This window comes from Calidris pugnax, unplaced genomic scaffold (genome assembly GCF_001431845.1).
Source record: "Calidris pugnax isolate Ruff unplaced genomic scaffold, ASM143184v1 scaffold294, whole genome shotgun sequence".
NCBI classification, from domain to species: Eukaryota; Metazoa; Chordata; class Aves; order Charadriiformes; family Scolopacidae; genus Calidris; species Calidris pugnax.
Window position 1 is genome coordinate 1,897,361 of NW_015094505.1, and position 139,230 is coordinate 2,036,590.

Genomic DNA, 139,230 nt, shown 5'->3' on the forward strand with positions numbered 1-139,230 from the left:
TCGGTCTGGATTGGGAAACTTCCATGGTTTTTAGAAAAGGGGGATCGCTGCTGTGTGCTGCAAAAGCTCCCCGGCGCAGGAGGAGGCTCTGTGGTGCTGCAGCATCTTCTGAAGGATGCTCACCATCCTCAGAGCATTTGTGGTAGTTGCTTGGTACCTTTTTTTGATCTCCTGCAAAAATGATGGGTTTACTGTATTTCTGTAGTGGCAAAATGTGATGCATTCAGGTTTTTGGGTGCAACGTGCATAGTTTGGGCATGTGTGAGCAGCCTTGCCCAGGTCCCCAGCTGTGTGCCAGCAATGCCAGCACTAAGAAAGCTGGCATGCCCTCGATGTCGGCTGTTTGCCGCTCTAAAGCGAGGGTCTGACATTGCTGGGTAATTAAAAGCCTTCAGGACCAGTCCATGGCTGGTGTTAGAAAGCCTGCATGAGCATGGAGCATTTGCCTGGCTCATAGGAGGACGCGGGTGGTTTAATATCACGTGGAGAATTCTTTGGATGATGGTTGAGCAGAGGGTCAGGATCCCGGCATGCCGGATGCTGCATCCATGCTCAAAGAGATGGGACCCGGGAGTTTGCTGCATCTGGTCTCACCCACATGTGTCACTCCCCAGGGGTCCTGGTCGGTGTGGTCCTGCGCTACGGCATCCACGTCCCCAGAGACATCAACAACGTGACGCTGAGCTGCCAAGTGCAGACCAGTCCCGCTACGCTGCTGGTGAACGTCAGCGGGAAGTACTACGAGTATACCCTGAAGGGGGAAATCAGCGCCCAGGAGCTCAATAATGTCCAGGACAATGAAATGCTGAGAAAGGTAAGGGAGTCGGTGACTGGAGAGGTGAGCAATGCTTCCCACTCCCTCCATGGGGACCGAGCCTGTATCTGCTGGATTAAGTGATTATTTTTAATTATTTTTTTTTTACTTCAGTCAGATAGTGATCGGCTATAAAATGCAAGTTGAATGCAACGTAATGGAACCCTAGTTTCAGCTGATCTTAATTAAAGCTGTTTAGGCTCTGGGCTCTGTCTTCAAAAGGTCCTGGACAAATCCTCAGTGTTCACCCGACAGCATTTCATCTGGCGGGAGTACAGTGTTCCCTCCATATACTTTATATGACATTCTTATTTGTGTTTTGTCTTGCAAAGTCTTAACAAACCAGTTGACTGTTGGTTGTTTTTTTGTTTTCTTTTTTTTTTTTTCTTAACAGGTGACTTTTGACCCTGAAGTATTTTTCAACATTTTGCTTCCTCCAATTATATTCTATGCAGGCTACAGCTTGAAAAGGGTACGTGCCTTTACAGCACCTACGTTTTTAGTTCCTCTGCCTCCAGAGCATTTTTAATACTTGAGAGTGCTTTAATGCTTGCTCAGCAGGCCGTGGCTGTGGAGCTGGCTACGGTTTCCCCCAGCACGTGTGGGATTGTGGGAAACAGGGCTGAGAGTGCCCCGGTTGGTCTCATCCATCCCCCTGCCCCGGGATGGGTCAGTGATTTCAACCATTTCCAGCATGGGTTTGGGCAGAGGTTTGAGGTCAGCGGGGCCATTTCAGCCACCGCTTGCTTTTGAACCACATAGGAGGGTGAGAAGGTTTTAGAAAGCAGCAGCTCTCCAAAATGCTGATTTGGAAGGAGAGGAAAACAATCCTGTTTAGCTTGCGGGAGAAGGAAGGGGGAAAGCTGCTGGGTTAGGAAATCAGTTCACAGGACTCGGAACAGCACCTTATTAAATACGCGGGTACAAGAAAATGGTATGTTCATGTTTATTAATGCTGCATTAAAATCTGCTGGTCTGGCAGCGTACACTGTTGTGCTGGGTACTGTTCCTGTCCAGCTCGTGGCGTTTGAGCTGGGTGCAAGCTGCGTGGGTTAAAATAATATAAATATTGAAATAAATAACAAAATATAATTCAGTGCATTTGTTGGTTTGTGTTTGTTTTTTTTTTCTCCTCCTTCTAGAGGCACTTCTTCAGAAACTTGGGATCCATCCTAGCGTACGCTTTTCTGGGCACTGCCATTTCTTGCCTGGTGATCGGGTGAGTCATTGGAGCTGCTCTGGTTCTTCTCTGAGGCCTGAGCCCTGCTCAGGGGCCGTGCTCTGAGCCTGGAGCTGCGGCTGCGAATCCTGGCCCTAAAAGATGGCACGGGCTCTCTGCTCCCGCCACTCAGCAGCGGCAAATAACGCTAATGACTGTCCAGACTTTCCCTGTGTGGGCAAGGCAATTGCTGTCTAATTGCTTAGTGCTTTCTCAGCATCCCGTGCAGAATATACATGGGGAGGAAAGTTTCACACTTCTCTGAAGGCTGTCCTGAAAAAGCAGTCAGTAACTTCAAATTATTGAGAGCACAGCCCTAGTAAGCGTGAGAGCAGGATCCTAAACACGTGTCCTGTCCTTTCTTGCTGGAAGCAGGTGCCTGGCGAGCGCTGATTGCCATTCAGAGTATTTATCCCTGCACGCAGAGGGAGCTGGATGATTCCCACTCTCAACAGTCGCACACCAGCTGGCGTAGGGTGTTTTCCACTGGGGAGGCCAGTGGATTCATGCAAAACTCAGCATCCTCGTTTTCTGTTGCTCAGGGAAAGTTTTGGCCATTTCGAAGTCAGGCCAAGGTCATCCCTCTGAGACACCTTAATGTGAGATGCTGCAAAATGATCACGAGACCCCACGAGCCCATCTGCTGCCTTTGCTTTAGTTGTGTTACGCTCGTGGAGGAGTTTGGGCCCTGGTTCCTCCCCGGTGCCGTGTTTGTGGTCTGGTGCAGCAGGTGCTTTGTGCAGTGTGTGGACCCACACTCACGTCCAGACTGTGGCCCTGGGGTTTCACCAGGCTCAGCCCATCCTGTGTTCCTATGTTTGGGTTAATCTGGGGTTAATCAGATTAATTAGGGGGTTCATCTGGCAAATTCAGGGGAATCGAGCCCATTTGAATGTCGTTTTATTGCACTGCAGAGGTAAGTAATTGCCTCTTCTGATCACCAGCTCTGTTGTGTATGGCTGCGTGGCGCTGATGAAAGTCACTGGGCAGCTCGGGGGAGACTTCTACTTCACTGACTGCCTCCTCTTCGGGGCCATTGTATCGGCTACTGACCCAGGTATGTTCCATGGTTATTTTCCCCAACATTTTACCTATTTGATCTGTTTGGAGTTTTGGGGAAGAGGGGAAGAAAGTCTGAACCCCGTGAAAGTTCCCTCTTTCTGAATTTCGGAGTTTATTTGCAACATTCCCAGAGGTGAGATTTGTCTCCATGCCTTCTCATTTCCTTTCAGTTCCATGTAACACTCCTTCCAGACCTCTGCTTCCAAAATCTTTGTTGGCAGTGAAGTCCTGGCTGTCTCTCTCTTGACTTTGCTGGGTTTTGGGAACAGGTCCACTGTGTTTCTGCCATCTTTTGCCAAGGGCTGATGCAGAACAGGACACGTAACATGGGGAGGGCTCCGTTGACAGTTTTAGTTAGTTGAGCTGATTTCCTTCTGCTTCTGTTTGGGTGGGATTTTGGAAGGTGCTAATCTAATTGGAAGTTGCTTTTAATGGGCAGCACTGAGGACAGTAGTGACAGCTTGGTCTGCTGAAGCACTTTGTAAATCAAAACTATGAAAAACACGGCTCGTCTGATTGAATTTCACATAGTTCCCAATTAATTTACAGAGTAGCTGTTTATTTGCATGTTCCAGCTTCACCTGAAAGCACAGAACCACAGAAAGGCCTCTCCTTCCTCCTGCCCTGTACTGAAAAGGGCATAAATGTCTTCCTTTGCTGCCTTCGGGGGGTGTGGCAGCATTTACCCTGTTACAGCAGCTTTGGGGGATCTTTTGAAATGCAGATATTGGTCAGTTTTGCTGGGAAGGGAGAGATTGCACGCCCGGGTAGGCCAAGTCTTCTGCCCTTTTGAAACAAGTGCCAGTGGCTGCCGTTTTCAGATGAGTTGGGACTTTTACCTGCTCATCTTAATGATGAGTCATTTCTGGTTTCAAAGGCAAAATGAGAAGCATTGTTCATATATGCATATTTGCAAGAATAACACTGCAGAACATAACCTGCAGCATAACGTGGTAGCAGCCACATCTGTCTGCCAGGTGGATGGGCATTCCCCATGAGTTTTTAATAACTTATTTTTGATGTTTCCCTAAGATTTGCCAGGTGGTGGTGTGGCTACTACTGCTGATATTTTTATTAAAAAAAAAAAAAAAAGCTTAAAAAATAAGCTATAGTGATTTCCCAGCTTCTCTGAGCCTATCTTGGATGGGTGTGCATTCAGGCCACCAGTTCCTTTAGCTCTTCCTGCGTGGCTGTGAGGTTGAGCATCCTCCCTGTAGCTTAGCCGGGGTGCCGACATCGAGAGGGGGGCACGTAGCAGGGAGCACCTCACAGGTGTGGTGGCGATGGGACAGAGAGAGAGTAACACTTAGAAATGCTGCAGACGAGTTGTTGGTGTCGTGTCCCTTCTTCAGGCTTCAGAATAGGAACAAGAAGATTTCACAGGTAGAAATGGGAACATTTCCCTGTGCATAAATGGGCCAAACCCCCTTTAGTGTGCACAGATGAGTCCCTGAATGCTCTTTTAAAGGACTTCCACAGAAGTTGATTGGACTTAGCTCAGCCTGAGCTGTGCACGATGCACCATTCATTACATCTTGCTTGCTTTAGATGTGATGTTTTTGCAAGGCTGATACGCAAAACCGGCTGTGTTTTCATTATCTCCTTGGAGCCACTGGGCTGTGGAAGGGCTTGAGGGTGTTTTCATCTCTGCCATGTGGCCGTAAATCACAAGAAACCCCCAAGTGAGGTTTGAGGTGATGCCTGGCTTTTTCCGGTTAGGTCTGAAATGTTAACACATCTGTGCGGGCACTTCCAGTTTGTCAACCTGTGTTGAATCAGAGGATTTCTCTTGGAGTGCGGGTGGAGGAAGGCTCTCCCTGACGCTCTGAGCTAACAGCATCCCGAAAGCTGGGTGGCTCATGTCAGCGTGGTACTGTAGTCCAGCCCATGAGCTCAGAGCCTCAGGGAAGCTCAGAGCAGAGTTTGCTCATGTCTGCCGGCTAAAAAAATCAATGGACCTAATGCCCAGTGCATGTTTCAGTAAAATGAGGAGGAGGGAAATGATAAAGCAAATCTAAATCTGAAAGGAGACTCTTGAAGGGAGCACGGGGGGCACTGGCACCATCGCAGCAGAGTGGCACAGACGTGCAGCTTTCTAAAAAGGGGCGTTTTGTCTTTGATTACACCAAAATAACGGCACCTTTTTGAATGTCTCTCTATTTTTCTATTTGTTAGTGACTGTTCTTGCCATATTCCATGAACTCCAGGTTGATGTTGAGCTGTATGCCCTTCTCTTTGGCGAAAGCGTCCTCAATGATGCCGTTGCCATAGTGCTGTCTTCGTAAGTGTGTTCTGTTTTTATTTTTAATTGTTATGTATGTTACATGTCAGGCATTGGGGGGAGCCACTTGGCCTTGCTCCTGTGAAATAGGAGCATTGGTGTTTGGAAGAGCAGATTTCCATATTAAGTGTCCCCAGAAGCTCTAGTGCCCTTCTGATGCATCTCCTTGTTGCACACCACAGCTTGGGATTTGCGGGCTTTTATGGCCAGTTGACCCAGCTAGAAGGAAAAGGGAAAGGCCTCATCTCTGCATTTCAGCCACAGGATCCCACTGCAACCCCTTGCTGATGGCTTTGCTCCTACTTGTCTTCCTTCCCATCCACAGATACCTGCCTTTGTTTAGGTGGAAGTAGTTGGTAAAGCAGCTGTTTCCTTTCTCTCCGCAATTTTTGTGCATCAAGAAGATGGTATTTCTTACAGCTGGACTTAATACCCTGGACCAAATACATGGGAAACTTGCTGACTTTCTAAAGAATACTTTATATTCTTTAGTATTTTATGTCCTCTGTACACAGGACATATTTTATCTGCGTTTTCGCTGCATTGTCATCACAGGAATTTGTTTGGAAATATATAATATCTGCAGTGGTGACGGGTTAACGTATAGCCAAGACTAATGCAGAAAATATTTTTGGAATACTTGTCACTCCACCGTGCTGGTTGCGTGGGCTTTACTGAGGTGGAGGCAGCAAGGAACATATTGTGAGCTCGTATTGCCACCCGCATGAGTTGTATTTACTGAATTGAGTGTTTCTGTTGAGGTTTCTGGAACTGTTTGTATTTCTGGCTCGGGCTTTTACGCTGGAGGTGTCACCACTGGTGTGAGAGCAGACACTACACAGCCTGGTCATGTTTAAGATGTGATCCTGAGCGGAGAGGAGAAGGGTGTCTTCCAGCCCCTGCTGGGAGGTTCTGGGTGGGTGGGTTCAGCAGCGGAGCAGTGAAATTTGTGGTGGGTCTCCATGCACGTTGGTGACTGCGCCATGCATGCTGGTTTGCCTCTTGCACTGTTTCAGTACCATCTCCATAGCTCTTGCTCTGATCTCCTGCCTTCCTCTTTCTACAAACTGAGTTCAGTTTGCTCCCCTTCCCTGCAATGAGATAATTTGCACCAAAACAGCAGCCCCGAGCTGCAGACAGCAGCTATTTTGCTGTGAGGCCTATTTATTTGTGCAGCATCCTGACTTCTCAAAGGCTTCTCAGCAGTCAGTCCATACCCATTTTAAAGTTCGCCATGGTCTTGGTCTTCATGATCACCATAAGCAGTGCAAGGCAGCCCCGGTCAGCACGGCAGGTGTTGGTTGGTGCAGGTATCTTGGGGACAGCCTCAAGTCACCTAAGCAGACCCACATCTTGGGTGCAAGGAGGAGGTGAGGGCCTCTTGCTCCAGAGAAGGAAGCTCCTTTGAGAGCAGCACAGAGCTCCTACTCATGGTTCCCCTTTTATAAATTTAGTTTGGCATTTGCCTTTTTCACAGCAGAGGCTTAAGTGGGGGAACCCCACAGGGATGGTTCTGCTCCCCAGTTAGGAGAAGTAGGGGTGAGTTGGGAAGATGAGGAATTGGGGGGTTTCTGGGTGGGTGGGCAGGCTGTGTTGATGGGTGGGGTGACAGCTAGTGTTGCTGCTGCCTCGTGCCCAGGGTGAAGAGGGGCTCCAGCCATGGCCAGCTGAGTGCATGTGTTTGGTGATTGCCCGGGGAAGCACCATCAGCTCCTTGCCAATGGTCGTGCACTGAGGGAGGAATAACCCACGCCATGGTACAGGTTGGGGCTGACCTGCTGGAGAGCAGCTCCGAGGAGAAAGACCTGGGAGTCCTGGTGGACAACAGGATGACCATGAGCCAGCAATGTGCCCTTGTAGCCAAGAAGGCCAATGGCATCCTGGGGTGCATCAAGAAGATCATGGCCAGCAGGTCGATGGAAGAGGGAGGCCGTGGGGAGGCCCCATCTGGAGCACTGGGTCCAGTTTTGGGCTCCTCAGTTCAAGAAGGACAGGGAACTGCTGGAGAGGGTACAGGGGAGGCTACAGAGATGATCTGGAGCATCTCTCTGCTGAGGAAAGGCTGAGGGACCTGGGTCTGTTCAGCTGGAGAAGAGTAGACTGTAGGGGGATCTCATCAATGCTGAGCAGTAGCTAAAGGACAGGTGGCAAGTGGAGGCAGCCAGGCTCTTCTCAGTGGTGCCCAGTGACAGGACAAGAGGTAATGGGCACAAACTGGAAGATGGGAAATTCCATCTGAACATGAGGAAAAACTGCTTTCCTTTGAGGGTGGCAGAGCCCTGGAATAGGCTGCCCAGAGAGGCTGTAGAGTCTTCTCCTCTGGAGATATTCCAAACCCCACCTGGACATGTTCCTGTGCAACCTGCTCTGGGTGACCCTGCTTTGGCAGGGGGTTGGACGAGATGATCTCCAGATGTCCCTTCCAACCCGTTCTGTGATTCGGTGAAAGCGAGCACTGGGGGCATCGTCCCTGCACTGGGGGAGGATTACGAACTGGGACTGGGACTCCTCCATAGTTTCTGCAGGAGCTTGGTGCCCCTCAATCTCCTCTCCTCCCTGCTTTCAGTCCCAGATGAGTGTCCGTTCCCGGGGAGCTGGATCCATGCCTTTCTGTTCCTGCCTTGCACTATCCTGGCCTGGCCTGGCTTGGCAGGAAGGAACTGGGTGGAAGATGAAGAGGAATTGAACCCAGAACTGAAAGCCGGTGGGCAGTGACGTGCCGAGGCTGCGGTTCGTGAGCAGGGGGGTAAATGCAGCCGCAGGGTCTCTACCCGCCTCTTCCGAAGGGAGTTTCCACAGGGGCTAAATGCCACAGGGAGCCCCATGGGCAGGGACAGGGGAAATAAAGTGCACAAAGGGCAGCTGGAAATAGTGTCTTATTAGCAATGCAAAAAGCAAAACCAGAAGGACAACTGTAAGGGGTTAAAAGACAAAACAGACATCCTAACAGTTGGTTATGGAGGGGAAACGAAACCAGTCTGGAATTAAAAAAAACCACAACAACCCAAGCCCCAGAATAAGAGCATGTTGGTCAATGGGAAGGAAAGGATGGGATTGATGAAAAAACCTAAATCACAGGGAGAAGTCTGCAGCTTGCAGTATAAAAGACAATGCAGGAAAATGAAACGTATTAAAAGCAGGGAAGTTTAGCAAGGGAAGTGACCCGTGACATGCTGGAAAGGGAAGGATTGTCATTCCTGTTGCAGAAAAATGCTGGTGTATAGTCAGGGGAGAAAGCTGCAGGATGTGTGTGCGAGGCAGTAACTTTCCGTTCCGGCATAACTCAGGAGGTTAAACAGCAAATGTTTAAAGTTCACATCAAGAGTTTTAACAGAGCCAGCTGAGGGATTGCTAGCTAGGAAGTTGTTGTTTACAGTAAGTTTACATCAAAGAAAGTGATGTAAGAAATAAGAAGTTGACATTAAAATGGGATTTAGGAGATGGCGTGGGGACCCCTGTACCTCAGCCTTTCCAAATAAAACAGCGTAATGGCTGATGCAAGGCTCGGGAGTGAGGAGGGAGCAGGTTCAGAGATGGCATCAGTGTAGCATTCCACCCTCATCGAGGTCTGTTGAAGTTTGGTGGATGAAGATAACAGCGCTGCTGTAGTGAACCGGCACCCCTCTGTTTGCCTTGCTACCCTGTGATACTGTCTTCAGAACTGGGAGCAGTGCAGAATCACTGTAGTGCACATTAAATGCAGTAGAAGGGCACAACTGACAGTTCTCCAGGGGTTATTCACATCCTCCTCCTCTGTGGAGTCAGTGGAGAGATGCAGGCTCCCTCTTTGAATGCCTTGTGGTCCCAGCCTGCCTGACTTTATAGAGACCTGATGCCAAACCCCCATAATACCATCATAAATGGTGGACTGTCGCTTAGCAGGTGGATTTGCCAGAGATCATGCAAGAGAGGGGCTTTGAGCTGATGCTCTCTAATGTCTAGAAGGAGCAAATGCAGAGCCGTGCCTCGGAGGGGTGGCTGAACAGCAGAATGCCGGCCAGGAGCAAAGGGAATCCCAAACTCCCTGGGAGAGGGAATGTGTTTCTGTGTGCTGCCATCTCGGGGGGATTGCAGTGTGGGTCTCGGGTTTTGCCTCCCTGATTGCTCGGGCTCAGTATCTGTGGCTGTGGTAGTGCTTTGCAGAGCTCAGGCGGCACCATGGAGGTGCCTCTCTCTCCGGACTAAGGACTGTTTTGTTCTTGTGTGTGCTTTCCCTCCCTCTTTCAGTTCAATTGTGGCATACCAGCCAGCGGGCGACAACAGCCACACATTTGATGTCACAGCAATGTTCAAGTCCATCGGGATCTTCCTGGGGATATTCAGTGGATCTTTTGCCATGGGAGCAGCTACTGGAGTTGTGACAGCTTTAATATCCTTTTTGTTGGTTTTTCCAAGTGTTTGCATAACAGCTTCTTTTTTGTCTGCACTGCATTTCACCCAGACCCAGTGTTTCATTATTTTTTTTGCCTAAATCAATGAAAGGCAATGCCATAGTCTTTTTAAGAGCAGGCTATGGAGTGTTGCTGTGATACACAACTGGATTTGATACCCTCTCAGCCTACGGTTCCTCTCTACATTGTCCTTAACCATCTGCAACGTTACCAAGTTCACTAAACTCCGGGAGTTCCCGTTGCTGGAGACCGGCTTGTTCTTCCTGATGTCCTGGAGCACGTTTCTGCTGGCCGAAGCGTGTGGCTTTACAGGCAAGCTCCAGCAGAGCCCCGCAGAGCCTGGGATGGAGATCTGCAGGGACCATGGGCCTCTTGAGTTTTGCTTCTCCCAGCATCAATTGCAGCCGGGGCTTTCCCTCTGCTTTCAGAAGTTTAATTATTCTGGGTTCTGGGGTTATTGCATTAAGTTCCCTGTGCTATTGGGGTGCAGCTCAGCTCCCTTTTCATCACCAGGGGTCTAATGTGGTGCTCTGCTCCCCAGGTGTGGTGGCCGTGCTCTTCTGCGGGATCACGCAGGCCCATTATACCTATAACAACTTATCTACAGAGTCCCAACACAGAACTAAGCAGGTGAGAGCTCCTCAGCCTCCTTCAGCTTCTCTGAATTTCAGGTTCAATATTTTTTCCTTCCCTCTAGCCAGAATTAAGTGCATCTGTCTTTCTACAGATGGATTTTACTAGGGTTGTGGGACGGATGGGCTAACATGTTTTTCTTGTTAAATCTATGTTACGTCTAACTTGCTTTTAATTTGTTTTTCTCTTTCAGCTGTTTGAGCTTCTGAATTTCTTGGCAGAAAACTTCATCTTCTCCTACATGGGACTTGCTCTGTTCACCTTCCAGAACCACGTCTTTAACCCTACCTTTGTGGTGGGGGCTTTCGTATCCTTTGGATCCCATTTTATGAAACAAGAAAAGAAAGGGGAGAGGTGCCTCCTTCCTAAGTTGTGTTTTTCATTCAGATGTGTGGGGTTTTTTTCAGTCAGTCTAACTTTATTTTTAAAAGGGGATTTTTTCCCGTGTAGTAGTCTTTTTGCTGGTCATTTCAAGAAGATGGAGATTCTTTTCCCAGCTTTTCTGTTTGGCCTTTTTTCCCCCATCTTGTCTCTTTTTGTGGGCATTGGAATTAGCTGCTGCAGGGACTCAGCGTTCAGTGTGAATGTGGTGCCAAAGCACCGGGCTTTGTCTTGTGGCAGTGTGGCACCAGGGGACCGCCTGGTATAGCCGTTTATTTCGTTTTTTCTCTGCCATTCCCTTTGTTCGACCCCAAAAAAAGCTTTTTTTTTTGGTCAAGTGGCACAGTTAAAGCTGCAGTGGATGTCTCTGAATGATGTTATGAGAAAGGATTTCCCCTTCTGTGGGCTGATGCTAACAGTTTGTTTCAGAATCTGATATGTCTCAGAAAAACAAGGATTTTAAAGGAATTCTTTTCCCATCAAAGGGAAACCCTTTGCAATGAAGCAGATTTATATGAGTAAACAAAATGTTGTTACCTTTGCCAGTGCTGGCGCATGGGTTTGCGGCAGGGTCTGCTGAATCCCCCCACTGAGCTCTTGTGGGGCTGTGGTAGGGTGGAGGCAGCGAAGAGCAGGGGAACTTCCCTTTTGGGGTGGTTGGATTGAAATTTTGTGCTGTGCCTCTTCGGTAGGAACCGGCTAACTTGCTGATGAAATAGCTCATTCATGAGAGAGATCATGAAATACGTCTCTTATGCAAATTCATGATGTTCGGGAAAGAACGTAAAAGCTGGAAGCATTTTCCATATTATTCAAGGCTACACTGAATACTGGCTCCAAGATTATTTTTGCCATCTGGGTGCTGGTATTAAAAGGCACAGCTTCAAAGATAAAAAGCAATGTGAAGGGGCTGGTGATTCTTGTATCTCTCAGGCTATGAAAACAGAAAGAGTATTAGGATTTATTTTTTTTTTCCTTCTCAACTGCTGCTGCTTTCATTTTGCTGTATAATCTTTGGGAACAGGACTTGGCTTAAAGCTTCAAATCCAGCTGTGAAATGTGGGAATGTCAGAGGGGTTATGGTAGCTGTGATAACTTGGGCTTTGCAGAGGACAAATAATTCTTGGGGTGGAAAACGGAACTGGCAGGGGAGAGCATACAGTGGGACATGGTATTTTTTTGTCTCCTCTCACTCATCCAACCTGTCCTCTCACCATTTCCCTTCATTATTTGTGCTATTTGTGAATTGCAACGTTTGCTTTGCTTCAGTGAGGCAGTTGCATGCCCTTCCCAGGCTGCTGTACCACTCGGAGCTGGGTTATTATCTTTACATCCAGAGGACCCATGTTTCTGAGGCTCCCCAACGTTTCCGGCAGGCAGTAGAAATTGGCTCTGTGAGCAGAGGTGGGATGTGGTGGGAGACATAGGAAGAGCAATTTCCTTAACGTGTGCAAATACAGCTTGCTATCTTCCTAGGAAGAGCTGCCAATATTTACCCACTGTCATTTTTACTGAATTTGGGGAGAAGGAATAAGATTGGAACAAATTTACAGCATATGATGATGTTTGCTGGTACGTTACTGCATCCTTGCCTCTGACCATGTGGCCCATCTGCACTTCCTCACCCCATGAGCACCTGGAAATGTTCCTTATTCAACTCTAAATCTTTTATGGGCAATGTCTGGAGAAGAGGCTGGGCAGGAGAGGGCTCCTGAGGATTGGTGGTGTGAATGCCTTGGTTTTGAGATGTAGGAACAAGCACAAACACAAGCTGGGTGAAGAATGGATTGAGAGCAGCCCTGAGGAGAAGGACTTCAGGGTGTTGGCGGATGAGAAGCTCAACATGCCTCAGCAATGTGTGCTGGCAGCCCAGAAAGCTCCCTGCACCCTGGGCTGCATCCCCAGCAGCGTGGCCAGCAGGGCAAGGGGGGGATTCTGTCCCTCTGCTCCGTTCTGGGGAGACCACCTCCCAGTGCTGCCTCCAGCTCTGGGGCCACCAACATCAGGAGGACATGGAGCTGTTGGAGCGGGGCCAGGGGAGGCCACAGAGATGCTGGGAGGGCTGGAGCCCCTCTGCTGGGAGGACAGGCTGAGAGAGTTGGGGGGTTCAGCCTGGAGAAGAGAAGGCTCCAGGGAGACCTTAGAGCCCCTTCCAGTCCCTAAAGGGGCTCCAGGAGAGATGGGGAGGGACTCTGGATCAGGGAGGGGAGCCACAGGACGAGGGGCAGTGGTTTTAAATGTGTAGAGGGGAGATAGAGATGAGATGTGGGGAAAAAATTCTTTGCTGTGAGGGTGGTGAGAGCCTGGTTGCCCAGAGAAGCTGTGGCTGCCCCATCCCTGGAGGGGTTCAAGGGCAGGTTGGAGGGGACTTGGAGCAACCTGGTCTGGTGGGAGGCAGGGCAGGGGGTGGCACTGGATGGTCTTTAAGGTCTCTTCCAACCCAAACCATTCTATGAGGCTATGAATGAGCTCCTCCTGCCCTGTGCTTGAGTGGACAGTGTGGAGCAGGAGGAAGCTTTGCCTTTCTGGGCTGGGAAAGAGTAATGATAACCCCAGCTTTCACAGCATATGCTTAAGCTTAAATCATCACTGTTAAAGTGCTGTGGTCTCCTCTGGTGGTGGATATCCCATCAGAGGAACAGGACCCTGTGTGGGGCAATGTGATTTAAATCCCGAGTGGGGAAGCTTGCAGTGGGGGCAGCCGCCTGTGCCATGAGCTGACACAGTCCTCTGCCCTCCCTTCCCTGACAGGGCTGCGAGGAGCCATGGCATTCGCCTTGGCCATCCGCGACACGGCCACCTACGCCCGGCAGATGATGTTCAGCACGACACTCCTCATTGTCTTCTTCACGGTGTGGGTTTTTGGTGGGGGCACCACAGCCATGCTGTCCTGCCTGAATATCCGGTGAGTGTGGTGGTCACGGGACTCTTGTACCCCCTTGTCCTCTCCCTCTTGTATTAAGGTGCTCAGTTTTAAGAGATAAGAGGAAGATTGCACCCCTTCTTTCCACCCGGGCTGTGGCATGTCCCTAGCATTGCTTGTGCTAACCCTGTCCTTGTTTTCTCCTTTGCAGAGTCGGCGTGGACGCGGATCAGGAGAACGTGGTGAGTGCCTCTGCAGAGGAATTTGTGCTGCATTCGTTGGTACAAGGGTTACATGGAGATCCTGTGAATGCCCTTGTGTGCCCCACTCCCTTCCAGCTGCAGGAGGGTTTTTTAGCTCCTCTGGTGAAAGAGCTGGCAGTCAGCAGGAGTCGTGGCTTTTCTGTGCTCTCTGTGGTTATGCTGATGCTTGCTTTTATTCACTTGGAAAAAAGGGCATAGAAGTAACACTGGACTGTTTGGTCAGTCTATGTTACTGCCGTGATACATTCAGTCTCTCCCTTGCTGGGTCTGAAATAAATATCAAAATGTGCATGACACAGAGCCTTTCCAGCTCATCCCAGCACCCCGGGCAGTACAGAAATTCCGTTTACTTGCCCATTTTATGTAGCATCTTCCATCACTCTGTTACCCACAGGTAATCTCTCTTTTGCCCCCCTGGTTCCTGTGGGTAGTTACGTGGCAGCCCAGGAACCACCGACCGCAGTGAGATAAATGCTGGAGCCCTGCAGCCTCAGGAGTTTTCCTGCCCAGTAGCCCCGAGCTGTCTCACTCGTACATCTGGAGCCTGACCATGCTGTGGCTGTAGCTCTCCTTGGTTTCAGTGTGGATCCTGCACCTTGGAGGTTCATTTTATTCAGAGCCATTTATTGGGCTGTTCACTTCCTGGAGAGAGTCAAATGCTAAAGGCAGCCCAAGAGCTATAAATCTGAAAGCCAAATTTCTGTGAAATATGTACTTGTATTCATAGTCCCCTCCAAACAGTTCTATATTTTTTTTCTCTGACCAAATGGTAGCCAGGAGTCCCGATAACACATGATTATTTGCATGCAAAATTCTCAGGCGAGATTTGATGGAGGTTGGACCTGTCAGTCACTATTAAATGTGATGTTTGGGTGCAGCTGCTGGCTCCAAGACACTTTAAACCTTGGGGCCAGAAACTGGAAGGCTCTAGCAGAAAAGTGGTCACTCTGTGCTTTGATGCCACCTCCCTAAGGCTGTTGTATGCTGCTAAATGCAGAGCGTGGTGCTGGAAGCATCTTCAGCCTGTCATGCTGTCAATGTCCTTACATTCGCTGCAACCCAATGGTTTCTTCTGAAGAGGCAGTGGGAAGGTGTGTGTCTTCTTATGTCCCCATGGGGGTAACTGGGGGCCTGACCCAGGTCGTGGCACATTGCCCTGCTGCTGTTTAATATCTTGCTCTCCTGCAGGGTGTCCCAGAGAGCGAGAGGAGGAGTACGAAGGCAGAAAGCGCCTGGCTCTTCCGCATGTGGTACAACTTCGATCACAAGTATCCTTGGATGGAGGCTGGCATGTGCCATGCCAAATCCCGTCTGTCCGAGCAGCTCCATTGACTGGGAGCGTGACTTGCTCCCTGCTCAGCAGAGGAGCCAGGGTTTGCTTTCCCATCGCACTGCTGATTTTTGATTTGCACCTCCTTGTGTCTGCAGCTGTGAGGAATGACCGTTTCCATCCACCATTAACTGGGAGTGCAGCAGTAGCTCAGTTCAAAGCTGGGCTCTCCTAGGCTGGAAGCCCGAGGTGTCCTCGATCCCTGTGGCAGGCGAGCAGGAAGAGCAGAGGGTCTTCTCATTTGTCACCCTTTCACTAGATGCTTTGCCATTCACTAAAATTTATTCTTTGCTGTCAGTTAGAGGAGCAATTTGCTAGGCTGAGAGGCACAGGGTGATGCTGCCAAACCTTTTCTTACCGGGACTGTGCCCTGGTCTGCTCATGTCCCGCTGTTTGGTTGCATTCATGTTCCTCATCCCTAGAATTTTTGTGTTTCCAGGGACTTGTGTTTCTTTCCTTCTAGTGATTTCAAGACACTGAATCCCTTGATGTCTCTTCATCCCACCCCTTGATCTGCCGATATCACCCTATTCTTCTTTTCCTTAACCCTCTCTGTAGCTATCTAAAGCCCCTGCTGACGCACAGCGGTCCTCCTCTGACGACCACGCTCCCGGGGTGCTGTGGGCCTATTGCCCGGTGCCTGACGAGTCCACAGGCATACGAAGTGAGTCCGTTGGTGTCCTTTCTGTTGCAGTGTCGGTTGACACGTTTATGTTGCAGCTTTTGGATGCTGCTCTGCAGCATTGAGCTGGGAGCCTGGGGGAAGGTCAGGTGCTGGGGCTGATGGATGAGCTAATTCCCGTGAGCATTTTGCTTTTCCAGCTGACTGTTTGGTCATGAAGGGATTTGTGGTGTATTCATGGTGGTTCCTCAGTGACAGGCTCAATAAAGCTGTCACAGGTTTCCTTCTCATTCCCCATCCCCAGCTGGGAGGACACACAATTTCCCCATCCCCTACTTCCAGCCTTGCAGCTGAGCCATTCCTGCAGCCTGCCTTCAGCTGCATCACTGGCAATCAAAAAGGTTACCAGCATCTGAACCAGGGCTGATTCTCACAGAATCATAGAATGGTTAGAGTTGGAAGGGACCTCAAAGATTATCTAGTTCTAACCCCCTGCCCTGTGCAGGGACACCTCCCACTAGATTTGCTCCTGAAATGGTAAAGAGCCCTTGTTTGAGCAGCCCAGAAGGGCAGGGAGGTGACCAGCAGCTTTGGAGAGCGTGTAGGCAGCACCCTCTCCCACCAGCGCTGCAGAGCCTGTGTGCACCCACGCTCTTTGAGGTGCTGGGTTTGCTGGTTAGGCTTGTCCTCCCATGGTTCTGGGGGTGAATGGTGCCAGCAGGGCTGTCCAGTACAGCCTCGGCACTTGGGGCATCGCCGTGCCCGGGAGCCACTTGCAGCAGCAGCTCTCCGTGGCAGGAGTTTTCCTGTCCTGCCCACAAAGTATCAGCATCGGGTTCCCTGCACCAAATAGAGAAGGTTCTGATGGGTCGGCGATGCAGTTCCTGTTGTCGTAGGTATTTTAATCCCGACAAAGCCACTCAAAACTTCATTACCCCTATGTCTGGCTATGGCATCAGAAGGGAGCTGAGAGAGCCCTCTTCAGCTGTCTGCAGAGAAGTTGATGCGCTGTGCGAGTCTCGTGGGCTCAGAGATATGTGTGTGGCCCATCTGGTTGTGGTGATGGTGGAGGAGAGTCTGTGATTCGGTGCCTCTCTCTGCTCATTTGCTGCCACCATGGGATTTCAAACCCAAGCTCTTCAGGCAGAGTTAAACAGCACTTTCCTGTTTGTTGCCCAGAATCAAGAGCAGCTGAAGGACGATGACTCCGACCTCATTTTGAACGATGGGGACATCAGTCTGACCTACGGGGATTCCACCGTCAACACCGACTCCGTGGCGTCCAGTGGCACGTCGCGGCGGTTCGTGGGGAACAGCTCCGAAGATGCCCTCGATCGGGAGCTTGCTTTTGGGGACCATGAACTCGTCATCCGGGGAACGCGCCTGGTCCTTCCCATGGACGATTCAGAGCCACCGTCAAATGTCCTGGATAATGCAAGACACGGTCCAGCATAAGGTTGCCTGGTTTAATTGACAGTAGTATTTGCATATATGATCAAGAAATATGTACTACCTAAAGTCTAATGCATGTCTCAAAATGTCTAAGCTGTATAAATATTATTTATATGGTGTCAGAAGAATATAAATATTCTCTGCCAAGCACTTGTAAAGAACAAGTTGCAAATTTAAGTTAAAAACTGTGTTGACTGCACTATGTAGGGTGGAACTGTTTTAGCGTAAGAGTCTTTTGCACACAGTGAGCTTATTTAATGTGTGATTCGGCGAAGGGTTTAGTTCCCAGCGGGGCAGGTAAAGAAGCTGACTCCCTGTTCATCCCTTGAGCCTGGGAGAGGAGGGTAGGGAGGTGCTGGTGAGCACTGGAAATCGCTTTCTATTCAGATGAGGATTGTTTATTTTTTTTGGTCTCTGACCTTTGGATAGCCACATTTGAAATCTCAGCGAAAGAGACTGCCCATGGCCCCTCTCGCCGGGCAGCGGCCGGTGATAAACTTGTTCGCTTTGTGGGAAACCTGAGCTGGGAGCTGGAGATTTTCTGCTTTTTCGTGCCCCTCTGCCCAAGCCCTACTTTAGCAGGTTCAGGGCAGGCACCAGGAAAAGCCGACAGCCAGGACTCTGGCCGACCTTAAACACGAGCTTTATGGCTACAGATTGACACGGTACCTCCGGGCCTCTCCAGAGGCTCCCAGCATCCAGGTGGTACTGAAGGGGAGTTGTCCGTCCGTCCATCTGTCCTCCTGTATAGTCAAAAAATCATTGCACTTTGTTTAATAACTCTGTAGCATGCTGTGTGTCTGTAATCCCCGCCCCATCTCTCCTGTGTCTCTTACCATTTAATGAGAAATGTTTGCGAGTTCATTATTTTTATAGTAGGTTTGTTGGGTTTTTTAATGTTTTTTTTTATTTTTTCTTTTCCAAGGAAGAGCACAGAACAATTTGTGATTTCACACTAGTGTTAAAGGATTTACTCTGTAGTTAGGAGAATGGCTAAAAGTGCAGTGAAATTGTTAACCCTGACATCCTTCTTTTTCTCCTGAAAAGGGTGAATCACAGAAATTCACTGTATGTAATTTTATTGTCTATTTTAGCTGCCGTTTTGCTATAAAAACTCTTCAGGGTTATCTGTGCACTACAGGCCCCTTTCTGGAGTTAACCCTCTCCAGAGGGCTTAAACAGAGGTGTTTTAAAAGAGAATATATGAAAATGAGATGTGAGTCTGAGTACTCACGACTCCCTTTATCTTTCCTTGGAACAAACTCTGCATCTCTCGGGATCTGAGCCTGAGGTCTCAGAGCGATGTCCCCATGGCTGTTTTCCCCAGGAAATACCAAAATTTTGAGTGTATATGTATAGTTGAGAAAATAATTTTTTTTTTTTAATTTTCTCAGGTCTAAGTAACATAGCCTTAAATTCACGGATGTGAAACTAATTATTTTGGCAGTTTATCCCCAAGAAAATGCTTTCTTTTTCCTTCTGAACAAAATGTCTAAGTGTTGCCATAGGACTCCTCTAGAAGGGGGGTAATGCTCTGTTTATATTTAGATAGGGCATCTTCCTTGCACCAGTAAATGGCAGTCTCGCTGTTAACATAGCTGTTGGATTAGCGCTAGCCTCTTTGTTTCCTGCTATGCAGGAATTCCATAAAGTGTGCGTTTTATATGATGTCTGTAACTTCATGTGTTTAAAAAAAAAACAAAAACAAAAAAGAAAAAAAATACGTTAGGTACCTGTTGACTTTAGGTTTTACTGCATCACTTCCACACCCTGTTTTACGTCGTTTTGCCTTTTTGAAGAGGTCTGATAAATAATTACCTCTTGTTTTTTCCTGTCTAATCTGACTATGAATTCAATTTACAAAGCTGGCCTTGTTGCAGCAGGAGGGCAGAACGGTTCTGCCCTCCTCCCTGACAGCCCATGGTCCCCTCGGTCCCCTGCACTGGCGCAGCATCAGGGCAGCGCAGGGCTCCCTCCCAAGCCATCCCCAGCCCTCCCAGGGGCGAGTGTCACTGGGGTGGCCACAGCATCATGTTTTACCATAACTGCAGTAGCATTCCTCTCTTCCTCTGACCCTTCGACTTCAATTTATCCACTCTCTTTAAGCTTGCCAACATGTTACCATAAGCCTCAGCTTTTGACACCAGTGACAGTTCAGTTAGTGCATTAAAGAAAAAAAAAAAGGTAACAAATGATGATTTTATGAGTTACCTGTGAACTCTTATGATCCATACATAATAAAGCCAGGACTGTTTTGAATAGTCTTGGTGAATGAATTCTAGGCGGAAATTCAGGAGTGATTTGATGAGCGACTCACATTCATCCTCAGCTGATTATTTCCTTTGTCCTGCTGCAGCAGAGAATGTGCTAGAGGCAGAGCCCTGATGGCTTGTGTGCTGCAGATGAAGTTAAGGATATCTTAAGGATACCCTGAGACCTTTTGCCAAATAGATAAGACAGCCCCGAGGAGGCAGTTTACAGCCCCCATGAGATTTAGAGAAGGTGCCCTGCTTCTGTAAATTGAATTTTCATGGTTTTTGCACATGAAAAAGCATTGTAGGTAAAGATGATTTGTACTAATACTGTTGATTTGTGTAGTAATGGCATTAACTCCGTAGTTGTGGTGTTTGTGCAGCTGATCTGTGATAGCTGATGATCACTATTGGACCTTCTGTTTACACTGACTAAATCCTTTACTGTTGCGTTGTACTGTGAAAGAAGGATTATGGGCCTATAATTTTTTTTTTTTTCTGGAATTGTGTGTACCGTTTCATTAATTCACATGGAAATAAATCTGTAGCAAAGTGACGACGTGCGGCTTGACCTTCTCAGACCAGTTTGTTCATGGCCAGCGGGTATGGATGGCAGCAGCCAGGGATGCTGATGCTGAACCCCAGGGGCTGGAGGGCAGCTGCGCTGGGGACCACACTCCTGCCTCTGCTCCTGAGACACAGCCCAGCCCTGGGGCCATCCTCCCTTGCAGGGACAGGCACTGGGGAGCCGAGAGACGCTGATGTCTGCTAAAAGCCTCTGCAGTGAGCAGCAAAACCCAGCTGGGGCAGAGCTGCTCCCTTGTCCTGGGGCAGTGGGTGGACCTGCCTGAGAGGCATCGCTGAGGGGTGTTTGCAAAATTGAGGCTCCTGAGCGTCTCTGGGCTTTTATGTGCCATTTTTTTTGTTGAATTTGCACTTGGGCTTGTGGCAATTCTCCCGTCTGGGCCATTTTTTTGCTGCTGTGTGCTGTTGGAGCAGCTGAAGAGGTTTGCTGTTCAAACGCTTTACAGTCCTTCAATACAGAGGGCACCTCGGAGACTTCAGGAATCTGATTTTGAGGGCTTTGATTCATAAAGGACAACCTTCACCCTTCGAAGGATACATTCTTCATAGCTCAATATGGTTGTGGGAGGATAGCCCCCAAAACCCAGTTTAACGCATTTATTTCCCATCATAGAGGCGGACAGGTGAAGGGGAGGTATGTTCTGCTTTCTAAAGGGACTGTGGTCCTTTTGTGGGATAGCAAGTCCTGAGCTCTCCCCCTGGGCTTTGCCAAAGCCTTGGCTGCAGCTCACAAAAGTACCTGCATCTGCAAGGGAGAAGGGCTTGCCCAGTGCCACACTGGTCATGGGTGGCCCGCGCTACTGGAAGTCGCAGGAGCAGGACAGGCGACAACAGTGTTTATTTTCTTACTATGGAATAATGCTAATTCCACCCTGCACAGTCACACCTCAAAATCCTGACAATCAGCATAAACACTGCTAATCCTGCTGGACGCAAGCCCTCCAGCCCAGGCTCAGGTCTGGGGCATGTAACTAAACCAAACAAGGACGTAGTTTAGCAATTGAACAAATGCCTTTTGGCAGCTCTTTACCCTTGCAAACCTTCAAAAGAAGGCATGAGGCAGACCCAGGTTGGTCAGGCTGAATTTGAGCAACCTGGTCTGGTGGGAGGTGTCCCTGTCCAGGGCAGGGGTTTGGAACTGGGTGGTCTTTAAGGTCCCTTCCATCTCTAACCATTCTGTGACTCTGTGATCCCTGCATAGGCTGGGGATGGGGACTTGCACCCCAGGTAGGTGCACAGAACATGATTAGTCCCCGTTTTACTGGTTCAGTTGAATTTGAGCTGATGAGGGACAGTTTTCAGTCACGCTATCGTACCAGCTGGCCATGTTCACGTGGTGATCCCCAGTAAAGCACTGGGAAATGGACCAATGCGGGATATCTGTAGCCTCAGAGAAATCACAGGGCTGTTCTTAGAGCAATCCTGTATTCTCATGCACCAGGCATGGACAGTCCTGTGTACTCAGTTCCCCATTTCCATGCCATGCTGAGGAAGCATTTATGTAGATTTAGATGAGATCTCAGGAAGAAATTCTTTGGTGTGAGGGTGGTGAGAGCCTGGCCCAGGTTGCCCAGAGAAGCTGTGGCTGCCCCATCCCTGGAGGGGTTCAAGGCCAGGTTGGAGGGGGCTTGGAGCAACCTGGTCTGGTGGGAGGTGTCCTTGCCCAGGACAGGGGTGCGACTGGATGGGCTTTAAGGTCCCTTCCCACCCAAACCATTCTATGATCCTATGTGAGATAAGATTTTTTTAAAAAAGCAAGCTTCTGATTCTTTCTTATCTCATCATGGCCTGCAAGGAGCTCTTGTCCTTGCTGGGTCCTCTAGATGGCAATATTGGAAAGGACAGTAATTGTCCATCACCACTGTATTCCTGCAGGTCTGGGCAGTGCAGAGGCTGCCAGCCCACCCCTGCTCCAGAGACCCTTTCCAGCTCCTGCCATCTTCACCATGTCTTATGCACCATCCGTCTTGAGTCTTTATCTGCAGAAAGGAGAAGGGACTCCACTGTGACAGCAACTGCTCTTACACCCTGAGCCCCTTTGCAGAAGCCACCACCTTCTCAAACAACCAGGAAACCAGGAGTCTGGGGGCCGTTGAGGTGACCTTGTGCTCAGAGACTGTACATCTACCCCACATCTTCCTTTCTGCTTTAAGGCCAGTTGCTTGTTGGCATTTCCCGTGTTCCCCAACCTGCCCTTCTGTTAGGCTTTTAGAACCAGGAGTTTAAGGCGAGTGGTCACAAGCTCGTTGCAGCATCAGTTTTAGCCCCTCAGAGATGAGCTGCAGCCCTTGCTGGAGCTGCTGACAAGTATCGGAGCTGGTTCAAACCCCACACACAGCATTGAGCCTGCAAGGGCACCTTCCTCCACGATGCTTATCCTTCCAGGCACCCCAGGTCTCACAGGTAGGGCATCACCTGGTCTTTAAGCCATTTCTAGCACTAGAAGTTGCTGTCATCTGCAGCCAGTTTGTGGTCATGGTTGCTGTTTGCACTGTTGCAAGAGGACTTTCCTTTCTGCTTCTGCTCATCACAACCCCAAAACAGTGTTTGTCAACAGATGTGGAGAGGGTTATGGAGAAAACATCTCTGCAGGATTAAGAGAGGAGGCAAGGGTGGAAGTGCCTCTCAGATGCTAGTGGGCCCAAGTATATTCTTATAATACTAAATTGCAAAAAATCTTTTGGCCACATGTGTCTGTGACTGGAGGTTAACTGGAAGGTGAGGCAAGTAAAAGGGAAGTGAAGAGATGGTGTCCTTGCTGACAATCATAACAAAACCTGCCAAGCCCAGAGAGCCCAGAGGCCATGGGAGTATTTGAATACTCTCCATGTCTGGTGCAAGCATAGCAACACTGCCCAGCTCAAACACCACCTGTGCCCGCTGCTTTCCACCTCCTCTGCTCTCTGCTGAGCAGAGAACGATGTGAGGAGGGTCACTTAATATAAAAGCATTTACAACTCACTTCCTGCCTTCAACCACGTTAATATCAGAAGCTGCTTTGCACCTTGCTGCACTGGGGACAGCCTGGCTCCCAGTCCCCTGATCTCTCTGCTGTGGCTAAAAGAAGAGCAGCACAGTAGGGCTGCGGGTCTGATGTCCCTGAAGGCTGCTGGCCCTCAGACAAGCCTGGGAAGAAGCAAGGTGAAGTCTTGGTGGATTGGCTGCTGCAGAGGTGGGATGTCAGGGGTGAGGCTGTGGCTGGAGAGCCCAAAGCCAGGGAAAGCAGAATTCCAGCCTGTCACCACCCAGTGTTGCAGGCTGGTATCAAAGGTGTGCAAAGCTCTGCTCTCAGAATGGAGTTTGGGAATGAGGGGCTCTAGAGCATGTTACTTTGGGAGACACAGCCCTTGCACAGCTCATCTTGGTGCTTTTCCTTCCTCCAGCCCTAACAGTCCATGCTGGGCACTTAGGGCCTGGGTCAGAGGCTATGAGATCCCTTGATGACTGCAGGAGACTCTGTAAGGTTCAGGACTCTGGGGTAGCAGAGCCTTGAATTTGTTGTCCAATATTTAGACAGGCATATATACAAAAGGATTTCATCTTTATTAATTGGCCTTTCATAGGAAATTCCACCAGCTGTCCTCCTCCGAGAGGTGCCAGCGATGCTCCAGCCCCAAGAAGCCCATATATGGTTGCAATCTCCTAACCCTGCGTGTTTCGCAGAATAGTGTGGTCATAGCTACTTTTAAGGATACGCGTGAACATTGCTCCCTTTCCCATACGCCTAAGCTCCCAAGAATGTGAACAAAGACCAAAAGTGTATAAATTAAAGCCATCAGCTTTATGCGGCATGTCAGCTCTCCTACCTGCAGCAGCAAGGTTAGTTATTCCAGCCTCCCCACACAGGTGCTGGGCTGGAGAGGCACCATGGTGCAGAGGATGCTTTGTGACTAGAAAAATACCAACCAGCCAAGCTTCAAAGCATCTTGCAATGTAAATGTGCCTCAGCTCAGGCAGCAGCAGAAGTATTTTCCCTTGCCCTTCCTCCTCCTATTACCACTGTTAAACTACAGCTGAGAGCTCCAGGTACTCAACAGCTACCTCTGAGCCATCTTTGTTTGTAAGGGACTTCTGTATCCTGAATCCTGTCTGATCCTTCTTCCAGGGACATCATCTCCGCCCCCTTCCTCTTCCTCCTCCTCATTTCTGTGGCCTGGTGTCCACAGCTCCTGCTCTGTTCATTCTCCAGAGGCAGCAAGAGCAGGTAATGTACCCTTAAGTGTTGGTAGCAGTAAATGTCTTGCAACCCACTGACCTCCTCCTCTCTCCCATGCCAGCTGCAGCCCCTTTGCCTGATTTAGAATGGGCTAATCAGAGAAAAGCAGAGGGGGGTCACAGTAGGCATGTTCTGCACCTGCATCCCATCTACAGCATCTCCCTTGCCCTTCCTGCAGCACTGGCCTGTACCAAAATGCACATTTTCTGCTTAGTAGTTCCAAGGGCATAACGTTAACGACAGCAAAGGGCAGTGTGTCTCCCACACCTTGGCAGCATCCTCATCCTCCGCAGTGCCTCAAAGTGTCTCCTCTGCACCCTTTGATGATGCATGGCTGAATCTGCTCTTCTGTGATATGGCTCGCTCCTAAAACTCCCAGAGGTGCCAGAGAAAGGAGAACAGCACATGCAGCACTGCTTGCTTTTCCCAGGCAGTTAATATTAATCATTGGTGCTTTTGGATATGTTGTGTAAATTCTTCCAGCCTCTGAAGCTTTTGAGATCTGTAATAAGAGAGAATTGGAAATGCCTCTGGATCTCAGTGACAGAAGGGCCAGATTTAATACAAACTTCTTCCCTTCACCAGATACTCTGCCATATTTTTTAGCTTCAAAATAGACATGAACATTCCAAAGCTATTTAGCGAAATTATGTCTGGTTGAGTGGTCTGAAGTCACTATTTGCACTGGTGTCCATTTTTTAAGGTGCAAAATCAAGGATTCCTCTGACGAGGCAGGTTAGAGGGTACAATGCTGCAAATGCACAAGGTGTGGGTGATGTTTTCCACCCTGGGACTTCAGAGCTGGGTCCGCTGCTCACATGAAAATGCCCAAATTGTTACAAAAGGCAAATTAATTTCTCTCGTGACTTTTTTTCTGCTATGCATGGGCTGGTTCACCAGCTGGAGCTTTGTTGCTGAGATATTTGCTGTCAATAAAATGCCTTAGCTCTGGGTCAGATGCCTTAAAGGGCTGAATGCTGTTGTCCCAGTGCAGAGAAGCCAGTGCCATTTGGCAGAGTTACATGCCTAAACCCAGCTCCATCAGCGACTTGTTGCTTCAGCTGGAATCTGGCCGTGCTCCTATGACAGAGCTGATAATAGACTGATGGCACTTGTGACAAGGGTGTAGGAGTTGAGTAAAAAATTCCCTGGAAAAAAAGGATCATCCCAGCTTCACAGGCATTTCATTTGAGATTCCATAGCCAGCACAGGGCCTCAGCAATGCTTGCAAAAATGAATTCCACTGCGCTAAGGGGGAGAGCCCAGCTGGGGGTCAGGCAGTCATGCCCAGATGGCATCGGAGCAGCCGTGTTTGCAGCAGCGCAGGGCTGCCTGGACCTTGCTGATCTGGGGAAGGGTGGGCAGATCTAATGCTGCAGATGCACCATAACCCGAGCAGGATGCCTTGGCACCTCGGGCTGGGATGAGGAGCATCTGTTGGCCCGCCTTGGGAGTGGATCTGACCCAGGACACTGAGACGGTGGGGATTATGGTCCGTCTGAAAGTCCTGGACCACAACAAGCAGGACAGTTAATACCTGGACTTCTGTGGCTGGCCCTGCTCCTGAGACAGCAGGATGAGTAAAGCTGAGGCGCAGTGTGTAAATATTTATAGCCCAGTTACCAGGTTTCGTGTTTGGCCGGTCCCTCTTGACTCCTACCACTTGATGTTTGTGGCTCTGAGTTGCCAAGGACACTGGCAGGGTTGCTCGAGGGGCAGAAACCTCTCTGGCGGGAGCCAGGGGCACTGCTGCAGCACTTCCCCGAGGCAGCAGGGACAGCCCGGCAGCACCCAGGGCACCCACCAGCTCCTTTTGGCAGCGGAAGCTGGTTCTGGCTGAGGTGACACATCACAGCAGCACCCACCCATCCCCTGCATCCCATCCTGTGGTTCTGGGAAGGGGGATATGAGGCACTGATGAGCTCCTCAAAAGTCAGTCTCGCAGGATTTTCCAGTCAGGGGTGTCTGAGGGAGGTGGAAAGCCAATGTGCAGCACCCAGAGCCCTTTTCTTCTTGAGGATGGCTTTGTCACCCCTTGCTGTAATGTGTTGCTCTTCTGAGAGAGTCTCCTTCACCAAAAGCTAAACAGCCTCTGCATAGCTCTCACATTCTTCCTCAGATCCAGAGTCTCAAATGCCAAATATTTTTCCCCACTGTTGGTTCAGTTTCTTCTGTTCCCAACCCTCACTTGAGCTGCTGAGGAGAAAAAAAACACAATCTGTTTTTTACTGATGATATTTATTTCAGTTTGGAAGTGGCAGGAAGACAGCTTCGCTATATCCATGCAGATATGTGAGAACTTTCTCTTGGGTCTCTTTCAGCTTTAACTTCAAACCATCTTTAAATCACTTTTCTTCAGCAGAATGCAGCAAAGAAGTGAGCTCTCTCATTTTCACGTAAGAGATGATTCCCAGAAAACTTGGTTTAAACCAAAGAAAACACGCCCATGCTCCCTTTGTGCCAGCTGAACTAAATCAGTTGAAAATCCCATCTGAACTGGAAGAAGAGCATAAGTTCAGCACAAGACAAATCTCCTTCACAGCCGGGTATCATGTCTAAAATCTTTTGGTAGAGAAAGCTGCCAAACAGCTTTTTACTGCAGCTCCTTCAGCGCCCTGAGCTCAGGAAATTGCATTCATAATTTCCTTAGTGCCAAACGGTTTGTAATTTTCCCATGACTATTCCATTTTTTTTGTTGTTTGTGAAACAAAGCCTTGGAAAAGCATACACAGATTTACTTTTTGCCTAACTATGGAGCTAACATGAAGCATATATATAGTTTAAGGAGATACTGGTCACTTGATTGGCTTGACATAAGAAGTAAAAAATTGTTTGGGATGGGGAATAAAAAACCCCAACCTTATTTGTGACTAAACCTTCCATAAATAGCCTTATAATTGTAATACAATTGTTTTTAGCAAAGGGAAAGTTGATCTGACAGAGACCGTAAAAATGGAGCAAGCAGAACAAGCAGGAAAGGTGTGACCTGGCTTCTCTGTGTTACCATCAGCACAGCCCTGAGTAGGAAGTATGATTCCTGGAGCATTTGTATACAAGAAAAAGACTTGACTCTGATTTAGCCACCGGGACGCAGGTCTGGGGATCTGGGCTGGAGTTCAGCTCCAGCCCCCTGGGGCAGATCACAGCTGTGTCCTTGGACAAGGGGCTTCTTTCTCCACTTTGCCCCCAGCACAGCCCCAGGCACCACTTGGGCAGTTTGGGTTGGTACCCTGGAGCACACCAAGGCCTCTGCAAAGTTTCACCTGCCATTAACTATCTTACTAAATAAGACTTTAGTTGACATTAATTGTGAGTCATACAAAATCCCTATGTGAAGAGCCAGCAGAACATTTATTAAGAATCCCCAGCTCAAGGCTTTGCATTCAGAGAGAACGTGAACACCCTGAGAGCTGGCGGTGGAAGGTGCTGGGTGCTGTGGTGTGACTCTTGTGTCCCATCCCGTGTTTGAGTGGTCTGGAACAGGCTGTGGCCACAGAGGAGGTTTGTGGGAATCGTTTGCTCCAGCTCTGCTTTTTGAACCTGACTCTTCTCCACAGGGTGCTGTTATGTCTGACCGCTTGTCCTCTTTCTACCTGTCCATTATCATTGCAAAGCTTCCATTTTAAACAGGAGCCAAACCACTCACAGTCTTTGATAACACACCTCCCTAGGAAACATGTAGGAAGCAAAAATTGCTATTAGGTCTATTTATACACATGGGAACCCGAGGCACAAGGTGAAGCCTTCCAGCCCGGCAGCGTAGACAGGGTAAAGGCAGCTGCAAACCAGCTAAGTGAGGGGCTGTGGGCACTGAACATAAATTCTCCTTTCTGGAGTATGTCCAGCAGCCCTGGAGCCAGGCAGGTAGCACTCGAGGGACAGAAGTTATGTGATTCAGCCAAAGTCAAGGAAGAAGGATGTACCTGGATGAGGAATTTAATTTTGGTCCCTTGAGCTGAAGGCTAATGCTGTAAGTCCCAGCCCATGCTGCATCCATCACTTCTTCTGTTCATTGCAACCATCTAATCCAGTTGTCTCTGTTTCTTCATGGTCCTCAGCTTTCTAATTGATTTGATTTTAGCTGCAGACTCAAGCAAAATGAAATTTGCCATGCTTCAAAAACCTCCTCTGCTATCAAAACACTTATTTCACTTATGTTAGCCTGTGGGTACCTTGAATTAATCTTTTTCTGAGACTAAAATTTAAAGCTAAAATTAATAAAGGGGCCTAATTTCAGTCTGATGCCTGGAAGCCATATTTTCAGATCTGGAACATGGAACTCCTGGTGATCCTGACACCAAATAAAAGACCACTGTTAGGGTAATTACATATAGTAAGATAAAGGTAAACATATTTTAGGTGTCCATAACACATACAATCACAAATCCCTTTGCTTTGTTAAAATAAAACCTTATATTATATTATATTATATTATATTATATTATATTATATCCCTTTAGCTCATTGATATGAGTATCCTTTGTTTGTTAAATCTCTCTGGATATGTATCCACCCAGTTATCAAAATAGATACCGATAAAGACCAAGCTGACCAACAGATAGAGACCAGGAACCAAACCTCATCTCAAATTTTATCTGTTTTGCTTATGCAAATATTCAAATATTTGATGGATTTCAGTTACTGTTTAACAGCTGGCCAAGGTGTTTGCTGGAAAGGCCAAAGTCTGGAAACGCTTAAGCAAATTGTGACCCAGCAGCTGATGAAGTCAATGCAAACTTACTTGATTTCAACTGACAGTGGCTGAAAAATTTCAGTCGTAGCAGTAGTTCCGCAGGAGCAAAGTTGTTTGTTTGCCCAGATGCTTCAGTCTGTGGGCTCTGCTCAGGATTAGACAGGGTTTACACAAATCATGAGACCAAACCAGGCTGGTATGCGGGGACAGGGAGGCAGAGGGGTGCACGCTCACAGGGCTAGTGTGTCCCGTGGGTGCGTGCCCAGGCGGAGCGATGCCTGTGCCCACAAGCTGCCTACTGCTCCCACATCCCTGCCATCCCATCCATCAGCGGAAACAACACCGGGACCCAGCGCATGAACGTGGATGGAAACGCTGAGGTTCAAATAAATGGCTGTGGAGCAGAAAGCCTCGAGCCCCACCCTTGGCAGCAGACCTGCTGTGTTTGAATAGCCCCCTGCAGGCTGCAGATAAATAGCTGCGACTGCTGCCAACATTCTTTGAAAACTTATATTGTTGCTGGAAAGACAGTTGGAGACCTTCTTTTTGGTTACCTTTTCAAACTGTAGCCTTGCTGGGGCCAGAGCGCCAACAGATGTGTCCATTTCCGCGGGGCCCTGATACATCATCTTTTATAAATGAGAGTCACCTTCGTAATTTTCTGTGCAGGAGAGGAGCAGCTTGTACTGGGAGAAGCATTTTGGCTTTGGCCAAAGGACACCCAGCGGGCTGACACGGTTGCTCTTCTTAATCTGACGGCTAAGCCATCCCTGCAGCTGCTTTTTAAAGGTGGGGACGATCTCTAGCTGGATCCTCTCTCAGAGTGCAGGTTCTGGTGTCACTCAGGAAAATCTGAGTCGTGGTGATGCCTTGAATAATGTGCTCCCTGTAATTACTCACTGGCTGATTTGATGGCCGGCTTTCAGCAGGTAATTGTCCAGTTTTTGAAAACCTCTTTTGATCCGTTGATCCAAGCTTGCTGATGGCATTGCAGGGCTACGCTGCAGACATATTTTGACACTAACTGGTGGAGAGCTGGCAGTTTTATGCATGTCACCCAATACAACCACAACCCTTTTTTTCGTGTCTTACTGCTGTTTTGCCCACTAAATTGAGGAGCACCTCCTCCTCCACCCTTAGCTGGTTTGCACAGCCACTGGTGAAGGCAGATCCATCGATGCCCCTCAGCAGCAACGTAAACCCCTCACTCCTGTGCACATAGGTGATTTCCAAACCACACTGATGGGAAGAATCACAGCAGATACTGAGTCTGAGCTGGCTGATGGCTGATTTTTGCCAGCATGCACTTGGCAGCAAGGCTGCTCCCCACCAAGGACCGACAGGTTGCAATGCACGTATTTGCAGCAACGTTCTGTGTTTGAACTCCATGGAAAAAGGGTTTACATCACTGATGTTTTAGCCGCACCACAGCCCCACCCTCACTCCTTGAGAAGAATGACTCAAAAACGTTCTAGCTTTTCCATCGCTTTGCCTGCCTGGAGACTTTTTGCTAATGGCCTGTGAGGTAATTAGTCCATGGCAGGTGAGGCCCAGCTGCCTGCAGGGCGTGGGGTTCAATTTGGCCACGAGTTCTCCCCCGTGGCAACAAAATGGTGGGATGGTTCAAGGGGTGGGATGCTGCTGTATCTCTTTCCTTATTTCTTCTCCTCTTTTTTTCCCCTCTCTCCTTTCCCTCTCAGATCTCTTGAAATGACTCACTACAGGGCCCTGGATACTTCCCCTCTGTCCTGGGGCTAAAAACAGCCTTTAGAGAAGACAAAGGACAGCTTGAGGAGGGGGCCATCACCAGGGGCTTGAGGGATTAGCTGTCCAATGTGACTCTTCTCCTTTCACCTTTTCATATAGGAGCCCTCTGTGGGTCATGATTGCTTTATATGCCAGTGGGAAAACAACCAGCCCAAACCAGGACATGGCTCTGGCTTCCACACAGAGTTAGCGATGGTCAAATAGATGGCACAGAAGCAACATGGGAGCACCCAGCACGCGTGGCTGCCTCCACTGAGAAGGTTTCCCACTCCCAGAGGCCAGTAGAAGGAGGTGGTTATGTTTACACAGAACAAAGTCTGTCAATTAGGCAAATAATGGTGCAGTGATCCTGGGGAGCTGGTGTGGATGAGGAGGTGAGCACTCTGTAATGGTGCCTGTCCTGGGTCTGGCGGGGATGAGGTTAATTCTCCCCAGGCCCTAGTAGGGACACAAGTATTCCATCCCACGGGAGCCATGCCCGAGGGGCAGCCGGAGCTGCTGGGGAACAGGGGGACAGGCAGTCGGGGGGCGGGGAGAGGAGGTGACCCCCGGGGGAGGAGAGCGGTTGGGGGCGTCCGGGGAGTGGCGGTATCAAGATCGCGGTTGTATATCCCTCTGTTATTGTTGTTATTTCTTGCTCCCTTTCCTGTTCTGTTAAAATTGCCTTTGTCTCAACCCACGAGTTTTGCCTTTTTATTTCCATTTTCCCCTTCTGGCCGCATGGCCGTGGGGGCTCTGTTCTGCACGTGGTCCTTGGTTGCTGTCTGAGGCCACACCATGACAGTGCCTTGTCCCTAAAACGGCTGCACCCCTCAGGCCACAATGGTGGAAGGAAAAAAGAGCCCTTCCCGGCAGTTTTGTATGAAGGGGCAATGTTGTTTGTGAGAAAGGAGGTCTGTCTGGAGATGGTTAATGAGGGGGAGTGGTAATTGCCCTCTCCTGGAGCTGAGGAGGAAGTGGGCACAGCTGAGGGGAAGGGCTGAGATAGCAGCCCTCCATGCTGGGAAAAGAGGGCAGGAGCATCATCACTGTTATCATGGAGAGCTGCTGTGGCTGAGGTGTCCCATGGAGGAGAGGTGAGTGGGGCAGCCCTGTCCCCTCACATGTGGTGGTTGTCATTACTGTCAGCCCTGGCCAGGGGATACCACGGGTGGGGTACATCACCCCCAGTCCCAGCCTCGCACCTGGAATCAGGGGGACAGCCAAACTCACCCAAGGGATATGTGAATGTGATCCATTCTGAATGGATTCACCCCAGAATGCATGGATTCACCCCAAAATGCAGGTGGCTTCCTTCCGCAGAGCATCAACTTGCAAAAATAGACCCCGTTGTGCAGAAGGCTTTTGTCTCTGCTGTGGCTGCAGAGTGATTTAATGAAAACAACATGGAGACCCCAAGGATGAAGCAAAGCACGTTGTCTTCACCAGTGTGGACGAGCCCATGGTCTGAGGTGAGCCCTTTGCTTTGGGGTAGTGTCTGGAACCATTGTAGAGCCCTTGGCTGGAGAGCAGCCTCCGTCTACAACCCTGCAAACTCCACCATTTCCAAATAAAGCTTCCTAGCAGTTAGATTTGAGTGAGTAATTCAACCAACTCAGTTTTAAGTGCTTCTGCTCATAGTTCATTTTGTTTGGATAACTAGTCAAGTATGTATTGGAGCACTGGAATCCTTTTTTTTTTTCTTTAAAAAAAAACAACAAAAAAATTGTGTTTGCCAAAAATCAATGTGCGTGGTAACCGATTATATTCCTTAGAAGCAATGGTGATAGTACGGGGTTGACTCAGTGTAGTCTCAATCCTTTGAAATGAGTTGTGTCATTCTTGCAATTTATTCTTGTTTAATCCAATGCTTTGGCAGAGATTTTTATAGCGCTATATTGTATCTGTAATAAGGCAATGCCTAAGTGCCTTTTCGTTGACTCTAGTTGCGTGATGTCCTTACTCTCTAAATCATCTTCTCTTCTTTTCTTTTCCAAACAGAATAAAGCCACTGTTGTGATATGCGCGAGGTTGAGAGCGCTTTAATTCTTCTGTGTCAGGTATAACAGTCATTTTAAATCTGCAGGTTTAAGGTCTCATCCTGCAAACACTCGCTTGCTGTCAGGAGCAGCAGTATTTAAGGTGGGGCAGAGTGGTTGCTCTGTGCCTCGTGCCTTTGCAGACCTTTATTCTGCTGCTTTTTTTCTGGACATTGTGCCCATGGGGCATGGAAGGCAAAGGGGACCTGGAGGATGCAGCAAGTGTAGGATCAGGCCTTGAGCTGTAATCTGATGAGAGCAATGAGTTGCTCAATTAACAACTTGCTCTGCTGAAATCAGTAAGAGGCATGTTAAACAGATCAATTTGTTATTTAGCCGCTACTCTGTTAGGCTGACAGACATATACTGCCTTAGAGTTGGTTTGGATGGTAGCTGGTCTTTGGGATTTAGCAGTGAAACCTCTAGTTTGTGTTGTATGTGGATTTATTTATATCTAATATTTTAAATAAGAGCAGCCTGAGGATGCTCCCCAGGATGGGATGCTTCTTATGCTGCTGGTGGGCTGTGTACCTACCATTGGGCTTGTTCACCTACTAGTGTGCTTGTGCTTCTCCAGGATGTATAATGCAGTCATGTTCCTCCAAGATGCAGTGGGGTCAGTCCCCAAATATTCCTGTGGTGATAGGGACACTGACCAGTCTCTGGAGAAGGAGCATTAATGAAGACTCCACTAGTACAGGTGCTCCTGGACCCATGCTATGTTTATGTCCTACTTCTGTGTGCTGCCAGAAGCAGGAAGGCTCCTTGCTTTAAAGGAAGAAACCCTGCAGGAGGTGGTTGCAGAGTAACTTGCCCCTGGTGACATTTTCCTATAGCTGCGCAACACCTAGTTTGTCTTTATGTCCCAACACTCTACAATTCATTATTGTCCTGGAGCTCTTGGCTTGATTTATCTAAATGGAAATGTTCTACCTGAATGTCCCATCCTTGAGGGGCATTATCCTCTGTGACTGGGAAAAGCCAGCATGGATTCACCAAGGGCAAATCGTGCTTGGCAAACCTGATTGCCTTCTACAACAAAGTAAATCGGATGATGTGGGGTGAGCAGTGGACATTGTCTACTTGGACTTCTCCAAGGTTTTCAATATGGTTCCCTACAGCCTCCTCTTAGAGAAACCGATGTGTTGCGGTCTAGACAAGTGATCTGTGTGGTGGGTGGGGAACAGGCTGCACCCAGAGGGTGGTGGTCAATAGTTCTTTCTCAAACAACCTCAATATGAGTGAATGGTGTGCTGCAGTGGCTGTGAAAGCCGACAGGATGCTGGGTTGCATCCAGAAGGGCATCACCGGCAGAGAGAAAGAAGTTGTTGTCCCACTCTACTCAGCACTCATCAGGCTACACCTGGAATACTGTGTTCTATTTTGGTCCCTGCTATGTGAAAAGATGTGGGAGAGGATCCAGAGAAGGGCCACAAAGATGATCCGAGGACTGAGAAGCCTACAATATGAGGGAAGGCTGAGAGAATTGGCTTTTTTCAGCATTGAGAAAAGAAGGCTTAGGGGAGACCTTATCACCATGTTCCAGTACTTAAGGGGTGACTACAAAGAAGGAGGAGACTCCCATTTTACAAGGATTCACATGGAAAAGATGAGGGGTAATGGGTACAAGCTAATCCTGGGGAGATTCCAATTGGACACAAGAGGAAATTTTTTCACAACGATAACAATGGAATAATTTCCCCAGGGAAGTGGTAGATTCCCCAATATTAGACACTTTTAAGATTCAGATTGACTGGGTGCTGGGCCATCTTGCCTAGTCTGTGCTTTTGCTTTTTGGTTGTTGTACCAGAGGATCCTTGAGGTTCCTTCCAACCTCATCCTCTCTGATTTCTCATGAATTCCAGAGCTGTGCAGCTGCAATCATGTAAGCAATATCATGCTGCGAGGGCAGAGAGCTTTTGCTAATGTTCTTGTTGGTCTGATTATTGGTGATAGACGGCCACTAGAGAAAAACTCTTGCTGATGGTAACTAAGTTTTATGGTTGTCGGGGAAGCCGTTGGAAAAATGAGCTAGAAATGGGTGTTTGGATTCCTTTGAAAAACAAATGTAAACTTCAGTCCGTAATGATAAATAATGATGGTCTTCTACATCTGTATTTTATGCATGCCTGAAGTTGCTCTTGGCAAGTGGTGACAGTCTGAGCCTTGAACCTCGGGGCAACCCAGTGTTCTCATCCCTGCTAGGAATGTTGTTAATATGGATGATGGGGTGCCCAAGAGTCTGGGACTTACCCGTTAAAAGAACAGAGACACACAGGAATACAAATGGTTCTGTAAAGAGCATATATCTGCTCTTATGCAATGTTTGTTTCATTTTGGTAAAGAAACAGACATTCCTTGGCCCAAACATAACGATCTGCTTTCTAGGGATACCAGCAGTGCATCCAGCATACCCACCAGGATGCCTGGACTCTCCTGCCATTAGTCTGCAGCTCTTTCTCTCCGAGGCACCACAAAAGCCTATTTGTAGTGCAAGAACTCCAGGCTAAGCACCTCCTGTTAAAAGACAAACTAACTAACTTGCTGAACCACATACCCAATTAGAGGAAGCATGGAAGAAAGTGGGGACAAACTTGGAAAACATAAAAGCAGAAAAATCCCCCACAGGAGGGGGGGATGAGGGATGCAGAACAGAAGGGGTGAAAGAAAACAGATGTGAATTTTGTCAAATTTGTCTGGTGTGGTGCAGCACAAACTGGCAGATTTATTTAAAACAGGAATAATTTGCTACCTGGTACTAACTTCTCTAGTGTCTGCTTTGAAGAAAATACACCTCTTTTGGCATCATGTTTGCTGTGCTCCCTTCAGCTGGATTCCTTCCCTCCCTGCTGGCTGCTGACTTGAAATGCATCCCTTCTATTTTTCTTCTGTCCTGGAAACTCAGTCTATGAACCTGGAGGTGACACACGTTGTAACACAACTGCCAGGAAAAGCTTTACCTTTGGGAGAGGGTAGCTTGGACATGATGGAAGGCTGGTGAGAAATCCACCCACAAATGAAGTTTTTGTGCTGTGTTTTCCTTGTGTGAAACAGTCTGGGAGTGCACTTTGTGGGCAGCAGGGCTTTGCGCAGCCTGGTGAGTCCCACGGGTCCCAGTAACAGCACTTTGCTGTTGAGGGGAAGCAGTGGAACAGCAGTGCTGGCCAAGGGCCATTGCTGGGTGGGTTTTCCCCCACGGACCCTGCAGGGACCCTGGGAGGAGCAGGCTGTTCCTCTGCTCCAGCTGCTCCCCAGGCAGGAACTGTGCTATTGGCTGGATTAATTAATTTTTTTTTTTGCAATGCGCCTCCCTGCTATAAGTGGCAAAGCAGCTGCTGTCCTGCCAGCTGGACACCCCAGCCCAGGCGCATTGTGACTGGAGGCACAGCCCTGGACTGGAGCATTCCCAGGTCCATCCCGCTGCTGAGGTGCTGTGCTCGGAGCTCGGTCCATCCCTGCCCTCCTGCAGGCAGCAGCCGCCCCGCAGCAGCTCCCCGGCAGCCAGTAAGCACATGCCTCTGTCTCTCGCTCTCGAGCATCATCTGGCTGGGCACGGAGCATTTCAGCATCCCATGCTCTGCGGATCTCTGTATTTCAAGGCTTGAGCTGAGTCTTTGCTGCGTTTTGCGACTGCTCTGCTGGGGAAGGGTTTGTGAGAGCAGGGCTGGGGGAAATGGGAAGTCTGTGAGTGTATAGTGTCCTTCTAAAACGCTCTTTCTAGCAAGTGTTTTCTTCATGGATCACTGAATTAACCTCAGAAACTGCCTCTGTTTTTTATGGAGTGTCTTGGGGGTGTGATTTATCTAAATTCTTGCTTCTGATTTATCTTGCATCATCTTTTTTCTCATAGATGTATTCCCTCCTGGAAGGTGGTGGCTTTGAAAGTACAGGCAGCCCCTGGGTTATAAATATAGCTTTTTCTCTTTACTTCCCGGCTGAGTGGGTGTTTAAGGAGTGTTTGCAGAGGTACAGAGCCATGTAAGAGCTGTCAGCTGTGTGTTTTCCTAGGCAGGTGATGAGGTGTGCCTCTTTGAAGCTTTTAATGACAGCTGGAGAGGGAACAGCTAAAGCAGTGGCTATTTTGTGGGCTCTCAGGTGATGTGATGCTCTTGGAAAGTGAGGTATGATACCCTCTGAATCATGGGAGCCGGCTGGCAGTAACAGAATTGGGGAATGTGGAAATGCAAGCTTTTACCTAATAATTATCACATCTTCTCTGTCTGTATTATGGTGTATTGGGCAGTTGTAGGGTTTCTGACAAGCTGCACTCACAGCTGTCCCCATGTGAATGCAAATACCTTAATCTTTATACAAACACTGCACCCTTATATCTATCTAGATTTGTGGAATCACTTTGCATGAGTGAAACTATTCACCCATGTGTTTGCAAGACGGGTGTTTCTGTCATTAATCTTTTCTTTAGCAACAAGGCAAAAGATAAGTTAATGCTTGTAACTGGGCCAGTTTGTATTGTGTAAGCAGGAGCTGCTCTGTGGTTTAGAAATGGATGTGGCTGCTTTTTTAAATCACTGAAATCTAGTACATGAAAGAGAGGGGAAAAAAACGATTAAATCAATCCACATACTAATTAGTCTTTTACCTTGTTTTGAGAGGAAGAGTGTTTTTTAAAAACAACAACAAAAACTTCAGAAAGGAAACTGAATAAATTCTTAAGCCATGATGTGGAAAGCAAATAGCTGATCAAGCAGCCAAATATGGCTTTAAACTTTCTTTTTTAATGATAAAAGCACCCACATACTTCACTTCAGTGACAACACCCTTCTCTTTTTTTTTTCTCCCCACTCCTCCCTCCAAGTACAGCATTCTTGAATACAAACCAGTTCATTCTTTCTCCTTAAAGAGCTCAGTATATAAAAAATCCTTCTCGAATAATACCCGCTAGAAAAATGCGGGGGAAAAAAAACAACCTTCAAGATCTCAGTGAAACAGAGAGTTAATTGCTGAGGTTTTGGAGTGTGGCTCTGAGGAACCAGTTCAGGGCTGGAGTTGACTGACTTGCACTGCTCTTGGAGTTTTGGCTGGGGGAGGTTTGTACAATTGGGCTCTTGAAGTGTTTCAAACAGGAGAAGTTATTCCCTGCTGTGAAGGATGGCTTGCCTCCATGTATGCTGGTATAATTCTCTGCCTGGATGTAAATAATGGCAGCTGTTCAAAGGAGACAATGTTTAGGGCACTCAGACACTTGAAAATAAACGCTCTCCAGCCCATCTTGGCTGGCCTTTATTTCGGAAGCAGTCTTTCCATCAAACTGTACCACAAGTGGAAAATCCAGACATACGGTATGAAGCAGCTGGTGGGAGCCCTGTCAGGTTCCTGTCCTGCCCATGAATAGGGGATCAATGCTGTAGGATGCACTTTATTTATCTTTATCTAAATCCATATCCCATGAATGTGACTTATATCCTAGTGCCATGGGTGTGGATGTAACAAAAGCTCTAAGTAACTGTCCTCCTTGCCCCCAGGAAGCAACTTCCTTTTGTCTAATACCTATGCGGAAAGAAGGTTGTTCCATGTTATAGGATATCCCACAGCCCTTCCTGTGCTGTGTGTGTGCTCTTGGAAACATGGGCTCCTTTGATGTGGTTCTTGGGTATCATGGCTGTGATTATCTTCCCCATCTCCGTCTCGGAAACATGTACTTGCTGTTAGTACATGCAGGTCCAAGCACTGAGTGGGAGCTGGGATGTGGCTGAAACTTCCAGTGCTTCAGTGACAACTAATGATGTGAGTGAGGAATAATATTGTTCCCTCAGCAGCAGCCTGTGTAAATGATGCCCTTGTAACTTTGCTCCGCCCGCCAAGGGATGCACTGCGGGATTTAGGTGTCAATTCCTTAAAGAACCTTGGAAAATTCCTCTGATCTTTGCTGCTGAGACAATCCAGTCCAGCCTATATTTAGCACTTTTCATGGTCCTGCTTAGACCTGCAGTCCCAGTGGCGTTAAATGCAGCAGGGTGAACCTCACCACCGCCAGTGTGCAAAGTTTGCTCAGGATTTGGGTGTGCTCTGATATCAGAGCAGCTTCCTGGAGAGTGATGGCCAAGTTCTGGCTGCTGGTCACATGGAGATGCAGGTGTCTCCAGCAGATGCAGGGGGGGAGAGGTGCTGAGCCACCCAGCCAGTGTCTGCCTCTCACTCTCATGGTCCCCAGCCATCATCACCTTGCCCTCTGAGTGTAGGAGTGCGAAAGTAGCAAAGCTGAGGTTTCAGATGCAATTCTGTAACTTTAGCTATGTGGAATCACTTTTGCTTGGAAAGTAATGAAAATAATGTCTATGCAATAAACCTTTCTAGACCTGGCCAGTGATTTTATTATATATAAAAAAGTACATTGTAAGCCAAAATACTTCAGCTTGATTCATTGGGATATCTCTTTTTTTTTTTTTTTTTTTTCATTTCCCCGTTACAGAAGATGCAGACAGGGAGAGTAACAAAGCAGAAATGTCTGAGATCAGTCATTTCGTGGCTAGTTTTTGGCAGAGGGAGTGTGGGAGGAAGAAGGAGACCTCATGTTTCATTTAGATACCCTGATTTGGAGAGGAGTTTTAAGCAGATAGCTCTTGAGACACTAGGACTCTAAAGGATTAAATGCTGCTTAGATAAACACATGCTTCCACTTCTGCAGCATTGTTTTAGAAGGACTGTGCCATATATTCTGGCTTCAGTTCTTTTATTCCTCGGTCTGGGCAAAACCCTGTTTGCAGCCACTTGGCTGGGTGTAGGAGCAAAGGCACTGGGGCTTCCCTGGGGTTAAGAAACAGGATAAAGCCCAGCGTGTTTTGACTCCCTGATGTGCTTTGACTGTGGTGTTTTGTAGATGGGCAGCCCATACCCAGCTCTGGGGACATCACCCCGACTGGATTCTGAGGGAGTAAATAGGATCTGAGAGGTTGACACTGGTCTGTGATGAGGGTTTCTCCCTGCTAACTCTTCACCTGTGTCTAAAGGGAGCCTGCAGACTCCGCAAAAATACTGCAGAAACTTGGGCTCTGAAATTATCATAGAATTGTCTGGGTTGGAAGGGACCATCTAGTCCATCCATCAACCGAACTCAGATAAAAACCATCACTAACCCATGTCTCTAAGCACTATGTCAACGCAGCTTTTAAATCCCTCCAGGGATGGTGCCTCAACCAGTTCCCTGGGCAGCCCATTCCAAGGCTTCATAACCCTTTCAGTGTCAAAATTGTTCCCAATATCCAATCTGAACCTCCCCTGGCGCAACTTGGGGCCGTTTCCTCTTGTCCCATGGCCTGTTCCTTGGGAGAAGAGACCGACCCCCCCTGGCTACACCCTCCTTTCAGGGAGTTGGAGAGAGTGAGAAGGTCTCCCCTCAGCCTCCTTTTCTCCAGGCTGAACACCCCCAGCTCCCTCATCCAATATGTAAATTGGTGGAATAAAGTCCCTTAAAGAAGGATTATGAGTTGCTCCATGCAGGGAATTATTCCTGCAGTGTCTAGAGACAGTCACAAAGTTTGGCTAAAATGAAATCTGTGTGCTGGGAGAGAGCCCATGGTTGGGTGCTGCTCCCATAAAACAAGCAGGGTGTGAAGAAGGGATGGGCATCAGGAGAACAGAGCCCCGTCCCAGCTTCTTAATCTCAGTCCCAGGGGATGCGGGTGCTGTGCATCCCACATGCTCTCCTTCCCCAGGCCCACAGCCAAAAATCTCTCACCTGCCAGAGATTGACTCGTTTTGCTGTCCTAAGTATTTCCCTCAAAGGCTTTGCTCTTCTCTTAGTTGGTATGTGAAAAGCCACAAAACGGCCTTCTTGGCGGGGCAGCATTCGCCCTCCCTGCATGTCCCTGCAGCACATACTGAAGCAGGATTTGGCCCCCGATGCTTTCGGAGCAGTTTCAGGTGCGTGTGGTGCCAAAAATGCTGCCAGAGCACGTTCCTGCTGTCAGAGCAGAGAGAGCAGTGTCATCTGAGGGATGGATGGATGGATGCTCTTACGCTTCTCCAGCTTTTTCATCTCCCTCTGAGGGGAAACAGGTCTTTCCCACCCAGCAAATAGGGCTTATGTCCTCTGGAAAGACAGGGCTAAAATGACATTTAGAGCTTTGGAACTATTCAAAATCAGGGCCAGGATTGTATTGTAGCCATGCTGGAATGACATAGATGGGATTCTGAGGAAACACTCTTTCAAAAACGATTTGAATTAAAGAGTCCCCTGGAAAAGATTGGAGAGCCAGGATAGGGTTCCCGACAGTGAGGAAGCTGCAGCCCAGGGTGAGAGGGTGGTGTTTTGCTGTGCACCTGACTGGAAACTTTAAGGCAGAGTTACAGTTTTGGTTTGGATGGTATTATAGAGTTGCATTATTTTTATGAATAGGAAATTCAAAACCTCTTGACTTCAAATTGGAATGAGTGGGTCTTCTGAAAACACCATCGATGTGCCTGATCTTTTTTTCGTTTCTTGAGGTGACTCCGGTGACTGATTTAATTTGGGATGCTTCCCTATCTTCCTCCTGCTTGGCAGAGCTGGCTGTTTGGCATGTGAGTAGGCAGTCAACAGTGGGTAACTGTGAGGGATTAAAAGTGCTTGGATACAGATGCATTTGTGGTTTGTTGGGATCAAATGCAGAATACCAGTTGTCACCCAGACCTCTAATGAAGAACAAAGGAAAAACTTCCTGCAGGAAATTGGTTCCCTGTTGGGAACAAGCACTGAGGGTGGCTTTTCAGCTTCCTTGTTCCTAATGTCTTTCCATCCCTGGAAAGGGGAAACCAAGCCAGAGTGGAAAAGGGGACTAACATTTGCCCATTGGAGGCTACCTGACAAGTATAGCTTGAGGTTTAATAATTTGAACCAAAATTTTTCAGAGCCAGTTTACTCATCAAACTGCAGAGCTACAGTGAAAAGAGTCTGTTCTGGTGTCTCTACTGCAATGTAGATGGGGAGGAAGAACAGGAGAAATAGCTTATTTTATTTTTTTTTAAATAGAAAAGCTTTCCCTCCTGGAAAATACTCCCACTTGTCTTCAAGACATGAGACTTTCATACTTTTTGATGCTTTGAAATAGAAGGAGCTTCAAATAAATGATGGCTGGCTCCAGTGGTGTCTATTTACTGAAATGATGGGTTTAAGAGGCTACTGTTAACAAGAAATTGCATGTGCTAGATATGCCGAGGGAGAGGCATGGTTTGTAGAGATCTATGGTCTGCCTATTTTGCTTTCAACTTTGCTATTTTGCTTTAATGCCACAGTAGCTGCCCCAATATGTGAAAGTTCTTGTGTTACACCAGTGTCTAAGCAGCAGAGGACTTCAGAGCTGCTGGAAGAATTGCTCTCCACTGTTTTGCTTGGCTAGAGAGAGCATGAAAATCCATTCAATTGTCCAAAACTTTGTCTTATGAACCAGTGTGCTGGATGTGCCTTTCTTCCTTTGCTAAGAAAAACAGAAGTAGTTCATCACACTAAACCCATGGCTGGTCCAGCCCCCACTGTTTGCTAGTTGGCTTTCCTGCAGGGAATTGGCTCCCAGCTCTTCCCCAATGCCTTCACTTGAGAATATTCTGTTTTTATGTACTTCCAGTGGTCTCTAACCAAAGATCCACGTAAGAGTAACTATGAAACCACCCTAAATATCGTTCCCCCATTGCTGATAGGATGCCGGGGTGGGATAAAATAATGTACTTTCTTCTAAAGAGATGCCCCAAGTTGTGGGAACTGTTCTGACTTGGCAGCCTACTGACAAGGCATTTGCTATTTGTTTAACTTGGGACTGGCTGCCCCTGGCAGTTGTTACCATCAGCCGCCTTCCTTATCTGCTCTTTTCTATAATAAACATTGGAGCAAAGATTTGGAATTAGTCACTTCTGAGGCACTGCCTGCCTGCCTGCCTTTCCAGCTTCTGTCTTATCTCATTTTGGACTCTCGAACTTTTCCCTCTTTGTTCTGGTCCTCTCAGTTTGCCCTTCTTCTAACCTAGCAAAGAGCTCTTTAAAACATCCCATAGGTGTGTCATCCCCAGGACTGCCAGCCTCCCAGAAGACATGCTGCCCTGGGACAGCTGTGTGCAGTCACATTGCTGCTGGGTACTACAGGGATTTTTCTAGCATGACTTACCTAATCCAGTTAGATGAGTTGTTCTGGCTCACATCTCTTCAGATGAACAACCCGTGGAGGCAGCGAAAGGATCCTGAAGGCATCCTGGGGACCTGGAGCACCTCCTGCTCTTTGGTACAGCATTAACCACCAGGCAGTCGGGGCTTTGAGGGAATGCAAATGCACACAGCACCTCCAGAAGCACAGGGCTGTGTGGTCTTTGTCCAGAAATCCGAACAATTCCCACTTTAAAATTCCCTGGTGTCTCTAAGCATTGTCTTGACCTGGTCTTGCTTCTGGCAGTACTGTTGTAGAGGCAATAACAAGCAGTCCAGGGTGCAAGAATCTCCCTCTCTCTCTCTCTGGTCTCATCTCACTTTAAAAATACACAGAGCTATATATTTCACTCAACACATGCAAATGCTGTTCCCTATCTACCCTTGATCTGCTGAGTGAAAGCCAGTCACGCTTCCCCTCTGGGATAGCCTGCCAGGTAAATGCCACTTGATGTATAATGTATTTCAGCGCTGCCTCTGGAAATGGCCCGGGTGGCAGCATCAGAGTGGGATGGAGAACAGCCCATGTTCACCCCTCAGCAGTGCAAAGGCACTCACTAGGGATGAAAATCTATTTAATTCTGTCTGGATTTGCTTTGTTGGATGCACAAGCATGTTGTCCACCTCTCACTGTAATCTTCTCTTTTATACCATTATCACCACAATGATTTTGATTTAGCTGAAGGTGGATACTTTGACTCTGGATCAGGCTGTAGTGGGATGGGTTTCTTGCAGTGGGCTGGGGACACAACCTGCCTGTTTCATTTCGGAAGGCTGGCCTGGGGACTTAGCCACGGATTATATATCTTGACCAACATTTCAGCTTGCTGGATTGAGCTGGTCAGGGTAGAATTTATCTTTCCTCCAAAAATGCATTTGGCAAAAAAAAACCCAAACCCTTTTTTAAACGTATGAGGTGATTTGGGTAACTTCTGAGCTGTATTTTGGCTCAGGTCTAGGTGTGACAGAAAACCAGAGATGGCTGATGTCTTTCAAGCACTCTGTGTTGCAGATCGGAGCAGGCAAATACCCTGGGGTTAGTCCTGCTTCTCAGTGCACTTCATGCTGATGCATGTGGTGATGAATGGGAGGAAATTCCTGCATAACAGGAACAAGAGCATAAACAGGCAGGAAGAGCTATAAGTGGCCATATCCTTATAGTCCAGACACATGAAATGGAACCGATGATGGCTGGGGCTAGTGGATATGCTAGTGTCAGGCCTTCCTGATACCTGTTTCAGGGAGAGATTGTTTGATTTCTGACTGGAGAGGACTGCGAACAACAATCTGATGTGCTGCTGGAGGAGGCTACCACTCATCTGGTGTTTGGGATGTGACAGGAGGCTGCCCTGCAGGGGTACCTGTGCGTGAGCGAAGACCATGTCTCAACACATCCTTTTTGTGGTTTCATGTCATGGGGGTCAGGCCCGAAGTCAGCATTCCCCCTGACCTCCAGTGCTAATGCAGCCTGTCTCCAAGCAATGACTGAAATACCATCCTCCGCACGCTCGTACACCGGGCTGTGTTGGTGCTATAATGTGGTGAAGCTCTCTGTGTATCGCACTAGACGCTGAAACAAACAACCAATAAATCTGCTATAAACCAATAAGTAATTTGTTTTGGTTACCAGGGAGATTGCCAAGTGCAAATTTGACCTGAAATAGCGATGAGCTCATCCTCTGAGCAGCGTCAGTGCCTGAGCTGGAACAGCTGGATGGAAAGGGAGCCAGCGCCAGTAATGCTGTCTGCTCCACCGACACTTGGACGCTGTGCAAGTTGTTTTGCCAGTGAGCTTTTGCCTTGCAGATGAGAGTGAGCAGGGGATGGTGCGTGAGGCTGGTTGCTGAGCCCAGGCTTTTCACTATTCCTGGAAGTGTGGCGGTGATGTTCCCGTTGGGCTGGAGAGCCCCAGGGGTGGGTTAAAGCGCTGCAGAGCTGGTCTCCTCTGCTGTCTCCCATATCTTGGAGAATCCTCCCTGTGCAAGGATTGTGGGGAAAAATGGAGATGTGTGATTTGTAGATAAGGACTCGTTTTCAACAGCTAGTTAGGTAGGTGTATCTGACAGGCAGAGCTTCTCCCCCTGCTGCTGCTCCAGGCACTGGAACAAGGACTTGGGGAAAACCTCACCCTCTTCTGCAGTGTACCTGGGGCAGGAACTTGAAAATTTGGGCTCTGCTGTTATTTCACCCAGAAGTGCCCCCATTTTAAGTAGACCAGGACTTGGCTTTTGAAGGGCTGATGCTCGTGGCAGGGTTTGGCAGCTTTCTGTCTGTCCATCCCTGCTGTTGCTCCCAGGAGTGAACCCCCATGACACTAGATGTCAGGAGGACCTGCACTTGGACGGTCATGGGGGTGACCTCCTGCCAGGGCAGTGTGGGAGAAGCCCCTGCAAGCAGAGAGATGGCTTTTTTGCTCTCTGCTGCAGAGCTGAGACCTGGGTGGTGGAGGTTGGGTTGGAGTGGGCTCTCGCAGGGCTGCTGGCTGTGCTGCTTGGAAAGGCAGGACTGGGTCTCTGGCAGCCCAGCCAGAAGGGCTCCAGGCAGAGCTCCGATAGCATCCTGCACCTTTCTCTGCTAAGGTGGAGACGTTTCCAGATGTACTTGTATTCAATGAATAGGTTTTCTGAAGAAGTGCAATTTTTGACCAAAAAGTCTGCCTATAGGAGGAAGCACTGCCTGCCCCTCTGCACTAGGATGCTGCAGGGGAGAGGCTGACGAACACATGAGGCAGTGGTCTATGCTGCACCCTTTTCTTGGTTTTTGCTTCTCATTTCAAAGTTATCAAATACGTGAAATGATATAGAAATACATCACCGTATTGCCAGGCAGCTGTCTTGATGAAGCAATGCATAAGCCACTAACCAGGGGCCCACTGATGGATTTCACTGAAACTTTTAAGGCACAGTTACCAGTGACAGAAAACACATAACAGTTATCAACAGCACAAATGCAGAAAAAAGCTGAGCCCCCAAAATGTAACCCATGTAACCCACCTACTCACGTGACATAAAAACACAACTTTTTTTTAGATTAACCTCATGGCTTTCTGGAGCAAGGGATGAAAAGGGCAGTGGTTTTGGCAGAGGTATTTTTGGCTTTTTGGAAGTCTTTTATTATAATTTTGCAAGCATGGAGCAATCTGTCTCTGTGTTCTTGCAAGTCCCTTCCAGGCCTGTGGGTAGATTTCTTCCGGCTCCTTTCTGGAGTCATGTGGGGAATGCTTTGGTGACATATCCAAGTCCTTCAGCAACCCAGGCAGCTCTGTCGCAGACACCAGCTCTGGGGAACGGCTTCATGAAACCCTAATACTTGGAGTAGGCTGACATTTGAAAGAAGGTGATTTTTAATATGAGGGGTTATAACTAAGTGAGATTTGGGTGAGAGAAGCATGATTTCAGCTGCGCACATTTGTATTTTATAGTTGGTGGTACTCTCGGTGGCATGCCTGGGCCAGCTCTGTCCACCGTGTCCCCTATATTGCCCATAACAGAGCTGGCACGGAGCTAATGAGTTGCTCCACGGCATTTTATCTTTGGCTTTCAGCAGCTCTTTGGAGATGAGGCACAGCATGTCTAACGTGTACATGAATTATTTGATATTCCTTTGCGTCGTCTCTTTGGGCAATGCTGGGTGTTAGTATTTGGGAGTGGGACAGGCATCCCTGTGGGTCGGGAGCGTCCCTCTTCCCCATGTCCTCACTCCAGTGTTTCACCTACTTGGTATCAAGGCGTGTTTGCTTTTTGGCTGTCTCTGGGCAACTAAAAACACTGCTGTACTTTTCAGATCCTGAACTTGGCCAGGACCAAGGCTAACCTTGCTCAACCCTGACATCAAGCAGGCAAGGGTTGTTACTGGGCTGTTCCAGTACAGCTGAGAAGACAATTTGGCTCAAGAGGTGTAAATTTATCAAAGGGACGGTAGAGTCCTCGCTATTGCAGGAAAAGTCCTTGATGATTTGGAAGCCCTAACCTTTCCCCATTGTCCTGCAGCATTTCCAGCAGGACGCGGGTGCTTGTAGGCTCTCATGCAATGTGGCTGCACAAGCTGGTTTTAAAAGAAAGCTGTTTCACTGTTTCACATCTGCTTTAGCTTTTTGACAGTTTTCTCTGGCGCTTGTGTGCAATTAGCACTGCTTTTTTGTCATGTGGAGCTCATCCTCTAATAGTTTAATTTGGATGGTAGTTTGACAGCCAGCAGCAATTGTATTGAGAAGGGCTGTTTCTCTTTGCAGACTGTGTTACTCATTGGCCCTGAACTTAGTGTCCCACTGCTACTTGAGAAACAAAACCAAATAATTTTTTTTGTGCCTGGATCCAGCCACAGAGCAGAGGATGGCTTAATCAAACACATAACTGGTTGCACCAACTCCAGTTTGTTTATTACTGTGTTTTAAATCAAGTACTTTTCTAAGTATGTTATTTTTCTTATTCCAAGATGTGTGTTTAATAAATGTAATAGCCATAGATTTTGCCTGTTGCTCCAGGAGTGAGCACCAATAGATAAGCTGTAAGGTGCAGTGCTGCTGTAAGAGCCTTGGTGGGGAACACAGGAGAGGAGAGGGGACCTCCTCTTGCCCCCAAGTGCCCTGGTCCATCCCTGTGGAGGTGGTGGATGAAGGCATTTGCTGTTTCAGCAATTCAGAAGCAAATTAAATGTTTCATTTTAAATAACCTTGCCTCTCCATACTGCTTTGGGCCGAACTGTCTCATGCCAAGTATTAGTCTACTGATCTTAATATTTCCAAAGACACAAAAGCTGAAATTTTGCTAGGTTACCCAAAAACTGAAGTGGGAGGGTGTGGTGGGGAGGAGAATTCCCCTGCCCTTGCCTCTAAAACTGCCTCCATCCTGTAGATGAGGACACTCAGCTGGGATGCCACAAACCAGGGCTGGGCTCCTGCCTATGGGCTCAGCCCCGTTCTGAGGTTTTGCCTGAAATTGAATCCTAACCCTGATGAAAGATTTAAAGATATTTTTTTTTCCTTTCTATTTATTTCATTTTTTTTAAATTTATAAACCTGAGAATCAATGTTTTCTAATCGACCCCATGGAAAATGATTTTTAGTGTAGTCCTTGCCCAGCTCTGATCTGACATGATTTCCAGGGAGACCCGGGATCCTTATCACTGCATGAAAAATGAGATTTGCATTCCAGTATCACACAGGCACTTTGAAAATACTATCCCTGACTCCAGAGAAGCGCCTCATACATTTTCATGCCATTACTAGAAATTGAATAGACAACACTTCTCAGTGGAAATTGCTGTGCAGCTTGGGGGAAAAAATATGCAGAAAGTACTGGTGGAGACTTCAGAGAGCTCTCACCACCCTGAGATGTGTGTTCCTGCTGAATGAAAAGAGCAAGGTTTGATTTGTGCCAGAGAAAAGGGCACAAGTGTGTGGGCCAGCAGCGCAGGATGAGACAGCAGAGGGGCTCAAAGCATCACAACAGCTTCTGGACAGAAAGGCAGGGTGCACCCATGGTGATGGGGAAACGTGGGCTGCTCTGGGCTTGCGTGTCCCAAAGTGGTGTAGAGATGTTGCACACAGGAGCTTTATTTGTTGTCTTAATAAGTGTAGAGAAATCGAGCTGGATGAGTGCTGGCTTAAAGGCGCATAAGAGTGAAGAGCTGTTGAGGTGCTGAGATTGGTGAAAGATGCCATTGGGAAGAGAAAGAGCAAGGAACTACAACCAAAAAAAAACCAAATCAGGTTCCCTTTTAAATTTTTTTTTTTTTTTTTTTTGGTAAATGAACTTGAAAGAAGCAGCTGATCTCTGCTCCTTTCATGGCAGTTGGCCTCAGAGGAAGACTTGATGTTTGGCTGCAGTGTGTTGAGGCTCTGGAGTCGCTGAGCTGGGAGACCCTTGCTCATGAGTGTGGAGGGAGAAAAAGGGTCGTGGCTGGGAAAATACTCTTTTCTCAGGGCTCCAGGCTCTTTTGGAAGTCTGGCAGACTTCTCTGGTTTTGCCAGATTCCTTGGTCTCTTGAAGGCCAGTTTGGGAAAGAGCAGCCAAGGCAAGTTGAGTGGGATCAGAGCAAGTAGTCTCCTAGTCTTGCAAGGGCTCCAGCTTCCCTGCAAAAGCAGAGGAGCAAGGAGCCGGGCTGAGCAGGGTGATGTGTGGTCATTAAATGAACAGGGCTTTGATGAGAGACTTAATGAGCAAAATATTCATGTGAATGGTGGCTGAAGTCAACTCTGGCCACAGGCTAAGCCTGAGCCAAGCGGAAGGTTAAATGGCATCTGTTTCAGCAGAGAAAATGTGTGATTATGCAGGACCAGAGCACAGTGTCTTAGAAAGGCTGAACCATGTCTCCATCTTACAAGTGAGTGGGTGCTCGTGGGCCTCCTCACCCCCCTCCGGTGGGTGTCTTCTCCTTGGTTTGTCCTGGAGCATGTTCCTTGTCACAGCCAGTGAGTGCCCATGTGATGTGGTGTCAAAAAAGCCGTTGTGACTTTGATGCCACTCCAAGATGAAGGGTTTCCATTTCTCCTGCCCATGGTGGTGGTGCAATGGCACCAGCCTGGCTGGATGCAAGGAAGTTGACCCCTTCCTCCATTTTAAAACACACTTATCTGAAGCTGGAAATGAAATCCAACCCTCCCAAAGCAGAAGTTTCTGAGAATAACTTTTGTGACTAATCCAACCCCATAGGCCTCACCGGAGGGGACGTTGGAGCTTTGTTTTTCCTTGTAAAGTATGCCCAGCATATGTCCTGACAATTAGTCAGAATGCCCAAAAATACCCGTCAGCCCTGCAAGCTGATCTCCTTCGGCTCTCAGAGCTGAGACAGACATAGTGTTATGCACTGTGGGGCTTTGGAAAAGGTTATTTTTAAAATGGCCATGTAACAAGGGTGATTTGGTCCTTTCTGCCGCCAGTGCTCTCTAGCAACTCAGGATGTAGATAGCCAAATGCTAATTTTGCTCAAGGCAACGGTCCTGCGCCCAGGGTGATGGGCTGGTTGTCCTGCTAATCCCGTACGCCAGGGCTGGCTCCTGTCGGCTCTAAATCAGCACTCGGGGCATGGCCCTGGGGCCTGTGCCAAGTTCAGGCAGTGCTTTGATGGTGTGCTGGATGCCAGGGAGTCTTCCCAACTGGCATGCCAATGCTTGGAAGAGCATGTCCTTCTCATTGAAGCTGTGACCTGTCTTCACCCTTAGCCAGGCAGCATGCTTCTGACCAGCCCTCATCTGAGAAGAATTTATATTACCCATCTCTGACCACCTGAGATGAAGTTTTCTATCATTAATTTCCGGAGGGTGTTTGTCCAGAATTGCGGTCCGTCTACAAATGGTCCTTTCTTCTTCTCCTCTGAAAATAAAGCTCTTTAAGGGGAAAGACCAAGGCTTCTTGGTCTTGCAGAGTACTGCTTGTGTGGGGTTTTGGCTTGGCTCACTGTGCTGTGGGGCAAAGGAAAGAGGTCTGTGGAACCCTCTGCCCAGCAATTTCCTCGGAACATGATGCTTTGCTAGAAAACGTCACATCAAAAATTTCCCAGCCTTCAGAGGAAGAGCCTGGGCATAGCCTGCAGCCTTGAAAGTCCTTCTTGCTGCCAGGTCCTGTTGCATGGATGCAGGAGGATGACGAGGACCACTGGAAACCCATGGCGAGGATGCTGAAGAGCATGTGTGTTGTAGCTGATGTCTGGGTAGCCGCTGGTTTCTCACTCGTGGTGGGCAGGTTTCCAGGGAAGGTGAATGACCTAGCTCTCAAGCAGTGATGCAAACTAATAGTTGAACTTCCTTCCATGCTCTCCACAGTGAGCTGTTTAACCTCACTGGGGGAGAGCATTGCACAGACAGTGCTGTGCCTATGAGAAGTAATTGAAAGCAACTAGGAGTGCAGAGAATGTAGTGGGGGTTGTGAAATATTATTTCAGTGATGGCTTAGCAACAACTTGGAAAAACCAAGCATTTATTGTGTGAGTATGGTAGAATTATAACCCTGTGAGTGTTCATCAGACCTCATCTTTCCTGGAAGAGACTGCCATGTTGCCTGGTTGGGATCAGCGTGGTATTTAATTGACAGGGACTGGAGTTACATTTCTCAGCTCTGAAGGCAGGGCTTAAGCCATGGGGGGAATGCTGTGACTGGCAAACTTTCCCTCATGTTTGACTCCAACAGACATTCCTTCTCCATGCAACTGCATCTCAACTTGAACAAAGATCAACACTTGCAGTTGGCCAAGATTGCCCTAAAGAGCTCCTGTGTCCTAAGCATGAAGCTTTGGGGTAATAACTTGGGGAATAACTGAGTTGTGGCGCAGCTTGCTTGGCCCCAAGGAGGTCTCCTCTGAGGACCACCACGTTGGCCCTGGTGGGAGTTCTGTTGGCAATGGAGAGGCATCACGTCCCTGCCACGGTTGAGGGCACAACGCTGGAGCTCCACAGCCAAAGCTCCAGGCATTGCAATGAGCAGAAACCCCAGAGGTCTTCAGGGGACTGGCCAGTGTGGGTGAGAGTGTGATGCTGCTGAAGTCCTGAGGTGCTAACCTGGAGACCTTCCCCACTGCTCTTGTGTCGGGGACATGCAGGCAGCTTCCCCCATTCCTGCTGGCTCCTCTTCCCTGGGAAACCCTGCACCCTTGGCTGCTTTTATGGAAAATGAACTTGCAAGAACCAGCTGATTTCTGCTCCTGCCATGGCAGATGACCTCGGAAGAGGACTCCCCATTTGGCTGCAGTCCATTTGCTCAAACTGGGCACTGCTGGGTGGAGCTGTTCATGATGCAGCCATAAGGCTGCTGGGAACAAAAGGGTGACCACTGTGGTTGAGGCTTTTTAGCCCAGTTATGGGCTTGATGCTCTTACAAAGCATCTGAATCAGACCAATCTTTGCAGTACATGTGGATCTTCCTCCCAGGAGGAACAAAGGAAGCCTTTGTATCCCTTTAGGGCTGGTCTGCTGCTCAGTCCCCTCTGCAGACCAAGTTGGGGTAGAAGGATGTGGGAGACAGAGATGGAAAGAGAAACATGGCATAGGTGCATTCAAAACTAATACATTTGTCTTACTAAGAGATTTTTAAAAGAATCTTCAGCCTTTTGGGACTTTTTGAGCTTGTACTATAAGGCTAAATGTAACTGTAGGGACCACAGCAGGTACTCGGCATCCTTGCTGCTGGAAGACATAATCTTGGCATCTTATCTATAATACAGCAAAGAGCCCTAGGGAGGAGGGAGTGGGGACAGGAGGAAGTGGACTTTATTGGTGCAGCTGATTCAAAGCCAGCCCTGTGCAGCCCCTTGTGCTGCTGCACCTTCCTCTCACCTCTCTGGACCCCGTGGGCCTACATGGTGCCTGCACCACACTACACTGCAGCTTCTGTTCTCCAACCCTGACATAGCCCGGAGGGGACACAGGAGCTGGACAAAGCCTTGGGTCTACAAAACAGCTCTTGGTTTATGTGCAGGTGCTCCCCCCAGGCCCTGGTCTTACTTGGCTTTCAGCAACAGCCGGAGGTCTGCCCTGTCAGCAACAGGTGAGGGGAAGAAATGCCAGTCAGGACTGTGTGTGAAGGGGAGCTGTGGAGCAGGTGGCAGCAGGGGAATAAATTTGGAGCTGCCATGGGAATAGTCCTGGAAACAGTCCAGCCTGTGGGTGGAGGCAGATGGAAAAACCCTGCTTAGATGTCTTCCCAGTTTTGCTATTTTTCAGCTATTTATTTCCAGCTCCGTTATCTCTGGACCACTCTTTCCTGTCTGTTATTACACCCTCATCCTTATTTTTTTCTCTCTTCTTATCTTTTCCTCTTTTCCTCTTTTTGTTTCTATTTGCATTATATCTGAGTTCATAGAGGATTATCCAGCCTGTGTCTGACCTCTTTATAAATTTATTCCCAGTTCCTGTATCCCTACCTCCATGGCTGGTCCAAAAAGCTTTCCCTGGCACTGAAAGGCTCAGCACGCGGATCCCACCCAGCTGTAGGCTGGAGTTCAGCATGGAAGAAAGGAAAACATCCTGTGTGCCTTTGCCATGAACTGCCCTCTTCCTTTGCTGCCATCCCCTTTGAGCTGGTAGCCTAAGGGCATGGGGCTTGCCTTGTGGCTGGAGTGTTCATCCCCTCTGTCACTGCAGGGGTGGCCTGGCTGGTTGTGCTCTGGGTGTGGGTACATCTTGTGTGAACCAGGGTGTCTCTGTCTTGTGTTCACTCCAGTGCCTGCAGGATGTTTCAGGGATGCAGAATGGGGAAAATTCCCAGAAAGTGCATGGGATACTGAGTGCTTGGAGAGCTGGATCTGACTCCTAGGAGTCAGTCCTGGATCCCAAACCTGCCCGGCGTTCCTGTGGCAGTGGGGCTGCTGCCTTCTTCATCCCACTGGTGGATCAGCTGCAAGTGCAAAGGCGGGTTCTTCCTTGTGTCCCCTCTCTTCTTAACTGCTTTGTTGGCTGGCTTCCTGCAAACTCTGTCTTTTATACATATATACATTTTATATATATATAATAAAGTTTTTAGAAACATATTTTGTTTAGTTTTTGCCTTGGAAGAACAAAGGGACGTTTAACTCATGTCTGCAATAGATCAGGCAGAAGGAGTGTTTTCTGCTGTGGGAGAACATACATTGTATGCAAACTAAGATAAATTGGTAATTTAAAAAAATCCCTGAAATTGCTGTTAGTTGAGAAGAAGGAAGTGTTTGTGCACATGGTGGGTGGGAGCAAACCTGGATGTGAAGAGCAAATCCCGGTGCTGCCTGGAGCAGCCCTGGCCGAGGGGACCGTGCTGGTCCTGTGCTACTGTCGGGACTCTCGCTTTATGGGGAGCCCGATGAATGCCTGGTGTGCTTTTCTGTGCAGCTTCACTGTGTGATGTGTATGGAAGCAAAAGGTACAGCCTTACCCGAAGAGGTGGACATGTGCCCCCCTCCTGCTCCTATTTACTGCTGTCTGCTTCTTTCTTTGATGATGGTGACTAATAGCTTATCAATGCCTGGGTCATACTGGCTCTATTTAGGACCCTCTGTGTGTTGAGTGACAGCAGGATGTGTGAGCAAGCTGAGACGCCCAGACCTTTTCTGGCTGGATTGTTAGGGCAAGAAAATACTCTGGAAACCACAATGTGAATCATTTGTCTATCCAAGTGGATGACACTATGCCCCAGCCATGCTGCTTTGCGGTCAGACCTGTGTGGTGGGATCAGTGTGTCCAGACCAGTTCCATGGAGTCCTGAAAACCTACAGGACAGGTTTAATGTTAAAAACACGAAACCCCAAGCCTGTATGCCCTGTTGTGTGCTTATTGACGTGTTTGTAGTTCTCTCTCCCCTGGTACCCGTGGGTGCATAGTGCTGGCTAGCAGAGAAGGGCTCGGACAGGGCTGGCACACCTCCTGTCTGGGCCACCCTCTCCTTCCTGGAGGTTTCTGCTCCCTGACACGTTGCACAGGGAAATGGTGTCCCTTCTTGGCACTTGTGTGATACCTTGCACTGTTGATGTGTTTAATCACCTGGGATTGTGCGGACCAAGAGGCGCCTGGGGAGGAGACAGGAATTGTCCAAGGTCATATAGCTGAAGCCAGCCAAGAAACCAAGAGCAGCCCTGCCCTCTCAGCAGGGGTGGTTTTCCCAGCCCGCCCCTGCTGCGCTGGCCCAGGAGGACACAAATTCAAACAAAACAGCCTTTTTATTGCAGACTGCTCTGGGGAATCACTGGAGACCTTGCAGAGTGACCTGAGCCGTGAAGTGCTGCTCCGGGGAGCTTCATGGTGAAGCTTCACAGGCATGAGCAGGGCTGGGTCTTCCTCCTGGTTTTTGGCCAAGCTTTCCTTCTCCCACCTCCTTCAGCCCATGCCTATTGTCACACTGCAAACACCACATATCCATTTGTACATGTGAAATATTTTGATGTCCAAATGTCCATCCCTGCTCTCCCCATGCCTCTGCGATGCTGTCGAACCGCTGCTGAACTGCAGTTGCCTCTGGGGTGGGACGTGGCAGCTGCTGACATTGCACAGCAATATTGTTCTGCCTTTTGGGATGGGGAGGGAAGGTTACTGTTTCTAATAGGAGTGTGTTCCGGGGGAAAGTAGGAAATGACTGCCTGAGCAGGAGGTGCCAGCGCTTTGTGTGGGGAACTAGAAAGGAATGAGAATGGTTAACGGTGCAAACTCTATGCACGTTGCCAAAAATGAACTCATGTCTGTAAATATTACACTGCGTGCAGCAAGATTAGCACAGGAAAATACCGGTTGTTAGGGTTCCTGTTACCATCTGAGTTATGCAAACAATTTGATTGAGTTTATAGAGGAGCTGGGGCAGAATAACACTGGGTTCTTCCTAGCCAAAGTGTTTCAGTGTGCTAGTGTTTTACTGTGTTTCCCAGCCTCAATCTGCTACACAAGTGGATCTATGCTGTGCTCTTTTGGGATGGCATGCTCTCTAGCGTGGCCTTTTCCAGGCCATGTAGGAAATTTGGAGATGTTGCGATGCTGCTGAGGTGCTGACCTTGTACCTGGGAGCCCTAAGATGGGTGTGAATGCCCAGGGGGTGACTGAGCCTGGTGCCGGAGGCTGTGCATTCCCTGCTGTGTGTGGGTGATTGAGGAGCTCTTGGGACCTCTGCAAGTGAGAAGCAGAGATGTTCCTGGCTGTAGCCACTGGGGCTGAAGATGTTCAGGACTCTTTATCAGAGTGTGTAGTGATAGGACAAGGGGTAACAGTTTTAAACTGAGAGAAGGGAGATTGAGATGAGATCTGGGGAAGAAATTCTTTGCTGTGAGGGTGATGAGAGCCTGGCCCAGGTTGCCCAGAGAAGCTGTGGCTGCCCCATCCCTGGAGGGGTTCAAGGCCAGGTTGGAGGGGGCTTGGACCAACCTGGTCTGATGGGGGGTGTCCCTGCCCAGGGCAGGGGGGATTTTGGTACTGGATGATCTTTAAGGTCCCTTCCAACTTTAACCATTCTATGATTCCGTACTGATTGTTATTCAGAGGCCAGACACCACCACGATGGGCTCTGTGGAAGGAATGATAAACATTGGCTCTTCCCAGTGGCTGTCAGGGAGGTTAAATGACTTTCCCACGGCCATGCAGTGAGTCAGTGTCAAGGCAGGATTAGCAGCTGGGCGTCCCTGGCTGCTGGCCCTGAACGTGTGCTGCCACCAACTGCATGACCCGGAGCAAGCATGGCCATGGGGCTGTATAGCCTGCACATCCCTGTGGGAGTGAGCCCTGAACCAGAGCTCCAGAGCTCCCTCCGCTCCCTGTCGTGACTTGGGTGGAAATAGGTCAGTTGGAACCATGGAGCTGGGGGTCTTCCAGGAGCTCTGTGGACACCTGAGTGAGGACGACAGAGACATGAGCCAGTGCTCTCTATAACCCACGTGCAGGGGAATGGGCTCAGCCATACTGTTAGATGTTTGAGAAGCCCCATAATCACAAAACCAAGCTTTCTAAGAGTTGCTGTTCAGGAGCTTGCTCGCTTTCAACAGTTGATGCCTTGAGCTTCCTTAGTATAAAAACTGCAGGAGAACCAGGTACAATAGTTTTACTGGCAGTCAAACTTTGATGTGACACTCATGTTGAAGGCAAGCCTAACCTCCCCCATGAAGGTATCTTCTATTACTTCTGCAGGCTCTCAGCTGTGTCCCCAGGGATATAACCCATGGCATTTATGGGCCCTACATCCAGGGGACAACCCCTTGCTGGTTCCTGGGACCACAGCCGCTTCAGCCCCCATGGGGCTGTGACCCACCTCTTCCCTTCAGCAACAGCAGTGCCGAATTAACATCGGGTCTGTAATTTAGCTCAGGACTGTTATGAGACACAATCTAGCTCTAAAGCCAAGGCCAAATAGTACTAGCATGGGGTCAAGTTCCTGAGGCACACTCTGCCTTTGGAACTAATTTGGGTGCTGAGTAGCCAGGCAGGTATTTACATGTTGCCTACAGAGACCTAGAGGTCTCTGGATCCTATTCTTCTCCCTCAGATCACCTAAAATGGTAAGAATTTTCAAGGGGGATTAAGGTTGTGATCTCTGGGGAGGGGAGTGGACATCTGGTAGGAGTCCCGTCCGTATTAATAGCCTCCGTTTAAATGTATGTTATCAAACGGGGCAGCTCCTAATCGTCTAAGAGGCTGTGAACTCCGTTATCCGAGGGGCTGCTGGTGGCTCTGGGCTGCTAATCATGGCTTTCCACAGGCACACAGGTAAAGCTGACGCGCTGTGGGGGTGTTGTGGGAGAAGCCCTGCATGTGCGATGCCTGGTAAATCGGGAGGAGGGTTTTGCTAACAGGCTCCTGCACCAGCAAAACAACTCTTTTGAAGGCAGCCTCGAGCCTCAGCAATCTGCAGCTGTAACTAATGGTGGCAAATGGGCTTATCACCAGTTGTGTGGGACTGGTGCTGGGAGCACGGCGGCGGTGGCCTCATCTGTTTCTGTGAAATGGATTGGCTGTCCAGTACTTTTGTATTTGCTGCTGTTGGAGGGCTGGGGCTCAGCCATTTTTTGAGGAAGACTAGATGAAAATGGGAGGTGCTGCTTTTCCTTGCAGGGGAGCTTGTTGTGGCAGTTGCTGCCAGGACCACAGAGGGGAGCGTGCTGAAGCCCAGCATGTAAACCCAGATGGTTTGCTCTGCTCTGGTGGGCAGCTGGTTTTCACTCCATCTTCTCTGCGTTTGCCTTGTAGGTCAAACGAGCTGACCCTCACCAGTGACAGGGAAATAATAACTTTTCCTTCACATTAATACCGACAGGAATCTGGGGAGCACGTTTTGCATGTCCCCCATGGCACACAGATGTGTTGTGCCTTCCCATCTGTCACTAAGCTCCTCCAGCCCTCCAATTACGGGCAATTGCAAGCTCTTTGGGATTTTTAAAGGCTTATCCAATTCTTAGAAGCTGTTTGTGTGCGAGTCCAGCATGTATTAACAGCCCCACACCGCAAGGTACAATGGCAGTGCCATTGCATTTCTTGACAAGACCTAGCCCAAGGGGTGGACATGCTTGGGAAGGGGGAGTTAAGCTTGGGACACAGCTTCTGTGGGTGTCACACTGAGCTGCCACACACTGGGAGCCAGAGGACAGTGGTGCTCATGAGACTGTTAGGAACATCAAGCTTCCTCAGAACTGGGGAGGAAAGTCACAGTGTGACATTCAACATCACGCTTGGCCTCCCAGGGCAGAGCATGACGATGAGGCTTCTTGCATGGCATATAACTCCTTAGGATTTATTCATGTGATGCAGACACACACTGTGCAACGTACCTGTCTGCCTAAAAACCAACTTCTGTGGCATCATTTTTAAACATCTCCAAGGTGTTTAAAAAGCGCAATCCATTCGCTTAAAATCTAAGAAGACATTTATTTTTTAACCCCAGCCCACGAGACTGAGCGATGCTGTAGCATCCTTTCATTATACTCCCAGCTGTATCTTTCTTTTCTTTCTTGTCTTCCCCAAGGAGGTGTGCTCTGGGGCGAGGACCCACGGATTTGACGTTGTGCTGTAATATAAAATGCTGCAGTGACTTTGAGCAGATGCTGCAGTTGGAGCACTGCCACCAGCAAGTTATAGCATGGCATCCGCTTCCACACCCAGCGGGGAACCCGGCTCTGCGGGGCAGCTGCAGGGGGGTGAATTCCCTGCCGCAGGAGAAAGCCTCACGTTTAGCTCTCAGGGGCACCCGGGTGTGAGAAGAGCATCCTGCTACTAAGGTGGGGGCAGATACGTGCATAGCTGGAAACGTAAATGAGGCATCTCAAAAGGCCAAAACTCAAGGCTGGCACAGAGTGAGTTAGTTACTGAGCAGGACTTTTTTTTTTCTGCTTTGGCTGATTTGGTTTGTTTTGAAAGATTTGGACTTCACTGCTTAAACTCGGTCTAAGCACTCAGCGTTACCATAGGCAGTGGTGCTGTGCTAACAGAGCCTCATTAGCTTTAGCTGAGCTCTGTATTAAGAGCAAAAGCAAACCCTGGGGAGGTTTTTGCAGGGCTGGAGCAGTGTTTATTTAACAGCACATCCTTGATTCCCTGGGGAACTGTGAAGGTTTAGTAATGATTGGGATGTGCTCAGACATGGTGTTGATAGGACCATAGGGAATGTTTTTGGCAACTGCTTGAGGAACTTGGAGCTGTTCTTGTTCTAAATAAAGAAGCTTCCATTTTATCAACAGACCAATTTTTGAATTATAGAGTGTAAGGCTCGCACGTGCCCCAGCCTGGCAACAGGAGAGCACAGCTCTCCACTCGTCACTGCCAGCCCTCCCAGCAAAAAAGACCTCCAAGTGATTGCTTGCTTTCTTTCCTTGTTGTCCAGGGCAGTGTGCCAGTGACCTTGAGGTGTAGTCCTGAGGGTCCCTTTGCATTTCATATTAACGGGACCCTTCTTTTAAGGGTATTCCCATGTATTTATAGCAAACCATGCATAGAGAAAAGCTGAGAATAGCAACTCAGGTGACAGAGCAGGGGATGCCAGGTTCTGAGCTGGAACAGGCAGATATAGCCAGGCCTGGCGGTGTGGGGGCTGTGTGTACACAGTCTGCTGAGAAAAATAAAACTGATGGAGAGTCAAAAAACAATTGCTGCTTTCCTTCCGTATCGCCATAGAGTTTGCAGCGACACGTAGGGCAGGTGGGTTAACACCTTCAGCCTCATCTTGTTTCCTAAGTGTCAGAATAGTCCGTAAGGCTTAAGTACATTTTCCCTGGTTGTTTTTAGAGACCACACTTCAAGTTCTTCCTTGCTGGTTTATCACATTTGAACATATTCCCCAGAGACATTAACATATATCCTGTGCTAAGTGCTCTGCTTTACAGCTCTGTTTCAGCTCCCTTTGCAGAGTGATTCGGTTTCTTTTGTTGCACAAACCACCATGGTACTGAGTTGTGGTTGTCTGAACTGGGAGGAACCAGCTCAGGGGCCATGGGAGACAAGAACTGACAGGAGAGGCATGGTGTTGTGTTGGTCCAATAGCTTTTGTGGGGCAGCACTTCGTAGGTCTGTACCCTCCTTTCCATCCTGAAACTTTCCATGTGGCAGGGTGCTCATATATTATAGCCCTGATTGTGACCACTAGCTGGGGCAGCCCTGTGACTGCTCCGCAGCATGGTGGCAGCATGACTTGAGGTGCATGGAAGCTGGTGGAGTCCCAACATTTGAGATCTTTCTCTGAAAGATGGAAGGCAGGGCTGTCCAAGGGCTGTTTTTGAAAAGCAGGAGATGCTCTTTGTGGACAAGTGGTTAACTGGCACCTCTGTGGTTCAGGTAAATGAACTGGGAGGTTGAATTCCAATGGGTCTTCGTGCCAAATACCCTGATACTCGAGAAGGCCACTGGTCTGGCCAACTGCCCTCCTGCTGTAGCCAAATCCATCAGGGAGCTACATTTAGATAGTGCCCTGCCAGTGCTGGTGGGAGAGGGGTGTTAGTTTCTGGAAGTATTTCTGGCTTTTTCTGGAGCTCTTATTTTTATTGAGGGTCCTCTAGGATATTTAAGGATGGGCACATACTCCATTTACCCCTCTCCCCAACAGCCTGTGCTCTCTCTTCTCAGCTGCTTCCCTCCAGGAGAACATCCTCTGTGTACGGACATCAGCCTGGGCCAGAGAAGAGTTCCAGGCTGTCCATACTTTTCCTCTGTTTCCTAAATCCCCTTCTGTGGCCCCAGAGTCAAGGTGAAATGAGGTTTGGATCAGTGTTCAACCCCTCAGGGGGTTGAACAGGAGACACTTCACTGGGCTGCCACCTCGGAGAAACTGCAGTCTGGTACAAAGGTACAGCCAAAGACACTCTGCATTCAAATAACTTCCAGGCTAAAACACCTGCATGTACTTGCTGTTGTTTTAAGCACTCCACTGTGAAATGAAGCACTTAGGGCTGTAGTGGTTCGTCTGATGAGTGCTTACCCTGAGCACAGAGTCTTGTGTTGCTCGAGCATGGCTGTACCACTGGAGTGAGTCCCCCCCATGTGCTCAGCAGCTGCCCCACAGCTTGTGTGGGGAAGGTATGGAGCCTGCACTATAATAAAAGCCCCAAAGAAGAGCAAGGAAGAATCGTGGTCTTTCCATGGATCTTTAGTTTCTTGACTTGCCTATTTTCAAGGCAACAAAGACAGGCCAGGGTGAATGTACTTGGAAGCTCTGGAAAGTTAAACTGTGGGGATGTGGTGAAGGGCGAACAGGGGTTATTAAGGAGATAAAAGCCTCCAAAGCCATGATCTGCTGCCCACCAGGGTCTAGAAGATGTATTTTTTCACAGAGCACAACAAATACCTTTTCTGTCTACCTTCAAGGAGGGGAGACTGGACTGCTTAGAGGAGCAGCAGTAAGAGGCTAAATGTTTCTTCTCCAGAGCAGCAGAGTTTTGAAGTCTCCTGGATTTTTGCTCCACTCTGGGAAAATGATCCGGTGGTCCCAGCACAGCCACTACCAGTGCGGGGCCCTGTTCTGCCATGGGCCGGCAGCTTTTGAGGCTCCTGTGGGAGGGTTGTAGGAGAGGGTCTGGCTGATGTGGGCTCTCAGCAGGGCACAGGTGAGCAGAGACCATGAGCAGCCAGCTGGGACAACCTGGCCAGTACATCTTCACTGCAGGACAGAGGTGCCCGTCCAAGCTCGAGATCAGGGGTGATATTGCTGAGGGCAAAAAGCTCCTCGAGCAGCTGGAAACAAATTCACGTCCTTATCTATCTATGAGAAGGGTTTTTTGGTCCATGAGGTGGCCAAGGTAGGCAGAAGCTGGCACGTCAGCATGTACCGCCCACTGTTAATTGTCTGCGGACCTCCAGAGCTGCTGTGATAAATGTCCATCTCACATTAGCACATGATGCGTTACATGGGAACACGGGATTATGTTACTCCCTGAGCCATATATTCACAATTACGTGTTCTGGTTGAAAGCAACCCTAAACCTGAGATCAGAAATGTTTCAATACCATTTGCCCTGGACTGTGTGCAACTGCATTTCTTCTAAATTAAACTCACTTGCTCGATAAAGCTCTGCAGAGCTGGCCGTGGCTCACATAGTTTCCACGTTCCCCAGCTGTTTATTTGTTTCATTTACTTGAACTGGTACAAACACTACCCTTGGCATGGTTGTCAGCAGGACATGGCCGTCTTTTGACCTTGGCAAGGTGGCGTTTCCCTCTTGGTCCCTACAGAGTGCAATTCCTACCAGCTGGGCCTCCAGCTTCTTTAAGTTTTAGCAGAAGGGTGTGAACCTGGTCCCCACCTCTGCTGCAGCCTCCCTGTGTGATGCTTCTCTCCAGGACTTGCTTTCTGGGAGAGAAATGCTCTAACTCATTCAGGTCTGAAGTTATCAAACGGGTGTAAAGAGGAGGCAGTGAGGTGACTCTCGGATTTTAAAATCCACAAAGTAGTAGTGTGAGTCCCCTCTCCTGTGTTCTGTTCCAGTCCCTCCTTGGTGTGCAGATGGTAATGGAAACAATCAGCTCCTTTATCACCAGTGCCCACAGCATCTTCTGCTGCCATCACCCAGCAGTTCCCTGACCCCAGAGTGAGGCAGAAGAAGACGCTGAAGGCAGCAGCTACTTCTTGCGGGGGGGTGCCTGGGCTTGTGGGGCAGGGCTGTACCCTGTTGTGTTTGATGTGTGCTCATCTGGCAAGGTGAACTTGCACTGCTGCTCCTCAGAATGGTGGCAGCAGCCATCCCTCCGGCCTGGGGGCTCCCATGCCAGTGGGGGGATTTCTCGTGCTGACAGGCAGTTGATAGTAAATCTAGAGTTATGAGGGTGGGCACGTGTCCAATAAAAAACTGTGAACAGGTCCTCATGCCATAACAACATGGCAGCCATAGAGTCTATGAATCAGAACGTTTTAGGTTGGAAAGGACCTTAAAGCCCACCCAGTGCCACCCCCTGCCCTGGGCAGGGACACCTCCCACCAGACCAGGTTGCTCCAAGCCCCCTCCAACCTGGCCTTGAACCCCTCCAGGGATGGGGCAGCCACAGCTGCTCTGGGCAACCTGGGCCAGGCTCTCACCACCCTCACAGTAGAAAAACTTCTTCCCATGCAGCATCTTGCAGCCACAGGTGAGCCCCATGGGGTCCCACTGACCCAACCAGGAACAGCGTGACTTCTCTACACCCCAAAAACCACAAGCCCTGTTCCAGTTCTGTGCTGGGGCTGGAATGGGTAGCTGTTATGTCACTGAGCTCCATCAGGAGCAGGCAGCAAAGCAGCCCCTAAACTCCAGGGCTTGGTGGGGTGGTCCAAGGTGAGGCTATGTGATGGAGGTCCTAATGGCCCCTTCTACCTCACAGCAGGAAAAAGCAGCAGCAATTTATACCACTGACCACGTCCTTCTCCCTTTCCTGCTCCACACTGGTGCTACAACTCTACCTGTAAAAGAATAATTAAATTGCCTCTTGCCAGGCCTCTCTCCCATCCAGTGGCTGATGGTGAAGAAAGCTCAAGGCTGTCCCCCAGGCTGTTGGCTGTGTAAGGGAGACAGGGCTTTGTGATGCTGGGGGGCTGCGGGGGCATGAGTGGCACAGGCAGTGATGGAGCTGGGTGTCTGGTACTACCATGGGCCCCGAGCTTTTGCAGCCCCTGCGTGGGAGCGTTGCCGGCTTCCGCTGAGGATGGGCATCAGGGAAATGGAAGGAGCTTTAGCAGAGGTGGTCTGGGAGGCCAAGACCAGGTGTGCAGGCTGGGGGCGGGTGTCTGCGGGGAAAGTGTGAGCCTGCACCTCTGGCCAAAGTGGAAAATCCACTGGTCAAGAGCCTCCACGCCCACTGAGGTTCTGGCTCCCTGGCCATGGTGGAGTTTCACGCCTTAGCAGAGCCCTGCTGGCATGAACTGAAGAAGTTTCTTTTCACATAGGATGATCTTCTCTTGTGTTTTTCCTTATGACTTTATATGTGAAAGCCCGGAGAGAGGCCGCTGGAAGCTGCACAAGTACCCAGCACAAAAGGCCTTGGAGGGCTGCAGCGGGCTGGGGGCTGCAGCTGGGAACTGTTCTGCTCTGCTTGTGGTTGGCAGCGATTTCTGCACAGAAATTATGCCGAGCCTCTGCCAGGACCTCACCAAGGCTGCGGCGGGGCTGGCCATAAGAGACTAAGTGGCTCTCAGTGAGTGATTAGCTATCGTGATTCTTGCTTGACATGAAATATGTAAATAAAACAGCCTGGTGTCCTTCCTCTTAGGAAGGCGATGGGGATGGGCTGGTGCTCTGCTCTCCTGGCCAGCAGTTGTGCTCCTGGAGCGAGCAAAGCTCGCAGGGCCACACTCGCAGCGGGACGGACCCCAGAGAGCTGTGGTTTTGTGCTTGGCCAGAGCCCATCCTGCCTCTCTGTCAGCAGAAATCTAGCGTTCGTATCTTGGATGGCTATTAAGGGAACTGAAAATATGTGTTACTAATGCGTTGCTTATGCTAAAGTTCAGGGGCAAGAACAGAGCTTCCAGAAGGCAGGGTGGCCCCTCCACAGCACAACCAGGAGTCGGCCCACACCCCCTTACACCACAGCTCACATTTTACTGAGACTTCACGGTATTTGTCTGTGTTCTAATGGCAATTTGTGACCTGGGAAAGGACACCCAAGCTGCCTCCTTTAGAAGGTGTATGAGTATTGTGACTGTGATGACCAAACCCAGGTTGTCTTCTGCACCCATCCTTCCCGACTGTGATGGTTTGTTAGCTGAGCCTAGACCCTAAAGGCAAAGCTGGAGACATCTGGGAAATGCCAGAGCAGTTGGTAGAGAGCTGTTGTGTTTTATAAACCGCTGAGCTGCCAGACAGAAAAATTATCATAGAATCATAGAGTGGTTTGGGTTAGAAGGGTCCTTAAAGCCCATCCAGTGCCACCCCCTGCCCTGGGCAGGGACCCCTCCCACCAGACCAGGTTGCTCCAAGCCCCCTCCACCCTGGCCTTGAACCCCTCCAGGGATGGGGCAGCCACAGCTTCTCTGGGCAACCTGGGCCAGGCTCTCACCACCCTCACACCAAACAAGTTCTTCCCCACATCTCATCTCAATCTCCCCTCTTTCAGTGTCAAACCCCTCCCGGTCATCCTGTGGCTCCCCTCCCTGATCCAGAGTCCCTCCCCATCTCTCCTGGAGCCCCTTTAGGGACTGGAAGGGGCTCTAAGGTCTCCCTGGAGCCTTCTCTTCTCCAGGCTGAACCCCCCAATTCTCTCAGCCTGCCTTCATATTGCCCTAACAGTGCTGGCAGGGAAGCAGCTTTCTCTACCAGCAGCCCCTCGAAGAGCGTGACACCACCACATGCTCATTGCTGAGCCATTTTCCTGATATTTCTTGCTTGCATAGAGAAAGAAGCTGGAGCTGTTATCCAGGCTGTAACTTCATCCTCTCCCCTCTTGCAGGAGGGCCTGGCAGTTACACTGTGGGCACCATGTCAGAGCGCTTTGACTGCCACTACTGCCGTGATGCGCTCCATGGGAAGAAGTATGTGCAGAAGGAGGGCCGCCACTGCTGCGTCAAGTGCTTTGAGAAGTTCTGTGCCAACACCTGCACTGAGTGCAAGAAACCCATCGGGGCTGACTCCAAGGTGAGGGTCCAGCAGTTCAATGGGTGATGAGAAGGCAGGTGGATGCTGATAACCCTCCTGGCTCCGGTCTGTTTATGAGCATCTGTGTGGATACAAGTTCTTTGGAGTCCTCTGGCTGGTGGGCCATGTGCTCCATGGGCACAGAGCCAGGGGCTCCGGGACGCTGTGGTAAGGAGGCTCATGATGGGCTGCTTTGGCCCAGAAGATAATGTCGGGATCTAGACTGAGCCACAGGAACTGCTGCAGGTGCTGAACTGTCCTGCAGAGAGTGCTGTAGGTGATCCAGCCTTCACAGGACTTCCAGGAAACTCATCTTCTGGGCAAAGCCCTAGGAAGAACTAGAGTCTGGTGGATTTTTTTTTGTCAGTTTATCAAATGTTTAATGCTTTGTGTTTATGGCAGTAATAAGGTACGCCTGAACTAGAGAGAACTTCCCACCTGAAGCAGCCCACACTTGCTGCTTCAAATCTCAAAGGTGTTGGTTTGAAGTATCTGCTGCTGCCCTGAAAGTTGCCAGTGAATGTGACAGTGTCAGTGAGTTTGGCTAAATGTCCTCTGCTTAACTGCTTGCAGATGAGCTGCTCCTCCGGCCACAGAAGGCAGACATGCTTAGGGACTAACAAATCCATCGTTTACTGCCAAGGCTGAGGAGGCAGTAGCTTGGTTTTAGGACTGCTCAGCAGGAGAGAAGGGCTTATTGTTCACTCCGTTTCCGTTTTGTTCCAGGAGCTGCATTTCAAGAACCGTTACTGGCATGACAACTGTTTCCGCTGCTTCAAGTGCTATACCTCCTTGGTCAACGAGCCCTTCATGCTCCGGGAGAACAACAAGGTTTGGTGCAGTGACTGCACCGCCAAGGAGGATGCTCCCAGGTGTAAGGGCTGCTTCAAGCCCATTATAGCAGGTACTGGTCCCAGTGATGGGGGTGCAACTGCCAGGTTTTGCTTTAGGGCGAAGCCGTGGTGTTTATCACGCTGTGGAGGCTGCAGTAAGGGGCACAGGCATCACAGTGGGAGGCTGGAGCACCAGAAAACGGGGCAGATTGTGACTGTTACTCTCACCTGTTCCTTTTATTCCAGCGTTGAAAGGCTGCTTTGCAGGTAACCCTCATGGGGAGAGTTCACCCTCATAGTTAGTCTTGAACCATTTCTATGAATCACAGAATCCCATGGGGTTGGAAGGGACCTCTGGAGATCATCTAGTCCAACCCCCTGTCAGAGCAGGTCCACCCAGAGCAGGTCCCACAGGAACGTGTCCGGGCGGATTTTGAATGTCTCCAGAGAAGGAGACTCCACCACCTCCCTGGGCAGCCTCTGCCAGGGCTCTGCCACCCTCACAGCAAAGAAGTTCCTCCTCAGGTGGAACTTCCTATGTGCAAGTTTGTGTCCATTCCCTCTTGTCCTGTCCCTGGGCACCACTGAAAAAAGACTGGCCCCATCCTCCTGACACCCACCCTCTAAGTATTTATAGGTGTTGATCAGATCCCCCCTCAGTCTTCTCTTCTCCAGACTAAACAGACCCAAGTCCCTCAGCCTCTCCTCATCAGAGAGATGCTCCAGGCCCCTCATCATCTTTGGAGCCCTTTGCTGTCCCCTCTCCAGCAGTTCCCTCTCCTTCTGGAACTGGGGAGCCCAGAACTGGCCCCACTGCTCCAGATGGGGCCTCCCCAGGGCAGAGCAGAGGGGCAGGATGACCTTCCTCCCCCTTCCTGATGCCCCCCAGGGTGCCATTGGCCTTCTTGGCCACCAGGGCACATTGCTGGCTCACGGGCATCCTATTCCACGAAAAGCTTTGCTCCATAAATCAAGGTGGTCTTTTCAGAGGGGCTCAGGCACCTGTCTGACAACTATTTGAAAGAAATCTAGAATGCCCTGGCTAAAGTCACATATGGAAATTAACAGCTCATCCCTTGTCCACGTTACAACTGAAGCACCAGGCAGAGGCAGGACAGGTCTTGCCTTCAATTGCCACAGGGTGGGGAGTTTGTCACAAGCCTGAAATCCCACCTAACGAGTTATTTCTGTCTGTTGCAGGAGACCAAAATGTTGAGTATAAGAAGATGGTCTGGCACAAGGACTGCTTCACCTGCAGCCAGTGCAAGCAAGTGATTGGATCTGGGAGTTTCTTCCCCAAGGGTGATGACTTCTACTGTGTCTCCTGCCATGAGCATAAGTTTGCCAAGACCTGTGCTAAGTGCAAGAATGTAAGTCCTTCCAGTCCTTCCACTGGCACAGGCAGTGGCCAGAGCTAGCCCTCACCCCTCATATGGAAATGAGGAGTGAACCAGCAGAGAGATCACACTGGAGCTGTACCAGTGCTTGTGTTCTTTCCTGGAAGCAGCTGGTGGTGTAATGAATGATATGAGCATACTAATTGTTCTTGCACATTACGGCATGTGAGGAGGGGCTGTAGCATTATCTGATGGCAACTCTGCTGAAACCAGGTGGGCACCAGCCTTGGACTTGGTCTGGGGACCGTTTAAGCTCTCTAGTAGGTATTGTGTATTCAAGCAGTAAAACAATGGTTTGTAAAACAGCTGCTTCACAACTTTTGCAACTGATTAGTGTAGGATTGCAGAGTCACTGCAGGTAAAACTATTATCAAAGCTCCAGGCATGTAGGATTTCAGGCTATAGGAGCTCAAGTGGTGGTGTGCTATTTAATTTTAATGAAGACTTTCAAGACATCTTCTCTATGAGAAAGCTTTCCCCTCCTACACCCCACACCTGCACCGCCTCTTCCTCCCTACTGCTTCTGAACAGCAGCTCTGCTCCTTTCCTCCTACAGCCCATCACTTCTGGAGGCCTCACTTACCAGGAACAGCCCTGGCATTCTGAGTGTTTCATCTGCTCCAACTGCAAGAAGCAACTGGGGGGGAAGCGCTTCACAGCTGTAGAGGATGAGTTTTACTGTGTGGAATGCTACAAGGAGTGTGTGGCCAAGAAGTGCGCTGGCTGCAAGAACCCCATCACAGGTACGTTGGATTAAATGCAGCTTGGATGCAAAGGGTGCTTCAGGTCAGAGCAAGGGATCCCCAAAACCATGAGGCTCAGAGGGCACCACAGAATCACATGGGGTTAGAAGGGACCTCTGGAGATCATCCAGTCCTGCCAGAGAAGGTCCACCCACAGCAGGTTGCACAGGAACGTGTCCAGGCAGGTTTTGAACATCTCCAGAGAAGGAGACTCCACCACCTCCCTGGGCAGCCTCTGCCAGGGCTCTGCCACCCTCACAGCAAAGAAGTTCCTCCTCATGTTTAGATGGAACTTATGTTCCATGGCAGAATCAGGTCTAGTATCCCAAACCCAATCCCAACAATTTCCATCTGATTTAACTGTAAACCGCGTGCTCTTGCTGGATAGACCCTGAGTTAGTAACTGAGCTCTTCACCCTTTCCATGCCTCAAATCTACCTCCTTCAAAACCTCCCCAACTATGTTTCTACCTATATCTTAGTTTGGGAACCTTAAGTCTAAAGAGAGCAGTGTTGTATTGCCCCAAAGTGACAATTGCTTCACTTCTGATGTATTTTACACATCGCAGTTACTGGCTCAGAAAGCTCAGCCCCAAAACTGGGCACTATCCCATCAGTCCTGTGAGACTTGCCTTCCATTCTGCATTTTAGAGCATGGAGCTGAGCCTGTAACAACCCTGTGGCGTGTTCAGCCTGACCTGTCCTTGCTTCCATTTTGATCCTTCCTTCAGGTTGACTATTTCCTAGAGAAAGGATCCACAGGGAAAAAGCTTATTACAGAGACAAGCCCCACAGGCCTTATGCTGAGCTGCCTGTTTCTCTAAGAGCAGTAATACCCAGCAGCAACCAGCATGGTTTAATTGCCATTATGGCTGGGATTTTAGGCACACAGATTGGGTCTGCAAGGCTACAGCAGCAGAGAAGGCAGGAAGATGGAGATGTGCTGTTTGATGGGATAACCCACCCATGGGAAAAGCTACTATCGCCGTCCTATAATTGTGTTCTCTCCTAGCAGGATTTGGAAGAGGAACCAGTGTGGTTAACTACGAAGATGAATCCTGGCACGATTATTGTTTCAAATGCACAAAGTGTGCCCGCGGCCTGGCCAACAAGCGCTTTGTTTGCCATAATGGAAAAATTTACTGTGCCGAGTGTCCCAAACGACTGTAAGGAGCAGACAGCAACTGCTGTAAAATGGATTTTAGAGCCCTGCTTTCCAAAACAGTCCTGGTAAAGGAGCAGGTTTTTGCATGTTAAGAATTTTAACTTTTTTTTTTCCATTTTAGTATAAAAACTAAAGTAGCCTCAGCATAAATGGGTGTGGCTTTTGAAACTCCTGCAGTACAAAAGCATGTAGCCTTGCAAAAAGTTAACTTGGCTTCCAAGTAACCCTTAGTGTAAAGGCTTGAAAGACAGATTCAGCATTAGAGATCCACGTACTACATAACCTGCATGTAGCTTAAACTAGAACAAAGCTAGTTTTAAACTCAGCACTTAAATGAAGTAGGTCTGACAAGGCTAGACTGCACCTGGGATCAGAGAGATCCATTATTATGCTTTACAAGTGCAGGTAATGTTACACACATCACACCATTAACAGCAGCACAACCATATATACCTTTTTTACCCTCCACCACACCAAATTGCAGCAAATGTATGGAATGGCTTCATCTTACATATAACAATGTCTTGGCAGTACAATTTAGGCTTTAGTTGAGTTTCCATAAGGGTGTTTTAATCTTGATTTCTGCATGGTTTGCCCTAAAGTTTTGCTCATGAGCTTTTTTTACATCATTGTTTAAATGAGGCTGTCTGCATACAATTATTAATCCATTAACAAGAAGCAAATCTTTCAACAACACCAAAATGCACATGCATTTAGAAGTGCCTTAAAAAAAAAGCTCAGACAATGATAGCTCTCCTATCGTCACAGTGTATGTTTTATGATTTAATAAAAATGAGACTAGTGCCTGCTTGGAATCCTGCAGTCTTGGAAAACTGTTGTTTCATTTTGCCACCTTCCACCATTGACACCTCTTAGAGCTCAACTCCTGAAATCTCTCTGATAAACCAGCAGAGTCACCTGTTCTGCCACAGTGCCCTTAGACAGCCGAGGACCAAAGCAACAATTTCCGTAAACTATTTATTTTTAATATAAAACTGACACCAGGACTGTCTGCCAAGAACAGCCTGCATGAAAAAGGCCTTTGGAAAACAACCACTGGCCATACCCAGATCTACCACTACCCTTCAGCAACTGGAATGCTCGTTTCAGGTTAGTTGATACTGGCTGGTGCTCCAGTCTTTCCTGGTCAATGAAATGGAAACAAAGAATCCTCACAAGAAAAACATAAGGCAGCATCTTGCTGTATTCCTGACAGTCACTGCTCTGCTGTGGCCACGGAGCACCCCCAGACTCACCCTTAGAACATAAAGATGCCAGGGCTACAAGGAAAAGGGAAAGGAGAAGGTGAAAAGCAAGTTAAAGAATTAATTAGGAACACGTCATCAGCACGTATAGACACAGCCCAAGTGAAGGTGTTAGTACAAATACCTCCCCAACACCACAAATCAATGCCAAAGAGGCTGCTGGTTTTGGGAATGCGCAGAGAGGAGCGGTTAGTGGGGTGTGGGGATGCCCAGTAAGGTGACGTTTAGCCTTACAGAAATAAAGCCTTGTTCAACTGCAAAGTTTATTTAACAGTGTGCACATATTTACACAGAGCTGTAACAGAGCATTCAACAAATAGTATCAGCACAGGAAAAAAAAAATACCAGCATCTCTTTTGTTAGAGTGATTGTCTCTGCCAGGAGGAAATAGCTATCATACAAAAATACATTCTTCCTTTTACCTAAGGCACTGCTCTAAAGTCTAAAACAGTTCTACCGTATTCTGAAGAGCAAACAGTGAGTCAGAAGGCTGAGGGTTTCCTGTTGTAACTGTGCTGTTGAGGAAAAGAACAGGTTTAGTCCCAGCAAAACCACTGAAGCCCCAGCTGCCCTTTGGGCAACGGGATTGAACTGAAGTATCGGCCAACAGTTGACAGCAGGATTCGGGACGGCTATTCTTTACCGTGGGATCTGTTACAGGATACTTAAGAAGGAGGCTGCTTTATTACTTTTAGTAGTAGCAATTTTCAGAAGATGCTTAGTTAATCTCCTCATGCTGTAAAAAGCAGGCAAGTTTAGGTTAAATAGATGACTTACTGCAGGCTTTAGGGGAAGGGAAATATATACGCAGCCACGGTTATAAAGCTACAACAGGAACACAGAATAATTAACATGAACAAAACATGACTTCAGTGGTCTAATACTGTTATGTACACAATAAAATAATACTTCCATGAGTGTAGATAAATAAGTAATTCAAAAGGAAAACATATTTAAAAGCATGACATGTTAAAGCACAGGGTGACAGACGTATCTAGGTACTCAACAGTCCTGTCGTCTATTAGTGCATATGCTGTAAAACACTTTGATGTTTTCCAATAGATTAAAACACATTAGCGATGGTACAATACCGCATTTTGAAACCATCAATATTTTCACAATAGAAAAATAAGGAATTTTTCTTCTCATTCGAAATCAAAGATATTCAATTTTCCATTTTTAAATAGCACATGAACCAACAAGTGACAGCGCTGTTCTGGAACATCACAAAGGGAGCTCAGCTTTAACACACACCCAATGAGTCTTTTATTTCATCGAGTGCCATTTTTTAGGATAAGGCAAAGCCTGGCCAGTAACTGACTGGGGAGCCTCCCATAGCACATTGCTGTACGCACTACTGATATATATAAAAAAAAAAAAAAGACTCAAACAGGTTACTGTAAAAGTGAAAAAAGTAATATTTGAACAAGGAAATCTCATCTAATAATCAGCTAAACAAACAGAAAAGGAACATCAGCACAATAGTTTCCCTGAAATGTTTCAAGGTGCAAATCTAGAAGTTTGTCATCCCTCCCCTGGTGGTTGGTTGTGGTTTTTTTTGCAAACTTGAAGATGGATAAAGGTAAACAAGCAGCTTTTCAAAACAAGGCCTTCGGTACTTGATAAAACTGGATTACTGAAGTGCAATCAGATTATTTCCAGGTCTCTAGGGTTCACAGTTCTGTCCAAAGAGCAAAGAGAAGAAAACATTTAACCATGGTAACTGTGTGTTATTCCACATACCTCTACTATCACCATCAGAGTCTACATCCAGGGAGTGAGCACAGAGCCGCTCGGTTACTTATGGTCCAGAATCAGCACAGTAGCTCCTTTTTTTAATATATATATTAGTTAATATATATATATTCGTTTTCAAAGTCATGTAGATAATTCTTAATGTCTAAACATTTTTGTGTTCAAAATTAAAAGGCAACACTGTCTTCACTAAAAAGTTTTTGATCAGAACAAAATGCCATCAGCAGTATCACATCACTTTTCCCACAGCCCAAGGAACAGCTCAATAAGGCTATGTCCGTGGGACTAAAATTCACAAGACGCAGAGTGACAGAGGAGACTCAGGAAACAATTCAGTCCAGAAAAGTGCTACACTTTAATTAAAAAAAAAAAAAGTGCTACACATCATTTAAAGAAAAAGTGGGTAGAAAGTCTTGGTTTTTCCACTAGCGTTCCTTTCAACTGTTCACGCAGTCATTTATCTCACGGACAGAGATCTCCTGCTGTGAGTACATCCATTTGGGGTTCCGCTCCCACACCAGAGAAGGTGAGTTTTACATAAACTAGCTTTTATGTAAACTCCCTTGCTGAGGCCTCTCTGACACACTGTGCCATATGATCAGCATCTGGCTTCTCAGGGACATGTGGCTTCAGACTCACCCCCAATTCTTTCAGAAAATTCAGAAAATTGGCTATGCAGCTTTATTACTCCTCCCAAAATATAACACAACTGTCTGTGGAATTTAAAGTTGGTGTTACCCCTTCTCAGTGAAGTGAAAGACGTAAGTAGAGAGGACAGCTAATACCTTGCCAGAGCCTGAAGAGACCTTGTAAGACCATGCAGGCCAGCATCAAAAAGCTAGAGAACATGACTAGGAGCGCAAAGGTCTTGTCTGTAGAGTTACATCAGACACCTTTTAGACTGTTAGTATCTTCAAAAGTAACGTGGGCCATTTAAGACATCTTAGAAGAAGCCTAAAAATACAACAGATAGGCCTGAGTAGGAGATACAGGAGCTTCACAGGGGCCCAGCTGTGTCTTTGGAAGAGCCTGAATGTTGGGCCTTGGCTGCTGTCAAGACCAAGTCCCTCAAGAGGCACCAAGTGGGTGACTCCTTTTGACAGGACACAAGTTACAAGCACTAAAGAAAGAGCTTTCCCTCTGGTCTACACATTGGGAAAAGTACCCTGAAAATAAGAAGCTGAACTTAAGGCAAGGAGAGTAAAATGCAAGAAAGTTAATTAGCTAGCCAGAGGAAGAGACAGACAGGGAAATCAGCTCGGATTACCTGATGAAGCATCTATAGGTTTGGTCAATGAATTCACTGCACCATCTTCCTCAAAAGCCAATTGGGGACTAGAAGGTATGGTAGCAGCATCATTCAAGTTTTGATGACAGTTACCAGCAGAGATGCTGTCCGAGCTCAGCTTGGTTGACTTGGAATGTACTCCAACGTCAATCAACTCCTCAAAAGTCCACAAACTGGATTTTCCATTGAGATTCTGAGTAAGTCCAATTGTATGATCAGCTTCATTAACACCCAGCTCTACCGAGTCACCCATAACCATTTCTTTTGCAGGATAGCTAGAAAAACCAGAATGGATACTTGTATTAGAGAATTTCTGGATGTTTAACCTTTAGATTCATTACAGGAGAGCCAATTAGCAGTCTGCATACTTTGCAAAGCACTGAAGTTCCTCCAACTGCCACACGGGATCTCCTCTCCAAGAGCCAATGGGGAAGAACCACTCACCAACACACACTCAGTTTTTACTATAGGAATAGCTCTTGGGTAAGGTCTGGCTCCAGAAATTTGATGTAAGAAATCAACAAGTTTAAAGCCCTGCACCATTAAATTAGTAGTGTGCGTTTTTCCTTTTTTCTCTCCAGTTCAGACTTCTAAAACACAAATCTGAGCCTCAAAAAACCCGCAATACTTAAAAGAGATTAAAAACCTAAACCCAAGTCAGGAGTGATAAATTTTCAGTCATTCTTAAAATAATGAAAAAGCCTTTATATTCTATCACCGGAGCAATAAAATTAATTTATCATCACTTTAAAAGAAGAGTTCACCATCACTTCTAAATCATTATCATTTAGATGAGCAAGTGGAACAAGCATCAGAGCACAGATTTTCCAGTCGTAGATGGAAATGCTTCATGTTCAAAAAGACAAAATTTGAAATATTAAGAGAAATTCCTATTAAGGTAGGTTTCGGTGTTGTATCTGGTGTCTCAGCACAACCGAAACTGTTCTAGAGCTTTCTGTAGGTCATTCTTCCTTTTCAGTGTTGTCCCCCTCCCTGTTTAATCTTTTGTTAATGAAAAGAACCGCTATGCATTTCAAGGAAAAAGATTTCAAGCTGATGCCGTTCTTTATGAGTAATGCTGCCACGTTACTGGCTGCGTGTCTCACGCAGTGCTATATACAGCACTTAATTTAAGTTAAACATAGTGAGGGATTGCTCGTGTGACAAATAACTGCTCTGACAGTAAAAACCTACACAGACTCACCTGGAATCTTTTAATTCCATAACAAGTAGGGACCCGTCATCACTTTTCAAACCGCTGCCATTCATAAATACTTCGCTGGCCTTCAGCTCTGACACATCGTGTTGCTCAGAGCCTGCAGAGATCGAGCTATGCCCAGCCTCCAAACAGCCCTCTGCCTCCCCCTTGGCTTCCTGGGGTAACTCAATGCCATTTAGCTTTCCTGAAAGCGAAGGGGAAGAAAAAAAGAAAACAGAAAGGAGAAAAAAAATAAAAAGAGCTTCAGTAACAGGTTCATTTTATTAATTCTAAAATACAGGTGCCAAAGTGAACTTCCCTAGCCAAAACTCAAAGCATTTGGCTTCAACAGATTCATTTTTCTATAGCCAAGATGCCTGTAACAACATGAAATGTGTTTTCTATCTTTAAAAACACTCTTGTAAAATGAAAAGACACTGCCTGGATCTCACTCTCAAATCATTTTTGCATTAAATTCTGTTCTGGCAGTATGGAACAGGCAGTGATACACTCTCTGCTCAAACAGAGCAGCCTGGCATTTCTGGGACTTGCGCTTTAGACCATCACAATGTCATTGGCATTTTAAACAATGCTTAAACAGCCTTAAGACGCTCCTGCTCCTTTGACCTGACTCATCGAGTTTCCTTACCTGGCTGATCAGTCTTCTCAAGACCCAGCTCTTCCTCCTCTTCAATATCCTCTCCCTCCATCGCCTCAGAGACAGACTTCCCTTCCCTCTGCAACTGAATTGCCAGAGGTTACTGGGAGCAGCTCACCACCACATCACATTTTCCCAGCTCCCTGCCCTGCTGTAAGGCCACACGCTAAGAGACAATCAGGACACCCAGCAACATGTGCTCTGCTGAGCCTGGAAAGGAATAGGTGGGACCCACTTCATCTCTTGCCTATGAACTATTCCTGGGTTCCTCTTCCCCTCTTTTCTCCAAGGTGCGTGCCTGGCACCAATACAGGTTGGGGGTGGACCTGCTGGAAAGCACTTCTGAGGAGAAGGATCTGGGGGTCCTGGTGGAGAGTAAACTCTCCATGAGCCAGCCATGGGCCCTTGTGGCCAAGAGGACCAATGGGATCCTGGGCTGCAGAGGGAAGAGTGTGGCCAGGAGGTGGAGGGAGGTCATTCCCCCCCTCTGCTCTGCACTGGGGAGGCCACAACTGGAATCCTGCGTCCAGTTCTGGGCTCCCCAGTTCAAGAGAGACAGGGAACTGCTGGAGAGAGTCCAGCATAGGGCAACAGAGATGATGGAGGGCTTGGAGCATCTCCCTGATTAGGGAAGGCTGAGAGAGCTGGGGCTCTTTAGCCTGGAGAAGAGAAGGCTGAGGGGAGACCTTATTAATGCTGACAAGTGTCTAAAGGGTGGGTTGGAGGAGGATGGAGCCGGACTCTTTTCCCAGTGACAGGACGAGGGGCAACGGGCACAAGCTGGACCATGGGAAGTTCCACTCGGATGTGAGGAGGAACTTGTTTGGGGTGAGGGTGGCAGAGCCCTGGCAGAGGCTGCCCAGGGAGGGTGTGGAGTCCCCTTCTCTGGAGATCTTCAAGCCCCACCTGGATGCTGTCCTGAGTGATTTGCTCTGGACAACCCTGCTTTGGCAGAGGAGTTGGACTGGATGATCTCTAGAGGTCCCTTCCAACTCTGACAATTCCATGATTCCATAAATATTTATTGATTTTCAACTATATGAAGACTTAGGTCTTTGAATGCTCAGAGAACAACAACTACTCAATATAATATATGTAATTTACCACAAGCCTCAGGTCACTACATTAACAAAAATACATCGGGTTTACTGTAGCAATCCAAGGGGCATCCAAGATTTGCTTTAAGCAAACAGAAGCCAGGAATTTAAAGTTTTCTGGAGACAAACAGCCCCAGTGGAATGCGTACAGCTATAAAAAAAAAATTCATTGCTAAGCAGTGCTTTTTTAACCAATTGGCAAGCGATGCCACCTGATCCCATTGTTTCTATATGCCCTGAACAAAAACACAGCAAAGACTTTGGTGAGAACAAGCAGAGCAGAAGGATGCGGGCAATGGGAAACTACTGGAAATTATTCTGGTGCACCAGAACTTCACACTTCGCATGGAAGCCAGTCTGAGTGAGGGCAGCAGAGGAAGACAGGACACAAGGCTAAGCCTAGGAAGGGCCTATTCTGCCCTTACACAGATCTAAACAAGTACCTTGGATTCATTTTGATCTGATTTTCGTGTTCTTTTCATTATTTCTTCAATTCTCTGTTAAAAGAGGGAAAATATTTGCAATGACATACAGAGCTTTGTATTTCAGCATTCTGGTTTACATACTCATCAATCATATATTTCTTATTTCATAAATTTACTGGGGTTTTTTCACCATTTTTAAAGCTCAGAAGTCAGAATTGACTTTTTTTTTTAAAGGAACATATTACAATTTAAATGCATCTGAGACTGTTTGCTTGTTCAGTTTAACACCTCAACAACATTTCAGGCTGAAAAACTTCTCTGCTTTCAAAACAGCAATACCTTTTTTCTTTCAAGCCTTTCCTGCATATTTTGCTGCATAATTCTCTCTCTTTCCAGCCGCTGTCTTTCAGCCTCTTCTTGAGCTTTTGCTTCAGCTTCTTCTCTCTGAAGATAAAACAAAAAGCAGAGAGCACCCAGTGCATAACTCATTTCCAAGAGCCAAAGCAGAGCTGCTGCAGAGATTTTGGGTTCAATATAGACAGGAACATCAGAAAATCACTATTTAATGCTACCATACATTGCAGCTAAATGCCAAATACCCAGCTACTGGCAGGAAATACATATTAATATGACATTCAGAAACTGATCTGAGAAGAAAAATTATGTGCATGGCTACACTGTGATTATAGAAATGTTCTGGATGGTATTGAGCTACTCAGGGTTCAAACCATACTTCAGGTTGAAGATTTTGTCCAGGAGGATAATTTTTGAAGTAACAAGACAGCAATTAAATTCTAAATGTGGGAAGGTTAACTTTGAAATCTTGGCAGTCAGGTATTACTATGAAGATACCTGGTGTCGAGCATCTTCTATTCCCTCTACACTGGAAAATCCTCTCCAGTATGACTGGAGAGACAGAAGCCTAGTTAACACTGTGAATGATTGTTATAAATTTAAAAAAAGATTTTAAAGAAATTCAGACCCATCTCAATGCTATCCATAAGATACAGCTCTTCAAAATACAAAGGAGTTAATTGTAAAACTGCTTGAATTTTCAAAATTAATGTAATTTAAAGAAAATGCACTTTGTGCAAATCATCTCCCTTCAGCTACAAGGATGCCTTTGTACAGGTACACAGATATTAGCTGGTCATCCTCCCGCTCTACTCTGCCCTGGGGAGGCCCCATCTGGAGCACTGGGGCCAGTTCTGGGCTCCCCAGTTCAAGGACAGGCAACTGCTGGAGAGGGGACAGCAAAGGGCTCCAAAGATGATGAGGGGCCGGGAGCATCTCTCTGATGAGGAAAGGCTGAGGGACTTGGGTCTGTTTAGTCTGGAGAAGAGAAGACTGAGGGGGGATCTGATCAACACCTATAAATACTTAGAGGGTGGGTGTCAGGAGGATGGGGCCAGTCTTTTTTCAGTGGTGCCCAGGGACAGGACAAGAGAGAACAAACTTGCACGTATGAAGTTCCACCTAAAGATGAGGAGGAACTTCTTTGCTGTGAGGGTGGCAGAGCCTGGCAGAGGCTGCCCAGGGAGGTGGTGGAGTCTCCAACTCTGGAGACATTCAAAATCCACCCGGACACATTCCTGTGGGACCTGCTCTGGGTGGACCTGCTCTGACAGGGGGTTGGACTAGATGTTCTCCGGATGTCCCTTCCAACCCCACAACATTCTGTGATTAGCTGTAGGAGACTATTTAGCAACCAGAGGAGCAGACTTGGAACCAATCTTTCTTTTAAAGGAATCGGAGCAAGCCCCAGGTGACTTTCCAGACAGACCACCTTGTTATAATCTGCAGCAGTAAGCTGATAAAGTGGGCTCAAACAAATATTTCACACATGCAAAATAGCACCCCAGATGGCTAAAAAAAAAAATAAATCTGCTTCTGCCCCACACTTAAATTTATCAAACGTGGAAAAAAAAAATCAAAAAAAAAAAAATCACATAGACTAGGGCAAGGAAAGGACTTCAAGACATTCCCAAATTCATCTCAGACAGGCTGAACTCTGCTTTACATCATTCCTGACACATCTGTCAAAAACATTCTGTGAAAGAAAATCAAGGTCAACTCCATGGAAAACACGTCAGCAGCTTGTACAAGGAACACAGCTGAACCTACCTGGTGTTGAAGCTCAGCAAGTTTTTCCTGCTCTTCCTGTTCTCGGCGGATCCTCTCCTCTTCAGCTTGTCTTTGCTGTCCTTCACAAGCCAGTCTCTTCTCTTCCTCCTCTTTACAGAGCTCCTCCTCGCGTCGTGCTTTTTCCTCAGTTGCTCTCTTGGCCATTTCTTCTTCTCTGATCCTAGCGTTTCCAAGATACAGGTTACCAACTGGGTATTTATCTCTTTAAAAGCATGCACGCACATGAGACAGACTAGGAAAGCGAGACAGTTCTAAGTTATCCAATCACAGAATAACTGTGTAAAGATAATTTCTGGTTTGGATTTACAAATGCCACCATCCAGACCCATCAAAGGAAAAAGCAGAGTAACTTGGAAGAATCTACAAGTACATAAGTGTTCTTTGCTGATTAAGTCAAGGCAGGTATCTCCAATAATGGATTTTTTGACTGATAAATGATTAAGTGACAACTAGTTAATAAATGCCACCTGCATCCATGATGTGAACAAAGCTTTCAATCACCATCAAACAAATTTAGTTGGATTTTCTAAAAGACTGTTTCTTCTATAGTTCAAATTCGATATACTGGAGGTGTGTGTATCTGCATGATTTGACTGTACAACAGAGCTGATGACATTGCTTTTCTGATAAAATATCTGTAGCAGGCTATATGCAAGTTTATGACAACTTTATACCTATTAGTGGAAACCAGATAAAATCTAATGCTCCATAGTGTTTGCAGAGAGGTTTGTGATATTCCTGGTCTGGAATAAAGTTAGTCTGCATAAAGTTAATAACTTATTTTTAATAGCTTTTATGCAGTGAAAAAAAAGTACACTGATTTATCAATTTGAATTACTGGGCTGCAACGTTTCTGATCCAGATTTAGGATCACTAAAGTGAGATTTAATGCATCAAACTACTGCCTGAGTTCATCAAAAGAAAAGTTTAACAGAGAGAGGCTGACTATGTCAAGACAGCAGAAAAATACAAGGGGTGTAAAAAGCACATTCTAATTCTGAAATAAAAGCAGCAGCGGTGACTGGAAGGAAGAAGGAGCAGTGATTTGCACCAGGACATTGCACTATATATAGCGAGATGCAGGTTAATAATATACACAGCAACCTGTCCCATCTCAAGTGGTGCTACTGCCCGTCTCTCTGCTTCAGGGACTGCTTCAAGATCTACAGGACATTACATAAATGCTTAGGAAACATATACAGCTGAAGTGTCCACTCCAACCACACCCCACCACTGAAAGCATCCCTTCCTCCTTCCTTCTCCTGAATTGTTACCTTTCCTCTTCCTGTCTCTGAATTCTTTCTTGGTCTTCACGCTCTCTTTGCTCCCGAGCCAGACGTCTTTTCTCTGCCAAGATTTTAGCAGCCTCTTCAGCTGTGGTGGTCCCTGCTACTGCTTTGCTCCCTGACTCTGCAAAGGTTAAAAGAAATAGCTGTTAAAACGTGCCAGTAACTTAAAATTCAGCCAGACGTTATCACTGTGAGATGATATTTTCGTACTGGCCAGTTAACCCTCTATCTTTTCAATCAGTGCTCATCACTCAGGGACACCCCGTACCTAAAGGCCCACAAAAGCCAAAGGGCAGTCCCACAGAGATGCAGAGACACAATATTGCACTGACACTGATATAATAGCAACCCATTTCAACTTCACTGATCCAGCCATATTCCAGATGATACATTCAAATCTCCAACTACCATAATACTTAAAAACACATTTCTAAAAAGACGTTTATTCTGTAGCACTTAAAAACACTTAGTAGAAAACTGAAAAAATACTGCTTTAGGAAATACACTTAAATTCCTTCTAATGAAACTGAATGCACATGACCCTAAAAGGAAATACTGGAGGTTTTTTTATTTCTCTTGTTTCATGACATTCATGCCTTTACATTTACAGAGTATCTTAGGGTGCAAATAATCACCACATTACCTAGACCTGAAAGCACATACCAATGACTTCAGTAATACCATACTTATACACATTTTAGCAACAAATCATTTTCCTATTTTCATGGAGATCAAAACAGCTCCAACCACCAGGTTAGTAGGTATTTTATGGTTTTTCATGCCCTGCCTGGTGTTATGGTCAGAGGTGCTATAAATTATATATATGCTTATTTATATAAATTATAAATTAACATTATGAAAAAAAACCACGCTTACCATCCATTTGCTCTCAATATATTGAAAGAACACTGAGTTTTATATTAAAAAAAAAAGTGTTCTTTCAATATACATTAGTGTTCAATAGACATTATATTCAATATATATATTATTTTCAATATATGTTACTGTTTGAATGTGGCTAAAGAACTGATCATCTGAATATTCAAAGAATTAGCTCTTGGCGTCAGTAGAGCAATAGCATCATAATGTAGGTGAGGACCTGCCTTTCTTCTTTTTAATATTTCACAAATCAGCACATGTATGTTTGCTTAACATTCATAAAGCCTTCAAGCCAAGGCAATTTTAATGAACAATGACATCATGACTTCAGTTATTTTGCTTTTGACCCAGAGACAAATCATTCAAAACACAATGCCATCATTAGGAACTTTAATACCTGAAAAGCTGCTCAAGCCCCATGGACATGTAGTCACTACTTACAGCTGTGGGATGTAACTACACAGAGGGCACCCACAGCAGCTGAATCATGGCAGCGTTTGCTGCCTACAAATTGTTCTTGCAGTCCCAGGGAAAACATTCCAACACATGGAGCACAGTCACAGAGTTTTCTAAAATTTAGATTTAGCCAATGCTGAAAAAGCAGCACCTCCCGAGGACACTCATTGCTTCTCATCTGGGCAAAAATGCAGGCATTTGGGTACAAACAATGATCAGCCACAATACTGCCAAATTTGAGTTGTCACAAAAGGGGTTCTCCTCCTCCTGAGCTCTGAGCAGGAGAGATCAGTCATTTGCAGTTGTAAGAACCATCAGCAGGATCTGCCTACTTGAGACTTGCACATAGCGCTTTTCTTCCTATGCTCTGCAACTTTTTAATTTTTAATTTAAAGAAAAGGTGGGAGGTTTCATTTACTGTTGCCAGTATACAAACAAGACATCAAAATGCTTCTCTTTTCCTCCACCTCTTGAGTGTCTCGTCAGTCTATACTAGTCAGGTTTTGCAGCCAAGGCCACCTTCTACTATGCACTTGCACAGTGACCAGCACAGCCAGCCCTGTTTTAACACTACTGGAACTTCAGCCATATCAAAATTGGTTGACATGTCAGGTTTAACCTATTTCTGCCCCTCAAAATTGAAGCTAAATAAGATGATTTAATCCTCAGCACAAAGGCTAAAGGGTTTAGGCTTTTAGGTGTTAGGGTTATAGCATGATAATGATAGCTTGAAATATGATTAATATCTGGTATCAAAAACAAAAGAAGATAATTAGATGTAATGATTCAGGACACTGGGGTATAAAACCAAAGAAAGGGTAGGAGACCTCAAGTCTACGGGGGACCATCCCATTGCATTTTCACTTTTTGAAGCTGATGTTTCCCATACGGTTGCTTCAATAGTGCTTTCATCTCCATGCAGCCCTTGTACCATCTACCTCCATAGGACAGGACACGGGACTTCCCAACAGGATTGCTTTAACACCTTAAGAAGATTCTTCCAGCATTTTACACTGGGCTCCATTTTCCTTGTACTCCCACTGTTGTTCCTGATAAGAACTGTCTTTTTCTCAAAGAAAGGGGAATGGAAGGGGAAAGAGGCAAGAGGAATGTCTCAAAACAGTTGTAAAATGCACCTACAGGACCGACAGCTGATGTGTTGACTTCACTTAATTCTAGCCTGCGATTTAGAAACAAAGAGGCACAATTAAGATCCTTGCAGCCATCAGGAATACAGACTGCATTTAGGCACTTCCTTCCTCAGCAATATTTGCTTGCCAACTGAGTAGGCTGCAGGCAGATCTGCAACTTGTGAAGAGGTGGAAGTTGAACCTCCTCCTTTTCTCCCATTAATCCATAATATTCTTTTTTATCTTCTGAAAAAAAGTTACCAGATCTGCTATGTGAGGAGAAGCTGGTGTCAGTTCCTTACCAGACTATTGTTTTCCAGTTTGACAGCAGAAACACAAACATGCCTGTAGTATTAGTTGGATGGAAGGAAGATTCCAGCACATTTTAAGGCAAGTCATTTATTCACAATTAATCTAGGAATCACATTCCACAGCCTTCACTACCCAGACAGAAAAAGGTGAGGCTCCATGATAGTTTATTACCTATCATCATGCATAAGGTGAGAGCTCATGAAGGAGCACTTCTTATGCTTTAAGTTGAAACAAGCCTTTTAACTCTCAGAGAAGCCGTGAAAGGCTGCTGCCAGAAATGACAACTGCTCCAGGTCTCTGAAAAATAGAAAGTGTTTTACTGCAGAACAGCATATTTTAGTAGGAAGACACAAAAAAACAAGAGAAAGACTTGATTGCTGTCTATCAGCAACAGTCAATCAAGCTTCGTTTGAAGGAGAAAGATGGTACGACAATACAAGCACACAAAGCTGAAATTAGGTTGAACCTACAAGACCTAGAGACTGATTTGCCACAGGCCATCCGTTGGTGTGCTCTGACTTCAGAAGCTGTCTGATCACAGTATTGCACCAACCCACAGGGGGAACCGCCTACACAGACGTGTAAAATGAACATTGCAAGCAATTTTTTCTTTTGAAGAACAAAGATTTTGCCTTATTTAGCAATATTGCAGTGACCCAAAACATTCAAAGAGATAAATGAAATCATCTCCATCTTGAAGAACAAGCCCACTATTTCCTTATCTTGTATGTGTCAAAGAAAAAGAGCTTCACCCAGCCCCAGTATGAATCACTATGGAGATGACCAGGTTGGAGATTAGCCATAAAATAAAATGAAAACAGCTAAACTGGGTTAATACAGTTCCAGAAGTCAGCATGGAAAGGAGACAGGTGGGGCATCCAAGGAACAAGGACAGGTGTTCTTGTTCCAGAACTGGAAGATACAGAAATAGGACACCCTGTTATGGAGGTTTCAACCAACCAATGACTTTGATCACAATTGATTATGCCCCCTCTGAGGCATGCAAGACATTTATCACAGTAATGCAGCACATCAAGAGATGGAATTTCCGACTGCTGAGATGAATGATGAGTCACTGAACACAGATATGCAACTTCATACAAACATCCACATCTGACTGTGACATTCAAGCTTCCTTTTAGGGGAACATATGCTCAAAGAACTGCACCACAAATGAGTTCTTCCACTAATGCTGTTTCACATCCAACACTGAGTAGTGTCCATGAGTCTCAGAAATCAAGGCAGTGGCTGAGGAACGCACAAGAGGAATGGTTCGTGCAGAAACGTGCAGCAAGCACATGTTCCCACTTACCTCGTCTCTGAAGGATTTTCACCCCCAGCACTGCCCACTGACTGTAGTTTAATCTCCAGAGATCCCTCCTTTTCCTGTTAAGTCTCCCCTAAGTCCTTCTCCACAGAGGAGTGCCTGCCAGACCTCACCAGAAGGTTCTCCCAGACTGTTCTGGAGATGGCTGATGGCATTCTTCCGGTGAGGGACAGAGGATGTGCTTACTTAGCATGATGAAGAAGACCAGGAGACCAATTGCTTATCCAGTATATGGCTCTCCTTAATCTACCGAGAATGTTTGTCAGTGTGACCCATGCACCGACCCTTTTCTCCTGAGGCAGCAATGGTTATACCTTCACCGCAATCAGTCTTCTAGCTTTGTGAAAACTGGCTGAAAAATCAGCTACTGTGATTGGTACCAGTAGCCAATTGATGCAACAGCAGCTGATTTCTTCCTCCAAGCAGGTCTCTACACAATCAATTTTAAGAACTGCCAACTGGACAGAAAGACCTTTGCATAGTTTAACTATTGACTCTGCAAACCTAAGATCCCTCAGCTAGCACGGCTGAAGTCCAAAAGGCAAGCAGGATTTCTGCTTTTCTTAAAATCATAGTATAAGCAATAATATTGAAAGCTCCTGACTTAAATCTCCAAGTCAAATAAACCAACTGCTGCACTAAAATCCACATCCAAAAGTCATACCACATAAAATTACTGTATAAATAATCAGCAATGAACAGCTTCCGCCCTAAAGCATCCTATCCTCCAGTGGTCTGTCCCATGCAGGAATTACTTCCCCAGTCCTAGTGCACACTGGAGATGCCTGGAATAAGAGTGCATCAGTCCGTGAGGAACACTCACCTTCTTTGGTCTTCATGCTAGCTGCTACCACATCCCTGTCCAAGGCTGGTGAAGCACCTTGCTCCTGTCCTGTTCCTTCTGCGCTCTTATCCTTTGGTTTGCTCTCTGCTTCAGTTTTCTTTTTGGTGATATTTATAACACCTGGTGTCAGAGGTGGACGTTGGATGGGTGCAGTTTTAGAGACTGGAGTAGGAGATGGTGGCCTTTGTTTTGACATGCCAGGTGAAGGTGGGCGAGTCTTTTGTCTGTTGGATTAAAGAATATTTTTCAGTGCTAACACTGAAAACCTCAAAGACACAACTGAGGACAGCAGTCTATTTTGGTTAGTTTACATTACGCACCTCACTTTTAAAAATAAATCAACACACAAATTCCTGGTGCCTTCCTCACAAAACTCAAATACAAGGTTCCAAAATACCCTGGGCACTTGGACTTAGTAGACATCAAACCACGTCTGCTAGTGCAGAGCTCCATTTACTCCATATCAAGGATGAACCCTGTGATTCCAGTCCAAGAAACTTCTTACACTAAACACAGGTAGATCAGCTTTTTCAGAAGCTCGCATGCTCCCTCTACAGGCCGTACAGAAAACCATGGAGAATTTCGTCCACAAAAAAGACAAAAGCTCAAGTAAGAGCTGCTTCTCTATTGTGGAAAAATGAAATCAGACCAAGAGTACCTTATGCATATAAACATGGCATAGCATAGGTCATCCAAACGCTAACAGTGCAGCTGTCAGGAAGCAGCCTTCATTTTCTTCTGAATAAAAGTAGAAATTTAACCTGGACACGTACCTAGCTGTAGAAGGTGATGGAGGACGCTTTACCAAATTAGCAGGAGAAGGGGATCTTCTACGGGCAGACACAGATGGCGAGGGAGGGCGTCTTAACACAGAACCTGGGGATGGTTTTTCTGTCTCCGATTTCTAGGATACAAAAAAATAAAATAATGCTCACTCTCTAGAATACATTCCATAGGAACTGCTACCACAGCAAACATACTACTTCTCAATAAGGTGTACTTGACATTTCCTTTATGTTCCAAAACATAGACCCAGTCAATATGTCACCTAAGTTAAACTTTGGGCACCATAAGCAGCAAGCAGCCTCCCTTTAAAATACCAGAGAGATCAAGGATCATAAAATTACAATTTGACTTCAATACTGTTTTTTAAGCTAATGCTATTGAATATTTCAATAAAATAAGCAAACTGCTGCCAACAGGATCCCCTCTTGAGCTGTTCAAAACACCCAGATTAATACAAACCTAATTCCTGTGGATTTTCAACAAACCTGGGTTGAATCTGGTGAACTTGCATCAGATGAAGATAGAGAGGACTTCAATCTGTCGATGCTACGACTGCGCACGGGCACCTTAGGAGCTGGGACTGGGGAACTGATGGAACTGGCTGAAGCTGAACGAGGACAGAGGTAAGATTCTATAAAAGTTAGGAATTTGACAAGACAAAACAAGAACCAAGTGCACAGCATAAGAACAGGAGAAGAGGGAGAAAGAGAGAAAGAAAGATTGTGTGTGTTAGAAACTGCACAGAGAAACACCACAAGCTGTACACGCTGTAATGGGTGACAGGCAGAGACACCACCATCACACGATTAGTACCTTGGAAGCAACAGCACCAAGAACAAAACCACTCTGAAAGCAGCAGTCTGGAGTAGATAAAAATAAAATGCTTTTCCAAACAGCATCTAAATTTGCAATACACCAGTGTTACCTTAATTTTAGCATCTAATCACAAATACTTCAGTTTTAATGGCTTAGCATCTTTATGAGTTCTTCATGATGGGTTCTAATTTTAAGTATGTTTCCCCCATACACAAGGAGGAAATCTTCCTTCTTTTCAAGGAGCAGTTACAAAGCAGCATTGTGTTAGGAAACTGAGCATTACTCTACAAACTTTTCTTGTGAATTAAGCACTTGTGCAACATTATTTTATTCTACTTTCCCTCTCTGTGCCCTTCATCCACATTAGAAAACAAAAAATCAAAATAAGCAGTGTACAAGAAACATATCGAGACAAAAAGGTCAACTGTTAAACTAAAATACCTTTCCTACCCGAAGTCTCAATCTCTTCACAAGTAAGATACCGAAAGAAACTGTATCTTCTAGTTACTTCTTTCACTAACATAATCGTAGATGCATAAGCATACACAAATGTAAAAAACTACTTCTGAAAATAGATATTGGATTTTTCTATAGTCTGAATAATTGTGACAGATGCCAGCACTTAATTTAGTAACTTTATGGAAAATACATTTTATTTTTATAGCATTTGTGGAAGGAGAACTGCATTCTGTTTATGCACAGTTTGTGCTAAAGCACAGGTATGTTTCTACTAAAACAAAGAAAGGACTTTCAAGTAATCTGGCAAAAATGTAGAAGCTATCTTTAATTCAGCAATAGTGAATGTCACATGCTGTCAGGAACAGCGAAAAAGATGGAATTTCCCCACATGACATGAACTGAAATATTCATGGTAAAATAAAAGTGGCATATAGATAGGTGTGCAAAATATGACCACCAACTACAAACCAAAAATTAAAAACTGATTATTACGCAAGGGGAGCAGTGCAGAAATATCACTGTTACCAACAAGGACCAAGTTAAGTGGCATAAGATAAAAAATAAAGATGGAAGAACATACTTAAGAGGAAACAAGCAAAACTGAGAACGCAAGTTGTAAGGTAAGAGAGGAGAAAGGACCCCACATTAGTTCCAGATATACATTGACTGGGGCATTCTTACAACCAATAGCAACTATAAGATGTGGGATGCAGCCAGGGCTTGCCCACGATGCAGAGATTCCTGCACTAGTACTAAATCGAGCCACAGTGTGGGCTTATCAGCTCAGTCTGGGCCAATATAACATTGCTTGAGCCAGCCAGGGTTTCTCTACAATATCTTCTCCTTCCAGTATGTCTTTACTTCTACAACCAGCTTGAATGAAGCCAGCTCAGGGCTCCCTGTGCTTACATTAAGATAACGCCTTTGGCGTGTTCCTACAAGAATTTCTCCCCCTAAAGGAATTTAGGCCTTGCAGTTATTCCTTTCAGCCTGCTCTGAAATGTTATGTTTGGTTTTTTCCCTTTATTTTCCTAGCACTGTTCGCTGACCAATAAGTCTCACATTCGAGGGTCCACCCAAATGCAGATCTCTGTCAGTTAAAAAGAGAAAAACACAAATACCAGCACCTCATTCTCTGCAGAGCAAGTACACTAGCACTGGAGTTTAAAAGCCAGTATTACTCGATTTTGTAAAGTAAACGTGCACCTCTGCATATGAATTGGTTATTGCTGACCAAAGAAAATACTGGATAAATAGTATTATATACTAACTGTCTGATTCACAGTTCAGGGTAGCACAGTTAGCGACTATCATGTAAGTTCTTCTTGAAGAGCAACTGTGTAAAGTCAGGCTTTGGTGCCCTCCTGTTACCTGAAGGATCCTGTCCATCAGCCGATAGCGTAGCAGCGCTTTTACTCCTAGCTAAGGAGGCCTGTGTGGGGGCGAGGAGGCGACTGATTATGCTACTGTCCAGAGGACTGAGCTGGGAGCGACGAGCTGAATGATGGGAACAAATCAGAAAGGATCCAACATGAAATCATATCATGAAAAAGTCAAGCAGTACAAAGAAAAGGAAGATCATGAGCATTGTTGCAAATCATAACAGCCTTAGAGGCAAAATACTTAAATAATGAAGAGGGAAATCCAAACTAATAGCATAGAAGGGTTAAACACCACAATCTCTTATGTTGCGCTTCTCATCCTTGGCTTGCTAATTGTTTAAATGTGAAAAGACTGGCATGCACACAACAGAGATGGATGCTGAAGTCAGTCAAAATAGGAAAAGTTTTTGACTCAGCTCTTCAGCTGTATATTCTCTAGATTGCAGGAAAGGCTGTTCTGACATATTACATGGAAGCCTTGCAAGTCAAAGCAAATGGTTATCATCAGGCATCAGGTGCACAGACAAGTTCACACAGGCAGCACTCATCATCCTCCCCCACAGGAAAGATTCTGAAGCAGAATATCATTTCCACCGTTGGTAACAGCTGCTAAAAAGGAAAGTTTCAGATTTGTTAACTCAAAGAGAAAAACATGTTAGAAAAGTTCCTAGTCTTCAGCTTTAGGAAGAGTTCCTAGAAGAGAGGTTACTTGTAACCTAGTGGGGAAAGCACAGACCGAAGGAGACTGAAGGGAGAACAGGTTCCCTCCTTCATTTGCATGCATAAAGTGTAGGCCAGCAGCAGGAAATGAGAAGTTGCTTGTAAACAGAACAATGAAAGAGAGGTTAAACAGCAAAGGTAAAATTTAACTAAGAAGGGAACATATCAGTGGCATTTTTACTGTATTTTACATTTAAACCTACCAGCTTTCAAATACATCTCTCTCTCAAGCAGAGACACATTTTACCATCTACTTCCACAGCCATTTAACAAAGTCGAAGTCCTTCGTGCAGGATTTCTTTTTTCTCCAAAGGGAAAAAATTTAATCTTTACCATTTGCAATTTTATCTTTCTCACTGGATAACTAAAAAGCCAATAAAAGTCCTAAAAGTTTAAGAACTACAGAAACTAGTCTATCTTAACTTTATTATGAATGCCTTTAAAAAGAAATCAGCTTTATGAAACAACCACCTGGTTTTTCTTCCTTTTTCACTTTTTCTAGTTCTGGAGAGGTTTGGGGTTTACTACTCATTCTATTCAAAGATGTGCTCCTCTTCTTTTCTGTTCCTCCTAGAGACCAAGCGTAAGGAAGATTATTTTTAACAAGATATTTCCATATATGATTTTCTAAACTGCCCGTGCTTTGCTTTTGCCAAGAAATCAGCTAAAAATCACTATCATCTATCATTACGAAGCACTATTTTCTCATGAGCTAAATTCATTTGGCTACCATTTGTCTACTCTTCCCCCCCCACCCTTCCACTTTTTGGAGGAATAAGGCTGGTTTCTAGACAGTTACCCAATATCTAGCACTGCAATGTGCAAACCAGTTATTCATGCACAGCAGTGAAAGCCCAAGTAAGAATATTTGTAACAAAACTGGGACATGGTTTAAAGTCAACTTCAAATACCCCATTTATTGTCTCCCAATTCTCAAAACAAACTGGTTTCCTGCACCTTTCTGTTCCACCTGTGAACTTTTGAATGCTGACTGCTGAGAATGCAGAGGAACTTTGTTATTCAGTCTGTTTAGTGAGGCACTTCTCTTTGTGGCACCTGGAAGTGAAAGTGCATGGATTAATAACATTGAAATGCCTCAAAGTCCCCTCCAACACCAGCCCTACTTCCCTAAGATATAAAAGGGTAATTAAATCACTTTATAGCATAAATCCTTCAGAAGCAGGGAAACTGGATCAGGGAAGAAGTAATCTATGTAAAGCATTATTTCTTATATTCCTGTATGTTACTGATTATGGCAGCAGGATGCCGGTCTCAACAGACCTCTTGTTTGACTTACCAAAGCCATCCTAATAAGCCTTTTTAAATAAATATGGCCATTTTAAATAAAAGGTCTTTGCTTGCATTCTGTACGAGTGAGAGCGAGAAACAAAGTGCTCAGCTCAGAATTATCAAAGAACACAGCTGATTAAATACTCCACTGATCCAGAAACAAGTGTCTTCCTCTCAGTCGCGTGTTCTGGTCCTCCACCTTCCCAGGCACAAACACGCAGTGGCAGCAAACTGGTTAATTCAGCAATTGCATTTTCTGTCCTTTGAATTTAGCCATCATTTACAAACAGCCATTTCTTCTCCAGTGCCAGATCAAGAGCACAGAATGGCTCTGATTTGCTGTCTTGATCTAAACTACTCAGTCTATCTCTGTATTGTTGGAGTCCTGTTCAAATTTCTTGTATTTCAGGCCACCTGAAAATTTTGCTCCAAAGCAAACAAGGATTCACAAAGGATTTCAAGGTATGACAGTCACTTTGAAAGCAATACCAATTAGTTCGTAATTAGTGACTTCCTTTGTTAGCTGTACTTTACAGCCCTGTTTCTGACTCATACCCAGAGCTGAACCCTGCAGACACATTATATATAAATATCATTTTAAATCTCAAGCAGGCTTCAGTGACTCAGAGCCCCTGCAGCTGTGCCACTATAGATATATTCACCGATTCCCCTACCAGGCATCCAGTGTAAAAGTTTTTCTGCTGCATCATCTCCCCAACATAATCAGTGTTAGCTGTGTCCACATTAGGGGTTCTTCTAGCACAGCTCACACCATCAAAGGTTGTAGATTGACAGAACACTGCAGCATAGACCCGGCTGAACTTGTATTTGTATTAAACAGCTCTTGCTTTTCATCATTTTGGGGAAAAAAAACCAAAACACAACATTTGGCATACAGGCAAGCCCCTATGAAACACTGGGAAGATTCCCCACAAGGAAATCTCAGACTAAAATAAGCTGATATGCACTCATGCAAATAATTTTTATTTTTCTAAACAATTAGATTAGGACAATTCCTTCTGTGTTGTAATTTGTTTTTTTTTTGGTTTTTTTTTTATTTGGAGAAGGGAGATTGCCATAATTTACAGGATGGTCTTGATGTAACATTCTATAAAGTCTGTTTCCCATTTCCTCTCTGTAAGTAGTTGACATGTATCGGGACAGGGCAGAGGGGAGGAGGCTTGCACATATAGCAGGTTTATCAGAGAGTGGGAAAACCAGGGATCTATCCCATCCTCTGCATCCCTGATAAGACTAGTGGGTTTTGCACATTTTAAACATGACACGCCACAGTCAGCAGCCTCATCCACCCCAAAGCTGCAATTCAAAATAATGCTGGAAGCCACAGAAATTGGTAGAGGATTTCTAGAGTGCAAACACTCTCAGAAAGTCTTTATAAAACAAATAACCACAGGAATAGCTGGCTTCCAGGCCGTTTCCATTCCTTGATAGTATTGGCACAGTAAGTAACCCAGCATGCTCACAAGCAGTGGTGTACATTAACATTTTAAGAAATGCGTAATTTGAGATTCAGCATCAAGCTTACACTACTTTATTGGGCTAGGAAATGATGTCAGAGCTACACGCTATGGCTATAATAATTCTCGAACTCCAGGTCAAAACAAAATCACCTCTTTCCACCCAAAAAACTCCCAGGGGTGTCAAGAGATGTTCATGCATCCTTCTCTATTTGGTTAAGTCAGAATTCTAATACTAAAAAGAAAGTATGTGTCTACAGAGTACAGGACTGGCACAACAGAAAAATATCAAAACTACATTGATTTTTTCCTTCCCAGAGGCAATCAAATGATTGAAGCTGTCTAACAGAACAAGGAAAACTTTATTTTTGTACTATTTTTATTTTGCTGAAATTTTAGGGTGTGATTTAAGGCATGCAAACCCGCAAAGATGATGTGAAATGATTTGTGAATCATCATTCACCAAGATTCAACTTCAGTGAAACAATTACAGAAATAAGAATTAAAAAGAACAGCAATCTTTACCGTTACTCTTCTCCTTTAACAGAGCTCACATCAACTGGGTCAAAGCCCTGAACAGTCAAGCTGGATTAACAAATTGCATGAAATGCATTTGAGATCAAAACATGAAGAGAGTTACAGAGCAAGGGAGGAAGTGGAGTATCGTTCCACCTTCTGTCTCCTCCCCAAGTAACAGCTAAGCAGGACCCTGCTACCAGCAGAGACACCCAAACACTTACTTCGATCAGAGGCGTTTAAAAGTGCGGCAGATGACGACAACTGTTTATTCATGACAGCTTCTGTCTGTTTGAGGTTTGCTGTGGAGGTGGACCGTTTGCTGGCTGTGTAAAGAAGCAACAACTTTAGAATTCAACATCGCACCCAAGGAAGAACCTTTCACACATCGCTGTGAGCTAACTTTGGAGGTATTGCATCCTGAAAGCTGTTTCTAGTTTTGCTTAATGAGAAACAGAGATATTTTTCCCCCCCTTTAAACAGATTTGATACAATTAGCACCAGTTTGAACGTGCACAGAAAAGGCATTTAGTTTTAGTGGAGTGATGCCAAGATTTTAGGCATATATATGCAAACAGGTGATTTTTAAACCTTGTGCTCCTAACGTGTAAAGACAAAAGCTACTCACATTGTGTGTTACTAGACTGGCAAGACAAAGAAAGTAACAACAAAATTAACAATTTTGTTAACAATTAACAAAAGTAACAATTTCTTTCTTTGTTTCTTCCATATACATATGTCAAAACAGTTTTTTAATCACTAGTAACAAAACCAAAAGAAATGCTTTTGGAGGGCTAAAAAGCAAGTCCTGAGGAAAGGCAAGGAAGCACTCCTATTTCCAATTACTTCCCAAGGCTTGCTCTAATTTAGAAATTTCTGATTTTTTTTCAAAAAAAGCTATCCCTTACATTCACATTTTCTGCTAGTTTTCTAACTCTTCTGAAAAAAAGCTGCCACAAGCAGCTTTTTTTTTTTTGGTATGTGTATATAGACAAATGCATATATATACATAAAAGTCACATCTCACATAGCAAAATTTCAAGTTTACTACAAGCCGCATAAATACTCGCTTTTAAATTTCAAACAATGTACTTTCAGGATGACACTACCCCAGAGTGTAAAAGCCTTGGAAAAGCATGTACCTGTTGCTACAGAAACTCAATAAGCAAAAAACAGCAATGCACACAAAGTAGTGCGGGCTAGCCTCATAAACACAAGAAATTACATACATCAAACATAAGTAATTGATTTTGCTGGCATATTTGACAGCAAAGGTGATTAATGTGAACTCATTAGTGCATAAGTGCCAAAGGAAAAAGCGGTGCTACTCACCACCAAGGGAGCATCTTTTCCCTTTGGCCAGCATCTATAGCAGCTCCTTATGGCAAGCGCCAGGATTCCTTAGGGACAGCCCTGCCCTGTGCTATGTACCCAGCCCAAGGCTTCGCTTCCCACAAAACCATGGCAAGCGGGAACCACATTTTTGAGCTGAAGCTGCAAAAGCAGCAGGCTCTTGTCACAGTGAACAAGAGCAAAGTCCCCACGGGGTGAGAGGGAGAAAGGGGGATCTATTGAATCTAGTTCAGAAATGAGGTTCTGAGCTTAGTGGATACTTTCCCAACATAACAAACCAAAATCAAACGAAAGGCACTTTATGAATGAAGCTTGAGTACTGGGATAACTAAAACAGCCTTGAGAGCTTTTATATACGAAACCCAGGAAACTCATAATTCATGTATTTTGGTGTTTTCAAAGGGAAAGACTACCCTCTAGCGTCTGCTCTTCAAAAGAAAGCCTGGCTCCTGCCGGAGCTCAAGCGTGTGGTCAAAGGCTTTCAAACATCACGGAGACGCCCCGTACAAATTCCTCTTGGTTCACAGAATCATGGAATTGTCAGAGTTGGAAGGGACCTCTAGAGATAATCTGGTCCAACTCCCCTGCTAAAGCAGGAACGCTTAGAGCACATTACTCAGGACTGCATCCAGGTGGGTCTTGAAGATCTCCAGAGAAGGGGACTCCATGACCTCCCTGGGCAGCCTGTTCCAGGGCTCTGCCACCCTCACTGTAAAGAAGTTTTTTCTCATATTTGAATGGAACTTCCTATATTCCAGCTTGAGCCTGTTGCCCCTTGTCCTATTGCTGGAAACCACTGAAAAGAGTCCAGCTCCAACATCCTTCAACTCACTCTTTAGATACTTATAAACATAAATAAGGTCTCCCCTCAGTCTTCGCTTGTCCAGGCTAAAGAGTCCCAGCTCCTTGAGCCTTTCCTCGTAAGGGAGATGCTCCAATCCCTTAATCACCTTAGTTGCTCTATGCTGGACTCTCTCCAGTAGTTCCCTGTTCCTCTTGAACTGGGGAGCCCAGAACTAAATGCAGTATTCCAGTTGTGGCCTCACCAGCGTAGAAAGGGAGAATGACCTCCCTCGACCTACTGGCCACACTCTTTCCTATGCAGCCCAGGATTCCATTGGCCCTCTTGGCAACAAGGGCACATTGCTGGTGCATGGAAAGTGTGCTATCTACCAGGACTCTCAGATCTTTCTCCTCAGTAGTGCTTCTCCGAAGATCCATCCCTGACCTGTATTGGTGCCTGGGGTTCTTCCTCCCCAGGTGAAGGACCCTACACTTGTCCTTGTTGAACCTCATGAGGTTCTTCTCTGCCCAGCTCTCCAGCCTGTTCAGGTCGCGCTGGATGGCAGCACAGCCCTCTGGGGTGTCAACCAGCCCTCCTAATTTGGTATCATCAGCAAACTTGCTGAGGATACACTCTGTCCCCTCGTCCAGGTCATTTATGAATATGTTGAACAGGACTGGGCCAAGTATTGACCCCTGAAGGACACCACTGGTCACAGGCCTCCAACTTGACCCTGCTCCATTAATTAGAACTCTCTGAGTCCTGTCACACAACCAGGACTCAATTCACCTCACTGCCCCCTCATCTATCCCACACTTCCTTAATTTTCTAATGAGAATGTTACAGGAGACAGTGTCAAAAGCCTTGCGAAGTCAAAGTAGATGACATCTGCTGCTCTCCCTTCATCTAGCCAACCAGTTACAACATCATAGAAGGCTATCAGATTGGTCAAGCATGATTTACCCTTGGTAAATCCGTGTTGACCAATACCGATAACTTCTTGATCTTCAATGTGTTTGGAGATGACGTCCAGCACGAGCCGCTCCATTACTTTCCTGGTACAGAGGTGAGACTAATTGGCCTGTAGTTCCCTGGGTCCTCCTTCTTGCCCTTTTTGTGGACTGGTGCGATATTTGCCTTCCTCCAGTCCTCAGGCACTTCTGTTCTCCAAGATATCTCAAAAATGATAGTGGCTTAGCAATAACATGCACCAGTTCCCTCAGCACTTGTGGGTGCATCCCATCAGGGCCCATGGACTGGTGGATGTCTAGTTTGGCCAGGTGGTCTCTAACCCAGTGCTCCCCAACAGAGGGAAAGTCTTCCTCTCTCCAGACCCTCTCCCTTGTCTCCAGGGTCTGGGATTCACGAGGGCCAGCTTTGGCAGTGAAGACTGAAGCAAAGAAGACATTCAGCAACTCCGCCTTCTCTGTGTCTTCCACCACCAAGGCACCCACCTCATTCATCAGCAGGCCCACATTTTCCCTAGCCTTCCTTTTTTTATTGATATATTGAAAAAAGCTCTTATTATCTTTAACTGTTGTTGCCAAGTTAAGTTCTCCTTGGACTTTTGCCCTTCTAATTTTTCTACAGCATACCTTTGCTACACCTTGATACTGTTCATATTGTTCAAACTAGCTCTTGCATGAAATCTGAGATTGGGTCTATCACATACTAAGATCCAGAGGGCAAAAAAAAATCACACTGAGCAAAGCAATTTTCCAGCAAGTTTATAAGTTCTGGAGGTGGGCTGTGCTGTTCAGTAAAGAGACAAGGGATGAAACTTCTACTAGAAGATTCACAAGAGAAAATGACAGTCTATATATGACTGTTCAGCCAAACTCCAGCATCAGTTTCTATTTTACAGGGAAAAAGAGGGCATTAAGCTATGACTTAAAAATCCAATTGATAAAGGAGTTTTCTTTTTCCAGAAAAAAATTAAGATCCTAAGAAGTCAATGCTTTTTTGATCAATACTTTTGCAAATATATGATCAGATGGCCTTAACTTTTTCCCTACTTCGACCACAAGAGACATTCTGTAAACCTGAAAGCTTTGGACAACTCACAAAGAAAAAAAGCTTTAAAAGACAGACAGGATAGTCTTGAGTAAAGCAGTCTGGTTACATAGGTAAATTACTCTCTTGTATTTTTGGGGGAAAGTTAAATTACTTACATCAAGGGATTCTAAACGGAAGAAGCATATAGCATCCCACACAACACCAAACGTCTACATTGTTTTTAATAGAAGAGTGAAAACAAATGGAAGCAGCAAAGCCAAATAAAGGGTATGACTGCCCTGGAGGAAGGCTTGCAATGGGGTAAGGAGCTGGGAAACAGGGTATCTCCAGAAAATCGTGACTAGAGAGAGCAGCTCTCAGCCCAGCTTCTGAGCTTCACTGAGAGAGGGTGCTGAAGCACTGCCTACCCAAGGCTGGATATCTTATTTAATTTAGCCTAATTTTATCTGTCTCTTAGTACCTTCCAAATTTCTACCAGGAGAAGGAAGCTCTTTATTTAGAAAGGAGTGACTCTGGCAGCCCAATTTCTATTCTAATAGCATGTCTCCACTATAAATGCACCTGAACGTTTAGTTTTGTTCAGTCATCACTAAACCTCCCTCATTTACAAGGACTTTGTCATCAAGGATGCTTTATTACACAGCCCTGCAATTTCTCTTGGCAGCCCCACACCCTGCACATTTCATCTTTGCACTGACAGCAATGGCATTAATGTAATGCCTGACTCTGGGGCTTTCATCACTTTTTTAAATTTCAGGCCATCAGTGGGGTACTTGGAGCAGCCTCAATGAATCACATTCTGTACATAAATGCAGAAAGGCTGATGAAATGTTCAATTATATGGGGCTTCCTTCTCAGAGCGCACTACCTTTATCACCCACAAGTGCTGCTTTACTAGGCAATATTCCTAAATATTGCTGTTGACACAGCCAGTTCATGGAAAAACGTGTGAATTTATATTATTGATTTTTTTTGCACAGCAATACAACAGACAAGAAAGCCTTTAGTCCTAAAATAACATAAAGAGTATTTGAAATCTGTTCCCCTAATGGTTTTCATTTTAAGAAATGGAGCCTTTAAGCCCAAATCTGCCACAGAAACCAATGGTGAAAAACAATATTGTATTGAAACTTGCTCTAGATGGGCTGTTAGAGAAGGTGCACTACTCAGCCACAATGACAATGTAGCAGAGCTCATCTGGGGTCATTTTTCAGAAATCCAGAAGTAATTATTGTCTTTCCAGCAATTTTGCAAATATAAGGTGAAAGGGACCAAATAAGGGTTTTTTTTTAGAAATCTGGCTACACTTAGGCATCCTACATGGTTTGGGTAGATTTTAAATAACAATTAAGTGATGAGCTTCCAGACAGTTAAAAAACTAAGGACAATTCTGAAGTGGGAATAAATATGAGAAACATGAATCCAATCCCAGTTTCACATCACCCAGCCCAGGTAAGAGAGCTGTACGTTTGAATCCTCAACATAAGGATGAACACAGATTTCAAACGCTGTGGATGCACAAGTGTCTTGATTAAATGCTGCATTATCTGTTTGTTTTTTCAAAACTGGTGCCAAGTTATTCAAATTGATTGACAGCAGACAAACTTATCTGCTCCTCCTGTTGGTACTTTATGATGCATAAGGTACAGCCTAAGTCCCTATTTTTACATCAGGAGCATGTTTGTTGGAAACACTATTTTTAACATGCTTCAGCAGCACCATGATTCAAGGCTTCCTCCATGATCAAAAGGACAGACAAGACTCATTTGCTTGCATAAGTGAGGAGAGAGCAAAAGACATTATTTTATGTTTGTTATAAAGTTTAGCTTGAAAATTAGATAAGGTACAAAAGAATAGAGAAGGAAAAAAATAGTACTTTCCTAACTTTTAAGGCAAATGTGTTTTCCTAGTTTCAAGGTTAAATGACATTTGGTAACATGGAATACAGTAATTGGATTTATATATGTATCCAAGGAACACATGTTAAACAGGTAAACCAATCCTGTCAAACTGACTAATTTTGGAGAAAATCAGGGATTCGTGCTGTGCAGAGAAAGGGAAGAGTGAAGTTAAATAAAATGCACATGCTTCTGCTGTGTTGCCAGAATAAGCCACAGTAGTTAAATCATACCCAGCCAGACTTCCATTGCATTTTCAAGTCTCATATTGTCAGGATTAGGAGACAGCTGTATTGAATTAGTAATGCTGTGAGCATGCACAGATTTTCAGAATTCACATTTAGCTGGGTCTCAGCTGAGGGCTGAGAGCTACAAGAAATAATTTTGCTTATTAAACATATAGCCTTGACAAATGTATCAGTGATCCAAAGCATTTCTATGAATGGCTCAGTCTGTGCACTGGGAAGTGCCAGAAATCCAACAAAAACACATTTAATATATAGAATGTTTAGATGATTGGACAGATCTGATTCTGCAAAACCCTTCATGGAAAAAGTATCAAACTGCACAAAAGGGCCCTTCACAAAGTTTCAGCGAAGTATCATTTGATTTTGCAAATGTTACTGCAATTGCTGGTAAGACAAAGCAGAAAGAAAACAAACCAAGCCCTACCATGTACTTTGTTCAAGTTAGGAAACAATGAAATGGTTCAAAATTGCCCTTAAAAAAACCAAAACCCTTAGACTATTGAACTAATTTATATTCAAATACATTCCACTAAGAATTTCTCCTCTTCTCCCTCATGCTGTATCCAGTCATCTTTAAAAACCCAAATGCACATATCCTATCCCTGAAAATTCCCTCAGGATGCCATGATTTAAGCTGCAGTTTAATTAGCTGGGAGGGACAGATAAAAACGTAGAGGGAGCTGCTTTCTACTTAGGGACCACATTTGTTCACAGCTGGCCAAGATCCAGGAAAAGATCTATAAGATGACAGTTTTCCTCGGTTTCAGAGAAACAAGAACTCAAGTTTAAAAGGTTAGTAGTGAGTGTGAAACAACAGGAAAAAGAACATTTTAGAGATCAATACCACCAGTTCCACCTTCATCTGCGGTCTGCTGTTCTGCAGGAGAAGAAAGTTTGTAAGCTAAGTCATAAAGTCAAATAGCAAACACTGCAAGTTAACCAAAAAATGGGGAAGCTGGATATCATAATGGTGATTTATACCAAAGCACTTTCAAACATGTTATGAATAAACGCTTAAAAGTCAACACTCAATCTGACAGAAGACAGTACTAAAACACACTTGGCACAATTCCACCAATTCAGAAGATAGTCTGAATTGAAGCATTTTTTGGTTTATGTTAAGTTACACCTTGGCGGGCTCTCGCAGTTAGGTACTACACGAAAAGAACCCTTCCACCACTGTCCTGATTTGCTGGCATGATTTCAGAATGTTTACAAGCAGAAACAGCTAATTGTGTGAAACAGAAAACAATCTGAGCTCAAATTAAAGAGCACTGAATAGAACCTATTCTCTGAAAAGCTCAGACACTGCCCGCTGCATCACCTTACTGGTGCTTCAAATAATTGGTTAGCATTCGGTAACTCTAAGGGCGTGTTTAAAACATTTTAGATGTAATATTACAGTTCAACTGGGTGGGATTTTTTTGTTCTCTTTATCATCAGTGAGCACACTGTTATACATACTGCATTTGAAGGACTCGAAATTATTTTATCGTTATACATTACGATTCCCCTGCTCTGGTGCTTCAGGGTTGGCATTCCAATGCTGCCAGGTGGTGTATTTCTTACATGGCTTCTCTCAGCCCTTCCCAAAGTCAAAACCAGCCCTAAGTCTGAGCAGCATTTCAGAACAAGCACAGATATGAATTTTTCCCCAAGAGCTATCTGCAGATCCTGTTGTAAGATCCAAGATGGAAAAGGATGCCCAGATTCCTCTGAACAGTGCTGCACCTGCCAGTGGTCATACATAGTATCCTGTGATTTTAGCCATGCTAGAAAAGGTGCTACTTACCTGTTTTGCTCTCTGAATCCGGAGTTACAGACCCTCCCCAAGACCATCTCTTCTGTCTTGTTTCCAGTCGCTGATTCCGTTCCAAGGTACGATGCATAACGGCTTCATATCGCTCCTATCATCAAACAACACTTCTATGAAGCCATAGAACTGTAAAACACAACTATGCCACAAGTCAAAATATAGATTTTTTTTTTTCCTCAGTACAATTTAAAATCAGTTTTACCCATACTGTAACAAGATTTTGTTACAAAAACTATCATGCAAAGAATGTTAAGGGCAATTAAAGATTCCAAAACACTGCAAACATGATTAGGTTGAGCTAAAGCACAGATAATCTATTCTACTCTTTACTTAAAATAGCCACCAAACCGATTTCCTATTCAGTAAACAGCAGTACTTATTTTCTAAATAGGGATGAATCTCAAACTGAGCAAAAACAATTGCTTACCCTTTAAACTATTTATATTCTGAAGTTATTTCTAAAAGGTGCTATAAATTCTCCATTGTAAAATACCAAACATAAGGTTATTTGTATTTTCAGAGAACTACACAAACACTAACCCAAGTCTTAACAGATACTGGCATTAATAGAGGTACAGGGAAACCAGAAATACTGCAAAAAGACCAAAGGAAGCAAAAAAAGACCACTCAAGTCCAGGCCTCAGCAACACCTGCAGACAAGACAAAGAAGACCAAGAGAAACTGTCTCTTCTGTCTCCAGGAACTGCTCATGTGGGAACTTCCCTTCCCCTCTTGTGCACGAAGACGAACTCTAACCATGGTAGACTGTTTCTTCTCCATAATCAGCCAGGTTTCCATAGATGTGTAAACAACAGATTTCTCTTCTGGAATAATCATATCCCAAGTGACCCTTTGAAGCAGTATTTTCTGCTGATACATTGCAGGAAGATGCCACGGGGACTCATTATCCATACACTTCTCTCTCTTGAGGACACAACACTTTCACCTTCTTTCAACACCAATTCACAACACAAACTAGAAAAAAGTCACAGTGTTTAACAGACAAAGTAAACTTTGAAGGTAGGGAGGAAGAATACCTTTCACTGACAAAAGATAAAATTAAAAGGTTTTGCTTAAATATGCAGATCAGCTTCCCCTCTGTTAAAGAACCCTGAACTAGAGTTTACCTAACATGCCAAAGTACCCAGACATGATGTAATCTGCCAATGGTACTTCCATGGAGGGATCTGCAGTGTGGTATTTCTGCAAAGTCCTAGTTAGAGCCATAGGCTTCACTTTATGAACAACAGGAAATCAGTTACCAGCTCAAGACATCAACATAATGATTTGCAAAGCTGTACAGAATAACTGAGTAACTGTGAGAAGCCAGGTATCTCAACCCCAGCCATGGCTAGCTGTCTCCAAGACTCTCTTAGGCAGAGAACCATTTCTTTTTCCACTGTATTTGCTATTGTGCTGCTGCTTCTACTTTATCTAAGGAAGGTGATTAATTAAACAAGACTTGGCTGAAGTAACAGGTTATGTGTTTCTTCATGCACTTCCATCTACTAAATTTACAACGGTAGATGACTCCTGGCTGGCAAGCATTGCCCTATGATAGCTTAGTTTCTTTAAAAGTCATTATTTTCTAACATCAGAGCACAAAAGTCAAGATCTGTTTTCACTTTGTGGTTGAAAACAAGGTTTACACGTCAAGTGAACACTACTTTCCCTCCTGCTGGTTTCTTTACGTATAACTCTGCGTACAAGGTAATTTTCCTCCAGGGACCAAGTAAAAGCCAAGGTTAACACCACTCAAACACTCATGGGCTAGTCCTTGTCTTCCTTGATTATTCACCCCAGCAACCACTTAAAACGGACCCACTATCCTCAAAATTAAAAGAATAAATGTACTATAGGCTTAGGGGAAACACTTCTTGAAGCATAAGGGATGCTTTTTGCTTAAAGTAGTTGCTTAGAGATGATACTGTACTGGACTGCCGTCAGCCCACCCAAATATTCCTCCTTGTTCTTCAACAATGTAAACTATTCCATGAAGTTCAAATGGAATATCAAAGCGAACACACCCACAAGCTGATTACAGATAACCAAACACCAGTGTAGGATACTGCCAATCAAAATGGGTAAAAAAAGATGTATTGCTAGAACAATATAACAACAGCTGGACTCCACAGGAACAGCCAGCCAGGCTTACAGGCTCTTCCACCATCACCCACAGCAAGCTCTTACAACTACCTCAGGAAAGCACATGTGTGTGTCATGCTTTTACTGCCAACATCCTGGAAATGAACCCTTCAGAACTTGCACCACATTTAATTCACACTAGCAGACCTACTCTTCAAAGGGGATGGCATATTTATTTCTACTTCCAGCTTCTTTCAGTCCTGCCATGAACTCCACAACTCAAATACCGCTCTGCTGGTCTATGCAGTCAAAGCAAAGGCAAAGAGCCAAGTAAGAACAGTCAATACATGGCTCAAAGCAGCAAATGGTCACGACACAGATAACATTATTAACTGCACAACATATAGCAATAAATCGCAATTTAGAAGAAGTGACAGAATGTGAGCCTCCTAGGCAACAGCTGGGCTCCCAGGAAGCAAGACAGAGAACTAAAGGAAGTCTAAGCCCTGTCACTCACGCTGATTTACAAACAGAATCTACAAAGTCCACTGAAAGGAATCTAGAAATGTAGGAATATGGGGTGGGGTTTTTGCTCATGTGAAAAATAACCAGTGGCCAAACAGTAACCACAGCTCCTAAAGTCCTGAGTGCCTCAGGCATAGTTAAAGCTAGGCTGGGATGGGGAGGGAGGATGTGTCTATATAGCCCACTGTACAGATGTGGAAAAGACTTTCATATTCTAACACATTCAACATTTAACTCTCTATTTCATACCACTTCAGAGCACAGTAGTGTAGGAAAATAGTGCAGGACTTCCTTTAAAATTTTAAAACTTTGACACATGGTACCTTTTCCTCCTCTATTTTCTGTTTTCTCTTTTCTTCTACTGCTGCCCTCCGTTGCTCCTCTTTCTGCTTCTGTTCCTTTAGCTTTCTCTGCCTTTCTTCTAACTGTTTTTCATACTGGAGTTTTGCTTTTCTCTCCTTTTCAAGGATTTGTGTCTCTTTGGCAGCTGTAAATTTTTAAGAAAAAACTTAAAATCAAACTTAACTATTCAATGATAGGACAACGCAACTTGCAAGAGACTACCGAGCAAAATTATCACCACTTAAATCTAAAATATACAGCAAGATTAACTTGCAGTGCTGGATGACACTGTACATGGCGACAGAGGTGTCTAATTCTGTCTCCAGGTTGGGCAGGAATTAGAACCTTTCCTGCCATTAGACTTTACTGTCTGGACAGGAACATCAGGATATACATATACTCGATGTTAAGTGCATACTTTTCTTGCCATCATAATAAATATTATGTATAAGTAAGTATAAGTTTTTACAAGTAAGCAGTAAGTTGTGTATCAAAGGGCAGGATTTTCTATGCTGCAATTTTCATTTTTTTAGAACAAGATGTAATGAAAAGATTTCAAGCACGAAGTGACAAGATGGGAGAACCGCACAGTTATTGCATCCGAGTTCAAAATAGTTATGTCACTTTTCTCTGCAGCCCCCACCCAGGACAGCTGCGTGCACTTTAACAGAAGCTCCACGTACTGTAACAAAAACTTAGTGGTTCAATACACAGTGGAAGTTTCTGTGGCTAGAGAGATGAAATGAACTGAGACACCAGATAATTACACCTACACTGCACAGGCACTATTAACAAGAAAAGTTCCCAAAATACTTCTGAATTTATATCCATCCTAGTCCTATCCTCTCTCCATGTTAGGATAACACAATCTTTCCTGTTGCTGTGCGTCTTTGCTTTTATGTTAAGAAACACACATACAGGCCAGAGAGCTGGGAGACAGAGACCCAAGACTGCAGGGCATGCTGTGACTCCTCCATCTCTGGCTGCACACGCATGTACTGTTTGGTGTCACTAACAGCATAAAGCTAGGCAAGAGCTGTCTGCTCTTGTTGAGGTCTCAGATTCTTTGCTAAGATAGAGCACATACTGCTGAGACTTGAACCCAGGAGTCACTGCAGCGTACTGGGAGACAAGGGAAGCAGCATTCAAGACAATTAAGCCATTCAGTGAAATCTTTTCTGATTTTCTCTGAATCAGTGTTCCCCAAACCTCAGTCTTCAGGGCTACAGGAAGCAGTTCTAAGCTAAAAGTTATCACTTCACAAGTGTTATTGTTACGGCTTTCAATAAGAAATTGGCTGAATTTGCTTGGTGGTCACTAAAAAAATCGAAGGTCAGAAGTGACACACAGCTTTAAGCTAAAAAATCTTTGGAATGTTTTCCTCTAAAACCTAATAATTCTCCATTCAGGTTCAGAGATGGTCACTGATGCAAAACCAAGAGCAGATCTTGTCTCTTGTCCCCAGTAGACTGAAAAAAAAAATAAAAATCACTGCACAAGGAATAAGAGAGTAAGTTATTCTTTTATCACAAGTATTTTAGGAAATAATATTTTAAATCAAACATGAAAATACCATGTTGCTTTTCCCGCTCTTCTCTACGCTCCCTGGCAAGTCTTTGTCTTTCTTCTGTTCTTAGAGTGGAACCATCTATCACTGTTGAAAGAAAAATTGAAGGCACATAATTGTCAGTCATTTTGAATATTCAAATTTAACTAAAAAAGTTCAAAGTCTTTGCTATCAAAAGGATAATGGAACTTCCCGAGAGATACACATACCAAAGCACTGCACACTGTATACAGAGATTAGAGATGTCATTTGAAAAATTCATAAGAAGATGAATGCGCTCCTTTTTCCCCTTTCCATTCCCTCACAACAACCAATCCACTAGGATTGGTTTAGGAGCAGCAGAAAGCAGACACAATATGAAAAGGCCCAAAGCACACAGTCAAAAGAAAGCCTGAGCGGATGCCAGGCATGTGTGAGAACATACCCAAATTCAGCTCTGATCCACATTCCTGTACATATTCATTCCTATGATCAAGAGTTATGGGAATCTAGGAAAACTCAATCTGAGAACAGATAGTTCACCCGTCATTACAAATTCAAAGCACTGCAGGACAGCTACTTTGCAGGCAAAGCAGAACCAAGACTGCTTAAGTCTTTGCAGGTATAAAAACTTGAATTTCAGCAAGAAGTGAACTGGTTTCACCAGAGCACCAAAAAAAAAAAAATCATTTATGTCCCACTGAAAAGACACCCAACTTCACCAACTGAACTCTGACTGAGTCAAAAGCAAAAATCTGTCATCAAAACCAGACTTTCAATGAATCTACGAACCACCTACCAGGTGATTTTTGCTCTCATGTCTCCTGAAGAAAGAGCATCAAACTTCTTTTTAGAAGATGCTAACTCTCCCTTGTGAACCCAGTACTTCATTAAGAACAACGAGCAATACCTGGTTTAGTTGCTGTCTTTATATTTATTGACGTCTGGACTGCAATAGGGCTAATGCCACTTTGGCTTCTTCTTTCTTCTGCTATGGCTTGGGCTGCAGCAACTGTGAGAAAGAATAATTCTATGTTAAAAGCTTCTATAACCAAAACTCATGAAATAAATACCTAAATACATAAAATTCCATTTGAGGTTGCAGATCTTTTTATTGAATAACTAATTTGGGATTGCTCAACTTGTAAGACAAAACTTGCTGATTAAGAATTCAGACCTGGCACAGCTTTCCTTTGTAAAAACAACAGCTACAAAACCTTATGTTTTAAAATAGGCAAAGGCCTATAGAGTTTCAAAAAAATCAAACTTACTAAAGAACTTTTCTGAGAAGAAAAACAATATTTAGCAAAGTTATGAGTCTAAGTTACACTAAAAAAAACCCTCTTTGCTACTGCATGTGTATTTGCAGGCTGAACACATATACGCAATAGTCAAATAGCACTAGTAGAATCATATTCTGATGAGACCAAAGCAGGGAAAGGTTTATGAAGACCTTTCATCACTTTTTGACGTGAAACAGAAATCGGATCAGCTGCATAAAGTAGAACATTATAGGGATGCTTACAATTTACTTCTAAAACTGGATCTTCAAAAATAAATTTTCATTATAGATTAGACTCTAAAACACTAATTTGAGCATTTGTGCAGAGACCCATTCACCTTATTTGAGTTTCACCAAGGTGAGTAGAGTGAACTGCAGGGCTATGACTCCCAGTTAATCATAGAGAAATGAGATGCCAGCAATATTCATTTCGCTACATAACGAACACCATTAAGAAGTCAGGGAGACTAATTTACTATATCACTTTCCACAGATTTTCTTCCTTTTGCTATCAACTTTCACTTTAACTGATCCCCCTTCAGGGTGGAATGGTGAAGCCTTAACGGGAAAGCAGGCAGGGCAGCCTGGAAGACAGCACTACCCCCTTCTCCCGCACAGGAGTCGTCTCCCAGCAGTGACACCCTATTCTCACCTCAGCTGACAGAAACAGGAACATCAACTTGGTTCTTAGAGAAAAGCCCAACTTTGGGGGAAGCAAAAGAACACACTATGCGTGTTCTCAACCGAACGTGAGAAAGCAGAAGTTGATGCCTATTTTAAACAGAAAAGGCAATTCACAAAAGTAATGCATAACGTGCCGTGATCTCAACCATGAAGTGGAGGACAAATAGTAGAATTTGGTGTTACATTTTAAAAGAAGACGGCAACAGCTTTGTGAACGATGTCAGGCCTCCCTTTAACAGAGCAGTGCAGAACGCACAGGAGGAAGGAAGCTCTCCCTCTCCTCCAGGCGTTGCCATGACAACTGGTTGTGTCATGGTAATAACCCTCCCTAAGGCTGTTCGAAGGACAATCACCTCCAAGTGCCTGATCCCATGTGATGTCAGTAATAAATGCCGGTTACAATACTTACTCAGCAACTCTAAACTGTCACCTGCAGCTGTTGCTATGTCTTGAATTAATTTTTCATTGCAGCACCTAACAAAAGTCTTCCTCAGTTCCATCCCATACATCTCAGAGGCTCTTTTCAAACAAGTCAGAGACCAGATACGCTATGACACGGTAAGATTTCCAATTGGCAGAGAACAGCTCAAAAAGAGCTCACTGTAATTTCACTATGTAGACCAAAAGTCGCTCAAAAAGCTGATTTTGTACATCGTTGCATGTCACATGGATGGGAGTCTAGCCCAAAAATTGACCAAGTGGAGAACAATAAAATTATATATTCTCAACACAACTAGATGTGAAAAGAGCCTGAGGAAAAGCAGCCTACTGCAAGCTGTTCGGAGAGCAAAAACACACACCCAGGGCATTTATATAACTTAATATAACCTTCTTCAAATACTATTTAAGTTTGAGACAGATACAGAGACCCAGTTGCATCTTTCTCCAGTCCCCAATGGGAAGGGAGGAGAGATAGGAGAAGGACAGACAGACTGAGCCAACGCAACCCAGCCCAGCTGGGAAACCAGCCCCACACCCGGGGTAGTTAAGACCAACACTGGAATTTTGCCTCAACTCTCAATGTTTAAACATCCAAATTTCTGTAACCAAGCTGCAGTAAGAAGCAAGCAGCAATTTAAACAAGCTCAATATTAATCATATTTTACTTGCAGAAGTATTTTATTATTAGAAATCTTGCCAAACAAACAAGTCATAATGGATGTAGGTGATTATGTACTTAATTATGCATTTAAAAAATAAACATTTGAATGATAGTCCTGATTAGAAGGCACTCATTTAAAAAAATGTGTCATATCTGCAAAGCAATTAGTCAGTTTATCTTAATTAATTAAGGTTGCAAAAAAAAAATTACTTGAGGTAGAGAACAGGAAAGTGGGTTACAGGAACAGCACAGCCTGCGAAGGACATAGAGATGAGAAAAGTCTGGAAATACTCAGCCAAAGACTTTCTATGTCAGTTAAAATACTTATATTCACTGCTTCAATGCTTCATTATTTGCACAGAAACAACATGCTTACAAATTTGAAAGAGGCAGATTTAAAGTAGTAGATTTAAAGGCACTAGGAATGCACTTTCGTGTTACAGAGAAGCAATCTGTTTAGCTAACAGAAGGTTCAAATTAAAAGTGAACTGGCGATTTGAACAAAAGATTATTAAATAGGCAACAGCCATCACATTAGATATATCCCCAAGATGCGCGAGTTCAATTTTGCTAAGTCTCAGGTCACCAGACAGGCTTTACAGTCCTTATCAATTTTATGGTAAATTTACAATATGAAACTGATTTTCAAAATCCACATTCTACTACAGTTAGAGAAAACAAATTGCATGCTGTTGTACTCTGCAACCTTTGAAAAAAACCAAGCAGATATTATTTTGCTTTAATCTTAAATTTTTAATACATTTAAATACTCTTTGGCACAGATGCCCACCATTTTTTTGCCTAGTTTTTTATAATGAATGTAGCAGTCTGCTATGGAGTGAAGCTTCACTTAAAATACTTTTCACAAAATCTAACTATTTCTGTAAAATAAGCCAATAATTCTGTAATTAATCAGGATACTCCAGAACTGGAAACCCATTAACAACTATTTCACTACAACCCGTGTCATGTGCTGTGTTACTGGGGGATGCCTTCATGGACTTATTCAGCAAACTTCCTGGAGAAGAAAAATTTTCTTGCAGGCAAATTAAGTCTCATTTCTGTTCTGAGCTTCCCCTCCCACAGTAATCACTAAAGGCTTTCACAACTCTAATTTGTGATTGGCATAATGTCTGTGCTTATTTTACAGTAATCTACCTTTAAATGCTTCAGCTAAAATTAATAAAAGTACAAGCCACGCATGTGGCCAATAATAATATTTGCATTCATGCAGAATAAACTAGGGCTATTTGGAACAGAAAATGGTCAGGTCATTTGGAAAGCACTTTTCCTTCTGCCCCCTCATCACCATTTAGCACTGTATGTCTGGCCAAGCATGTCATGGATAAACCAACCTAAGGGAAATGCCAGGCACCAGCTGCCGCAGGAGGCACCAGGCCAGATAAAACCCATTGTCCCTTTCCACCCTCCAGACCCCATTCACTGTGCAGGTCCAGCGCTGCCTCCCTCACGCCAGGCACGACGGTACTTCCCTTTGCCCACTGGGTTTCCAATATGCCCTGAAGAGACCAGTGTCTAAAATAAAACTTTCTATTTCAGTCTTTGCACTGAGTTAATACCCTCGGTCCCTGCCAAGGCTGTCAAAGGACCCGCACAGTTGCTGTTCTTAGTAAACCTCATTAGGGGCTGACCCGGCTCTGTCCCTGTACCCACAGCAGGTTTAAGGCTTCCATCCCATCACCTCTCCTAGCATCGGTGACCTGGACGTCTGCTGCCCCACTTGCTCTTCCCTTCCGGAACTAAAGAGAGTGGAATGTGCCCAACTGCACAGCAATCCTTCTGCTTCTTGGGATTTAATGACATTATGCAAAGCAAACCAATAAAAAAAATCCCAGACTAAGGCTCTGAAACAAAAGTTAGGTCTCCTGAATGTTAAGTGTTGTTATGAATCTAAGTGTTTGCATAAAAGCTGAAAGCAGGTAAGAAGCAGCCAATAAGCAATCCATAAACCAAAAAGTGAACTTCCTAGCGAAATATCTGATTTTATAGCAAACAGTCAAATCTGCAAGATGCCATTTTTGTCTTGCTCCACTATAGGCAGCTACTGATTGTCCAGTGGATAGTAATTTTTTCCAGTAACACCGGTCAGATATTTTTGCTTTTAATAAGTTTTATTTGTGCTTTCAGGAAAGATGAGGGAAGTCAGCATTGGAGGTTGAGATTTCTGTGCGTTGTCTTTTAAACTGATTCCCACTCCTTAATTAACACAGGTTAAGACAAACGGATGCAAGATCATATATTAGATGCTTTAAAAAATCGGGTATTGGTTTTACACCATTCCTCCTTGTTTAAAGGACACCAGAGGGACGCATCCTCAAAGAGATGGACAACACCGAAAGCTTCTAATGATGAATAGAAAAGCCCTCTCTCTGTGCATTCCTCTTGTGCCTAACTTTCCCCCTTTTTTCTCTCTTTCCCAGTTGATCCTCACGTCCCATCTTTGGGCTGCAAGGACTGACAGACTCCACAACCAACACGTGAGCTCCCCATTAGGCACCTTCTGACAGACCAGCCGGAAGGCAGATGGTTCTCCTGTTTTGTCTGGGCAGTCACCAGATGGGAAGCACACAGAAAGCAGCGCATGGCGTCTCTTGGCTTCAGCAGCCCAGAAGAGCTTCCTGTCTTATCCTTATTCCAGACTATCACAACACTTTCATTCCACGTTCACTCCTTGCATGGGACATCTATTTTATTACCTTTATGTACCTTCCTCCCCTTAAACCCATTTCTGCAGGTAATTCTGTACAACCCAATGTTCAAGGCAGTTTAGGATCACCTCTTCAGTTCACCACAAGTACCGATCCCCCTGGAAGACTCTTGCACAAGCATTCCTTTATAGTACATGAATTAGCAGCTCCACAAGGAAGTATTTGAGACCTATTTGCAAGAATGTTTTCACTTATCCTTAAACATCCACACTCAGATTAAGAGCTGGAAACGTTTAAAAAGATAAATAAAATCACATCATTAACAAAATACTCCTTATTTCTTATACCTACAAAAATACAGCTGAAGCAATCTCAAAGACATGTTACCTATTCGTTCAGCCCAGGGCACGATCACAGAGGCACCAGGAAGGTTGCTAGTTAATTTGTGGGTTGATCTTTGTATGCTTTTCCCTAGAGGAGCACATTATCTAAACCAAATTTGAATGTAATACAAGCACAGAGCAAGGAATCAAAATTTGTCCTTAAGTGAACCGGCAGCCAGCTCCGAAACCTTTCTGCAGAGATGCTACACCATCAACTGACAGCTACATCAGGTGAGTACCACCCTTACTCCAAACACTAGTGATACACACTATGAATGTATTTCCTCTGGAATCCTGCTGATTCCTGCTGTCACTCCTATTCCCTAATTTTAACCTTGCTCATACCACTCAGCCAAGAGTTAGGCTTCTCTCTACTTAATGAGAAAAGCAACTGCCAGCACCGTGCTGGAGGAGGACAAAGATGTCACCAACTCTTGCAGCAGCCATCACATAGTTGGTAAGAAGTGCTGCCTGTGCACAGGGCTGACAAGCTAAATCCACCCCTTTCTCTGGAAAGGACACCTGGCTTCACAGTTTGGGGTTCTTTATTAGTAAGGTGTGCTATTAATCACCACTTGAAAGAAATTAAATTGAACCATGGCAGATACTCGAATCTCACTCACTGGCTTTTTGCTGCCTTCTCTTTCTACTTTGTCACTTTCTTCCTGCCCACGGTTATCCCTCACCTTCCCAAAGGAGCCAGAAAAGCCTTTGCATTCTGCATAATCCACCTGTCACGTTTCTTTTTTTTTTAACAACAAAATCTTTCACCGACCTCTTTTGATTCAATGCCATGATACAAAAGTCCCTCCAAAGGGGATGCTCCTCCAATTCACAAATTCCCAACTCGCTTTAATGCAAGTCAGATCATTTCCCCACTCCAACTGGCATTAGTTATTAATCTGTTTATTGCATTGTGCTTACCAAGCTTCTCTGCACAATGACCTACCTCTCTTGAGAGCTACTGCTTCCTACACAAGGGATACAGAGGCCTTACAGTCCCAACTATGCTCTTTAGCAAACGGCCACATATTGCTCTGGTCTCTTCTCTCCCTAGAAGCACAGGCCTAATAAGACACAGCCACAGGGAAGCCAGAGGTTTGGAAAGGTTGGAACACTCATTATTTCATTTCTCAATGAAAGAGCAAAGCACTAAGGTATCTGTACTCTCTGTAATGTATTCTGGTGGAGAATTTTAAGGCAGCATTTTAGATGTAAAGACAGTATTTCTGTACCAAGTTTCTGTGGGCTGGTAACTATGAACTCTTCTTGCCAACTGCAAAATAAACAGAAACTGCTTTCATCCACCTTCAGTGATTTCTTTTAAAGATATATTAGACACTGACTGTAATGCTGATGCAATAAACTATGACTAAAGTCCCTTGTGAATCTTCCCAAGTGTAACAGAAATCAGTATTTACCTGTTTCTGCATAGTGGAAATTCTAAAATATCCTAATACACTGGAATCAAATGAAAGCAGTTTATGTAATAAATAGACCCTTACATCACATACTGTGAAATGTAGTTGCATTGACATTGTGACATAATTTAAATGTTTATATATAAAGATATATATATATATATCATATATAAAGGTATATATCTCATATATAAAGATTTTACAGATTAAATGCTCCAAACCTGACAGAATTAGTCACAGGTTTTACAGCTAAAGGACAAAAAATGGTAAAATGGTGGAGTTTTAAACACGGAGTGGAAGATTATTAGTAGCCACTCTGTTGTACAAATAGGTCATTCTCTTTCTTTACTAACACTTTACAGTGCTTCAGGCTCCTGGACTAGATTAGAAAAAATAACCAACATTGTTTGTCACTCACATTTGACTGGGTGAACGATGTCAGAGCAGTCCCACTTTTAACTTGCACAGAGCAGTTTAGTTCCCACCACAGTTCGAGCTCATCAGTGAAACCCAGAGAGTCACAGATCAGCTAGTTCTGCTTTGCTCCTCCCGCTCTGGAGGCTGCCTTAAACCGACTCCTGTTCACGCTCCTGCACAGGCACGGAGAAAAGCAACTTCAAGACAAACCTCTGCTCTCTCCTCCTCTTCCACATCTGTTTTCTCCATTGTATTCTTTCTTTCTTTTATACTGCACTGTCCCTAACACTGGAAATCAGCTAACTTCTATCTGCTACTTCTCCCTTCCCAGAGCAGTCTGCTTGCTTTCGCTCGCTCCAACCCTGTCCTTGTAAATGCTTTTGTCCCCACATTTGTGGGCTTTAATACACCCAGCCCAAACAATGCCAGCAAAGAACACAGCCCAGCACTACAAGCCACAACTACCTTGAGACAAACCCTGTGAAAACACCATTTTGAGCTTTCTTTAGAGGGAAGGACAATAACTCCTTTACATGGCAGCAGTGAAAACTACTGCTTTAGCCTTTTACACTTGATAAATTTCTTGTGGTAACTTCAGAGCTCATTCGAACGCTGTCCCTGCTTCAGAAGAAAAGGGATTGTATCGGCATTTACCCCCAAGAGACCAGATTCACATCAAATCACTCAATACAGTCACACACTGGAACAGTTCTCATAGACACTACCAGGTCTTAATGCAGCAAACCCACTGGTTAAAGCAAAACATGGTGGTACAAAACGTAAAATAAATTAAACTGCAAGTTTTCTTAAAACTGTATGCTTAACCTAACTAATCAAAACCAAAAGCTCTGAGGCATTCTACTGCAAGTAATGTAAGACCCCAGCAAAGCAATCACAAATCAGTCCCAGCCCCAAAGAGCTGTAAGAACAGCTAACTGAAAAATGACAAATGGGTGTAAAAAACCAAGCAGGATAAAAAGCACAAAAGAGACCAATAAAGAGACTTAGTTTTGCTTAGTTCATTACCTAGTGGCAGAAAGTCTGTCAGAGAAGTCTGGAAGTGAGTAAGGTGACACACACTGATCTGGAGATAACCATCCTCGGTTCTGAATGTCCAGAACACAAATTACATACCATTGATCAACGCTGTGCTGCAAAATTGTGTTCCTTTAAGAAATCCTCTTGGCAAAACTAAGCAGAGGATAAACTTTAAAATGAATGAATGTGTTCTATTAAATTACATTAAGCATAAAGATCTTTACAGGATTTCTATATTCTTGCAGCCAATCCCTCTCAGACTTGAGGGGAGGGAATTTTAGAACTTGGAAGCTTTAAAACACTTGCCCAGAGAAGGGGATTCACAGGGCACTACAGTATCTTTACTCCCTCCCAAGATTCAGGTCAGTGCATTTAAACAGCGGGGGGTGAATGTAAATTAAGAGCCAGTTAAGTACTCATAAAACAGAATTTTAAAAGTTCTCTGTGAATTATGAAGGCAAAAAATACTATAAGGAAAGACAGAGGTGTTCGGAGCACAGCTGGTGGCAACTGTTTTCTTCAAAGTCAACTTCAGCTGCGGATCCTTCCCATAGAAAGCAGAAGTTCAAAACTGACTGAAAAATGAAAATAATTTAGAAGAAAACAAATGTGAAGCAACATGGCAATCCTTCCTGAAAAGCAAAGGCTTGCATCCATTGAAGTACCCGGAACACCATAGACACATGGGGTGCATGGCTGCAGGACAATGGAGGGCAGCCACTGCTTCTCTTGCCAACAAGACCACACCATTCCATGTCAACATTTGATTTTTCTTCTGTGAATCCCGCACTCCAAACAAGTTAATCACCAGCATCTAGAACAGTTTTAATTATTGGACAGGCATGTGCAAACACATGGAAAGCATATCATCAATTAAGAATTACCTGGTTGTAGGCTGAGTAATTGGAAGCCAAACGGTTCTATTTTATTTGTGGTAGATCAGGAATTTGAAGTCCTTAGTTAGTTTTTAAAATATTGCAAGTTTTAGGCACCTCAATACAAGAGAGATATCGAGGTGCTGGAGCAAGTGCAGAGGAGGGCAATGAAACTGGTGAGGGGGATGGAAAACAAATCGTATGAGGAGCAGCTGAGGGAGTTGGGACTGTTTAGTATGAGGAAGAGGAGGCTGAGGGGAGACCTCATCACTCTCTACAACTTCGTGAAAAGACACTGTAGAGAGGTTGGTGCTGGTCTCTTCTCACAGGTAATTAGTGACAGAACGAGAGGGAACGGCTTCAAGCTCCAACAGGGTAGGTTTAGACTGAACATTAGGAAGGAATTTTTCACCCAAAGAGTGGTCGGGCGTTGGAACAGGCTGCCCAGGGAGGGGGTGGAGTCCCCATCCCTGGCTGTGTTTAAGGGCCGTTTAGATGCAGTCCTACCCCATGGTGTAGGGGATGACTTTGTAGAGTAGGGGAGATGGTTGGACTCGATGATCCCAAGGGTCTCTTCCAACCTAGACGATTCTATGATCTGATAAGTCATATTCAGAGAAGTCATTAAAATTGCACGCTCAGAATTTTATTTGTCAGGGTATCCTTTCACAACAGGGCTGCAAGCACCTCCAATCATTGAATCAAGTTCAGAGACAGACAGCAGCACTTGGTACCCTTACAATTACAACTAACCCAGGGTACTTATTCCATTTATCTCATAGCAACCCAGGGCTTTTTCTTAATTGCCATCTAGGTTTTTTTTGGTCACATTTTACAGCTGTGCCATTAGGGATAGTACAAGCCACAATATCTCTGGGCTCTCCCCATTAGAGTTACAATCTTTGCAAGTCATTATTTGTTTAATACTTTCATCTGAATTGAAGCATGGAATCCAAATCTATCTTCTGCAATTTTAACACATGAAGAAACACGTAGAGAATGGAACATTCTGTATGAGGAATTTCCAAAAATATGTTGTATATGCACATGGTTTTGAGATTTTTTTTTTTTTTGCTTTACAGCAAGGCATCTTTCTTAAATGCATTTGGAGAAATCTCAATAATTTAAAGTTTTAAATTAGAATAAAACTTTTTTTTTAAATAAACTACTTACAACTGGAAGTAACCTTCAAAATGTTAAGCTCCTAGCACATAGCATACATCTTTATGAATCAGCATGAAATTATCCCTACTCCGTACTATTGCATTTCCGTGAACAAGAAGAAAATGAAATTAAAGCTCATACCCACTACAAGTACATTAAGTTCTCAGCCTGGCTTGGGAATGTTCTCTTTCACCCCTGGGATCTATGTGAAATTAAATTTCTGTGCAGTTCTTTGCATTTATCACCTTGGCACTCTCTAAAGCAGTGTTACTATTACTTCCGTGCAGGGAAAAAAAGATGAAGCAAAGAAAAACCTTGAAGACTTTCTCCAAAGTTATCAGGAATTTGACGAAACACGAAACTGAGCCAGGCCCAGCGAACACCAGCTGAAAGCCCCAGTCACTGGGCCACCTTTGCTCTGCCGATGGCACACATACAAGCCATTGGTACAAACACCACCAAGTAAAACAATACCGAATGCTGAAGATACTCTTACTGTAGCACCTCCACGCTATCAGAAACCTGGCAAAGGAATCACTTCCTTGTCCTGCAGCTTTCCAGAAAAGTTCTGAAGCCTACCTCTACTCACAACTACTCTGTAAAACCCAAAGGCTTTTAAGGATCCAAATTCAAAAGTAAATTCTTTCTCTCCTCCAGTAAGTAGCTCTGATGCAGAGGTCAACTCAGCGGTTGGCTGACAGATGCTTCTGGATCCTAAAGCATTTTCTCTAGACAGCACTCACCAAGTTCTGCTGTGGGACTTTGCCACCAGGGCTCTGCCAAGGAGGTCTCTAGTACTTCCACAGCTGTTGATAGGAACTCGTGTTCCTAAATTATCTTTTATACCTATTACCTAGAGACAGACAATTCTGTGCATGTTCACTACTTGCTTGAGCAGTGAAGTTTCACTATTAGTTATCCAACCAGCCTTCTTTTCGTGCCAATTCTATATATATGTATTTGGTAAAGAAGTCACCAGGAACTGTGCTCCAGGCAAAACTGACAAAGCCAGACAGTGTCACTCACACAGGGAGAAACAACTGGTGAGAGGGAATGAAGCTGTTAATTTTATTAGACAACTTCCGACCAAACTGGGCTTGGCCATGCAGGTCATGAGAATTATGCCTGCAGCTAGATTTGTTAAAAAAGGCGCTTAATTTTTATCCCATGTCCTGAGACAGGTTTCCTAAAAGATCATCCAGATCTTGGAAAGGAAAAACATGCATATAGCATTTTAATATGCTGGTTTTAACAGTCTTCACAGCTGTTTGTTACTTCAATAACGAGTGGAAATCCCAGGAACAGTGAAGCCAAGCTCTGGCAGAAAGCAAATACACATTCTCTGCCACCAATATTACAAAAGACAGAATGGGAGATTTTAGTATTTCAGTGAAAATGAAGCTAAAACAATAAATGTAGGCTACAACAGCTTAAATTATTTCTATTCTGATTACCCATACTATTCAAGAAAAACCTCACTTACTGGTTAAACCACAAGTAACTGACTACTCCTCTCTTCTGAAATCTTAACGACCTCAGCAGTGCTTATGGTATCAGAATATTGGAAAAAATTCCTCTTCATCCCTGAAGGATGACAGCAGATGTCATCAAGAACGGATCATAAGAATGGAATAAGAAACTGCCATTTACACGCCAGTGTACGATCACAATTAATTTCTAATGTTAAGTGATGATCATGCATCACTGCTAAAAATGTTAACTGGCTTCTAGTTGTAGCAGCAAATTTTGCTTTTAGTTATCCAACTAAAGGAAATAAGATTGGACAAGAGTGTAAGGGCAGAAAATGATTACAAAGGAATCGTAGAACTGACACAGCTGGCATGATCTGGCCTATAGAATCTTAATTACAGTTGATACTCCAAGAAGGAGAAACACCTTTTCCTCATCTCAATACTAGCTTGAATTGGCAAGAAAAAGATTCTCTTTAAACTCACCACATTCGTATGGAAATTAGTAACAAGTGGCACTACAGGATTTTACACTTTCAAGTCCTAAAATAATTAACAAGCACCAATCAGCCACAGACCAAATCAGCATCAAGAGGCTGGTGACAGAGAGTGGAAGCAGGGAACAAGAACCGAGCACTGTCTTGTAATTAGGACCCAGAAAAGGAACCTATGCAAAAGGTAACTATACAAAAAGTATACATACACAACCACCCAGGCAGACTACCAGGAAGAGCCATGGTTTCTCAGCAAGATGCTGCAAATATATATCTATTGTCCTTAAGCATGAGATTCCCAACCAGAAGTTTACTGGCAAATGACTGAAGGTGCACAGTACTGTATGTTTTGCAAAGATGTTTGTGCTCCAGATTGATTAAGAAACGCAAAGCGCATAATTGCCCAGAGACCAGCAGAAACTGGGTGCGAGTATTCTAGTTAGAAGGTGTTTTGGATGTGAGAGTCTCCCCAGCCAGCCAACCGAGCTTAGAAAGGCAGAAAGTTACATCCCTCTCTGAACCTGCTGAAGGGCAGCGTGGGACTGAACGAGGTTCCTCCTCCTGCCTTATTTTTCTACATTTTCTCCAAACAGCTGCGGTATCAGACTTGGTTGCTGCTCACAACTTCTCCAAACAGCAGCAAACACAGCGGCAATTATCTTGCAAATTCCATTGTTAACCATGGGATTGCGAAGATGATTTCTAAACATCATTTGCTTTCCCCAGAGAGTGAGGGAGTGCTGCTGACAGGAAGTCGGGAGCAGAACTGCAGTGGCCTGCGCAGTCACAGACAGTATTGCCCCAACTCACATCAGCAGGGAGTTCATCCACTAACACAGAACTCCAATACATTCGATATAAACTGAAGTGCAGATTCTGGTTCAGCGACTTCTACCCCCTTGGGAAATAAAATAATAATCAAGGTCTGTCCTTTCCAGGATCTAGTGAGGGGAGATGTTTTTGTTTGTTTTTTAACATGATGTGCATATTAGAACGTGCCTATCTAAATGTAGACGGAGCTGCCTGGTTCAAGGAATCCCCCCTGGTTTGGGGACAAAATCTAGGTCATGACAGCCGACAGCAAATGTGGGTGCCCGTCTTTAGTAAAACTTAGGGGCCACAGTTTAAGTGCATGCAGTACACAAAAGAAAATTCAGCAGTTCTAGCAGGGAGAATAAGGATCAAATAGACATGGGCTATGCAGGAAGTGCTATCTTTTGGCAAATCATTATCCTTCTAGAGCACTAGACTGTCTTAATTTTGAAAGCAAAATGAAAAGTAATTCAATAATATTTCTGACACACAACAGACTGAAGAAGAAAGACTGCCATATGAAAGTTGTGCATTCGGGACCTTCTGCCAGCACTCTTCTTCATGTAATTACACAGGTACACTGAAAACAACCAAACGATGGGCTGTCAGAGTATGTTTTATACATAATCCAGGTAAGTTTAGATCAAACCACAAAACCCTTTCCTTGTTTTTAGTCTGGGATAAGAAAACATTTACCTTTTCCTATGGCTCGCCCACAAAGCTAACCTGTGGAGATGTGCCATGAAACTTTGCTCGGAACATACACCATGCATGCCCAATACCCACTGCAGAGTATGACATTTCCAAGGACCTTCAGTATCAATAGGCATATAAACACACTCGAGGACAAAACCAAAGCAAGAGTTTCTTTAGCACTCCTAAAACACCAGTTCAAAACGGTAAAAAAATAATTAAAGAGTCATCCTGTCTTTGGTTAGGAATCAATGCCACGGACTGTCCCTGCCCTCTGCTCTCGGTGTCCGAGCAGCCCCCGGACACGCCGCCAGGACGAGCCGCCTGCCACAGCCGCAGGCCCGCCCGCCACAGCCACCGAGAAGCTCAGCGAGCCAAGAAACAGTGAAAAACGGGCCACTCCGTGTCACGAAGCTGTCCTGGGGCCGGCCCTGCTGCTGCGAGAGGTACCCAGTCAGCAATTAACGCCTCGAGGGCGGGGGGGATGAGAAGGACGCTACTCAGCCCCACCGGCTGAGGAAGCGGAGCCGGGCAGTCCCGCCGGCGGGAGGCCCCCCCTCAGCCCGCCGCCGGCCGGACACAAAGCCCGACAGCCCCACATCCCGCTACCTCTTCTTCTTCCCCTCACGCCTCGGGAAGGGGGCCGGGCGTACTGCGGGGCGGAAGGCGAGCGGCGGGGAGGACACCCGGCCTTGGGCCGCCGCAGCACGGGTCCTCAGACACCCCTCCTTTCCCCCCATTATCTTTCCCCCTCCCGGCCGCACTGCCCGCTCTCACCCATCTGTTCCCGCAGCCCCTTCAAGGAGGAGGAGGAGGAGGAGGAAGAGCAGGAGGGAGGGGGGACCACACCACCGCCCTCCGCCATCTTCAGCGCCGGGACGCGCGACTGCCGGCCGGGCAGAAGGGGGACGCGGGAGCGCAGTGCGCAGGCTCCGCGCCGCCCCCCGGCGCCGCCGACGGGCCTCCAGGGCAGGGCCGCGCCGGGCCGCGCCTCGCCTCAGCGCCCGCCCGGCGCCCGCCCCGCCCTTCACAGACCCCACTCCGGACTTGCCGCCCGGCGCTGCTGCGAGGCCCTTGTCCCCGTTGCCCCGGGGCTTCCCCCTCTCTGGCGGCCTGGGGGGCCTCCCCCTTGCTCCGTCCCGTGGTGAAGGAGCCGTTGGAAACGGCCGCTCCACGGGGCCCGGCCCGAGGCGGGGCCCGGCAGCCCGGGGCGCCTCAGAACGAGACAGGGCCCGCTCGCCAACTGCCCCACGGGATGGGAGTGGGGTAAGGGTAAGGTGAGGTGGTCCTGCCAGCCAGGACAAACATCACTCAAGCCCCGTTGAATGAATTCCCAGATCCTGTCTGTGTTAACTTGGATGTGTCACCTGCCTGCTCAGTTACCAATGGATCAAATTTTGCTGCTTACTTGGTTATCAATGAGCTCTAGAATAGTCTCTTCTCGTTTTGTCTCTGGGTTTAAGCTCTGGGAAGAGTGAGGATAGAACATCGTCTGTGGCCATATTAAGGGTAGGTTCTTTGGACCGGGTGCAGAAAACTGCCTTTGAAATTGTAAACAGAAAGTTTACCTGTCAGAGGGCCACAGAATTAGCCCATAATGGGAAGAATGCAGAAAAAGTAGCAGTGAGATCATATAGTGTTTCAAGACAGTAAAAAGGAACCTTACAAAAATTCAGCTCCATTTTAACTTGAATTTTCAGACCACAGACTTGCCCTGTTCTTTGTTTCTTGTTTGTTATACTGGCTTTCCCCACTTTAGCATGTGTACAGAGAATCCTTTGTCTGTTGTTACCTCTCAGTGTTAACAGAATGCCAATTATTATTTAAAACAACAGGTCAGCTAAAGGGGAAAAAACCCTAAACATTCTGTGCCAAATTTCCCAAGTTTGCCCTTATAATACGTAGTAGTAATACTTTTCCCTGTAACAGTATCAATGTGTTTTGTACACATGCAGAAATTAAATTTCACCATGCCACTGAGAGACATTCAGATGTTATCCTCGTTTTACAGATGAGAAAAATGAGTCACTGAAATCAAAGTCTCTAGTTATGTCATGAACAAAGCAGCACAGCAAAAAAAACCCCAAACAACCCAGCCCAGATTTCTTGACTCCTTGTTCTGTATCCATGTCTTTTTTCCATGTCTTCCTTTCATCAACAGCTATCAGAAAATATCATCAAAATGCTTTATATTGATTCTCTATAGCATAAAGTACAGTAGGTGTGGTACCAAAATATAGTACAGAATTTCTTTAACACACTGTGCCATAAAAGGGGTCAGTGTCTATTTATCCATTTTTTTGTGTTCCTGAGACAATTGGTATGGGAGGAATCACTCTGCTGAAGGGAATGCTTATGAATGGACCGGGCAGCTAAAATTAATTTTCAAATGAGATGGTATTTTCTGTTCTTTCCATTTCACCAGACACACATACAAGTGGCCTCAGCACTTGCAATTTAACCCCTCTGATATTCTGCACATGCAAAGCTTCAGAGCAGAAGGTATAAATTACAGGAAGGAAAATGAACTGAGTGGCGCTCACTCAGGATATTTGTGATGGGACAGTGGAGGCTGTAACTTAAAATAAAAAAGCCAAGCACATACAAATTCATGAGAGATAAAAGGATGCTTGAGGTAGAAGTGGGGCATTGTCCCTTCCTGCTCTCCGTACGTATCCATACTGCTCTATGTGCTTATCTTTTATCTTTGGGCGCACAGGATCTGAGCTGAGCAAATCTGCTCCAATGTAGAAAATGTGTTATCTTTTTCTCTGTTTGGGAATGTTTGAGCTAATGTTTCAACAACTGTAACTGCCGTCTTATTTCCTGTTTAACCTTGTTTCTCAGATTTTCAGTTGGGTCATGCAATTATTGGTTGTGCATTTCTAGTGGAGCTTCATTAAAATTTTGCCCTTGTGTGGCCTCAGCAGCTCTTGCAATATCTTTCAATTTTGCAGCATTTGCAGATTTGATTGCAGCAGCTGATTTCTTCTAATCCTTTAAAGGCTGTCCTTTTTTTTCCATTGTTCCTGTGGAAAACTGAATAATTCAATTATACAGTCATTTCTTCTGTCCTTTTAGTTTTCATGTGATAGCTTGTGGCAAATCTTTCAAAAATGTTTTAGACCAAATCACTGATGGGTGTGTATTGGCATTATGAGATGAAAATCAATGGAGCCGTGGCACTGCATGCAATTGGAGATTCCAGGGGGTTTATACCACCCATCTCAGTTTAAGAAATGCCAAAATTAGTCGAAATAATAGTAGCTGAAATTATTCAGGTAGAAGCTGAACATGTGATGACCCAAATGAAAAAAAAATGTTTAAAAATGTTTGCTCAGAAAATACTTAAGCCATTGGTAGATCCGTGGAGAGTGTTAGAGGAAGAAGAACCCACCCATTAATCTATTTCTTACCCTGTTTTCCAAAGTATCTGGTGTTACACAGTATTAGATGTAGTGCTTGACTGGATTTAGACTGAAATCTGGTATAACAGTTTTTATAAGAATAAAAAGAACCAGCCCCTAGATTTTCTGGGAGCCTGCAGACCCTCACCGCCTTGGTCGTTGAAGTATCCCATAGCAAAATGCTCCCGTGCGCCCAACGTCATTGATGTTGGAGTCTCGCTGAGTAAGAGCTAAACCAAGAAACCAGGGACATCAGATGTATCTGTATATTTATATGCATGCATAGGATTATGAAAAATTATGAAAAAAATGTTTCAAGATGTTCTAAATCCAAAAGCACAAAGCATATATTGTGCCAGATTACAGTGGGTTTCCTGTGGTGAATGTAACTGCTGTGGCCGATAGAAAGAAAATTGGTGGTGTGAAAATGACTTTAGCTGTCCAGCCACCCTTCCAAACGGGCTTTAACAGCACTTTCCTCTTTATTACCCCCCTGCAGCGACAAGTACCTGCAACAATCTGGGTTACTAAAACCTCAGTACTCCCGGTACTGAGTTAATGGAGTTAAATCCAGTCAAATCCAGTTGGCGGCCGGTCACGGGTGGTGTCCCCTAGGGTTCGTTACTGGGGCTGGTTCTCTTTAACATCTTCACCAATGATCTGGACGAAGGGATCGAGTGCACCCTCAGTCAGTTTGCAGATGACACCAAGCTGGGTGGCAGTGTTGACCTGCTGGAGGGCAGAAAGGCTTTGCAGAGGGATCTAGACAGGCTGGATCGATGGGCTGAGGCCAGTGGTGTGAGGTTCAACAAGGCCAAGTGCCGGGTCCTGCACTTCGGTCACAACAACTCCCTGCAGCGCTCCAGGCTGGGGGCAGAGTGGCTGGAGCTGCCTGGCAGAAAAGGACCTGGGGGTGTTGGTGGACTGAACATGAGCCAGCAGTGTGCCCAGGTGGCCAAGAAGGCCACCAGCATCCTGGCCTGTGTCAGGAACAGCGTGGGGAGTAGGACTCGGGAGGTGATGGTCCCCTGTACTGGGCACTGGTGAGGCCCCACCTCGAGGGCTGTGTCCAGTTTTGGGCCCCTCACCACAAAAAAGACACTGAGGGGCTGGAGTGGGTCCAGAGAAGGGCAACGGAGCTGGTGAGGGGTCTGGAGCACAAGTCTTGTGAGGAGAGGCTGAGGGAGCTGGGGGTGTTCAGCCTGGAGAAAAGGAGGCTGAGGGGAGACCTTCTCACTCTCTCCAACTCCCTGAAAGGAGGGTGTAGCCAGGGGGGGTCGGTCTCTTCTCCCAAGGAACAGGCCATGGGACAAGAGGAAATGGCCTCAGGTTGCCCCAGGGGAGGTTCAGATTGGATATTAGGAACAATTGTGACACAGAAAGGGTTATGAAGCCTTGGAATGGGCTGCCCAGGGCAGTGGCTGAGGCACCATCCCTGGAGGGATTTAACAGCCGGGTTGACATAGTGCTTAGAGACATGGGTTAGTGATGTTTTTTTTTTATTTTCTTTTTTAATCACAGTTAGGTTGATCTAGTTCGACCAGATGATCTTAAAGGTCCTTTCCAACACAGACAATTCTATGATTATATGACTCTATGACTTTATTTAGATAATTCCTTAAATGTGAAGTTATCAGCCAATGTTGCTTAATACAGAGATATAGAATCAAGCCCTTAGTTTGTCCTTGGTCCGGTATGTTTATTAGTTACCTGGGTGACAGAATAGAAAGCATCCCTGTAACATTTGTAAACCCTGCTGATATGGGAGAGGACAAGCCTAGAATTCAGAATGATCTCGAAAGTTAGAAATACAGTCCAGGGAAAAATGAGGACGAATAGGTACTTATGCAAGATAGAACATCTAGGCAGGAATAATTAATTGCAGAATGACAAATGAAGCCGAGAACAGCTTGCTAAATAGCAGATAGAGCAGAAAATAGTCTGGGCTGTCACCAGCTGAGCATGAGTCAACAGAGCCGTGGTATTGTGAAAAGGGAAGTGTCTGCCTGTGAGCACGGACAGAAGGGCTGCCTCCTAGGCCCGCAGAGCTCCTCGACTCTGCTCCACTCAGGACTACTGCTCCAGCAGATCCAAGCCAACTGGAGATGATGTAGAGGAAGTCAATAAAAATAATGAGAAGATGGATGGGGAAAATAAAAGAATTGGGATTTTTTTTTTTCGGTCTAAAGAAGAGATGAATGAAGGGTGATAATCTGCTTTCTTTGACTGAAGCAGAGAGTACAAAAGGCTTGATTTTAATCAGGGAAGATGAATGTTTAATTTTAAGGAAAACATTATCAGGTGTGATAGATTTCTGGGGAAGTGGTAAAGCTCTAGCATGGGAGATGTGTGGCTGGATGAGCACAGAGAGGCAGGTCTGATGGGAAGGCAGGAGGAGGTACTGCGTGACCTTTGAGGTCTCTTCCAGCTCTGAGTTTCTGTGATTTTACAATTCCTGCTTGTGGGTTTGGGGACTATTGGCCAGAGCGAGTATTATTCAATGCAAGGATTGCAGAACTGCCTTCTAAATATAGATAGAGCATACTATGCAGTGGCAAAAGATAAGTGAGTTCAATGGAAGACACTGTGATCATGTGGCTACCTTGGGTAGCAGAAAAGCTTTGATGCTTCAGTGCACGACACCAGTTCTGTTTCTTGCATCACCCTTTGTTTCTAAAGACAGGGGATCCATTTATACAGAAAGGAATAAAGTGAGAAAGAACATGCACATGTAATGCCTGCAGAAACTTCTTTCCTGTCTGTAATCCTTTGCATGCCCATCAGTTCTCATTTCATAGAGTAAAACCTATGTGTTGCCTTAGCAAATTTTAGTTATTACTGGGGTTTAAAATGGGGCTTTAGAGGTCTGTTCTCACCATCTCTTGTCTTCTCAGCATTTATGTATCTACTTATTTATTCTATGGTTGTCCATCAAGCCAAAGATCTCTGTGAGGTTAGCAGCTACTGCATTTATGTATATGTGTATGTGTGTGTTTCTGGTAGGTTGAGCACACTGAAGATGGCAAAAATTAACGGTAAATAATAAAAGTTAAGCTTTTGAACAAATCTGTGAAAGTGAGGGCCCAAACAGCGTGTGTAAAAGCTGCAACTGTTCAACTAAACTGAGATGCTCTGTGCTCAAATGCTCGCTGCACATGTAAATACCTAATGCTCTCATCACTAGCTTATTATTTGTATTGCCACAGTGTCTTGGAGCCTGCAGTGATAGCAGCCAGAGATGGCAATAGGCTATTCCCTGCCCCAAAGAGCCCAAATCTGGTCCCGAACTTGTTGCAGGATCCGTAGAGCAGCTGGGTAATTTTTAAGTAGTTTTCTTATGTCTTTCTGTCCTGTTCTGCTCTGATTAGGAGCAGTACGTTTTGCAAAGAAAAAGATTGAGGGAAATGAGCTTAGTCACTTTTCATAGAACCATAGAATTGCCTAGCTTTGAAGGGACCTTTAAGATCATCTGGTCCAACCATCAACCTAACTCTTATAAAAACCGTCACTAACCCATGTCTCTAAGCACTATGTCAACCCGGCTTTTAAATCCCTCCAGGGATGGTGCCTCAACCGCTTCCCTGGGCAGCCCATTCCAAGGCTTCATAACCCTTTCTGTGTCAAAATTGTTCCCAATATCCAACCTGAACCTCCCCTGGGGCAACTTGAGGCCGCTTCTTCTTGTCCCATGGCCTGTTCCTTGGGAGCAGAGACCGACCCCCCCTGGCTACACCCTCCTTTCAGGGAGTTGGAGAGAGCGAGAAGGTCTCCCCTCAGCCTCCTTTTCTCCAGGCTGAACACCCCCAGCTCCCTCAGCCTCTCCTCACAAGACTTGTGCTCCAGATCCCTCACCAGCTCCATTGCCCTTCTCTGGACATGCTCAATCTCCAATTTTCTTTAAGTACAAATCCCATCCCACTGAGTGATTGTACAAATGCCATGCTGGCTGTGCAGAGCCCAGCACTTCCCTTTGCCTACAGCACAATCTGGTAATTATTACTGAATCATTCAAAATTATCTAGAATTTTCATGTGATTACTGTCAGTGGCACTAAGTAACACAAATCCAACATGCTAAACACTGGTATGGTAATCCTTATCACTTCTAACACCAAACAATTTAATCTTATCATCATGTGCTGATGAGATAATATATTCCAGCAGTGTCTTTTTATGAATATTGTATTGTTCCAAGTGGTGTTGAGATAGAACCCCATTGTGGGGAGTTACAGTGTTACGCTAACACTGCTGCATATCTGACTGAGAGTGCATTTTTGGGGAGACTCTTAGAGGACTCCTCAAGTCTATGTAATGATCTAAAAACCCTTCTGATTGATCCCTGCCCTTCTGGGAAACTGGAGAATTCAGAGTAATTTTTCAGTTATCTGAGTGTGACAATATTTCTCAGTAACTCAGGGCTGCTGAGATGTTTCGCTTTCTAACAGCTCAGAGGTGGCTTCTTTTGAAAGAGCAGTTTTCAAAGAAGTCTCCTTGGGTGGGACCTTGGATGGAAGGGAAGAGCAGTCAGTCACACTAATTTTATTACATGCAAAACTCCTTGGCAGAGCAGAGGAGAATCCTGATAACTGCCTCATTGCTTTTGGAAAAGAGCAAATTGTAGTGATGAGAGGGAAGGTTCTCAGCACAAGGATAGAAGTTTTGAAGTCTTTGCTTTCCCAAATTGCTGTAAGACATTTGCTTGGAGTTTGGAGAGTGGCTTTGCCCATAGTAAGAACGAGATTTGTCAGGAGCACCTCCCAAGTTCCTTGTAGACCTTTTGCTTCATATTGCTACCTGCTCTTCCCACATTTCTTGGCAGACCTGGACTTAATAGCCTCATTTCATTGTCTTGATTCCCTGTGCAGCTTCAGTACAGGCAACGTGAAGCCTTTTGTCTTGATTCCCTGTGCAGCTTCAGTACAGGCAACATGAAGCCTTTTGCCCGGCCGTTCCCTTGGCAAAGGAAAGGGAACCCCAGCCAAGGCGAACCCCAGCAGGGACTGGTAACCTGCCCCGCTCACAGATGGGGAGAGAAAGAACAACAAACCCCACCAAAACTCAAAAATCCGATAATGATTTAACACACTTGATATCTGGAGCTAATTTAATCCAAATTTCATCTTCTTGCTGTATTTTGGGATTTACCTACCTGAAAATCCCTCCTTTATCCCAGTTTCATCTAGCTGCTGTTCCAAGCAGCTCATACGGGGACCCTTCCCCTACACATGGGAATGGGCACAAACAAGTTCTGTTTTAGGACGACTGCATCCAATTTGTTTTCCTGTCTGTCAGAGGCCAAAGATGCTCTTGGTGTGAGATGGATGCTGTTAAGGACAGCATGACAGAAGACCATGTGCATGTCTGGCACAGATAGGTGCTGGCTGCTCACAGTGTTGAGATGCTGTGGTTCCATTTCTTGCTGGGGAGTTACAGTCTGTTAATTCTGCTGCTGAATTTGTCTCTCCCCATTTAATTAATCCAACCTTTCCAAGTTCAATATGAGGTAAAAGCTACGGGTCCTATTCAGCAGCATCAAGAAAGATTTTAGTCCTTGGATTCCCTAATCAGTTTTTAAAGACCATTTTCATATGAAATAATGCTTGGGCAAACAGGTAGTAGTTCTCTATTGTAAGAAAAGTATTTAGAGAAGAGGCCTGAGTATAGTCATTACTGAAATCTACGGTGTTCCTTCCTGTTTTGGCTTGGGGATTTGGCAATTCCCGGTGGCTTCTTACCCGGCTCAGAGAGACCCCAGTCTCGCAGCCTGCTTTGCCATAGACCCTACCTTATCCTCCCATGAAACGGGCCCTCTGCTCCCCACCAGCTGAAGGAACTGAAGTGGGATTCTGCAGATTAACTGGGCAGGGACAGCGGGAGGCCCCTGCCACGGTTTGAAGCTCTAACACTATGAAGCTCCTGTATTCCAGCACAAAAAGAGGACAAGGAGATAAATGACTCTAGTGTTTGTTTGTTTGTTTTGCCTAAAGAAGGTTCTTTGTATGTTCCACATGAGTAGTATTCTGTCCACGTAAAATAGAACCCTTGTGTCTGAATTTAAGTCTCTGTATATTGTTACTTGTGCAATGGCTTAGAAATACTTTAGAGGCATTATCCAGGAGCTTTTATGACTTCTCTCACATATTTCCTCTGCCTCCCTGCACCCCACACATCCACGCACACATAGTGAGAGACACATGGGCAGATTCTGATTCTGAAACTTCTGCTCATTTTACACAAACAAAATTCTCTTCTTACACTTTTCTTTTTACTCCCTGAATTTAACCCAGAAGTCAGTTTTGGACTTCAGACTTTGGAAGGAGCAATAAGCTGTTAGATTTGGAGCTGGGAGCCTTAAAACACAAGCATCAGCCCATCTGTGCCTCGTTTCCCAGCCTGGTAAGGGTTGTTTTGTGAAGTTGTAACTACAGAATCACAGTGGTGCCATTTATTCTCAAAACTGAGGATTGCATTGCAGGAACAACCATAACGAATTGCTAACATCTGCCATAAGCAGGTTTTGTGCTTTTTTTTTTGCTTGGATTACTCTTCATTTAAAGCCCTGAGTGCTGGCATGGAGCAGGAAGAGAAAGGCCAGACGTTTCTCCTTGAGCATTTTCTAATTGTCTCTCCCTCAGAAGTTAACCATGAAATGATCCCTTTGGCTTCATGAGTTTATTTAATGTCACTTTTAGGAAGTCTTCAAGATTAGAATCATAGAATCATAGAATTGTCTGAGTTGGAAGGGACCTTTAAGATCATCTAGTCCAACCATCTACCTAACTGATAAAAAAACATCACTAACCCATGTCTCTAAGCACTATGTCAACCTGGCTTTTAAATCCCTCCAGGGATGGTGCCTCAACCGCTTCCCTGGGCAGCCCATTCCAAGGCTACATAACCCCTTCTGTGTCAACATTGTTCCCAATGTCCGATCTGGACCAACCCTGGCACAACTTGAGGCTGTTTCTTCTTGTCCCATCGCCTGTTCCTTGGGAGAAGAGACCAACCCTGCATCTCTACACGCTCCTTTCAGGGAGCTGTAGAGAGGAAATCTAAAGAAAGCATTTCAGCTTTGAAGCAATAAAGGAAGGAGCGCTTTGCTCTTTGGGGAGATCAGAGTTTTCCTAGCAGAACACAATTTGGACTGTGAGCTCAAGTAAAAATAGGCTTTCCACCAAAGAAAAAAGCACATATTCTCCATTTATGAAAAAGCAAATTATTTTATCAAAATTACTATTATAAAATCAGTTTTTAGTGGGCAGGTAACAAGATGTCCCCAACTGGACTGTGTAAAGGTGGTGTATGTGAGGCCTGTCTATAAAAACTAGTGGTTTCTAAGTCAGAGATACAAATCACGCAGATGCTACATGTGTGCCAGTTCCACTTTGCATCCACAGCCCATTGGTTATTACACCCCCCTCTAATGTAATCAGTGATGTACTCAGCAACTAGGCCTCCCAGGCAGCTGTCTGTAACGAATGCTGGCTCCATTCTTCAAAGCACTGTGAATGTCAAATAGTAGGTAAGCGCACCATGATGAGTAAATGGATGCTGTGGGTGGTGGATTCAGCAACATGCAGAATTGTACCCCCCAGGAAATCCACTCTGTCCAGTCTGCTCCTTTCCAGCTTGGTGTTTGTTTACATCTCTGCAAAGGCAGCCAGGTTTCTTTCTTCTAAAAGCTGAAGGTCCAAACTGGCAAGATGTTTAAATATTTCTGACATAAATGAGATATAGGAATAGCACATGGCAGTCCTTTGGAAACATGTTGTGGCAATGCCGGGTGATCGTATAAGTGATATTAACTCCTGGAGAACCCTGCAGAACACCCATCCTAATTCTCTCCTGTACCCACACAGCAAAACACGCACAACGGCCACCGACCAGCTGAGCACCCAGGAGCCAGCAAAACAGCTTGAGTAAAGCATCGAGCACATACTCGAGGGAGATTTTCAAGGCAAACTCTTAGGTTTTGGTACTTTCCAACCCTCTTACCCTGCCAACAGGGCTCTTGTTTTCTGGGAGTTCATGGGTTTTGGTATGACTGCTATGCACACAGGTCCCAGAGCTGCTAATAGAGTTTCTACTAGTTTCTTTGCCATGACTTCTGCTTTCACATGTGAAGGTTTCTGGCTCAAGTGAACAGTGGGGAGCCCTAAGAGGTTTGAAATCCTGTGGTAAGTGGCCTAGTATAAATTACCATGAAGATAGTGCAGTAATACCCATATGTGTATAAACTTGGCTGCAAGCATGTTTCTGAGGTTGCATGGTTCTTCCAGTGAAGAATAAAAAGAGAGAGAAGTCTGAGAAGCCCTGGAGATTCTCCTTTGCCTTACCGTGGTGATGCAGCACCTACTTTGGTACCTAAGATTCCCAATTTCAAGGTTTTTTAGCTCTAGATCAAAGCAGGGGGCTCACACAGAGACCCTTCGAAGCTTGCTCTGCTGTAGGAAATGATAAAGAACCTTGGTAGGTCTGAGCACAAGGTACTTGCTTTCTACCAGCAATACTGGTTCTTCTTCTTAGCATGACAACAACCTGCTCGGCCTACCAGGTTTGTAGCCTTGTCTTTTCTTGGGGGATTCCCGGAGGGCATGATTTTCAGCCCACCTGCACCCCATGGACTCCTGGCGGTGTCTGGGCTGCGTAACTGGTGTAAAAAGAAGATGTGACAAGTCCTGCGATGGTACCACTTCAGCTGTGCAACTTCTGCTGGCCAGTGGGTGGAAGAGTGGATGGGGGTGGGGGGTTTCCACATGAAGTTTCCATTTAAATGCTGACATTTGCCAGTTATTACTGTACAGTGGCATCTGAGCAAGCTCAATTATTCTGCTTATTATTCCACACCTGGAAAAAAAACTACCTCAGGGTAATAAGTGTTGGCTGCTACTTTTCAATGGTAGTTCCTTATCTGCTTAAAGGTGATGCCATGAACCTCGGTTAGTGGTTATACAGCGCTTTGAAATTTTAAGACACTATCTACCTTTTAAGTATTATAATACTTCTATAACATATTGTAACAAGTACATGCTTCGGTAGAAAGCAGCACACTCAGCTGTAGGCCAGAAATGCTTCCTAAGTGAAATAATCCAGGACTTTATGTCCTCGACTTTATGTCCTCATCACACAAAGAAATCAAGGAAAATCTTCATCAGTTCTAAATGCACGGTGTACCTACTGTTGACAACATGGATAGCCCAGCTAAGAAAATAAAGCACAGCACAAATAGCTATCAAATATAAGAGTGGTGGGTGTAGAGCAGAACCTCTGTGCAATCCAGCCAGAGAGCAGGGTGTTTGGTGGAGCGGAGGAGGACGGGACAGGTATAACATTATCTATTGCCAATTATTTCCTTCAATGTCCAGCCCAGGAGCTCATGGTAGCTCTGAGCGCGACTGCACGGTGCTATAGATGGGTTGGTTTATTTTGAAACACGGGAGTCCAGGATGAATCCAACTTCCTCATTTTTCTCTTCAGCTGGTGCATCAGTGGTGAATCAAACGCGTTGCTAAATTAGTAAGTCATAATGTTTTTGGGCTTGGGCCACTAAGCTGTCTCTCTCCACTTGGCACGTGAGTATGGGAGATATGTTAGCCTGGGGACAGGGTAACAGCTCCCAAAGGCTGCAGTGAAATGCAATCTGACTGTGATACAGCACAGCCATCTGTGGGATGGAGCACCCAAAAAGGGAACTGCCAAAGGGCGATAATCCTCAGCTGAGCCTGGAAAACTCAAAGCACCTGGCCTAGATGTGGGACAGCACGCAATCTGCAGATTTGAGAGAGTTGTGACTGTGGCACTGAAGTTTTACACTGATGACATGGTGTTAGGAATCAGGATATTTAGTTTATGTTTCTCCACCCGGGTCCGCTTTTAGCTCTGGGTCTTTCCCTGGCTCACCGAACCTGGCCTTCACTGTCTCTGCGGGATTAAATTGGCAGAAAAACGGCCCTGTGGAAGGGGTCTGAGGGCACAGCCTCCCCCAGTAGCTCAGGGAGGACTGCGGAGGGTGCAAGGTGTGGGTAGGACTGCAGGGTGGGGGCTGGGGGCTGGTTAGTGATCCCCCTCCCTGGGTGCAGCAAGCCAGTGGTGGCTTGCCCCAGCTGTAATCCCACACTCACTCCTACCACTGGCTTCTCTCCAGTCCTCCCCCTGCCTGGGGCTATCCATGCCTCACACCTCGGTCCCCACCGCAGTCCCAGAGGCAACAAGGATTGATGGGTGTCCCACCAACCAGCTGGAGAGAGCCCACACTGAGGGGCTGCAGATGAGCAGGACATTTGGCTGCAAGAGAAATATCTGCAAAATACCAAGCTGTGTGGTGCAGTCAACATGCTAGAGGGAAGAGATGCCATCCAGAGGGATCTGGATGGGAGATAGGAGTGTGGACTGGCACAGAACAGAGATGGGATCCAGCTGGTGGAAGAAGCACATCTCACTACCCTGAGATGTAGCTAATGTCACCACCACCTAGGGATGAGGATCAAAACAGACCTGATCGATGGCTTTGTCTTACTGACACAGCTGGTGAGGGAGCCGACTAGGGAGGGAGCACTGCTAGATCTGGTGTTTGTAAATAGAGAAGGACTTGTGGGGGATGTGACGGCTGGAGGCTGTCTTGGCCACAGTGACCATGAAATTATAGAATTCTCAATTCTTAGGGAAGTGAGGAGGAGAGCCGGCAGGACTGCCATCATGGACTTCTGGAGGGCAGACTTTGGTCTTTTCAAGAGTCTGCTTAACTGAGTCCCTTGGGGGGCAGCCCTGAAGGGAAAACGAGTCCAGGAAGGCTGGATGTTTTTCAAGGAAGAAGTCTTAAAAGCGCAGGTGCAGGCTGTCCCTCTGCGCAGTAAAGTGAGCCATCGGGGGAAAAGCCCAGCCTGGCTGAACAAAGAGATAGGGTCACAGCTCAGGGAAAAAACGAGAGTTTATGGCCTTTCAAAAAAGGGGCAGGCCACTCAGGAAGATCACAAAGGTGTTGCAAGGCTATGTAGGGAAAAGATTAGAAAGGCCAAAGCTCAACTAGAACTTAACCTGGCCTTGGATGTTAAAAACAATAAAAAGAATTTCTATAAATATATTAGTAACAAGAGGAGGACTTGGGAGACTCTCCATCTTCTATCGGATGCAGGAGGTAACATAGTGACAAAGGATGAGGAGAAGGCTGAGGTGCTGAACGCCTTCTTTGCCTCTGTCTATAATAGCAGAGTAGGGTGTCCCCTGAGTACCCAGACCCCTGAGCCAGCAGATCAGGGCAGGGAGCAGAATGAAGCCCCTGTGATCCAAAGGGAGGTGGTGAGGGACCTGCTCCAGCACCTGCATATAAACACGTCTATGGGGCCGGATGGGATCCTCCCGAGGGTACTGAGGGAGCTGGTGGAAGTGTTCACTGAGCCACTTCCCATCATCTGCCAGTGGTCCTGGCAAACTGGGGAGGTCCCAGCTGGCCATATAAACAAGTCTATGGGGCCGGATGGGATCCTCCCGAGGGTACTGAGGGAGCTGGTGGAAGTGTTCACTGAGCCACTTCCCATCATCTGCCAGTGGTCCTGGCAAACTGGGGAGGTCCCAGCTGGCTGGCGTCAAGCAAATGTGAGGCAAAATGGCCAAGCCCATCCACAAGAAGGGGGAACTCCAGGCCTGTCAGTCTGACCTCGGTGCCTGGGAGGGTCATGGAACAGATCATCCTGAGTGCCATTATGCAGTGCATGAAGGGCACCAGGGTGATCAGGCCCAACAAGCACGGGTTCACGAGGGGCAGGTCCTGCTTGACAAACCTGATCTTCTACGCAAAAGTGACCCGCTTGGTGAATGAGAGAAAGGCTGTGGACCTTGTTTACCTGGACTTTAGTAAGGCCTTTGATACAATCTCCCACAGTTTACTCCTGGAGAAACTGGCTGTCCATAGCCTGGATGGGAGGACTCTACTGGGTTAAAAACTGGCTGGAGACCGGGCCTAGAGAGTGGTGATGAATGGAGTCAAATGCAGTTGGCGGCCGGTCACGGGTGGTGTCCCCTAGGGTTCGTTACTGGGGCTGGTTCTCTTTAACATCTTCACCAATGATCTGGACGAAGGGATCGAGTGCACCCTCAGTCAGTTTGCAGATGACACCAAGCTGAGTGGCAGTGTTGACCTGCTGGAGGGCAGAAAGGCTTTGCAGAGGGATCTGGACAGGCTGGATCGATGGGCTGAGGCCAGTGGTGTGAGGTTCAACAAGGCCAAGTGCCGGGTCCTGCACTTCGGTCACAACAACTCCCTGCAGCGCTACAGGCTGGGGGCAGAGTGGCTGGAGCTGCCTGGCAGAAAAGGACCTGGGGGTGTTGGTGGACTGAACATGAGCCAGCAGTGTGCCCAGGTGGCCAAGAAGGCCACCAGCATCCTGGCCTGTGTCAGGAACAGCGTGGGGAGTAGGACTCGGGAGGTGATGGTCCCCTGTACTGGGCACTGGTGAGGCCCCACCTCGAGGGCTGTGTCCAGTTTTGGGCCCCTCACCACAAAAAAGACACTGAGGGGCTGGAGTGGGTCCAGAGAAGGGCAATGGAGCTGGTGAGGGGTCTGGAGCACAAGTCTTGTGAGGAGAGGCTGAGGGAGCTGGGGGTGTTCAGCCTGGAGAAAAGGAGGCTGAGGGGAGACCTTCTCACTCTCTCCAACTCCCTGAAAGGAGGGTGTAGCCAGGGGGGGTCGGTCTCTTCTCCCAAGGAACAGGCCATGGGACAAGAGGAAATGGCCTCAAGTTGCCCCAGCGGAGTTGCAGATTGGATATTGGGAACAATTGTGACACAGAAAGGGTTATGAAGCCTTGGAATGGGCTGCCCAGGGAAGTGGTTGAGGCACCATCCCTGGAGGGATTTAAAAGCCTTTAAAACCCTTTAAAAGGTTGACATAGTGCTTAGAGACATGGTTTAGTGATGGTTTTTATCAGAGTTAGGTTGATGATTGGACTAGATGATCTTAAAGTTCACTTTCAACTCAGACAATTGTATGATTCTATGCCTCAACACAGAACATGCTTTAACATGCTTTTCATGTTTAGCCATGTGCCGTGTTGAGGAATGTTGTGTGCATAGGAACATTGTATGTTGAGGTGTGTTAAAGCATGTTGTGTGTGGAGATGTGTTAAAACATTTTGTGTGTTGAGGCATGCCTCCTTGTTGAGGTGTATTGCGTGTTTAGGCATGTGTGTTGAGGCTACATGTTGAGGTGTGTTAAAGCATGTTTTGTTCAGCCATGTGCTGTGTTGATGCATGTTGTGTATTGAGGTGCGTTGCATGTTGAGGTGTGTTGAGGTGTGTAAAGCATGTCACATGTTGAAACGTGTTAAAACATGTTCTGTGTTGACGAGTGTTGCCTGTTGAGACATGTCCTGGGTTGAGAGACACAGGACTAACTTCTAATGCTGGGGAAAATTGCACTTCTAGAAGACTCTAGTGTCTGGATTTGTGAAAATATTTACTTTATAGCCAGCCAGGCTCTGTGGGATTCAAGGTCTTAGTGTTTTTGAGCCTTGCCAGGTGCAGGGACAAGGAGGAGCAAGGCCTGGGCATTTGACTCAGGCTGGCCAACAGGATTATTTCATACCATGAACATTACATTCAATATAAATTAGAAAAATTTGCTGCGTAGGGGGCTCTCCCTTGATGGTGGTGGGTCCAGACAACTCCTTGCCCCGGTGCCGGAGCCCTGAGCCCTTCCCTTCCTCCTGAAGCCGTTGCACTCGCAGTGTCCGCCATTTGCTGTCCCTGCTGGGAGTGCACAGCTTCCTGCTGAGAGAATGGGCTGAGTATAATTCCTGTATCTTATAACAGTATTGGGATTAATACTGGTTCTTTAGTATTATTGTTAACTATTTAGTTTTAGTCTATTAAATCTATTTATATTTCAACCCTCGTGTTTCCTTGTGTTCCCCGATTCCCCTTTCCGGGTGGGGAGGGGTCATCGGGTGATAGAATAATTGTCTAAACGACAATAGATTGTTATGGGTTTTCTCAAACCATAACAAGGCATCTTAAAGCATGTTGCGTGTTGAGGCATGTTCCCTGTTGAGGCGCGTTGTGTGTGAGCTGTGGCTTCCCATTTCCTTCCCCTCTTTCCTGTGGGACCCACTGTTTCTGAGACACTTCCGTGTCCATCTTTTCCTTCTTCCACAGGGACCTCACTGGTTTTTCCTGGGACATGTCTTATAACTGCAGGGACCTCACTGGTGACCACAGGGACATTGCCAGTGGCCACGGTGTGTGAGCCCATGCAGGCAGGACACAGGAACAACCACAAAACCATAGATTAAAGGCAAAAAACAAATTTAAACTCAATACCTCATGGATCGGGGAACCTCTGAAGCAGTAGCTGGGCAGAGGCAGGCAAGCAGGGGATGCAGGCATTGCGGAGCGAGAGAGCCCTTATTGGCAAGGGAGTGAGAGAGCGAGAGCTCCCACTTGCTGTTTGGGCCTGTATTTCAAGGATTCCAGCAGGCAGGGTTTTCCGCTGTGCTTTGGTCTCTTCAACAGCAGGGCAGGAATCTCAGGCGTGTTCAATAAGGTGCCCCCGAGTCCATCCCAGGCCTATGTTATCTAAGTGCAGATGCTCTACTTGCTGAGCACACAGAACTAAACAACGATTAGTGTGATAGATGTGTTTTCCAGCACCCCACATGCGAGTCACCTGAGCATGTTTACAGTCCTCCTCCCCAGTCTTCCATTACTTTCCCACACACAGAAGCCTCACTTGTGGTGATAGGGACCTCGGCAGTGGCCATGGAGATGTCACTGGTGGCCACGGGGACCTTGCTGGTGGCCACAGTGAGATCATATGTTGCCATGGGGACCTCCCTGGTGAACCATATGGGGCCCTCGATGATGGCCATAGGGACCTATGGGTTGCCACAGAGATTTCACTGGTGGCCACGGGGAGCTCACTGGTTTCCCCTGGGACATGTCTGATGACCACGGGGACCTCGATGGAGGCCACGGAGACATTGATGGTGGCCACAGGGACCTCATTTACATCCATGGGAACCTCAGTGGTGGCTACAGAGACCTTGGTTGTGGCAATTGGGGACATACATGTGGCCATAGGGACCTCAGTGATGGCCACAGGAAACTCACTGGTGGCAACAGAGACATCACAAGCGGCCATATGAACCTCAGTGGTGAATCATGGAAACCTCAGTGGTGGCCATGGGCACCTTGCTGGTGTCCATGGGAACCTCACTTGTGGCCACAGGGACCTTGGTGGTTGGCCATGGAGACATCACTGGTAGCCATGGGACCCACAAGTTGCCACGGGGACCTCACTTGTTGCCCCTGAAACCACAGGGACCTCTCTGTTGGCCACGGAGACCCAAAGGCCTCAAGAACCTCGCTGTTGGGCATGGGGACATCACTGGTAGCCAAGGGGACCTTGCTGGTGACCATGAGGTCCCCCAGGTGGCCATGGGCACTTCACTGTTGGCCATAGGGACATCTCTGTATTGATTGGCTTTGTGGAATGCTCGTCCAGACACTTCGGTCCCTTTTTGGAGAGGGAGGGAGGGAGGAGGAGGTGTCCTGGGTCCCCTTGGGGGTGGGTTTGCTCCTGCCTCTTTCTTCCCTTCCCCTGTCAATCCACACCCCCACCCACCCCCAAAATCAGGCTGT

General features: G+C 45.9%; 3 protein-coding genes across 15 annotated transcripts in view; 2 read left to right on the plus strand and 1 right to left on the minus strand.

Moving 5' to 3' along the window:
• SLC9A6 (solute carrier family 9, subfamily A (NHE6, cation proton antiporter 6), member 6) overlaps window positions 1-20,127 on the plus strand; it is a 27,200-nt gene extending 7,073 nt beyond the window's left edge. Inside the window, exons 2-16 of the mRNA XM_014963140.1 lie at window positions 615-814; window positions 1,209-1,286; window positions 1,957-2,033; window positions 2,978-3,090; window positions 5,271-5,376; window positions 9,604-9,745; window positions 9,974-10,079; window positions 10,309-10,397; window positions 10,594-10,707; window positions 12,242-12,353; window positions 13,533-13,686; window positions 13,856-13,886; window positions 15,096-15,175; window positions 15,796-15,901; window positions 17,039-20,127. Of these exons, the coding sequence (XP_014818626.1) occupies window positions 615-814; window positions 1,209-1,286; window positions 1,957-2,033; window positions 2,978-3,090; window positions 5,271-5,376; window positions 9,604-9,745; window positions 9,974-10,079; window positions 10,309-10,397; window positions 10,594-10,707; window positions 12,242-12,353; window positions 13,533-13,686; window positions 13,856-13,886; window positions 15,096-15,175; window positions 15,796-15,901; window positions 17,039-17,314 (1,784 nt within the window). The 3' untranslated portion in view covers window positions 17,315-20,127. The remainder of the gene's footprint in view (window positions 1-614; window positions 815-1,208; window positions 1,287-1,956; window positions 2,034-2,977; window positions 3,091-5,270; window positions 5,377-9,603; window positions 9,746-9,973; window positions 10,080-10,308; window positions 10,398-10,593; window positions 10,708-12,241; window positions 12,354-13,532; window positions 13,687-13,855; window positions 13,887-15,095; window positions 15,176-15,795; window positions 15,902-17,038) is intronic.
• Window positions 20,128-36,192: 16,065 nt separating this feature from the next.
• Window positions 36,193-70,381, plus strand: FHL1 (four and a half LIM domains 1). 4 transcript variants are annotated; one of them, XM_014963094.1, is made up of 6 exons: window positions 36,193-36,346; window positions 65,238-65,422; window positions 66,149-66,326; window positions 67,456-67,625; window positions 68,209-68,395; window positions 69,407-70,381. In XM_014963094.1, exons 2-6 carry the CDS (start codon window positions 65,267-65,269, stop codon window positions 69,562-69,564), a joined length of 849 nt encoding a protein of 282 aa, XP_014818580.1. In that variant the 5' UTR covers window positions 36,193-36,346; window positions 65,238-65,266; the 3' UTR covers window positions 69,565-70,381. The 4 variants fall into 4 exon arrangements, with proteins under 4 accessions (XP_014818580.1, XP_014818577.1, XP_014818578.1 ...); XM_014963091.1 differs by lacking the exon at window positions 36,193-36,346 and adding an exon at window positions 56,976-57,110; XM_014963092.1 differs by lacking the exon at window positions 36,193-36,346 and adding an exon at window positions 56,976-57,110 and having other exon boundaries at window positions 69,410-70,381.
• A 687-nt stretch (window positions 70,382-71,068) lies between these two features.
• Window positions 71,069-121,093, minus strand: MAP7D3 (MAP7 domain containing 3). Of its 10 annotated transcripts, XM_014963082.1 has the most exons (21): window positions 120,969-121,093; window positions 106,598-106,699; window positions 105,715-105,795; window positions 104,123-104,286; window positions 101,166-101,280; window positions 100,218-100,250; window positions 93,299-93,400; window positions 90,748-90,846; window positions 90,262-90,360; window positions 89,060-89,185; window positions 86,899-87,044; window positions 86,401-86,531; window positions 85,607-85,851; window positions 80,665-80,800; window positions 79,370-79,550; window positions 77,585-77,689; window positions 77,264-77,317; window positions 75,715-75,808; window positions 75,072-75,270; window positions 73,847-74,142; window positions 71,069-72,505 (listed from the first exon to the last, which is right to left on the minus strand). In XM_014963082.1, the coding sequence occupies exons 1-21, from the start codon at window positions 121,054-121,056 to the stop codon at window positions 72,498-72,500; spliced, it is 2,604 nt and encodes an 867-aa protein (XP_014818568.1). In that variant the 5' UTR covers window positions 121,057-121,093; the 3' UTR covers window positions 71,069-72,497. The 10 variants fall into 10 exon arrangements, with proteins under 10 accessions (XP_014818568.1, XP_014818574.1, XP_014818567.1 ...); XM_014963088.1 differs by lacking the exon at window positions 73,847-74,142; XM_014963081.1 differs by lacking the exon at window positions 71,069-72,505 and having other exon boundaries at window positions 72,539-74,142.
• Between the last annotated feature and the right edge of the window lie 18,137 nt (window positions 121,094-139,230).

Bases quoted from the DNA above. Each gene is read 5' to 3' on its own strand.
- FHL1 (XM_014963091.1), top strand. From the start codon at position 57,089: ATGGCTTTCCACAGGCACACAG. The intron at 65,423-66,148 runs GTGAGGGTCCAG...GTTTTGTTCCAG, and splicing joins CCATCGGGGCTGACTCCAAG to GAGCTGCATTTCAAGAACCG. The intron at 67,626-68,208 runs GTAAGTCCTTCC...TTCCTCCTACAG, and splicing joins CCTGTGCTAAGTGCAAGAAT to CCCATCACTTCTGGAGGCCT.
- MAP7D3 (XM_014963081.1), bottom strand. From the start codon at position 121,056: ATGGCGGAGGGCGGTGGTGTGGTCCCCCCTCCCTCCTGCTCTTCCTCC. The intron at 87,045-89,059 runs GTAACAGGAGGG...TAACTTTTATAG, and splicing joins TGATGGACAGGATCCTTCAG to AATCTTACCTCTGTCCTCGT. The intron at 75,809-77,263 runs GTACTTGTTTAG...CTGGCAATTCAG, and splicing joins CAGATCAAAATGAATCCAAG to TTGCAGAGGGAAGGGAAGTC.